Genomic DNA, 133253 nt, shown 5'->3' with positions numbered 1-133253 from the left:
GACTTCTGGTGTATGAAAGCGTCGATTGTGCACTGCCATTGTATTTGAAAATAACCTTTTTATATTTTTTTTATTCTGAGTCCCATGTGTTAGTCTGCATGTGGATCAGAAAAATACCCTGAAACAAACTCTTGTTTCACTTCTAAATTCCACAATTTTGTGAACAAGGAACAGAAAACTTTTGAGATATTTTATAATGCCCTTTTGACAGAAAATTACACGCCACACAATTTTTGCCAGATCTACTGATTTCCAGTCGAAACCTTTTTGTCTTAAAGCAGGAATTACTAAAGTAATTTTTTGCTGACTACACCTATTTGTGGTATACTGCATATGCTGCTTCTACATGTATAGAACATGTAATTAAAGATAAAATGCTGTTATATACTTGTTGTTACACTGGCTAACTTATTTAAAAAAAAAAAAAAAAAAAGCTTTTGTAAAATGAAAACTCTTGGGTTTACCAGACCATTTATCCAAGTCAAGAGATGAAGTATGGCTCACTTTCTGTTTCTACAGCCTTAATTATGGGGCTGTGCAGTTTGAACTCCCAGGATAACTTGCGGTCTGTTATGTGCATCACCTTGTTTCCTTGTTTTTCCTGTGATGATGCTTTGGTGTGAGAATGCTGCTGGTGAAATGACAGTGCCCTTTGCCTGTTATATTTTCTTTTCCACTGTCCTTTGGGATAAATTGCCATCCCTACACAGGCAGCTTAATGCATAGGCCTCAAGGTCTTGGCAGGCTGCTTTAACATCTCGACACAACTCAGCCTGCTAATGAACTGCATTACAAACCCACAGGGCAGCACAGACACAGGAAAAACTTGTTTCCTCCTTTTTGTTTCTTCAGAATTAACTTTGTAGTTGATAATGGGTAAATTGCTTGGGTAGATTAAAGTTTTGACAGACAAATAAATTATAAATAAATTAAAGGGAAAAAAGGCTTTATTTAAATAAAAACAGAATCAGAGTCCCATTCTGTTATGTGTGGTTATCTGTTCAATTTATTTAAGCCTTGCTGTTTCAACATATTCCCATTTGGATTCCTGTAGGATCTGAACAAGGTGAGTTTGACCATGAATCAGCCATACACATTGCTGGGCAAGTTTTATTATTTGCTTAGACAGGTATGGACATAAATCTTACCTACTGACCCCAATCAGCCTGTTATGTGGAACCGAAGAGAGAAAGTGTCCATAATGACAGATGTTTTTTGAGAACTGTATGTTCTTGCTTAATATGTATTCACAGAAATAAAAATATTTATTCACTCAGTTCCTCACACTTTGTGATACTGATAGATATGTTAAATATGACAATTTAACTCGAATATCTGTCACAAGTGATCTTCTTTAACCTTTCATTTGTCAAAAGCCCATTTTGTCAAGCCTAGAAACTTGATCTAATATTTAAAAAATGTTAATCTTTACTGTCTTTAACTTTGTGGGATTGCCTGATATTTGTTTAACCCTTTAATTGGCCTAGAAAGGCTTTTGTTCCCTTTTTATTTTGTCAACTCTACCTCGACCTCAAGATCGTTTAACTCTCAAAACATCTGAGTCAACCTGCTAAAGCAGTCTTGCACAGGGCCTCAACCATCCTGCTTTGCTCAAACACAAAAAGCCATTTCATCTTTGGGGTCATGCGAGTGTGAATGCTTGACAGAAAATGGCATGAAAGCAAACATTTTCCCAGTTTTTGACATGTTTTGGCTATGGTCTGAAACCTTTGATCAACTGATGAACATCCTCTTTGAGATGAAATGCAGTTTCCAATCATTTGCCAACTCTTGATTTATTTTTGCGTCTTTCTTCCTTTTGAATTTTGAAACTCTACTCGATCTACTTACGAACCAACAACATAAAATGCAATTGCCCTTGTGGTTGTACCATTTCATTCAGAAGTATACATGACGGTGGATGTTGATGATGATGTCTCACAAATAAACTTAATAAGAAATTCACTCTCCTCATTTGTGAACGTCTAAAAAGCTTTATATGCAGAAGCCAACACAAGGAAAAAAAGAGGGAAGATGTGACAGCAGCTTTAAATTTGAATTCTTGTTTCAAAGCTATTACGGAAACAAACTTCTGAATCTCTTCTTGTGAGAAATACAGCAAAGCCTGTTCTTGATTCAGTTTATTCTTCTGATTGTGCACAATTGCAATTCAGAGCTCTCTACTTTAATGACGTACTGGTTTGATTATGAGGTCGGTGCATGATTCTTAGATGCAAAGCATTTAGCTGCTTTGAATCAACAGAGTCTGTCAGACTCAGCTAATTAGTGACTTATTAAAATGGGGGTGGCAGTGCTTTGGCAGGACTTCACAGATCCTGGTCCTTTTGGTTGTTCCTGCCTTTGGCAGCAGCTGTGTTTGTTTTTGAAATGGAAAGCCAAAGTATATAATGTCTTTCAGCAATACATTGTTTATGTATATTAATCTACATAGCTGTATATGCAACATCTAACTTCTGTTAGATGTTTGCAACTGTCTGTGATTTTTATAAAAAAAATAGAAAAAGATATTTAAAGCTATTGTCAGAATTTTACATTTTAACTGCAGCAAACGGCTGCAAGAAACAGTAAGAGTAAACAAAGAAGAGAGTTGGTATACAGTACAGACCAAAGGTTTGGACACACCTTCTAATTAAAATGGGTTTTCTTTATTTTCATGACTATTTATAAGGCAAGAAATCCCACTTATTAACCTGACAGGGCACAGCTATGAAGTGAAAACCATTTCAGGTGACGACCTCTTGAAGCTCATCAAGAAAATGCAGAGTGTGTGCAAAGCAGTAATCATAGCAAAAGGTTGCTACTTTGAAGCAACTAGAATATAAGGGGTATTTTCAGTTGTTTTACACTTTTTTGTTTAGTTCATATTTCCACATGTGTTATTCATAGTTATGATGCCTTCAGTGTGAATCTACAATGTCAATAGTCATGAAAATAAAGGAAACTCATTGAATTGAAAGGTGTGTCCAAACTTTTGGTCTGTACTGTAAGTGCACACCATGGTCCTTTAAGTGAATGTAGAACCCATTAACCTTCTAACTGCAGCATTTGCCTTTTGCCAAATAACTCTAGTGTGAACATAAACATTCTCTTTTATATCAACTGCAGAGTGAGATTGCCAGCATGGCCCCCCAGTCCATTATGCATAAACCTAATTTTCCGAACTGCTGTGCAGAACCTGCAACATCTGCAGTGAAACATTTCAGCTTCACTCGTAATGAAATTCATCTGATTCTCCATCTTATTATGAAGGATAATTACTTGAATTAAAGTAACTAGTAAATGCGTGTTGCTTAAAAGTTTAAATAACATTGTAAAGTAGTTAGTATGTCATGAAGAGTCAGTGTACTAAGCAGGTGTTAGAAGATTTGAAAAAAAAATTCTCCCATACATAAATTATTTTAATCAGACAGGTTTTATTTAGCAAAGACAAACAAAAGACAACAAAATAGGGAAGCTATTACAGTCTTGATGCTGAAAAAGCTTTTGATTCAGTTGATAATTATTTTAGTATTATTCAGGTTTAATTTTCATGAGAAATTTGTTAGAACCACAGAGGTTATGAATGAAGTCAGATTCAGGATTAATGGTGGACTGCCAAACAGACTTGAACTACAACAGTTGTTGTTAGAAAAATTATCCTCCTGTTCATTTACTTATGAGTTTATTTTACAAGTTATGTTTTCATATTATTCTTTTTATATTATTACTCTCATATTATTATTCTTTTTTATATTTACTTAACTTCTCTCTTTTGTAGTACTTTATTAATCTTTTGTAGTATATTATTAACTTTGTTTAGGATGTTTGCCTGGAAGGTAAAAACGTTAAAACATTCATGTGTTATTAGCTCCATGTGTAATTGATTAGTTGTGGTCAGCCACATGCCCTTACAAGGGCATGTCCACAGAAGGTTCCAGAATGTAAAGATTGTTGGTCAATTCTCTGTGTGACTGTGTGAAGAAGCCCAACCTCCTTTTTCTATACAATAAAGAGAAATGCAAAGAAAGATCTGGCAGAATTGATTCCAGACAGTGTTTGACAGCGATTCGTCTCGTCTGCTTTCAATTCTCCTGTTCTGCAGAAAAGTAACCACTGTCTTTGGCTGAATCTTTGCAGGTTAGGACAAAAATAAGTTGTCCACAAGGATTTCCCATGTCTCCACTTTTATTTCTCCTAACACACTACATCAAAACACTTCATATGAGGGAGCTGTGCACTAGTTGTGTAAAACATAGCAGCGGGAAGTGGATGAACGTGTCACTTTCCACACATAATCTTTCAGCTTTTATGAATATTTAATTGCACAACTTGTCCAAAGAAATTCTGTCACACTTTATAAACTCTGCATGTAATTTTTTACAACATGTCTGTTCACCCTAAGAAAGTCAAGTCAAGTTATTGATTCACATGCAGTTGATGGAAGGAACGAGAGTCAAAATGTTGATATACAATCTGTTCATTTGGCAGGAGGTGGATGGCGTTCACAATGGAAGATGGAGGAACAGAATATGTTCAATATGTGAGTCAATGACTTTTGATTTTTTTTAAAAATGTATTTATTTTTTAATCACAATTAGGGCTGGGCAGAATAAGGACATCCTTCAACCTCCCTTGTTTAGAGCTTGTTTTCTTCTTTAGTTGTTTTATTTTTGTCTTCTAATGAGCTATGACAAATGCCTCTTAAAAACTAAACTGAAACTCACTATCCTTATCTATTCTTGTGCTACCTTTTAATTTTATTTTCCTTTTGGGTATGCAATTATAAATCCTTTCATGTATTGCCCATGTTCCTTGGTTTTTAACATCACATTGTGTGTTTCTGTTTTTACTGAACTCAGATTCCCCTATAATAATGTTGAATGTTTTTTACTGTCCACATCATTATTCTTTTTTTCCCCTCTTGTTTTGATCGTGTCTTTCCAAATTCTTCTGTCTTCCAAAGTTGTTTTGGAAGGAATGATGCATCTCAGTGGGATTTTAAGAAAAACTCTCAAAATGCCAGTTCTTAGTTTATCCTTGATTCGTCTTCCTTATTGTTTCATTGTCTCTTCTTCAGCCCATAGTTGAAAATAAATAATCAACATGTAAGCAGTTTTGCATCTGACTGGTTTGAATCAATAGTTTGAGGGGATCAAATGAGCAATACATGGTCCCAGTAAATGATGAATAAGTTATGAATCCAACAGAGTAACATTCTGACATGAAAAATGGCTTTGCTTCATCTAGGCAAATATATTTGAAGAGTAGAAGATGTTTATGAGTGCCTCAATATAGTTGAAAACTTCAAACCAAACAAAGGACAGAAACAGTGTGACTTCCACCCTGGCAGTGGTGGTGTGTGGTTCATTAAAGTTTGGTTGTCAAATTTATATTTGTTGTATAAATCTAGAAAAGGCTTACAAAAATTGTCCTCCTAGTTTCATTGAGTGTCCCTTCTTTAAAGTGGCAGCATTATGTAGTATTGAGGCACATTGTGCCATTTTGTAGCACAATCAGTCAACTTTATCTTCAGTTGTTAAAAAAGGTTGCATATGTCTAACATAACTTAAAATATATATATATATATATATATATATATATCCTCCTGAGACCCAGAGAAAAAAAAGTTTTTGAATTTCTTTTTTTTTTACACTACATGACTCTTTGGAGTGAAAAAACATCACTACAATTGAAAAAATTTCAAAACATGTTTTTATTTATTTTTTAGAGTATGTCCTTTGGAGAGGACATCGGGACTCTCTTGTGGCAAATATGAACACATTTCGAGGCATACATTTACCTCTGAACTCTGACAATCTTTAGTGCTGTAAATTTCAAATGGCTACATCATTTAAGCCAGTGGTTCAGATTTCCAGGCACCTCATTCAACTTATCAAAAGCAAGCTGATTAGTGTAGTTTAATCAGGTGTGTTAGTTCTGTTTTGGTTTGTGGTAGTCCATAAAGCAGTTCTTCTTCTTTGAGATGCAGAGGTACATGTTGCATTTGATGCACTTTATGTAGGTTTTTCCAGTGCACCCTTCTGCTCTGCACCTGGAAGTATTAGGATTGTCCATCATCTGTGGCAAATGGACAGCTCCATACTTTCTCACTTCCTTATCTGGCTGGGGCCTCCTTCTCTTCTGTGATGGAACGTACTCCTCATCATTCGACGCATCAGATTCAATTGGATTGGGTTGGCCTGACTGCCCCTGGGCAATCAGTTCCTCACCTAAGAGCAGTTTGAAGTCATGGTATTGGAGAGTTTTCTTCATAGGTCGTGCCAAAGCGTGGCTGTCTTCCTTATACTGTAACCAGGAGTTGGTGATGGCCAGATCGAAGAAGTGTAGGATTGTGCGTACAGTCCATTTCCTTGTGCGGTTAGCCATTCTATAAAAGCTAAGCATTCTATCACACATATCAACCCCACCCATGTTGGTGTTGTACTCTGCCACCACTGCAGGTCTGGACACTTGAACATGCCTTTTGTCTTTCAGTGACCATCTGGTCCGGGTATCCTGGGGCTCTATTCCATGCACTGTAGATGCCATGAGTACAGGTTTATTGTCAACCCATTTTGTCACAGCCAGCTCAGGATGCTTCCTTGTCACCATTACGGAGGAGCCTCTTCCTTGTTTCAACAACTCTTTATCAGATGTAATGTTACAATCCTTTGGGAGTCTATTTTTCATCAGTGTTCCACTTGCAGGCAGACCCATTTCTAGCAATTTATCCAGTAGTTTTATTGAGGTGAAGTACCTAGACAGACAGACAGACACAAACACAAAAAAAAGTTAAATAAGTGTCATTTGTTTACAGAGAATCATCATCAACAGCACCACAGTTGACATTTTCATCATACCTGTCAAAGTACAGGTGAGTTCCCCTGGGAATGGACTCAGTCAACCGAAGAACTGCATTTGCTCCTATTCCAAGTCCTGTGTCTCTGCCGACGAAGGTGTTTTTTCCTTGGTAGACTTCAAAATCCAATACAATTCCAGTTGGAGTAGCAAGAACAAACACCTTCAATCCGGTTGGATTTGGCTTGCCAGGAACGAATTGACGGACTGAACATCGACCAGTAAAGGGAATCATTTGTTCATCAATAGAAACATTTCCTGGCCTGGGTAGGTTTAGGCAGCCTTGTTGCACCTTCTTCAGAAGTGGACTGACTCTCCAAAGCATATTTAGCTTCCTCTCCTCTTCAGTTACATCAAGATCATTAGTGATTTTCAGAGAACATCTGATCTTGAAAAAGCGATCCCTTGTCATGGACTCAGCAACTATTGGCACTCTTGTTTTTTTGGCCCAATACATTTTGATTTTTGGGTAACCAAGGCATGCCATGTACACCGAGACTCCAAAGAAGGTCTTAATCTCCTCAGGTGTTGTATTCAGACTTGAGCCTGACACCTGAATCTGTCTCTGGTTTGTGCAAAAGGACATGTCCTCAAAAACTTTGTTGTCAATGTACTGCTCAAAGTATTTTGATGGTGGCCAGTCTACACGGTTTGGGGCAGTACAGACAACCTCTCCGGAGTCTTCTAGCACAGGCAGGAATCTTAAGAGACAGACAAATACGTTAAATAATTATGTCCTCTAAAAGTGATAGTTCATCCAAAAAATACTCGTATCTGTCTAAGCTTATCTACTCTTGTCTCAGAAGCCTACGTGTTAGTTTTGGTCCAAAGTGGGCGACGGGCCCTTGCATCCTCAACTTCACTCTCCTCTTCCTCACTTGATGCCTCATCCTCTGAACTCCCGACCTCAAAATCACCGTCAATCTGTCCCTGTTGGTCCTCCTCATCTGACAAATCTATGTCTGAGTCTCCATCAATAATCCTGTTTAGGATTTTCTCTGCCTCAGTCAGTGAGCTGACTTCTATGAAAACAGGTTAAAAAATAAAAAGCAAATCCTGATGTCCTCTATGGAGGACACACATAAACAGGTTATGTTTTATGCCAACAAATAATTAAACTGCTCTGAAAATTCACCTAACTATTCCTTAGATGTTCATTTACTAGAAGCAATCTGAATATTAAACTCACAAAGCTCATAATTAGAAAATAATATACTTACCTTTCTTCTTTCGATAAAATGTGCTCACCGGGATGGCAGCCATTTTGAAGAATCAGGAAGAAAATTCTAGAAAAGCCCCACCCCCACACATGTCATATCATTGGAGAGCCCAGTATGTCCTCTCTAAGGACCAACAGGATTTAACACAGTGGCATGTATGGTTTCAGAGTTATGAACAAAAAACCTATGTGCTCCACAGAGGACAAAAATGTATTGCTGGGTCTCAGGAGGATATATATTGTTGTTGCGCAACACCCCCCCCCTCCTTTCTGTCTCTACTCTCTCACTCTCGTACTTCCTCTTCTGAGAGGGGAGATGTGCTACCAGCTCTCCGTCTAACGGGTCCGTTGAGTTTCCTAAATCTGCTGGGATTTACCCTGTCCAGAACTGAAGTAAACTCTGTTTAAGCTGGTTTCGAGAAACGATTCGCCTGGTTATCTGACGGCCAACATCCAGGTGTCCCACCCTTCTTCCCCCTGTGAATTAGCCAGACTGAGCAGCCTACAGCCAACTAGTTTCACAGAGCACACCTGTTAACGGTCGCTCGTTCTCTATTTTGCAACTTGCATTTGTTATTGAACCAGGTAGGTTTTAGTGACTCGGTCGAGTCCCAAGGATGAGGTTTTAAATATGGGCTACCAGCAACCTAAAAACATTTTCCACCTCTTCCTCTCCAGAATCAAACATCACAGCTATTTTACAACCATCAAAGAACTTTAAGGTGACTCATTAACTGAATGTCCACAACATCTTTTAGATTTTCTTTATGCTAAATATTTTATTAGTAAGGCATTTTTGCAAGGGTCAGTGCAGCTTAATTCAGTAGCAGAAATAATCAAATAAGTAAAATCAATCATCTAGTCTATCTTTCCCTACTGCTGATACTGAGAACTAAAAAAGGAACCTTAGAGAGAGACGGACGGAGTTTGGCGCCTCGAACCCCAGACCTGGCACGATGATGAAGAAGGTGTTGCAACAGGAGGAAGATGTTGATCGATGAAGGCCAGGATCTCCGCAGGTCTGATGAGCCTCCTCTCCGCATGGATGCTGAGGTCACACAGGACTTGGTGCTGGCAGGAAAAAAGGCACCAGTTCTTCTTCCTTGTCTTTGTCTTCATCTTTGTCTTTGGGGTCAGAACCCAGCCGATGAGAGAAGTGCGATTCGAAGCCACAGATTGTGGGCCAGACGGGTTGGTCTCCATGTGCAGGACAGTCTCCGGCTCCGTGGCCCCGGCTCTTCTTCAGCTGCAGAGTTCTTTGTCCATCTCGATCTTGGCTCGAAGCTGCCCGGAGGATCCAACAAAAGGTTCCTCTTTTGCACTCACCTTATATAGGGTTCATCCACCCCCCTGGTGCGCCTGCTGTCTGCTTAGACAGATGATCTCATATCCATCACTGTCTTACAGACATTTCCTGATGTCTGTGCCAATGTCTCAGGGTTGCTCAACCTCCTGTGTCCCTTGCCTGCACAGCCTTTCACCTACTCTCTACCTCCAACATATCAGTGATGTTTAATTGCAGTTACACCTTTTTACACCATTTCAAGTTTAATGTCAAAATCACATTTATATCACATTTATTTTCTTTAGCTTCTCTGATTTAGCATTCATTTATAATTTTATAACCATAACTTATATCACATTTATTTTCTTCAGCTTCTCTGATCTATCATTCATTTATGATTTTATAACCATAACTTATTAATTATTCTTATTATAATCTTAATGTGAGTTATTACAGATGTTTTTCTGAAAAGAAACCAAGAATAATACATGATTCTAATTATTTACTACTAAAGTTACAGTTACTTGTTTTTCTTGTAGTTCCCACAAATATAAGTGTATTATTACAAGTAAACCAATATTCATATAAGTATTTTACTTTGAATCTTATCCAATTACTAATAATGTTTAGATTTAATTTTTTAAAACTTTCATGCTTTAAAATAGTCTCAGCTATTTTTATAAATCTGCAGGCTGGAAACTTCCTCTTTTTCCAGGAAACCTGCTTTTCCTGTTTAATGACTCTCTCTGACTGACTATGATTTCTTATGATTAGATAGAAAAAAGTAGAATTAAAGCAAAGTTTGCATGAGACAAAAACAACACACACAACTAGATTTATTTTATTGACACTTAAGTCTACTGTTGGGCCTTGATATCACTTGAGTGATTCATTTTAAAGATAACTTTATTTATTATTACTGTTAAACTAACTTTATTGACACTTAAGTCTACTGCTGGGCCTTGATGTCACTTGAGTGATTCATTTTAAAGATAACTTTATTTATTATTACTGTTAAACTAAAATCTCCAGCATGGGGAAGTGGGATGAGCTCGGATTTTCTTGACAATATATATATATATACTTTTTGTTTAGGCTAAAACTTACACATGTTGTTCTGGGCTACAGCACGTCCAAAAGGTTCAATGTCAGCCAAAATATATATACTCTTATAATTAATTATAAACTGTGATAAAATTAGTAAATTCATTTCCAAAATCGCATCCTTAAACCTGCCTCAAATTGGTGCTACAGATATAAATTTTAATCAGAAAATTAAATCGCTTTACTGTCTTGCAATTAAATTGATCCATTGTATTTTTCTACTTGTTTGTAATTAGAACACAATCAGGCATCCTTTTATCCTCAGTCATGCATGGATTGGCAGCGATTATTCTATGTAATTAAAACCATTTGGGGTTATACATTTAAAACTAACTGTGAAGCCTCAAGTTGACATCCCACCTCCCCTATGTAATGTGTGTATGTGACTGAAGGGAAAGGAAATGATGAATGTGGTTGCAAAAAGGTTGTTTATGTTAATATTTCACCGTCGATTTGGCCTGAAGGAAACCAAAATTTCTACCAATTATTCTGTATAAATAAATAAATTGTGAAAATAAGCGACATGAAATAATTCTTTATTTTTAAGCTGATGGTTTTTATTTTCTCTATATGTTCACCTAAAAATACTTTTTTGTTTTTAAAGAAATCAGCATTTGGAGAGTTTGAACTTCATCAGCAAAATAGTCACTGATGGGATATTTTCTATGTCTTTGGGAATGTAGTCTACACAGAAGCTTTTTGGTCTCTGGCTGACACAGATTAATCATGATGTGCAAGTACCATTTAAGAGATCAGGAGGAAATGGTCATTTAAGTTTTTAGATTTTTTATTTTTATTTTCAGTGAACTGCCGAAAGAAAGCTATTTCAACAAAAGACTTAGAGATATTTAAGAGTGATGTATTAGAGTTTGTCGGTTTCATTAGAGGAGTCTGAGCTACTGATGGTCTTTAAATAGTCCAATCCTTTTTTCTGTCCTCTAATAACAGACCAACGAGGGATCTAATGTCTGACGTGATGTCTGTAAGACCTTAAAATTAGAGACAGTCCAGTTCTTCATTGAATTAGAAGTCATAAATCTGTCAGATATAATCAGCTGGAAGTTTAGGAATTTCGTACAGGCCAAGGAATGAGTTGGCAGGAGGAGTGTTTATAAGACAAAAATCTCTCATGGTTTGTGGTTCTATAGGTATAAGCTCAGAGAGATGTAATAGAGCATATAAGAGTGATCATTCATCCTCAGGAGTCTTTAGTCAGGATTAATTGTCTCAGGTTTACAGGGAGAAGTAATATCAAACGAAGAGACAGACGTGATTAAAATCACATTTCAGTCCAGCAGGACTGTCTCACCCAAATTACTTCACATTCATCAATTGCTTTAACAGCTTCCGAGTGAGCAGTTTCAGGATGCAGTTGAAAATATATTTTTCTTTCTGTGAGGGCATGAAGTATTAGACCAGTAAACTCCATCAGAAATTCTATAGTAATATGGAGGGGGAAAAAAAACAAGCTGTGCTGTGTGAGTTTTCTGGTGTTTATTTAAAAAGCATCTGTCTAAGATCTTGAAGAAAAAAGGACAAAGCAGACCTTGTGTGTGTTGTAGTTTTTGGCACTTGACTAAAATGACGCATCATTTTGAAGAAAAGAAAATCTAAATACTTAAAACATGAAACTATCATTATTAAATATATTTGCTGTTTATTGGTATGCATTTTTCAGATTTTGGTGTCAAGATGTTCTCATTTATAATAATGTTATCTTTGCCAGTCAGTCTTGGGTAAATTACCTAAGAAAGCTTTAGCCATACATGGCAACATGAGCACATTTTGCCACTGGTTTAAAGTGATAAAGGTCTGAATGCTAAGTCAAAGAGTTAGCGTTTTTACCAAACATAGTGCAGCATGACATGCTGAGTCAATTCTTTAAAATCTCAATGGTTCAACACGGGTACAAAAAGATGATTTTTAAATTTTTTTTATTTTTTATCTCCTTATATGGCTGCAAACAAAAAACACTTTCAAAAATTGGCCTAGGTTGAAGCGCTATTAATAAATGATCGCAAGTTAACTTTTCTCCCTTCTTCGTATAATTTAGTCTTCTTTGAGTTCAGAAACCATTTCAGACTTCGCTGCCGTTTTTTATAAGGTTCTTCCAGGAACTCCACATCTTGGGTTTCCCACTGTCTGAATAACTTTGTCAACCTAATAAGTCACATGGTTTTGAGAAATTTCAAATCTGCTCCTTATCTGTGCATGTCTTGAGTCTTTCATGTGGAAAAACTGCACATTTAAATTATGAATATGCAAAACTCTTTTAATTCTCCCATCTGCAAGTTAGATTCCACTTGCTCTCCTCCCATTCTTCCTTCACACTCATTTCCTCTCTGAAATTCAAGCCAATTTGTCATTATCAGTTGGATGTAATTATGCATATTTAATGGTGGCATTCAGATGATCCTTTGAGTAAATTCTACAAATGGAATCATTTAAGTGTGGGATTTCATAACACTTATGAATGTGTGAAGTTGCCAGAAATTAAGCAGACTGAAGATGGAGTCACTCTTTTCCTCTATCTGCTAATGCGTTTCCTGCTCCAGATATCCTGTGGCTGCTTTCATTTCTGTTTTAACAGATGGATCTCTCTTTATCTCTTTCTCTTCTTGCAGTTTCCACTTTTCCACCTCTCCAATAATTGATCTCAGATTCTTTTTTCTGTATTCTTTTCCTGTCATCTATTTCAAATGAGCAAAGGCTAGGCATTATCAATAAATAATATTGTATTTTTTATGGTTGGTATGCAACCTTTTATTTTTTTAAAACTTTTACACATGTTGTTACATTGGTTGTTGTTGTTGATATGCTTGTTCCAGTCTTGTAGTTCATATTCCAGATTTCTTTGTAACGGATACACCACAAACCTGGTTTATTTTGCTAATTAATTAACTACCAGAAGATTTATTTTTTTAGTAAATTGTGGCAGTAACAGAATATTAGCATTACCAGTTGGGGAGATGGTATATAAAATTTAGTGAAATGTAAATATGGATTCATTAAATGAAAAAAAAATGCAATCATGTCCTTATGATCAAGGTCCTGATTAATACACTTTTAAATTGATCTGGGTGTATATAGTATATATAGTATATATACAGTATATATATATAATTCTTTTTTCTTTTGCTTGCTTTTTGGTCAAATTGACAAGTTTATATTATTTTGTGTTCACAGACAACAACAACCACTGGGTTAAAACAAATACTTAAGCACATTTTCACCTTCTGATTTCTACCCACTATCTATCTTTACAAATTATTAATAGCTTTGTAATAACGTCTTGAAAAAATATTATCTTATTACTGTCTAGTCTTTGAGTTATACTGTAAAACTGTCAAAGTAAGTTGAGACAAAACAACAATTACTGTCTTAATGTGAACTTCAATATGTTTGAATACTTGTATTATTTTCTGAAATGATTTGACTGAAATGTTTATCCTCACAACATATCTTTGCTGCTGTTATTTTGGCTTTTCCACACTCACTCACTGATGGCCTCAAAGCTGACCTGTGGCATCATGTCTGGAATAAATTGTGAAAATTCCTCTGCACCAACAAATTGAATCTTGGATTGAATCCATCTAAATCACGGTGTGGCATTGTAAATCAGTACAATCTCACATTTCAAGCATGTTCGCTATGTCAAGTTTGATAATTAATTTGTGAGCCGTCAAGCTGGCGAAGACTTAGACGGTTTCTGAATCAATCTGGTGAGAGAATGGAATATAAATATGGATTGACTATTCTACCTATTATATAACACAAAATCCCCCAAAATATATGAGATGGCTTTAATGCAAAACAGATTTATCATTATCACTCAAGTTCAAAAGAACAAGCAGCAAAATATATTTAGGGTTTGGTGCAATCTGAAATGACCCTCCTAATTAAATAACTAAAGGTCAGACGAGAAGACGTCAAAACACTTCCTTGGATCCTTGAAATTAAGAGTCAGAGTGCTGGATTACTCCGATCAGACCATATAGTGCAGCACAAAAGGTTTTCTCATTTGGTTACTATTCACATAGATCAGGGGAAGCTTGAAGGCATATAAGGCTGTCAAAATTTCTACATATTTTTTCATATACTTTTAATTTCAAAATTATTGACTGCTCAGTAGAGGAAGGCTAACAAAATATGGCCTCAAATGCTATTATTTCCAGGGTTTTTCCTTGATTTTTAAAAAGAAACACAGAATGGCAACCAAAGTCTGTTTGGTGTGTCTGCAAACTACAGGTGCTCAGTTTGGTGTATGAGGGTTATACATGTCTATTTGGAGCATGTTTTCTCATTCAATCTTAATAAATTATGCAAGTAAATTATCATACATCATGAGTTCTCTTGTTTGATATTTGTTGTGTTATTAATCCAATGCACAAGGGTTGTAATGTAACCCTTTTGTACATAGACTATGTAATCATTGTAGCTAGAATTTGTAGTAGGATTTAGTAGAGTCCCACCACTTACTCCTCAGCACCTTTGTAGATGAAAATATATACTTTTTGTGAATTTATATTCTTTTAAATTCCTAATTAAAGCTTTATTCGACTATTATTCTCGTTGCACAAAGGCAACCAAATGCCATCGCTTGGCCACTGCAGCACACAGAAACAGAGGAAAAGAAAAGAAAAATCAAAAGTGTGCCTATACAAATAATAATATATTGTTAAATATATACTGCTTCAATTTCAGACAGTCTAAGGGGGATTATTAAAGTTGAGCAATCTGATGTCCAATAGGGGGCAACTATTCTTTAGTCTGGCTGTTCTACAGTGGATGCTTTAATAATCAAGTGTGCTCATTAGTTCTGGTAAATAAATAAAAATACATTTATGGTGTAGGTGTAATTGTGTATAAATATAATTTCCTAAAGGAAATTATATGTTGTTTACATTCAGAAGAGTACCAATTCATTCTTAATTTGAAAATGCACAGTCCATCAGTTTGGACACTTTATTCAGGACTTATTAAGGTTTCAAACATTCATGTGATGCATTTTTGTTATAGTTTATAAGTCGTGATGGCAAATGGGATTAAAACAAGATATTTGATAAATTTTTCCTGAGCAGCGTCATGCTGCCAAGTTTATAACTCATATACTTCATATATCCTTTTTATTGCAATGTTATAAAGTTTAATACTCGCATTCAATAAATGCCTTTTAGATGTTTTAGTTAATGAGGTTCATTGTGCTATTTCTAAACAGAAATACCAAACATCAGCAGTATTTTACAGCCGATGTTTCCTCGCAGTCCTGCAGTAATTGCTCCCAAAACCATTATCATGATTATGTTTTGACAAAGGCCAAAGTGATTTCTAATTAGTCAATGAATTTTAGACAGCTGAATACTAAATTTTAAGAAATGTCAGATATGTAGCTCCATGTTTACCTTTTACTAGATAGAAAGTTTTGTCAGCAGCTACATTTTCTTCAAAAATTGTCAGATCATCAACTCCTATTACCATCTATATGCTAAGTGAATAAAGTGTAGGATGTCGAGACATCTGGCAGCAATTTAAAACCGACTGAACTCCTCCACTCGTTCCCCAAAGGCAGTGCTCATGAAGACAGTGACAGACTTGTTTCAAATCAAATTTTTCATATGTCCCTCATGAGTTACTGCTATAAACGGCAGAGGAGGGAAGAAAACTGCAGACAGAATGTTAAACATACATTTTCATGTTTCAACAAATGGATTTCAGTTGTCATGCAGTTCTACACCACTAGAAATATACATGCTATAATTAGCATATCACATTTAGCCAAGTAAGGTTAATGCCTCCTATACTTACATTGCAAGCTCAAAAATTTATGAATGTATTTTATTGCATTTAATCTTTCTGTCATTTAGTAACAAAAAGTTGAGAGTATCTGTGAAGCACAGCCAAAACTGTGATTATTTTCACATTTTTACAAATGAAAATCTAGAAATTAAGGTGTATTTGTTTACTTTACTACAATAAAATATAGTGTTATCTGACTCTCTTGAGAAGTTTCCTAATTAGTAAAAAAAAAAGAAACAGCCAGGAAATCAATGGAGATTGTGAGGGGATATTAAGGAAACTCCTTTATTAAATGAAAACTGTTCAATACAGAACAAATCTGGTAGAAAACCTTTCAAAAGCGACAGAAACTTGACTGAAGCAGAGATAGTTTAGATCAAAGTGAACAATAGAATCTGATAGATGGAACAGTCAAAGTCCAGACATAAACCCCACTGAGAAGCTGTCTTAATTTTTAGTCCCGAGTGATGCATAATTGATAGAGAAATACAAGCAATAGCATGTGCAGAGGAAGATGGTTGAATAATAGACTGGCTAATGGGGACTGATTATAGTTTCAAGAAAAATCTTACAAAGTTTTATTTGAAGAAAATATTGAAATATGTCATTTTACTTCACCATCAACATTATACAGTACTTTCCATTGGTCTACAACACAAACTCAAGAAAACGCATCAAAATCTGAGTTTGTAACATAATGAAAAATTGAAGCGTTCAAGGGGTATGACTACTTTTGTTATTGTATATTTATTAATCAGACAACAAGTCAAACAAATCCCCCCTTACAATTTTGAAGCACTTTGAACACAGTTAAAAGTGCACAAGGTCTAAGGCGCTACTACAGCTCTGAATGCAGAGACCCTGCGGTGTAGGTGAGAGTCCAAAAAGATTTTGTACTCCAGCTGATGAAGGTCAGCAGAGTGTGAATGCAGAGTCTGCTTTGGGCCCCAGCAGGCTCTTAGCAGCAGCCCTTCTGTAAACACAGGATCAGCTTTCTGTGAACCAGATGGAATTCTGAGGATATTCTCCTTTGGCAATGGGCCACAGCATGTGTTAGGGTGTGTATGAGCGCATGTGCGTGTCTATGTTTGTGTGTTGGGATTGTACCCACACTTTCCTATTTGCGCCTGGACCTTTCCACTTGTTTAACTTCCAGCTGCTCTGTCACCTTCCGCTTAGCTTTGGTTAAATCATCTGTTTTCACATGAATGCAAGCTTTAAGTTTCCTGTAGCTGACAGGCGACCAGACCTCCCTTTATTCAGAGGACGTTATTTTACATGTGGGCCATTTTGTCTCGTACTCAGCAGGAGTTTCTACATGCTTCAAAAATGGCTTTTTCTCATCAAGTTAAATTAAATCTTCTCTTTGTTCTGTGGCACTATCTTGCTCAGATTGTCCTTTTTGTCCTTGATTTCATACACGGGGTTCAGATGAAAAAAAAAAACAACCTTTCACTGAAGTGAAAACTCTGCTCTGTTTTCCTCATGTTGGTTCTCGTGATTTTTCTTATTTGGCTTAATCAATATCTTGATAAATGTGGAAGCAAAATGGATTGAGAGGAGGAAGAAACTGCCAAATACCCCTTAGAGAATAAATACAAATTATTAAAGTCTATTTATATTTCTCCAATTTTCTTGTTTTTCTTTCATCTTATTTTTTTAAATTTGGTTTGATGTCAGTGATCACTCTGAAAATAGATTAAATGAAAGTTTTTTTGTGTTGTTTTTTTAGCTACTGCTTGCATAGTTAGTCATGACTAAACCCTTAAGAAAAAAATATAAGGACATACTACATACAGATATACCAGCAGGTGGAAAAAAATATGTTTTGGATAAATAGATTGTTTTTTGTCTGGACTAAAGAAATGATAATTTACACAAAAAGATCACAATTTTTCCTGGGACATGTTCATAGTAGTCAACATAACTTCTGTCACAGTATCGTTGAGTTAATGCTTAGTTTGGGAGCTTTGTCCTGTTACTGACTCACAATTGGACAAACTTGTACTTATTAATCAGTCAACATCATTTGACTCTATAATGGTTCAGTAAACAGCAGAGTTCATTGCTAACTCTATGAAAAGTATATTTCTGTCTCAAGTAAAGGGGAAAAAAAGATTTTCTCACATGTTTTGACACTGCATTGGAACTGATGCTGCATCTGCACGTTCCATCATCAACAGAGCAATTTAGAAGTGGTTTTCACTTTGTAAAATACTCCTAATCTTCTTTTTACTGCATTTCTGTTTTAATGAAAAATAAAATAGTTTAATTCCCCACATGTGTGTTTATTGAATCAGACTCTTAAAAAAAGTGATAGGAACACAACAGTAAGGTCAGAATTTGGACTCCAAACCTTCTTGCTGCAAGGCTTAAAGTTTCCCTTCTCAAATTATTTTTTTTCTTGGATGTTTCCTTTACTTGTTGTAATAAATTTGATTCATCTGTAGCCTAAGAAGTTTGATCATGGGTACATTAAGCCTGGGGAAACACGTTTTGGCGGAAACTAATGAAGATCATCTTCAAGCACAAAAATGTTCTTCCTGTACCTTAGTGGTAAAATCCTTCATCTGCTGAGTGTCTGACATGTGTTTGGGTGCAGAGAATTTTAAGTAGGGTAAATAATTTATACACCACAGAGCCTTAGATCCTGCTTAAAAATATGTCTGGCTTTCTTTCATAAAATAATGACAGTATTTTCCAAGATTGCTTAACGCAGCCACATATTTTATTGTTGTTGGGTTTTTTTGTCTTGTGGTATAATAGCCATTTCTTTCTAGTTTTGTTTCACTGTTTTCTATAGTTTATTACAGTAAACAAATGTAGATAATTCAAAGTAGTTTGCAGCCATCAATAGTTGGTGTTTTTGTTTTTGTTTGTAGCATTTCAGTTACTTGGCTACTGTTCAAGATTTCCTCGAAATTGATTGAACAATCAACTGCAAAATTAAGACCAAGTTTTACTTTATTATTGAAAAAAACACAACACTGCACATTCACCTGAAAACACTTTCACCGTGGTCAAACAGGACAATGCTGTTGGGAAACTTTTTTCTGTACAGGGAATCTGGTCAGAGCTGATGGATCATGTTAGACCTAAAGCCAACTGATAAATCTGTGGTCTAAAATAAAATTGCAAGATACTGCAATTATTAAACTATTGAGTTGTCTGCTCTCTGATTGACCTTGAATAATTGTTTCTTCAATTTTAATCATTTATGTTTGAGATTTAAAAAAAGAAGAATATGGCACTAGTTACATGCTGCTGACTTCTGTAAAGATTAGAATTTTAGAAATGATCCTGTAATTGATTATTTTTGAGACAACAAGTAGGTTTTCACTCTGAAACTTGTCATTATGCCGTGATTATGTCATTAAGCAGATTGGAAAGAAAAAAGTAATTGAAGACAAATAAATATATCTCTAATGTGAAATTCAAACACTTTCCATCTGTTAAAGAAACATTAACTGATTCTAGCATCATCCGCACTATAACACATCTTTACTGAGTGGAGAATAGTCAAATTTAGCAGCATCAGCAAGATGTTTAAAATGAAACCAGCGCGCAGCAATGTCAGATGCTAAAAAAAGCTCAGAGAGAGAGTGGAACTTAACACAGACATGAATTGAATCCAGTACAGCAAAGTTTCTATCTTTTATCTTTGAGTTTTCAAATGGAACATGCTGAACATGGAACTGATGGCAGTCTCTCAAACTTACTGTAAACATTTGCATCTTATAGCAACAAAGAGTCGGGAACGTTAGCTGTGCTTATGGTACAAATTGCACAAATAGTGTCAGACAACAAGATGATGTCTCCTAATAAGCAGAGATAGACTTTTCACAGCAGGAAAGGCAAACAAAAATAAACATTTGAATAGTTTTAAGACTTTATTTTTTATCTTATTGTGAATCAAAATTGCAACTGGCTAAAATACATATGTGCAGGTGAGATGATTTAAATAACTGCAGATCCAAATTGTCCTTGTCGTTTACTCTTGACTTTAGTACCTGTTATGACCTTTCTCAGAACTTTGTTTCACCTGCATTTCAATTCATCACAAAAAGCTCCTGCTAGACCATTATTCCAAAAAAAAGAAGAATTTTAAAGAATTTATGAAAGCACATTTTCTCATGGCACTCATAAGTGACAATCAGAGCCTTCCTCATAGATGATTTCCATCTAGATTTTTACAGCCAAACGCTCCAGAACTTCCAAAGTATATGAGATCTCAAAAGCCCTTCAGGCCTCTCTTTTTGGCTTTTTCAGCACACATCTGTGAGTGCATTGCACTGATACAGTATGACACACAGGTCAAAGAAATCTGGCAGTCTCCTGCCGGAATCAGTGTATGTGTGTCAAAGGCGCTTTATTTGATTATTGTTGGTTTTTATCTGTTCTTACAGCTGTGCTAGCTTTGATAAAGCAAAGACGCAAAGCTTTTCGATACGTAATTGTCCACTGCCTCTGTGGAGAAGATAACTTTGAGTCGAATGGAGCGGAGTGAAGTGGTTTTCTTGCAATAAGCCGGTATCTTTTTTTTTTTTTCCTACCAAAGCAGACGTTCATATATTTTCTTTTTGGACGTGGAAAGATTGTGGAATGTTCAAGTCTTTGAGTCACAATCCCAGATGTCAAAGGTAGAGGGAGGAAAACTCTCAGTTGCACAAAGTGGCAACCCTTAAATACTATAAGGAATAAAACCTAGACTGAGGTTGTAAAGTCCAGATTTATTTAGATTATGTGCTTTCAAATTTCCTTCCGACATAAACTTCCTTGCCAGGTTTTCATGTGGTTTTAATAAGCTCTGATAACAGTTAACTTTGCAAGCTCATGCAGCCAAAAGTACAAGGAAATGATGCTTGGTGAAAAATTAAGTTAAGTTTCTTTTCATGTTTTTTATTTGCTTGTTTGTTGGTTGCATTTTAATTACATCAGACATGTACACTTTGTAAGAAAGGGAAAGTCATTGTAAAAGAGCATGTAACTGGGTATTGGACAGTCAGCAAGGCTACGCTGAGAATTTAAAGTTTTTAAAGCTAATATGATGGATTTGTTTTGTTTGAGTGGTTTGTTGATCTTTGAATTAATGTATTTCCCAGAGTCCATTCATGTGTGAAATAACCAATTTGTACTCATTTGAGTAATTTTTCTTAACTTTGTATTTGCATTATCATCAGCTTGCTAGCTCTATAAATGTGTGCATTTATAGAGTCATTTCATATATGAGTAACCCTGGATTTGGAAGTTTCTGTTCTCGCCTCTTATTTTACGTGAGTGTACACAATACTCTCAAAAGGAAACAATTTTTTTTTTTTCTGATGGAACAAATGAAGCCACAATAACACATTCCCAAACGTTTTCCACAGTGTCTCATATACCCCCAAAATAATTTAACTCTTAATGTTTTTTTTATTTCAGATGGGTGTGCAGATCATTTACTTAACTCTGAAAGCACAGTGTGGTCAAGCATTTAGTCTTCTTTGGTAAACATCTTACTTTAGTTATTCTAAACTTAAAAGGGGGTGTGGCTACCCCAAATTGCTGCAATGCCCCATTTAACCAATCCAGAAGAAGACCTGCAACAACCACGGTGTAATTCTGGCCATTTTGCATGTTTAATAACTTTCTAAAATAAAAGTATAAAGCGTAGCTGGTGCAAATTTTCATTAAAAAATTGAATTTATGTGCTGTTGAGTGACTTTATGTTCAGATTTTAAGAAAGTTTTCTCCATGGTAGAACAGTTCTGAAAGGGCACATTCTGGCCAACGTGCCAGAATCCCATTATACATTATGATCTATACAAATTAATATATAAAAATGCCTTCATTAAATGAAACTAAACATTTTATGTGGCCTGGCAAAGAAGAAAACATGATGGAGAATTTAAGGGGTCACAGAACAAAGCATGTGGGCATAAAAATGCAAGATCAATCTGAGCTTTCAGGAATTTTTGTAAGGCTTGGTTGGTAAATATTTCAAACCAATGTTTGACATGCTGACAGACTTATAATAAAGGAGATTGAAGGATGCAAGTGAATTAAATTGTGCATTATGATTTTAGGATAAACACTGCATAATTGCACCTTGTTCATTGCTTACACTATTTCCCCCTTACAAGAGAAAAAGTCAAATCGGTCAAATTAGTTGGATGAATAATAAATAAATTACTCGGACATTAATTCATTCTCCAGCTGTTAAGCATAATTTATTCATGATTTGAAGCCCATGTTGATTGTAAACACTACTGTAATTTATTTTCCATTCTTTTGAAAATAGTTAATTTATTTTTGATTTTTTTTACGCCAATATGAGAATTGTAGCGCAGGTCCAAGCAGCTTACACACATCTGACCAAGAAGTGCAACAAATGTCCTCACATGGCTTCTAACAGGGGGTGCCTGCCAGCTTGGATGGTTTTCTGAGTGAACAAAAACAGAAACATGACAAAAATACCCCAAGTTTTCTAAGCCCCTGATTTCAGCCAAAACAAACTATAGATATGAAAAGTCTCATCTCAAAGAAATGTGCCCTTTGATTACTATTTACACTACTGAAATAATATTTTACTTTGGGGACTAAGTTGCAAATTAATTACGATTTAAAGAGTAATAAATGTTAATGGATGGAAAGTGTTAAACCATGAAGTGTTTGATTTAAGCCGTGAGCCCTCAGTATTTTGATTCAGCTCCTGTTGTGAAACCGACCTCCCAATGTAAAGGTGCAAGAAAGATCATCAAAACTGTTTGAGTAAGTTATTCATAAATCTTAGTGTATGTTTTTTTTTCAAATTTCAATCTTTTGAAAATCAAGAGTAAACTGATCCTGTCATATTTTGTAATTTTAACAATAACATTTAGATACTATAGTAATATTTCTATTTTGTGTCTTGAGTTGCTGTCTTATGTGTCTTGCAGTTAAATAAGTGCTTTCAGTTCATGCTTCAATTGCTTCATTCTTGCTAGCAGAGCTACACTGTGGGAGCACGTCGTCTCTGGCGCTTTTCAAACCACTTAGCAGCTTGTGCACTCTGTAAGCACAATGTACAATGTATTACAGAGCCATTAATTTCTTTTTTCGTGTGCATGTGATGTTTCCGCAGCTCTCGCATAAAACATTTGTTGTGATCACAGTCGTTTGAGGCTCTCATGCTTTGTCTCTCTTTGTCTTCCAATTTGTTTCTGTGCCAGATTGCTCCACTTTCCCTTTTTTCATATTTTGGTTGTGTGTTGGTGTAATTGTTTCCCTCAAAAGGAAGAGAAACAGAAGATGGGCCTGACTGTGAAATCAACTAGATAGGAAAACGGGAAGATTGCACATTGTGACTTGGGCAAAGGCAGAGGGGAAAAAAATTAAAGCAAATTGTTTCAGTCCAAATGAACATTGTAGTATGAGGGCTGCAGTTTCTACATGGCTGCAGTTTCTGTACTGAAGAGCAGGCTCCCCTCAGCGTCTCAGCTGGACGGTTCATGGTGCTTGCAAGAGTGCCAACTGACCAACTGGACTGTGACAGAAATTTGTGAGAACCCATGGAAACAAAATCGGCCATTGTTCCCTTAAAACATAAACTGCCTCTAATGAATTTTTGTCCAACCTCTGGAGCTTACAACACAATGGCCTCTGAAAGAATGCTGGTTTAAAAAAATATCCTCCTCTGTGACTGGAACGATCTCTAATCAGTGTGGCTGCAACCAGACCATGAGTCACTAAAGGGTTAAGTTTGTGTTGTACTGGTGTGAGAAATGTACGTATATGCAATGTATTTCTGTGGTAAATGCAAGCAATTTTACTTCATTTTGACATCTTTTTTTGTATTCCATGTGCATTAGCATTTTATAAATAGTGTTAATTATGATAATACTAGTAATGTCATAAATTTATTAGATTATTATTATAATAAAAATACATTAATAACAACAATTTTTATCTATTCTCTTTTTTTTTTTTTTCCTCAGCAGGCTATATCTTTTGCTCGATGTTGAATGGCTCACCATCCTCCTCATAAATGAGGAAAAGTGAGGTTATAACTTGTGGAAGCTTCACCCTGACCTGTGTGTTCTGGGCTACCTTTGGCAGGTGGTGGTTGCAATTATTTTTGAGTTTGATGAAGCAGAATTATCAATAAAAATGTTTACCCTAAATGAGAGTGGCAGAGGAAGTAAATAAACCACGACAATGACCCCTCTGAGCTTGCACAGGAAAGCAGGAGTGGTGCATTTCCCCTCTTACAGTAAGTGTGTGAGTTCTGTTAAGCTCTTGGGTGCTTTTTTGTAACATCATTGTACAGTACTGTCTCAGATCTGTAACGCCCTTGTTAACCCTGCTGTGCTTCAGACTCACCCCATCAAGCTTCCGCTTAAAAGGACCAGCAGAACTTTTTTGCCCTGTCACATTGCTCTACTTGGTTGGGGTAATCAGGCTCTCAGCTTTAATACGCTCCAAATGAATTCCTTTCTTCATCTTTTGTCTCTAAAGTCCTTTTCTCAAAACACTTGAACCTGAGACTTATACGCCTTCTTGCCCTCTCTGTGGGTTTACTGGCAAGGCTAAGGTGACAAGGAGTGGTAAAGTGGTAAAGGAGTGTTTTACCTCTGAGCCATCAAGCAATCTATCATCTCTGTAAGAGTGAACTTTTTTTTGCAGCTTCCCTGCGTGATGTGGTGATAAACTCTGGGCTGTGTGACTTTAGACAAAGTGACACCAGGACCACTGAGGGATGGTGTGTTAGGCACATCATTTCTTACAATTAACACACATTAAACGGGTCAAGGTGAAGTGTGCCCACACATCTCATTTAGTGTTCTTTAGTTAGAAATATTCAAAAGGTGATGTTTAATCTTGTTTATCCCTGGAAAAGTAAGGAATATTATACCACTTACAAAGCAGAAATTAACTTTTTATCATTTTTAAACAAAGACATCAGTAAAATACATTTTGTAGCTGATGTGCCTCCCTCCCACCCATCAGCTGTGAGATGTTTGAGTTTTTTAAGTATACAGCCCATTTGTAGTCACTCCATAGAATCTCAACATCTCAGTCCTTTGTAGACTTAATGGTATGGTTTGGGTCACTGCCATGTTGCAGGTTTCTGCCTTGTTTTTTTTTTCCATATTATCCTGTAGCTCTCTTTGATACACTGTAATTCATTTTACATTTTACGATGAAGAGCTACCCAGGTCCTGCTGCAGCATGACCTCTATTTATGACACTTTCATCTTCATGCTTCAAAACCAGCCTATGGTTCCTTTTTTGAAATGCTGTCTATAGTTTATAATGATTGTGTATTTCAGTATTCAAATAATTTAACTATAAGCTTATCTGTATTATTATGCAGCTAAGAATTGTTATAGTTGATTGCACACCATGTTTAGAACATATAGAGACTAAACAGCAGTGACACACCGATTGCAAAATAAGACTCCATTCCATAGGTTCTCTTTAATTGATTTAGCTAATTATGACAGATAGAGATTTACTTAGTCACACATAGGCATAAATTCAGTTTGTTCTGTGGTATTTGAAAATCTGAAGAAAATGTGTGAAATATATTTCAAATGTCTTGACAAACACTTTGCGTCATTGTAAATCACTCACAGGGTTCAATATTCATTAGTATCAGCGCTCTGGTACTTTTTGATTTGCAGTGGAAAAGGTTCCAGCAATTCTATCTCTGCCTGCTCTTCCCCAGTGACGGACATAAAAATGTCTTCATACTTTACACAGTCTTCTAAATTATGATTTTTTTATGACAAAGATGTGGGGAAAAAAAAAACCTTGCAAGCAAAATAAATTATTAGACCACCATGCGCACAATCATTCTGCCATGCTAGAATTTCAAACAAATAAACCAACAATTGCTGATGCTGCAACATAACAGCTTGGTACAGATTTATACCCTTAGTGCAATAAAATATATCAACTTTTTTAACCCTAAACTAAATGTATTTTTTTAAAGGATTTGCAGTTCTTCTCTCTGGATGTGTTATGGCTTCAGGCAGTGTATTGCAGTAATGTTATGCAAATGTTAAATCAAATATCAATTTTGATGTGCAGGACGTTTCACGCGTGGGCTTACAAATGGGGGTGCAACAAATACGAACAGCATTTTATAACCTAGTGTTATTGTCTCTCCTCTGCCAATGATATCCAGTTTTTTTTTTCATTTAACACAAGTGCAACAGCAATATATGTCGATTTATTCACAACGAAGCTTCATTCAACCAATTTAAAACACACACTAATATTGTCATTCATCGCATTTTTGTCAAATAGAAAATATCAACTATATTAATCAAGAAATAAACATATATGATTTGTAATATAATTATGTACAGCAGATTTTGCCTTAAGCAGTAACTTGCATAGAAACTTCTATTTCAGACTCAAGGTCCAAACAAAAAACAAAAAAACAGAACAAAATAAGTAACAATCAAACAAACACACACATCCACAACTATCCAAAAACAAGATTAGATCAAATTAATCACAAAATCACCTAAAATGTAATAAACTGTAGAAGTGTCTCCTCAGCTGTGGATGGTATCATGTAGAGCTCAAGCATGGGTTTACTAAGGCTTATCTGATTATATACAGATTTGTCACAGTAATATTCAAAATGTCTTACCACAATTAAATGAGCAGCTTTATACATAATGGTCCAACACAATTCTGCAATTCTGTAAGGTAAAAAGTTCAATAATTCTGATTTTAAATACCTTTAAATGCCATGTAGTTTCATATTCAGAAATGTCCAGAAGAAGGAAACCTCTGGAATCAGTACAGTGGTTTTAAACCCTACAAATAAATGATCAAGTTAAGCAAAAGGTTCTTGGAAATCAATTTTTGAGAAAAATTGCTGAGGGCCAATTTCCTTTCTTCACCTTTCTTTGTTCAGTTTGCCCTTCCTCTCCTTTGATTATAAACGTCCACCATTTCCTATTAGCACATCTTCATCCAATTTTACAAATGATTAAATTTAGCACCAAGTTGGGCACCATGACATGCAATACTCTATGGATGCAAGAGAACATTAACAGGAACAAGGCATGTAGAATCTGTTTTTTGTTTCTTTTTTTTATTACATTTCCTTTATCTTTCACCAAACACCAAAGCAGATAAATAAAGTCTCTTAAGGTTCACAATGAAAGAAATTTTCTTAATTAGAAACGTTGTTTGGGTGGAAAAACGGGATGATGTGGCAGAATGATGTTTCCTCCTCTATTCATGAGAGAATAAAGATGCAAAGGAGAACTGAGCAGCAAAGATCACGTCTCATGAATTCACAAATATTTCTTCCAAAATATTTCCCCTTGTGTTTACCTCTTGTGGATTCTGTCCACAAAAATATTGCATGTATTTGTATTTCACATAGAATATAAAATGCATTAGTATTGCCATATTGTAGATTTATATATGTATGAAAAACCAGGGCCAAACAGAGAACATACTTCAATCACTTTCAGACATTTGTTGTTTTGCTGTCTGCCAAACTATTTTAAACTACCTTGATCATCATATAATGTGTTTAATCAAATCAGTCATGCTATCATAAATCTCACCCTGATTTGTCACTAATGAGTCTGGAAACAGCTGCTCACACATGCTTTTGTGAATAATGGATGTGGTGAGTTGGTGCTTTCTCCTCTTGTCGTCTTGTAACTTTCTTCAGATCCAGACTGAATTAGCTGGAAAGAAGAAAGGAAAAGACTGAAAAGGCTTGTGGTGATTGATCATTGACAAGGTTTTGCCCAGTGGCAATATTTCCACAGGTGGAAGTGGACTTTATCTAAAAGTGAAAGAAAAACAATGCCAATCATGCACAAACAACTAAAATATTGTCTTGCAATCTCTGAACATCCATAGTTCTTTCTATTATGAATAATATGTTCTTTTAGGTGATGATTGTTTCATACACAACTGCTGATTGTTATTTTAACAGTATATTTCACATTATTCATATTAAACTCTTAATGTTGAGTAATGCTACAAGTGGCTTTCCACAGAAATAGTGTATTATCAGTAATTATTTACTGCATAACTGGTTCACGTTATTTTATATTCACAACCCATTGTTGGAATCAGAATTTCGTTGATTAGAAAGGTTAGATTATTTACTGGTATGCTTTACATATTTGAAGAAACTAATTCACTTTGAACTGAAATCACAAAGCAATTAATATTATACCAAATACTGCTATGTATTCATTCATGATCAATGTGTTGGATACAAAAAAAAAAAAAACTATATAAAAAAATGCATATATTTGTTTAAATTGAAGTAGTCAGGTCAGTTTCCCAATCAGAGTGGCAGACTCCAGTCCTTACCACTAACAAGGTTTTTTTTTGCCAACTCATGTTGCCGTCTGACCACAACTACTGCTGATTGGTGTAGATTTTCTCCAAAATCATGGGTGAAATCAAGTGAGTAGTGTGCCACCAGCTTTAGAAAGAATAAAAGTGTTCTTCAATTTTCCCCATATGTACATGCTTTGACTGATAACTGGTGAAGTCAGAATCTCCCATTCTTTGTTGTATTCTAGTTCATTACCCTCGCTAAGTGTCTGGGCATAAGCAAACCTTTTTTGTAGGAAATATGACTGACTGAGGTTCCACCATCATATGAATCGTTTTCCAGGAGGTCTGATAATATTTTCCTGAGATTGCCTGAGCTCTGATCACAGTCCTACATCCATTCTCGTCTGGTGAGTTTAAAGCTTTTGCGTATTTGCCTCGCCTGATAGCTGCACAGAGGGATACTTTGCTTTGGGCGAATAACGTTGCGTTGGCTTTCCATGCATCTGATGTAGCACAAACAATTTGTCTGTCACAACAGTAAAACACCATATCTATATTCAACAAACAGCTGCCACCTATATGCTATTTTCTTCTGTGGTACCTAGATTTTGCAGCAATGACCAAATGATAACAATACTTAATCGAATGAAACGTCATGTAGATTCCCTTCGTTGAGCAAAAGTAATTACTCACCTTCCGACTGATGTCTGTCCTCATTTAATCTATCAATTTAAAACTTTTTAAATAATTAAGCCAATGTTTTGACTACTTCTTAAAGCATTACACTTGCATATTTAAGATATTAAGACAATTATTAAATGTGAAGAATAATCAAACTGGACAAATGGGACAATTGGGCCAGTGCAAAAACACCTCCCAACCCAGAAGCAGAAGTAACACTGTAAATTTCATGCCATTCATCCCAATACAAATACAATACAGAAAACAGCTACATCAAAAGATACACATACTTCATAAATGACCTTAATTTCTTCACATTTAGATCCAGTCAGGATGGGTTTTTTATATTTATAATTTTGTTATTGTTTTTTGTTTTTTATTAAAAATGTGACTTTCCCTGATTTCTACATTTATTTGGATCAGGATAAATCTACTAAATGAGAATCTACTAAACTGCCATGCATTCACAGCCTTGTGCCATGTGCACTTTCTCGTTACAGAAAGGCACTCTGGTTAATTGACAGCAGCCCATGATTTGTGTTTGGTGTTGAGTAGCCTCCCTAAGGGACTGTTAGTGGAAGATACGGACATACCCCTGGCCAGCCTGAATAAATTGTGCGTCTTAATCAGCATTTCCACAACATCAGCAAACAGCAACAAACTCCCTTCTTAGCCAAAAGCTTCTCCTCTTAGATGTTGTTACACAGCTAACCAAGAATGAGTGTCAGCTGGCGTCGCTGGATTACACGCACACAAACATATGTCCAGTTCACACACCATCTTCATGCTGTGTGCTTGTTTCCTAATCTAAAGAAAAGGTTTTGAGGGGAATCAGTTTTAAATTAGTTTCTAAACTCTTGCTCACATTGTGTGTTTCTGGAAATTCGTTGATCTTTTCAGTCCATTTAAGCAAGAAGTAATTCTCCTTAAATTGCCTTTGAGCTATAACAATACTGACTACAAGGCCCTGTGGAAAAAAGAGCCATTTCTTACATAATTCTATCTGAGACACAAGAGGATATTATTTTTAGCTAAACCACTCAAATCTGTCTGAGACTGTAGAAATTTCACAGTTGTTTTTGAATTAATGGGCAGATACCAACACATATTTAGTGTGTCACAAATTGTTAACATATTTTTGTTGCTGAATAAAACATCCATCCGTTGGGATTGCATAATTATCTTGTTAAGGATGCTAGAGCTGGCAGGGAGTCTGTCTAAGCTGACTTGGGAGTGGCAAGGATCATTCCAGGTTACATTTACACTCAGAGGAAATTCAGAATCTGTACACTGTCAGAGCACTCAGAAGCAAAACAAAACAATTAGATTCTGTAAGATGTTGCAAACACTTTTACTGCTCTATAAAGGTGGTGTCCTACGGGTGGTAAACTTTGTTAATTTTATATTTTTGGTTTAATCTGAGTCATTGACTAAATTGAGCCAGTTAAATTAAGTAGCTTGAGTCATTGTTTTTAAGCACCCTCTGCTGATGTCAATAATGAAACCAGGCCTGGCAGAATGGGTGAGCTCTGGGAGTCATTGCTCACCTAAAGAGTCAGCCATGCCCCTGATATTTTTATCTGTTGTGTGTTGCACCATCCTTATGCTCTATTGTCATCATTAATGCAGATAGTCAGTGTGGGTGCGGTCGGTGAGCCTACGTAAACTGTGTCTGCCGTGTTTCCAGAGTGTGTGCTAACTGGCAGCAAGCTAATTTGACCAAATCATTTGAGTCAGCCATGTTTTCATTAATCGGTGTTTACAGTGAGTCCCTACCTCAAGTAAAAGAACCAATTCAACAGAATCATCTCTGTCAGTAGTATTTCTGGCAAGACTGCTTTGTTTTCTAGTGAGTGCCTCACTGGAGTAAATGAACCAGATCAAGCAAATCAGCGGAACCTGCAGTGTTTCCAATGGGTCTACCTTCTATCAGTGAGTGTGCTGATTCCCCGTCTTAACTTATCATTATGACTCATTCAACCCTGGATTTAAAAATCCTGCTTCAGTTCAAGATTTGAACTGTTCATGGACCATTGACCTCTGGCCCTAAATTTCTCCATGGTCACAACTTTCCAAATCTCTCAACATTCATGTGTTCAAGAGTTCATATAAATCTTTGACGATTTTGAACATTTATTTAAAAGATGGTTGAGCTCAATAAAATACCTTTTTATTAGGGAAAATAGGAAAGACAAAGAGAGTTAATTTTTAATGAGGACGAGGGCTGAGGAGGCACAGGAGCTCTGCTGACAGCTACGTACTTGTCAGTCGCAGCCCAAACAATTCGTCTTTTGTTTGTTACATGTCCAGCCAGTGGGAAGTTAGTGCCTGCTGTGTTGTGCACAGTGTAAGCTATCACTTTGCACCTTTGCTGGGTAATGATGCTGGAGAAGCTATCTGATTCACAGCTTGTGATTTGTTTGTAAATGATGTTTTTTTTTCTTTTTCCATTTTGTTTAAAGATTATCTGTATTTAAAAATCTGAAGAGATTTTATGTATAAATGAAAGATAAATGCAAGATGTTTTGCTCTGACCAAAGATTTAAAAAATGGGAAAAAAAATATTTACTTATGAAAATCACAAAGCAAGCAATGCCAATGCTGTTTTAGCATTAGGACCACCCTGAAAGAATCACATATATGCCCTATATAGACTTAGACTTAAATATTATAAAGGAACAAAATATCAGGCTTATTAGGTCATATTCCTGCAACATCCCCAGCTTGGGGTAAATTAAATTATTTTTGCACAAAAACTTTAACTGTGTGACCTTGAGCTTTACATGCAAATGCTACTGATGTCGTCATTTTCTATCTTTTTACTTCAGCTACACTTTTATTTTATGCATCAAAAACAGGCTTATGATTATCGACAGGAACAAAATGGGTTATGAAAATGAGCAAGAAAAGCATTTATATTAGACATGATTTTGAGTGTTGTTTCTCGCATGATTTCAATTGCATTGTTCAGTGTTGATAATCAAAAACAATCAGAAATTTACTTTCTGCTTATTTAAAATTTGTATTAGATGATTACTATTGAAAGTAAAGGACTTTGCTGTTCCAGGCGTATTCATATCTCTTGAACTTTTTAAATAACAGTTCAATTAATTTTCTTGGGATTTCATTTGATAAACACAAAATGCTTGAGTGTCAACTGGAACAAAGCTACTGATTATTTCCAGAAAATAAAATAAAATGAAATAAAAAAAACTAAAATGTTGTGTGGTGAGTTAACCCTCTGATTCAATACTTTGCAAATCTTCCTCTTGCAAAATCACAACTTTAACTCTCTGGTTTGTGGAGTCCAAAACTAAAAGCTGGTCTGACAACAGATTTTCCCACCTTAGGGTTAGAAGTTTATTTTTCTTTCCAATGAATTGCACTTTTCCAAACAATTTTAGTAATTTACAGTAATTAAAATTTTAACTTTACCCTATTTATGCAAGCATTGATTGTGAGCCACACATAAAGGTAAAAGTTATGACCATAAATTCCAAGCCTATAGAGCAACTGCTTCCTCATGCAAAATACCATGACTACCATCAACATGAATCTAAAATAAAATTGTTGTTAGATATTTGGATTGAGCTAGAAACAGCCAACACTTCCAAAAATAGTAGAACTATTGATGGACTAACAATCTAACTGACAGACAAGCTCCTGCAGGCTGCATTTGAAATATTTCTTTCTGCACTCCAGACAGCAGCTTTGAGGGCAGTGACTGATTGCAAAGCGTTGAAGAGGGCCACCAGCCGGCCTCCTAGTCAACACTCTTGCAGAAATTCTGCCTCGACCTGAGGCAACAGAGGGCGGAAACTGGATCCAAACAACTGACCTCTTTGTGTAGCTATTCTCATATTGAACAGCCTCTGCTTTTTGTCAATTTTAACAACTTTATTAGAACCTTAGCTGAAATTTAGGTTTGAATAGCTTATTGGTTTGGTGTGCTATTAATTTTGCATTTAATGTCAAAGCATGATATTACACTGAACACATTTTTCTCTGGGATGAAGTGACAGTGTATTAATGTCTTTATTTCTATTTAATGTAAAACATCATATTTACTAAAACATGATCAGGAAAACAAATACAACCACTGAGTTTTCTTTGAAAAATGTTCTAGTTTTGTACTTTGAGTGCTGAAAAGCTATGAAAATATATATTTTTTTCTAATCCCATGCTTTCCTTTGAAAGTAAAAGCATGATGAAGTTATTTTTAGCAACACAAAGGCATTCGGAGTGGCAAAGGAGCATTTTTTTAGTGATGTACAACAAATATTTTACCCTTAATCTTTGCATAAGATATATGGTGGCCATCAATGGAAAAAATAAATAAATAAAACAATGCGAACTATTAGCTAATTTATACATTGGGGACTGACGGTATTTAAAGCAGTAAAGTCACAATGACTAAGGAATCAAAATGTAGACAGTCAAGCTAGGATTCCAAAAATAAAGAAAAAGTCTTAATTGAGCAAATAGAATAAAGAATGTTTTAACATATGGAACCCAAGTGAGTTCTCTGAATAGTACATTCAAATTCATGGCTGGACAGACCAGAGAAGAGGCAGAATGATGATGACAATCTGACATGTGGGGCAGATATATGAGGCCATAATAGGTGATGCAAACGGGTGCATGATGGTGGAAAGAAAAAGAATGACAGAACAAAACACCCCATAAACTGACAAAAGCTTCATTTTGGCAGATATGAAATTGTGGGGTTTTGGTGCATAAGCTACATTTTCTGTTTTTTGTATGATGTTGCCACTTTCATTAATTTAATTTCAGACTATGAGACCAGTGTATGATGTACAACATTTAATTTTTTACCGTATATGAAAAACGAAAACTCTTGAAGGTTTTGTTCAGTTGCATAAAGAATCTAAATGTATCAAGATTTGTTTGATTGAAAAATATCATAAAATATCCTTTTTGTCTGAGCATGAGCGCTGATATTTAAGACTTTACTGAGCGCTAATTTGTTGTACTGAACATGAAAATAGGGTCTGACTGCTACATTAAAATTGGCCAATCATGTGGTAGTAATGTGTAAAATGCATTTCATGTACATCTGGAACTTTAGCCACTGATATATTAAAAATCCGACCGGTGGAAAAGCTGTTAGGATTGTTGATTTGATAACAGTCTGACCGCTGGTGGAATTTGCAGCTCTGGTTATGGAAATACGTGGTTAATTAGAAATGTCAGAGAAGAATGGTAAGACTGATCACAGCTGACAGAAAAGACAGCACTAATTTAGAAAATTACTTTTTATTCCCTCCGTCACGCATAAAGATCTCTAAAAATGCATCTCGCATTCAGCTGCCAAAGGTCAAATTGAAATCTTTTGCAGCCTAGACCAAAAATCTGATGTCTTGATGAAAACACGTCCACCAAAAGTGGATACATTACTGGAATCCCATAGTGAAATATTGCAAAGCAAAGATGTGTATTTGCACAGAAACATAATTTTTCACATTGTCAGTACATACAGAATATTTTTCATTATGTTCTATCAAGTTTGCAGTCTTTATATTATCACTAATGCACCATTAAACACATTTGTGGTACTGTGGATGTAGTACAGCATTTTGCCAGAGGGTACCTCAGTAGAGGAATACATCTCTGTTTATCTTATTGGAAGAAAGCCACCCTGCCACTGGAATAAAGCTGCCCAATCTTTCTATTCTTAATGCTTCTGTCTGTTCACCCCTTATGCTGATCTTATTTATTCATACAAATCAATCCTCAGATTAAATTATCAAGTTGGCTTTAATCTTAATACTGCTTCAAACCCCTGAGTGGAATGCTCTAGTTTAAATTTTATTATTCTTTGTAATCCAGGAACAGAAATGGTACAGGAGTGTGACTTTCTTGTATTTTTATTACCTTGTAAACTGCCTATTATTTGGAAGATATGGTTAAGGATTAAAGTAACAATATAAAGCAGAGAGAGTGAATAGCAGAAGGTTGAGTGAACTTCACCCGACTGTAAGATTTACTACAAATTGAATGTTCAAAATGTGTAAATACATGTGACGATATTGTAGCAGCTCAGTGTATAGAAACCAGATAATGAGGCGCAGCTTATGAGCAATATAAAATAGAATATGGACTATGGAAAAGATTTCTGTCTGACAAAATATGTACGTGTAAAAATACTAAGATAATGTATGAGGATATTAGAAACGAGTGGCTAAGAGTGAAAATGCATGGCTAAAAATAGATAGAAAGTACAATTATGTTGGCAGAACACCTCAGAGATTCTCATTTTCTCCAAGAATGCACAAAGGATTCACAAATCCGGTGAGGGAAGAACAGAAGTGCTGAACCAGATTAGGCAAGCACAAGACATTTTTCACTGTCGGCCCTCTGACCATTCAGTTGGGCCAAAGCTTTGCAAACTTTAAAGAGATTTATATCACCCAGGAGTGTTAAGTAAATAAGGACTTTGGTTTGCCAGATTCATATTCAGTTGTAAACCTCAATGTCAGGAGTGTTTTTAGTCAGTTTTTCATACTGGAGGCAACATTTAACATTCAAAACAGTGGACATCTTGCAAGGGTGAAATTAGAAAAATTATGAGCAAAAAGTAATACGATTCAAACAAAGTTAAGCCATAATAAACTGAATCCATATCTTAATATTTCACCTTGGAAGAACATAAACTCATCCCATAAGTTGAAATAATTGTTTTTTCCCTGGAAATGATTGATTGATGTCCTTGTCTGCTGCAGTGTGCTAAGTGCATGAGCCCATATGTATTCATACCCTTGTCAGATTTTGATTTTAAGCTTAGGTAGGTTGGGTCAGCATTTCTTCTGAATTGTTTACAGACATGCAACGACTGCATAAGCAGTCATTGTCTAAATGTTCATGTTTAGGTGGTGACGCGATGTGTCACAATGGTAATTTATTATGTGAGACGATGCAAAACGGCATAAAGTGTAAAACCCAACATCCAATTTGTGTCAAATTTTAATGTCACATTTATTAAGAGAGACAGTAATAATTAAAGTGTGTTTTCAGACAAAAACATCATAATCATGCTCTCTATCATCTCACTCTCAGGCAGGCATTCTGGTGTGTCCCATTGCGGTTTACGTGATAAGTTACTTGACACATAATTATGAGCTACTGTGGCACTGAAGTAGTGTTCAAAATGCAAAAACAACTGGAGAACCCTTATTACCTTATTACTTTATAGACAAGAAAAAGTAAACATTTGGAACACAGGTGTTCTGTTCTGATGAGGAATAACAAATACCTATGTAAGTTTTACGACTTAGAGAGATGCATAGGCCTAAGAACTACTTTTTATTAGCATCATTTTTTTGTCCTAAGGCTGCACTTACTAGATTAAACAAAACATATATAGTCCAATCACGGCGACCCCTTAGGTTGATCCATTGTGTACAAGCCCGACAATAAGTCGTCAGCATACATCCAGAGAAGTGTAGTAATACAGGAGAGCCAGATGAATCCAAATACTAATCAGCAAAGAGACACATTTAGCTTAAAGGATCCATTTACGAGAGGGAAAAAACTCAATATTCAAAAAGGTAAAAAAATAAATAAATAAATGCCTGTAGCATAAAACTGCAGTCCCAGATGTAAATACCCGTATAAATACATCAAGATAATATAAATACACTAAATGAGCCACATTTGCAGTTTAGTAAATTATTTTCTCACAGACATTATTTTAAAAACAGGTTCAAATTTACAAATTCCTAAATTATAACAGTCAATTTATAATTTAAATTGACTGTTTAAATTATAAATTTAAATTTCATAGATTTTAACTTTGGTTAAAATCTATTAAATTTACCAAAGATAATTATGAAGAAAACAGTGATGAGAAACAGGTGCAACTGGCTAATATATATATATATATATATAAAGGATATATTGAATAAAATAGTGTGCATACAGTGACATCCCTTATGCCCTCTGATATATTTTCTTTTTATATAGCCTATAGAAAAAAACTCTGCTTTATAATTTAAGTTAAATTGCACAGAGAAATGTGTACTTTATTTTTGCTACTACATACAAAACTGTTCCAGGATTTGCAAAGGTAGAATAGTGTTTGATGAAGCTTCTGTTTAAACCCATAGGTTTAGTAATTTAAAAGTTGGAAAGAAAGTGAAAACATTATAGATCTCACTTTGTTTGAGGTTAATTGCCTGTACTGATGACCTGGTTATGTTCATCCCAACCCTGCGTTAATTGAAATACTATGAAACAACAAAGTGTATGTCTTACATAAAGACAAAGAAAATGAGTGTGACGCAAACTGAGAACAGCCTAATGCGTATAAAGTAGCAAATTTTATAACAGCTGAAACAATATTTTGTCTTGAGTCTCTGAAATCTTTTGTTTTCTACAAACATACTTTCAATGACTGACATGTATTAGCAATATAGGATGACTGCTGTGCACTCTTATCTCACTAATCATTATTATGGATAATTTATCCAAATGAAAAACCCTCTCAGTCACAGTCTGGACTCCAAAAAATAAAATGTGGAGAAAACAAGAACTGTGCCTCATCCTGCTGAGCTTCAGTGAAATGCTCTGAAGTTTGTTTACTTGCACAGATTCCTTTAGTTATATAACTTTTACAGAGAAATCAAACAGTGAAATGGAATATGCTAAATTCAAAGATGTTCTTTAAAGTATGAAAATCTGAAAAAGTAATCAAATATGAGGCCATTATTACAAAAAGTTGTCAACATTAAACTCTCCTAAGCAATTCTGATAAATCAAATCTGAAGTACTCAGGGAAAAATTTTTAGAAGTATTAACATACATAGGGCTGCATCATGAAAGTTTGGATCTGCAAGCGACTCTTTCAGGGGGTTCATTCTTTTGATATGTGCCCCAATGAAAAAACACTGCCCCTCTGGTAAATTTGGTCTAGAACTGCCAGTGAGAACTACTTCTTTTTTCTTTCAAATAAAACTCTTATAAATAGATCAAGGGTGTCACCTTCAAAGCATACATCGTCTGATCTAGGGCTCATTAAAACAGCTTATGTTTATTTCACCAGACAAAATCACAGGCTGATAGCAAGTGAATAGCACTTGCCACCCTAATATTTAATGAAGGTTGTACTTCAGGTCTACTAGCTATAGATCATTTCTCTAACAATCTGTTGGTACCTGTAGCATATTTTAAGGTGATAGCTCACTATCTCTGAGATTCATCTATTCATTAACTATTACCTCAAAAAAGCTGCAGAATGCACCTTTTATTAAAAATTTGTTTTTTTACAAATTTGTTAAAACTGTCACTATGTTGTGACAATGTAATATGAGGCAGATAATCTACAAAAATATCTCTCTTCCACCTCCTCTCAGAGCTTCTATTGCCATCTAAGTAATGCACCACTTCCGACCAAAACCAACCAATCAGATCCAGGAGGAGTGTCTTAGCGCTGTCAATCAATCTCTAGGATGTGCTGCTAAGTGTGCTAATGGCAGAGAAATAACTCACCGTTGCAAGAAAACTATTTATCAGCAAAACTATCTAGCCTTCTCTTGGCTGTGATTTGTTTTCTACTCAACACTGCGAGAAGGCAGACAAGCTCGTTTTGTTTTATTTGGTATGGAATGCGACAGATATCCTGTGTCATACCATACTTTCATAACAGTGAGTTTCAATATATATATGATAAAATATTTTTATAAAAGTTGCATACTGCAGCTTTGATATGGACAAACCACCCAAAGCTATTTAAAGTGCTCATTTACCCTAACTGATATGCATGTTTTTGTAAAGAGAACTGAAGCTGCAGTAGGTGGAAAAATCAAATATAAAATTGGAGACATGCAAACTCCACACAAAAAAGCAGCGAGTCGGAATTCACACATGGGACCTTTTTGTTGGGAGGCAATAGGGTTGACATCTGCTCCACTGCGCATCCAAATGTTAGATGTAGACAAAAATCTTTAATAATTTTTCTTTTTGCCCAGGGTTTTACTCTTAATGCTTTACAGCCATAACACTCATTGTAAGCATTTTAATTTCAGAATTTGAAGAATAATTAAATGTCATTGTTTTAAACAACTGGTCTGCAAAAAGTGATTTTTATTTTGTTGAACACAAGATCTACTGTGTTTGGTTTGTAAAGCCACAAGGGAAATGACTACAACTTATTTTAGGAATTGAGGTTTTTTTTTTTTTTCACTTATGCCTGTAATTACTTAGTCAGCATCTGACACTACAATAAGGAGTGAGTTAAAATTGTCTATTATGGGTTTATTGTAGGTTTGTGCAATAATGGAACCTCAAGTGAAATGATTTTTAATTTTCCAAATATTATATATTATTACTTAAACATGGTTCTTTATTTCAAAATTAACTTTTGTTTCAGTAGTCATAGACTTCAGTTTTGGCCGAAAACTTTTTTGTAGGTCGTGTCTTACTGTGATTTCCTCCAAAAGTCCAAAACCATATGTCTTAGATTAATTAGAGATTCTGAATTGCCCTTAAGTTTGATGGCAGGCGCCAGCACCCCACCCGCAACCGTGCAAGCCTGTCAAACTGAAATCCTTTAAATCCACTGCATGCCACCACAAAATACACGCAAAACAGACAGAACTAATTATATATAAAATCAGAGGAAGTTGACCATGTGTGGAAAAAAATGTTGCCTTTAGGTTCATTTTTAAAAATCTTAAAAGTTATAAATTGAAAGTACTGCACTGTTATGACGCATTGGTGGGATAGGAATACCAGGAGAACACTTCAAAGTCTTCTTAGAGAACGCCAACTGATTACTGAGAAAGGATTGGATTGTAAACCAAACCACAATCTTTTCTTAGCCTCACTCAAGCAACTGTTGTGCTGCAGTTAAACTGTGTGACTGAAACAGAACAAAACAACGTTAACTGCATTAGACTGATTAAGCATTGTTCAAAAAATTGAAGCTACAATGAACTTTCAGTTCCTTCTAAAAGCAACTAAAAATTAACTTTTTGAGGTCAAGGACAAAGCATGCCTTAGATATATTGACCTTCAACACTAGCCAACATTGAACGGTTTTCCATGCTTGCTGAATATTGTTTTACATAATTTCCACCCATTGGTCTCTCAACAGACCCCTGAAAGTTTCCAGACAGGAAATATAATATTGTGGGAGGTTATGTCATACTTGGCTTAGTGTCAGGTTTCTCAGGGTGCTGCCGAACTGCCTCAGCTGTGACTGGATTAGCTGAAGGCTGGGGTCTTGTTATTTGGGAAGTCAGAAAGCTGTATTTTACATTAATCTACTTCAATCTGTGCTCTGAATGGTGCTTAAGTCAACAGTTGTGCCCACCTGATTAGAGGCATTTTAGTATAGGTAAAAAAAAAAAGAAATAATGAAGACCTTTAAAACAATAAAGTGACAAATTTTATTTCATGAAAACCTACTTTGATTTTTATAGTAGAGAGGCTTTTAACCCACTAACATGGGGTCACAGGATAAGTTGATTCTGTTTTTGACTGAACCTGCATAAAATTGCAATTATCATCCAAGAGCATGGATAAAGCATTAGGGGAAGGCTTTTAAATATTGCAAGACTGAGCTGTCATGTTTTAGATGTTGTTCCGGATGTTTTTATGGCTTTAGTTGAATCACTGACATGCACTTCGTGTAATTTGGGTTGACTGGCCTCTCCTGGGAAGGTTCACCACCACTGCTTATTTCCTCCGGTTGTTGATTAGAGTTCCCACTTTGATTTGTTGGAATCAGAAACTCTTAGAAGAGGCTTTGTGTCCTTCTCCAGACTAACAGTTGTCAATAGCTGTTTTTCAAAAAAATGTTAATTATTTTTAAATGTTGTGTTGCTTATTGAGAACTTTCAGTTGTCAGAGAGGTTCATCTTCAATCGTTTAGTAGTTCATCTGCAGGTCAGGTAATAATCAGGCCTCGGTTTTGCTTGTGAAACTCAGCTCAGCTTTCAGTTTCATTTTATGTGGGTTCAGTTTATAAGTAAGCTAAACTGAATTACAATTGTTTTAAAAAAATACTTACAAGGAATATATATCAGTAAAAATAAAAAAAAAACATTTAAAAGTTACAAACTCTTCTGTTTTTCTGAGGTATCAGAGCACCACAACGACTGCAAATGACAAATGTGGCCACACAACCTGTCAGCGGATGTCTCTGCAAAATGTGTGAGCAGGACATGATGGGCATAGTGAAGATGAACAAGGAAGACGAAAAGCTCACTGCAGAGCGTAGCCCATGTGATGCATTGCCTGGCATCATCCCCTGTAGTGCAGCTCTGTGTTTTTCAGGGTCACTGTGCAGCAGAACTGCAGGAAACCAAGCAACTCTAACGATCCTTCCTGTGCTGACACTTATTAATGGAAAAAAAAAAAAAAAAACATGGAGTGGGCCACCATATAGAAAAGAGTTTCGAGATTGATGTAGGATATGTTTTATTAAAGCATAGCATGCAAATAAGGGCTGTGTTTTGACCAAAAGACAAACTTATATATGGTCAATAAAAATATCTGATAACTTAAGAAGTGATTTGAGAAAGAAAAAAAGATTACCTCAGGGCAGGTGTAGATGAGCCTCAGGCAGCTTCAATGAACTACTTGCAAACCTAGGAGACAAAACACAAAGCTTCTGGGCTGGAGGGACCTTCAGGATTACTCTTTATCCTGTTTAACATAAATAGAGGACACACATATCGAATGCACAACTTAGCCTCTTTAATTCTCTTGTCCATCACATGTATATTTTTTATAATTCCTATGTCTGCAGGCAGCATTCTGTCTGGCCAGCATTAAGATTTCATTATGCTCTGTTCTAGCTGTTGTGGATTTAATCAAGGGTCTAATCGCACTGTTGCCACCAATCACAAGTACGTCTTGAGATCAATATGCACTTCACACATGCAGAACCCTGTTCGCAGAAAACATTGCATAGTGTGCTGCATCTTGTGGAAAAATCAAGCAGCTGGAGTGTTCCATGAATTAAACATGAAAATCATACTGGCACAGCTGAAACCTCCTGCATTCTTTGACGACAAATGTAACCTATAATGAATAATACATTAGAGTGCTATAAATCTACTAAGTGAGCCGTAATTGGATTAATCTGGTCATTAATTAAAAGGGAATGGCTGGGGGAACACCTCAGTAGCTAAAGTAAATTCATCCCTAAAAAAAATGTATCCATAATTTATATTCAGGCCCAGATACAGTCATTGTGAAAAGAAAATACACCTCTGTCTCCTTGACAGAATTATTAAATCTAACAAAATGCATAAAGCACACTTCACCAAAAAAAAAAGCATGGAGTGGGCCACCATATAGAAAAGAGTTTCGAGATTGATGTGGGATTTGTTTTATTAAAGCACAACATGCAAATAAGGGCTGTGTTTTGACCAAAAGACAAACTTATATATCATTAAACAAAGAGGAAGCTAATATGAAAACTTATCCACAGCATTTCAAAGGGGAGGTACTTTGTTTTTATTATGATCGTAGATAGTTAGCTGTTTTCACCATAATAATTCTCAATCACTGTGCAAGACAAGTTTTGCTCAAACTATCCAATAAGAGTTTGTTTAGTTGTCTTAAATATAATGTTTTGGATCCAATTAGAACCAAAGGAGTAGACGAATCTTACATTGCGAGAGCCCTAAGTAAACATACAACAGTTTTACAGTGTCATGTCATTTACACAGAATTATAGAGCAAAAATTTACACCATGATCAAACGGGTTTATTCAACTTATGTGCATCCGTCGGTCTGGAAATGCTTGCAAAGACAATTGTATGTTTACCAGTGCATGGGTAAACAGCAGTGAGTCATTCTCCACAAATGAAGAACATCGAATCTAAAATTACTCTAAGAGCAAATAAATGTCTCATCTAGGAGGTTACAAAAGAACCCAGAATGACATTGAAAGTGATGCAGACATGGCTTTCATCAATCAGCTAACATCAGCATTTATGGTCTGTCCAATTCTAAGAGAGACACTGTGCAAAACTTACATTAATGGAAAGTTACAAGGTGAGAACTGCTCCTCCATGACTCAAAAACTAAAATTAAAAAACACAATAAAGGTTTTGGAATGACCTAGTCAAAATCCTAACCCCAACACATTCTGTAGTGTGACCTTGAACACTATTCATGCTTAGAAAAACATCCAATGTCTGAAATGCAGTAATAATACCAAGGACAATGAGTTGGGTTTTTTTTATGTTTTGAGTTACTATTTTGTTTGAGACATCTGCTTTTCATCCTACTGATTAGACTCACCTGGTTTCACTTTGCACCTCCCTCGCATTTATTACTGATCAAGGTTCTCTCATATTTCACTAAAACTTAATCTGTCTGCTTTGCTAAGCCAGTTCTTTGTGCCACTTTCTGTTTCTTCATGATGGTTTTTCTCTCTGTGATGTTCTTGCATTTTGGATGGATTTCCATCCTTCTTTTTTCTGCATTTTGTAAGTTTGGACTTTTGTTTATCAAGCATCATCAACTCAGCTGTGCCACAAAACATAAGTTCTGCAGAAAAGAGTGAACAAACATAGTTATAATTAGGGAGCAATGCAATATTCCCACTGCAGCATGTGTTTTCTATTTAAACTAATGATGCATTTTGTATTATCTGATCATCTAAAGCATTTATAATTGCCTAAGAAGCAAACTCAGAAGGAATCTGTAATTGAACCACTTCTTCAAGCAAAAATGTAAAATAAGAACACCTCAGATTCTCAAGCACTACTGTCCATGGCCTCCATAGCTTGGCAACAGTACTTTTGAACCATAAAAATAAGTGATACTTCTATCCTTCTATGTCATTGGGGTCTGTCAGGATTCTGATTGCAGATTCTGTGATAGTAGTTGCTTGTCTGTGTTTTATTTTCCTGGTTTCCTCTCCCGTCTCTGTGCATCTTATCTCCTCCTTGTGTACGACTGCTCCCTGGGGTCGCACTCACCTGAAGATCATCTTTTCTCAAGTCCTGGCTATATAGGACTGGCAGCCCTCTGCAGCAGATACCTCATTGTCTGTTTTGGTCACAATAATCCTGGAACTCATCTCATATATCTCTAAGGATTCTTCGGTTACATCATGCAACTATTAATTTGTTTCTTGAACATGTACTTCATTTGTAAGCCTTTCAAACATGTATGTAGCATGAAACGTAAATCTAAAATTAAGGCTCTCTCTGAAAGTGAGTGTATATTTTTAAGCTTTTTATACTTGTTGGGCATGGCAGAAATTGTACATATCCAAGGAAATGTTAGTATATACTGTGAGCTTCAGAACTCCAAAATGTTTTGTGTTTTATACTTTGCTTCTGCATGCCAGCCAGAGAGAGAGAGAACTTATCTACTTATGGACTGGACAGATGGCAGTTTTACAGTCACTGAAAAGAAAAGTGACAGGGTTAGTTAAACTTAATGTACATGTATAATAGAATCATGAAACAACCATTTATGTGGTTAAATTCTGACCTCATTATGGAAGCTGTAATCTTCGTATACCTAAATAATGTAAAATCAATCCTTGTTGAAAACACTCAGATTAAGCAGAGAGAACGATGAAAATCATTAATGGAGACAACAAAACTTGTATTTAAAACCGATGACAAAAACCAGTGAAGAGCCGAGTCAATGCCTACTCACTTCTCCAGCCTCGTCATTATGGTCTCATTATCCACAACGTCAAAGACAGCCGTCAACCACTTTAAAGTTACTCTGCCCATATACCTGCGTAAGTAGTTAAGAAACTATATGACATTATTGCTCAGTTAATTCACCTACATTGTCATTAGAGTTGCTCCTGATCCAATCCACAACAACCTACCTGCATACCTGACTTGATTGTTTGCCCTCAAACTAACCCATCATCAGGAAACTTTCTTACACACGTATCCGAGCTTGCATGATTACAAAATCCAATTCCATACTCGGCAAGCCTGTGTGGGCACACTGAACAGCCCAGCAAATCTAATAACATTCACTTAACAGGTTCTTGATGACAATGAAACAGTCAAACTAACAAATGATGCCTATTATGTTCTTGCAACACAGATCTTGTCGTCTCAGAGGAATGAAACTACATTATGGCAGTCAGCATACGACTTGGCGTTTCAATCTGTGTTTGACGCAGTTTTAATTGACTGCCAGTTTTTGACTCTTATATTAAACAAAAGTTCTCATTTAAAAAGTGCTGTTGTCAGGAAAATCTGCACTTGTAGACATCTTTAATATTGTTTATGCCTCCAAAACACTCCAAAGGGAAATTTGATATGAAGTCACAAAAGTATAACAGGTTGTTGTATGTCAGCAGTGGTGAGAAGCAGGTAAGCTTTGTACCTTATTGAGAATGTTTTTTTTTTTACTTAAAATATTTGTATATTTTACTGTCTCACGATTTGCTGGACTGGTTTAGGATTAAAAGTTTAAATTACAAAACCAGCCCACTTCTTTTTGTGATGGGAAGGAAATTGAATACCTAAAGCTCCAGGTTGGAGTTTGCTATCCTGTTTCAAAGAGATTATAAAGTTCAAATATTCCATCTATTTCACTCCAGTTGAAACAGAATGCTTTCTTCTGTAGCTTTCTTTATTGCCGTTTCAGTCCAGTGGACATTAGGATTTCCCTTTACACATAAAAAAGAAAATAGGGTTTGCAAGTCACTGAACTTGTTTAATTTCTTTAACTTTCTCAAGTTCATCTCTTTTCAAAGTTTCTGTTAAGCATGGTTTTGGGATTTAAATTATATAAATATATATATATTTCTATTTTTAATTTTGAAAATGCCATTTGAAGAAAATATGTTTTTTAGTGCTTTAACATTTAGCTTTGAAACATGCCGACAAAGTGACTGCATGGTAATTATCAGAATGCCAATCTTTCCTTTGAGTCTTCCGGGTTTAGTGACTTTAAAAATGTCGTACATTTTAACACATCTAGATGTGTCACTTTTTAAAATAATTAGCATTTTTTACACATGATTTTTAGCCTGTACAGTTGCAGTTTTAAACACCTCGTTTCATCCCAATGTGTACAAAATCATAAGCACAGAGAACAATTTAGTTTAGAGGATCAATTTGTGTATGTTTATGCACCAGCTTCTCCTTAACATGAAAAGGCCCAACTATTTAGCTGCCCTGAGAGAATCCCAGTGATGATTTTCTCACTGATGTGATTTGACTGGTAAAATCAAATTAAACTTAAACTTAAAGCCAAACTGTCCAAAGACACCGTCATTTGACAAAGTCAAAGGCTGACCTATGCTTAAAAAAATGTTGTCAGTAGTACCAGTAAAGGGTACAGCATAATCAATTATCAGTTCCTCTTCGCTGACCTCACAAGACCTTGTGATGGACGGCCAACCTGTGCAGGGTGTATCTTGCCACATGCGCCCAGTGACGTCTGGTGGAGATAGCCCACCCCTCGACATTGCAAGGATAGATGTGAATAGATGACCAAGGACAGATAGATGGATGGATGATCTTATAAGAAGTGGCAGGTGTGTCATAAGACAGAAGAGTGCAGTTAAATTGAAATAATCACAATTTTTAACATAGTCTTTGAAAACGGACAACAGAATTTTAAATTGCTTTAAAAAAAAACCCAACATAGATTAGATTTTTTTAGCCTGACACTGTAGCATCTGAGGTTTACAAGAACAATGAGCTTTTTTCTGCAGCATGAATGTCTGCATCAGATTTAATGCAGGTCTACTTGGGATGCACCAAAAATCTAAGAATATAAAAAGCTTTTAAGCACGTCAAACATAACCAAACAATGTTGACTTAATCCCTAACTTTATCAGTGCTCAGTCTAGGACTGTTTGATTTCTTGATGATATCACCTTTAGGCTTCTACTCTCCATTTCAAAAGGAAGAACATGTGAATTATGAAATATAACCTCAAGCAAAGTCTTCTCACAGAAAGTTAGCACAAAGAGCTGAGAGAAGCCACAGGAGGAACAATAAAGCTCTCATTGCAAAGTTAACGCTTAGAAGCTCTGAGCACTTGCAAACTTTCTAGAGCTATAACTGAGTCTGGGAATATATCATGATCAAAAAAGGCAAGTGCGACTTTCATTGGAGTTAGAAAGACAAACAAGACAGACACATCAGAAGGACTTCATCACATTTGTTTATTTAAACTAGCAGGTTAATATTATTAAATGTTACACTTGGAACGGATGTTGACACGGCTTTAAAACTTTTTAAAGTCTATGGGAACATACGCAGTTTGCCTAAAGATTGTTCAGACAGTTAAAGTAAATAAGATCTTTCTGGGGTTTAAATTTAAGCAGTTTGAGGCATCTCAAAGCATAAATTTATACAAGCCAGTGAATAACAAACTTATCTGTATTTCTACAGTAAACGATAACATTTTTGCAATTATCTTAGACTGGGAGAAAACAAAGCTCTGAAAGAAGCATAATCAGCTTTAAATGTTTATCTAAGTTAGACTTCAGTCAATAAGTTTACTATTAGCATCTGAAACCTAACAAATTTTGTGTTTTATGCTTTCTTCTGCAAGCTGTGCAGATAGAGCAGATGTGCTTGTATTTTCCAAAATGAAAGGCATATGGAGGAAACAGATGCCACGTTTTTGTTCTCTTTAAAACAGGACATAATTAGTTAAACTCAAAGACTTTATATAAAGTAGATATGACGTATGATGAATTACTTTTGTTGCTGGAGTTTCTTACATGGCTGAAATCTGTTCCACTATCAGAAGCTCTTAGGTTCCACTGTCGTTTACGAATTTGTCCTGGTGTCTTCAAACTAATTCCATCAGAGACGGTCAATACAGATTTAATAAGCCAATTATTTAAGTTGTAAACATTTAATAAATCATTAATAGGCAGTCATAACTCAATTAAAGGGAAAAGAGGAGTTTGGTGACATGCATATTTTCTGGAAATATTTACCTTTAGTTTTAAAAGCAAGTCTCTTTTTGATTGTTTTGTTGCCAACAGGAAATGCATGGTACTGCATTTTCATTTATATAAAAAAACATTACAGTCAAGTTGTTAAGACCAAATGGGACGAGTCCATCCCCTTTTATTGATCTTTTCACGCTGACAAAAATCATCAAAGAAACTACTTCTTTCAGTTTCAAAAATAAAGTTGATTTTTTTGTAAAAACTTCAAAATACATCCTAATTACAAACATAAATGCAACATTGCGTGTTGATTATGTGATGCATAGAAAATGGATGCTATTTGTCCAAATATAAGGTGACGGGCTACCTCACACGTTGCAGCATCGTAACCTACAACCTCTCCACATTGAGACACATAAGATGGATAATGAAACATAATTAGTATGCTTTAAATAATTTCTGATTTATGAATTAAAAATGTGAGCAAGAGTAAATCCAATTCCATTTCAATGATCAAACACAGACGCATCCAAGTCTTAATATAAATTCTTTGTGTAATATATTGTGCTAAAAAATAGATGAAAGGCAATATTTCTATTTTAGCATATAGAACAAGGACTTCTAGAACTCTAGGAACTCTGCACAGAAAGTGCTACAAAGAATATTCTGCACTATAGCATAAATAGACTACAACACGACCCGAAAACTCAACCCAGCCCCCATAGACGCTGGCCAAAAGGTGTTCTTTTTTCTTTTCCCCAATCTGACCAAGACAATAGTTAAAATTTGCAAGGAAAATAGTCTGGAGACTGTGAAATACTTCAGGTAAGACGCACACAGCAGGCTGAGATGTGCAAATGGCTATTTTGACCTTCTCTTAATGTGAAAGCGAATAAAGTGAAGCTTTTTTTCGCCAGCAGGCATACTGAGAGACTCAATGTTCAGATGCTACAATTATCGTAATGTTGTGGCTGCGAAACCAGCCTAACTGAGGCTGGGAGCTCTGCAGTAGCACAGCAGAAAGTAACACTGCTGAGCAAAAACATGTTTTTCATGTGATTTTCTTCTTCCTGTGATAAATGACTGCTGAGAGGGAAATGTGTACATGTGAACCATCATTCACCAGAGATGAGGTCTCAATAAGTAACAAGTATTTCTCTCTGTTATTTTTTTTTTTTTAAGTGTATTAAAATTGTTTAATTTAGTTAAATAGTTAAAATGTACTACAGAGGCATGTGGCTCTAATTGCTAATAATTACAGTGTGTACTTCCATTACATGGTGGATTTTACAGCTAAGCAAGAAAAATAATTTGACTAATTATTTTTTCCTGTAAAGAAAAAAAATCATCTGATACAAAATATTTTTTTATATAATTTTACCTGCTGTCCCACAGCGTTTTCTATTTTTTGCTGATGTCCACTAAAATATGAAAACGATAAAGAATTAACAAGCAATGCAGAAAAAAAACATCTTTGCATTTCAGAGAGGGTTTTTTTTAGTGACCCAGCTTGTACTGTAATGCATATTTTATTCTGTTTACTGTAACTCTTCTTATTACCCATGGTTAGATCTAGTCGGAGTTGTAGCCAATATATTTACTTGATTGACTTGACATATTCACAATAAAAGAAAAAACTAAAAAAAAAAAACTGGACATCCTGGGCTGTGATCTTTCTTTACATTTTCTAACTATGCACTGAAAATGCAGTACAAATTGCCAGTTCACTTCAAACCATGGCCTCTAGATTTTGATCAATTTATGTAAAACTGGTCTTGTTAGTGCTGCAGCACAGCCAGCTGAAATAGCATGTTAGAAAAGGAGAGACAATGGTGAGTCAGATTACATGACTCATCAAATCAGAAAGTTCTTTGGACTCATGTGTCTTTTACCCTCTTCCTAGACTCTGGGACGTTATTGCCTAAAGAAAATAAAATATTCGCTTTAAGTTTAAAAAATGACTTTTTAACTTAAAACATAAGGCCAAACTTTTACTCATTAGCCTAGCTTCTGCCATTGTCTCTGGTTCATCAGTTGCTTAAAGATACTACAAAGTTATGTTCTGATTGTGTGCTTGTGTGTGGCAGCAATGATTCCAGCCACTCTTTGAATCTCCTTGGTAGTCCCGACTGGTCTTTGCTTCATAACCTTATTTTCTCTGTGAATATGCACCATATTTTTTTGTGCATATTCACCACGCTTTTTTTTCTTCTCAACTATCCATCAATACTGTATGCTTGGTACAGCGCTCTGTAAAAGGCCACCTTCTTTATCGGTGACCTTTCTTGGCTTGGTGGGTGTCTGCAGGACAATGTCAAGTTGGCAGTCTTCTCCATAATTGTAGGCCATATTATGACAATAACCTTTCATTTCTATGCTAAATATATTTTTCATTGATCTTATGCAATATTATAGTTTTCTTGGAAAGTGTTTGGATTTTTATGAACAAAATCCTTTTCTATGTTAGTCATTTGGCCATTTAGTACCCCACACTGAGTGTAATGAAAAATTAATGTTTTGAATGGAATTCTAGAAATAAAACAACTTTTTAATGATATTCCAATTCATTGAGATGCTCCTAATGTGACCAACAGGACTCATATCTGTAACGAGATTCTATGATACAGCCCTCCTTTCTGTAACGCTTTCCATCATGGAATTTGATTTTCTTCTTTAAAGATGGCAAAAGTAAAGATACTTGTGTAAGAAAGAACTCTGGTAAAAAAAAAAAAAAAAAAGTTCTGGTTGAATCCCTTTAGTCAAATATTATAGGATCTGAAATTTGTTCTTTTATCTATAAACATGTTCAGCCATTCTGGGATCTACAGAACTTTTCCTGTATATGTAGCGACTCCACAACAAGTAACTCCGTCAATCATCCACAAGGTCACTGATTCCACTCTGTTTTATAAGAGCTGTTGAGGATTACCAGCTTCTCTTAGACTTAAAAAATGTTATTCAAAGTTTGCATTTAAACTTTGTTTCTGAGCCTTATCTGTCAGTTTGCACTTGACTCCTAAATCCAAAGGCTGCAACAAGACACCTGTGGATTCTTGAAGAACTTTGTTTTCCTTTGAAGCATTTGATGAGTGGATATGTTTAACAGTTTTAAATGTTCCTGCAGCTGTCAGTATTGACTTATAAAATGGTAGATATTATTCAAAACCCTTCTGGAAGTGGATAGAAATTATCACAAAAATGTACTGTAAATTACAAAAAGGATTAGTACCCCTTTAAATATATAAATTTTGGCAGTTCAAAGCCACATGCATTCAGTGTGTGGAAGTTGGATCATTTGGATTTTCTGGGACACTCTGTAGGTCAACAGAGAGCAGCACCTAATTCTGAAGTAATGGGACAAAGACTTAAGATTTTAGAAATGTTCAGCCACCTTTGATTTGACACCTCTGGATGAGCACCAATCATTTCCTTCAGAAACCACCTATTTAGTAACTAATAAAATACATGTGTATTTTATTCCCACTACAAATATGAGTGTTTTGTGAAAGCATTTGAGATTTGCTGGGAGAGAAACAGTATCATGAAGACCAAGGAGCACAGCAGAAATATCAGGGGGAAAGAGGTGGAGAGCTTCTCAGAGTTAATGAGCTAAAAACAGGTCATTCTCAAAAAAAAAAAAAAAAAACTGTCAGAGGCTGCAAAATAAAGAGTTCAAACACGTCCCCCTGTGGGTCAATGGGACAATGACCCAGAGCTATGATGAAATGGATTAAATTAAAGCATGTAAATGTGTTAGAATGGCACAAGAAAAACCAGACCTAAATATAATTGTGATTCTATGCCTTGACGGTTTATGTTCGCACTCCATTCAATGTCTCTGAGTGTGAGACTTTGTGGAAATCATATTTTATAAGGTGGTAGACATACTGTATACTCCAAGACGCTTTTTGGTCATTCTGTGAAATAGAATTTCAAGAATTTCAGCTTTTCTTGCTAAAAAATTTAAACCAATTATTTTCCCTTCAGTTAGCAATTGCACTACCTGTCCGCCTATGATATAAATATCCAATTAAAACACGTTGAAGTTTATTATGACGTGCCAAATGGGTGTGAACACCTTTGAGACACTTCTATGCCTCTCCTTTCTGACATCACATGCAATCTGGAGAAAAGAGCAAGAAATAACAGCATAGAAAACACAAAAGTCTTCTCTCTTTTTATTTTTTATCTCCGAGATTTCTTCCTTTTTTGTGTGTGTGAATTGAAATTAATTGAAATGTACGTCTCACTATGAACAGCACAGACAAATTTCAAGTGTAAAAACCCCAGCAACACTCTCGGATTACTCAGGACGCGCATCAGGAATTCGCCAGTCTCCAGGGTGGCTGAGAGAAGCGTTGGATCTCCCTTCCCCCTCCCTGCCTCCCACTCTCCCCGTGAGTCTTTCAGGACCGTGGCTACGCTCCTCACTGCGCGCGTCAACAAGCGGTCTCCTTCAGCCCGGGACGAAGCCCCACGCAGCTGCTGTGGTTCCTCAGTGCAAGAGACTGCACAGACAGGAGTGGAGCGCCTCTCTCTTTCTCTCTCTCTCGCTCTGCTGGGATATTCACCTCCAGTGGACTAATCTGAGAAGGATCGAGCCCTTTCCCGCGACCATGACCCATTAGTTGATGGCTCCAAGTATCATTCTGAGGAAAACCAAACTTGTATAAATCCCGAACGCACCCAGCGCCACCGGTTTTAATGTGTTTTATGTGTTTGCGCTCTACAGTAAGGTAAACTGACACATTTTCACAGTGTCTCGGCGTGTGGTTTTCTCCCGTGGATGCGGTCGTCGGGGTCGTTGTTTGAGCCCAGCAGGAACAACCTGTCATAGGGCATCATGATTCCGCTGCTTCTTCACATGCGGATGAGGAACATGTCACCGGAGATGCTGATTTTTCTGCCAATTTTGTGTTTTTTACCTCTGACCGGAGCGGCTCCTTCTCTGGCCACCGAGCAGCTGGACACGGGGGTGGTAAGTTGACATTACTATTTTTACCTGGAGGTGGGAAGTTTTGCTCGTTGAGGCGGAAAGAAGTTGAATCCAGTGCAGTTAAAAGTGTTAGATGTGCAGTTGCCATTACTTTCAGATGTCGCTCTCTGATCCCCGCATCAGACCGCCTCTGCATCGTGGGAGGATCTTTATCTTACGGGCTGCTTGAAAGAACTGAGGGGATAAAAGTGATTTCTTGAGTTCAAATCACTGTTCATGTAATGGCTTCCAATGAATAAATGTAAATATATTTATTTGCCTAGGCGGGATATCGACCTCCCTCACAGCATGCTGACATAGTATATATATACCCTGCAGTGATGAATTGCAATCGGGGCTCACTTCCAGCACAAAGACGCCCCAAGCCAGAAGGAGTTAAAGGAACATTTATCTCAACAGTTCAAACGGTATTACTTACAACGAGGTGGGATAAAGTATTATTTGGTGACAATTTGGCTCTGAAATAGATTAGATTTTGTTATTTACAGGTTGAAGTCAGGAGAGTGTAACTAATTTCATTCACATTCCTGTACAATATCCCAAAATAATATTATTTTATTAAGTATTTTTTTTAAAAGCACTAAGTTGTTTCACTTTGTATCTCAAGTTACCCTGCGTAGGAGCATCAGAAAGCAAGCTTGTAGTTTAGTAGTTTAATAGACAGCTGTGGTAATTGAGATGCACCAATTAATAAACAGAGATAGCAAATATCCAATTTTCGCATGATTGACTCTGATGATGATTGACAGTTGGAAAATATTCATTTTAATTTCCCTTCATCTATTATCATGTATTCATTTAAGATTAGGTAATGGTGCTAACAGGTCCAGTCCTTGGAAGGCCTCTCATTGTCTTCCTAATTTGCAGTTTCCTCCACTAATTTTCAGGGATGAGATTCAAGTCCAGACAACACAATGTCAATATCATTTTAAGTCAGGATATGTTGGATATAGTTGGAAGAATGTCTTAGACTTAAATTGCCAGTGCAGTGGTGTGAATAGTTTTGAACTTAACCATGTTGCTCCTTCAGCAGGTGGTGGGTGTACTTGACTGAAAAACCTTCAAAGAGAGACTTTCAGGAGAAATCCTGTTTAAATGGACAAACCAATTCAACTGATTCCTTTCAATGCAGAGGAGCAGAGGCTCGGCTCCAAACTCTCAAGGGATGTGGAGCGGCTCACGCTGTCTCTAAAACTAATTGTTCCCACCGTACTACAAAAGCTTATTTAAGCAATTTGTATCTGGGATATGGTTACAGCAACTTATGTTCACTTGTGAACAAGACACCACTTGTGAACTTCTCTGCTTGAAGCAGAGATTGACCCTTGACCTGGATGGAGCAGTCCATTTTTTTCCCAATTGAGAACCATGACCTTATTTTTTTCATCCTGGCCAGTTTGCACTTGTCTGCAAACTGCTCTAGTGTAAATTGAAGGCCATGGCTTGTTGATGCCAATGGAACCTCTACATGCAAAGTGCAAAGATGAGACCTTGAGTTCTATGATAGGGGCACATGCATTGGTTAAAGTAACAGGGTAATCTGGTAATTTCTTCTATTTCTAATGGATTCAAGTCTATATCCTTTATTTAAGAACTCACAGTGCATTGTTTTTCATTTTGCAATAGTCTTTTGGGAAGGTGGACTGGTTGAAATTGGAATTGGCAGGTCAGACCTCAAAGAAAGCCAGAGATATTTATTGGAAGAGAAAAGCCTAATCTTTGCATTTCTAAATAAAAACTCTTGATACAACATCTTAATTTAGTTTTTTTGACTAGGGGGATTGTCTTGTAATTCTGTACCATGAAAATGATTCATTTAACACACACTCCCTCCTCAGATCACTGTTGGATTCTTGTCTCTCGTCTTCTCCCATTCTTGTCAATTGATGACAACCCTGCTGTCATCAGCTTCAGGGTTGGATTTGTTTCATACTGTAGCCTACTTTAACTGTGGATGTATTTTTGATGGTGAACCCGCCCCCATAATCCCAGTCGAGGAGTGCTGCTTTGGGAAAAGTCATTCATCTTCTTCTGTTTACCAAACCTGCAGACATGACTTGTCGACTTGACCACAATTTCACACCTTCGAGGATTACATTGTGCTATGCACAGTGAAGAGAGTACCAAGTCATCCTCAAAGATGACAAGCTACTACTGAGGATGGATCTACTTTAGTTCAGGGCATATATCATATTTTTTGGCATTTATCTCTTTCAGTAATGCTTACCGTTATCCCACATGTGAGATCAATAACCAAAAATGTATCTATCAATTTGTATAGTAAGAAGAAAAATAGAGGAGAAATGTTTAAGAGGAGTACAAATTTTTCCAACAACCACAGATTTATAAAAGCTCTTTATTTTAAGCAGTTGCTACCTGTATTGTGATGGACCACTTGTAAAAAAATTCAAGTATGAAAAACTAGAATTTTTACAGGCATCAAGTAGATTGTGTCATTTCTGCTCTGGTTCTGACCTGCATTTTCACTGTGATACACCTGGGATATTATGACTCAAAAATAATAAATTTCCATGAGCAAACAGTGGTTGTGTAAAGCATTGCAACAGTACTAAATTGAAATAGCCAAGACACTCAATTTTCTACTTGTATTCTGTCCATGCTTTACTCAGGAGAGTTTAACTGTACTGCAGTAAAGTCGATGTCAAAAGGTTATTCTGAGGGAATTGTGTGTTATTTCCCTCAAACTCTGTAAAGCAGTTACTTTTCTCACAATGTCCTTTGGCCACCTGAATCTATCCATCCATCCATCCATCTTCTTCCGCTTATCCGAGGTCGGGTCGCGGGGGTAGCAGCTTCAGAAGGGAGGCCCAGACTTCCCTCTCCCCAGCCACTTCTTCCAGCTCCTCCGGGGGAATCCCGAGGCGTTCCCAGGCCAGCCGAGAGACATAGTCCCTCCAGCGTGTCCTGGGTCTTCCCCGGGGCCTCCTCCCGCTGGGACGTGCCCGGAACACCTCACCAGGGAGGCGTCCAGGAGGCATCCTGACCAGATGCCCAAGCCACCTCAACTGGCTCCTCTCGATGTGAAGGAGCAGCGGCTCTACTCTGAGTCCCTCCCGGATGACTGAGCTTCTCACCCTATCTCTAAGGGAGAGCCCAGCCACCCTACGGAGAAAACCCATTTCGGCCGCTTGTATCCGCGATCTCGTTCTTTCGGTCATGACCCAAAGCTCATGACCATAGATGAGGGTGGGAACGTAGATCGACCGGTAAATCGAGAGCTTCGCTTTTTGGCTCAGCTCTCTCTTCACCACGACGGACCGGTACAGCGCCCGCTTGACAGCAGACGCTGCGCCAATCCGCCTGTCGATCTCCCGCTCCCTTCTTCCCCCATTCGTGAACAAGATCCCGAGATACTTAAACTCCTCCACTTGGGGCAGGACACCCCCCCTGACCCGGAGAAGGCACTCTACCCTTTTCCGGCTCAAGACCATGGCCTCGGATTTGGAGGCACTGATCCCCATCCCGGCCGCTTCACACTCGGCTGCGAACCGATCCAGCGAGAGCTGCAGATCACGATCTGATGAAGCCAAAAGGACCACATCGTCTGCGAAAAGCAGAGATGAGATCCTGAGGCCACCAAATCGGATCCCCTCAACACCTTGGCTGCGCCTAGAAATTCTGTCCATGAAAGTGATGAACAGAATCGGTGACAAAGGGCAGCCCTGGCGGAGTCCAACTCTCACCGGAAACGAGCCCGACTTACTGCCGGCAATGCGGACCAGACTCTGACACCGGTCATACAGGGACCTGACAGCCCGTATCAAAGGGCCCGGTACCCCATACTCCCGGAGAACCCCCCACAGGGCTCCCCGAGGGACACGGTCGAACGCCTTCTCCAAGTCCACAAAACACATGTAGACTGGTTGGGCGAACTCCCATGCACCCTCCAGGACCCTGCTGAGGGTGTAGAGCTGGTCCAGTGTTCCACGACCAAGACGAAAACCACACTGCTCTTCCTGAATCCGAGGTTCGACTATCCGACGGACCCTCCTCTCCAGGACCCCTGAATAGACCTTGCCAGGGAGGCTTAAGAGTGTGACCCCTCTATAATTGGAGCACACCCTCCGGTCCCCCTTTTTGAACAGGGGGACCACCACCCCAGTCTGCCAATCCAGGGGAACTGCCCCCGATGTCCATGCGATATTGCAGAGTCGCGTCAACCAACACAACCCTACAACATCCAGAGCCTTAAGGAACTCCGGGCGGATCTCATCCACCCCTGGGGCCTTGCCACCGAGGAGCTTTTTAACCACCTCGGCGACCTCGCCCCCAGAGATTGGAGAGCCCAACCCAGAGTCCCCAGGCTCCGCTTCCTCAGTGGAAGGCATGTTGGTGGGATTGAGGAGGTCTTCGAAGTACTCTGCCCACCGGCCCACAACGTCCCGAGTAGAGGTCAGCAGCACACCATCCCCACTATAAACAGTGTTGGTGCTGCACCGCTTCCCCCCCCTGAGACGCCGGATGGTGGACCAGAATCGCCTCGAAGCCGTGCGGAAGTCTTTCTCCATGGCCTCTCCAAACTCCTCCCACACCCGAGTTTTTGCCTCAGCAACCGCCCGAGCCGCATGCCGCTTCGCCCGCCGGTACCCATCAGCTGCTTCCGGAGTCCCACAGGCCAAAAAGGCTCGATAGGACTCCTTCTTCAGCCTGACGGCATCCCTCACCGAAGGTGTCCACCAACGGGTTCGAGGGTTGCCGCCGCGACAGGCACCGACAACCTTGCGGCCACAGCTCCGATCGGCCGCCTCGACAATGGAGGCACGGAACACGGTCCACTCAGACTCCATGTCCCCCACCTCTCCCGGGACGTGTTCGAAGTTTTGCCGGAGATGGGAGTTAAAGCTCCGTCTCACAGGGGATTCCGCCAGACGTTCCCAGCAGACCCTCACAACACGTTTGGGCCTGCCAGGTCTGACCGGCTTTCGCCCCCGCCACCGGAGCCAACTCACCACCAGGTAGTGGTCAGTGGACAGCTCCGCACCTCTCTTCACCCGAGTGTCCAAGACATACGGCCGCAGATCCGATGAAACGATGACAAAGTCGATCATCGAACTGCGGCCTAGGGTGTCCTGGTGCCAAGTGCACATATGGACACCCTTATGCTTGAACATGGTGTTCGTTATGGACAATCCATGGCGAGCACAGAAGTCCAGCAACAGAACACCGCTCGAGTTCAGGTCGGGTGGGCCGTTCCTCCCAACCACGCCCCTCCAGGTCTCACTGTCGTTGCCCACGTGAGCGTTGAAGTCCCCCAGCAGAACAAGGGAGTCCCCAGGAGGAGCACTCTCCAGTACCCCCTCTAAGGACTCCAAAAAGGGTGGGTAATCTGAACTGTCGTTCGGCCCGTAAGCACAAACGACAGTCAGAACCCGTCCCCCCACCCGTAGGCGGAGGGATCCTACCCTCTCGTTCACCGGGGTAAACCCCAACGTACAGGCGCCGAGATGGGGAGCAACAAGTATGCCCACTCCTGCCCGACGTCTCTCTCCCTGGGCAACTCCAGAGTGGAAGTATGTCCAGCCCCTCTCAAGGAGACTGGTTCCAGAACCAGAGCCATGCGTCGAGGTGAGACCGACTATTTCTAGCCGGAACCTCTCGACCTCACGCACTAGCTCCGGCTCCTTCCCCACCAGAGAGGTGACATTCCACGTCCCAAGAGCCAGTTTCTGCAACCGAGGATCGGACCGCCAGGGTCCCCTCCCTTGGCCGCCACCCATCACACAGTGCACCCGACCCCTTTGGCCCCTCCCACGGGTGGTGGGCCCATGGGAGGGGGGGCCCATGTTTCCTCTTCGGGCTGAGTAAAACCCCGGCCACCAGACGCTCGCCATCGTGCCCCCCCTCCAGGCCTGGCTCCAGAGTGGGGCCCCGGTGACCCGCGTCCGGGCGAGGGAACACCAAGTCCAAGGTTTTCCTTCATCATTGGGGTCTTCGGGCTGCACTTTGTCTGGTCCCTCACCTAGGACCTGTCTGCCTTGGGTGACCCTACCAGGGGCATGAAGCCCCAGACAGCATAGCTCCTAGGATCATTGGGGCACTCAAACCCCTCCACCACGATAAGGTGGCAGCCCATGGAGGAGCCACCTGAATCTAATGACACATATATAATTGGTGATAAAAAGTCAAAATCCTGATATGCATTTGTAATTCATCTACTGTCTGATTAGAAAAAAAATAAACCGCTGATACAGATACAGGAGGAACATTTTGAGAAAATGGTTATTTTTTTAAATAATATGTTCCACTGATATTAGCATGCATTTTGTACTGAGATACATAAAAAGATAAAAACACTGTAAATGAAACACATTTCTTATCAGAGAAACATTATGCTCAGAAACAACAAAACATTTTTTCAAAAAATAATTTCAACAAGAAGAGTGCTTTAAGTGGATGAGAAAAATTCTCTTCATCTGTTTAATGTCTTAAATCTTAACCCCTTTTTTTACAGTCTTTGGGGGAAATAAAAGCGCTCACTCCATTTTTTCCAGTGTCAATAAACAATCACACCTATTCGGCACTCAGTGTTTTTATTCCATACTTTAAATATGTTTAAGTTATGTTGTTAAATTATGTTTACATTTGAAGTTATAAAAATGTAGAGTTTATTGGAAAAACTTTCTGAAGATTTAGATCATTAACCCTTCGAAGCATAAGTGAGTTAAAAATGACAAGCTGCTGTTGTTTCATATTCCAGATATTTTGCAAAAATGGTATATTAACATCCTGTCATTTATAATTTGAGGTTACCGTTGGTACATTGTACAAAATTGAAGTTTAAGCATTGCCACCCAAACCCTCTATAAGTGGGTTCAAGAAGGACCCACATTCATTTCCTATGGAATTTCACTGGAACATTTGACTCTGTTCAAGTGTGACTGACAGCAGCATATATTGTATGTTTAGATTTAAACAATAAATTTGATACATTTAGGCATTATCTTCAGTTTTACCCAATGATTGTGTGCATTTGTACTCTGTGAAAAAGACGTAGAGAAAGATTAGCACTCGCCTGCTAAGTAATCTCAGTCATTTTATTCGGTACAATTTAGTTTACATTATCACCAATTCACAACACATCATCTCGAGGCAAAGTTATTTTAATACAATCATGCATCCCAATTGATCCTAGTTATCAACCAGTGCATCACGTTCGGATTATTATTGAAATTGGTTGAAAAGTTTCCATCCAAGCAAACCGAGCATATTGCATTGAGTTATGGACTTGCAGCATCCAGTCCTCCTGCATTAGCATGTAGAGACAATGGACAATCCCTTGCATTGTGTCGTTCCCTCGTACAGCGTATGCATGTAGAAACAGTGGAGAGGAAAAACTCTATTATTGTGTGTGCGTGTGCACATTGATTGAAACACATTGATTTTAATGTGGGTCCATTTTGACCCAGTTATGGAAGAGTGTAGGGTCCAGTCACTCATGCATCTAAAGGTTAACAATTGCCATTTCCTTTATCCTGACATGTGTTTACATACTCTTGCAACTATTTATTGAGTTGTTGGTTTGTATGAGCCAAGTTACCAGAAGCACCTGTCCATGTTTTTTAGGAACCTAATAACTAAAACCAGTAGCTTAGATTAGCTTGAGGCCTCAGGCAGCTCACTGTGTAGTACTGTGACTTTAGTTTTTATTTTATCCTTTCTTTTACAAGGAATGGGTTTTTTTAACTCCTTACACTTAAAATATACTATATATATATATATATATATATATATATATATATATATATATATATGGCGAACCAACCAGACATTGTCGTAGTGGATAAACAACAGAGGAAAGCCGTTGTGGTAGATGTAGCAATACCAAGCGACTGCAACATCAGGAAAAAGGAGCACGAGAAACTAGAGAAATACCAGGGCCTCAGGGAGGAACTGGAGAGGGCCTGGAAGGTGAAGACCACAGTGGTGCCTGTGGTCATCGGGGCCCTCGGGGCAGTCACCCCCAAACTGGACCAATGGCTACAACAGATCCCAGGAACAACATCAGACATCTCAGTCCAGAAATGTGCAGTCCTTGGCACAGCCAAGATACTGCGCAGAACCCTCAAGCTCCCAGGCCTCTGGTAGAGGACCAGAGCTCAGAGGATAAGAACCACCCGCGGTGGGTGAGAAGGGAATTTTTTATTATTTATATATATATATAAATTTTATGGAAGTACTAAAGATGCTCTTTTTATATTATTCCCTATCAAATGGACTTTTAAAATGATGTGATTATATTTGCTTTTGACCAATTTAGAAATATTTGTCATGGGTACTTGTTAAAAAGCATTCAAATTTTATTTTGTTTTTGACATGTTTGGATTATGTGGGTTATTGTTCAATTTCTGCTAAGATAGAAACAAATAGTGGATGCTTTTCACAGTCTCTGGTCCTTTACTGACATTCTTAGATATCACGATTCTCTCCCAGGAACCCCATATAATCTTTTATTAAAAATAAAAAAAATAACTGAAAAGATTTTCTGTCAAAAGATTTTTTAGCAATTGTCAAAAGGACGTTTTTCCATTTTTTCTTTTTCTTACTTTGTTGTATATTTAATCTCCAGCTAGATGCTGCTGTGTTTACTTAACATTCATAGTTTGTAGTGTGAGGGTAATTATTGTTTATCTTATCAAGGACAGAGACAGGTATGTCTGCTGTTGTTGTTGTTCAGAGAGTTTACTGTGATCATGGGAGTCAGACAAGCTGACTGACAGATGTGCGCCCTTCTCCCCTGCGACTGGCTGATTGACTTTTAAATAAGACTTTCTCCCACATTGATGAAATTGCTCTCAGCTGTTGAGAACAGGTGGATAATTGGCTGTCGAGGGTTTCAGTGGCCTACTGCATCTCAGTCCATTTGTGTTCATAACTGCCATGCATTTGGGACTCAGGCTGCAAAAACAGTCGTCTACCCTCAGAAGCGTGTCCTGATGTTTAGTTCTGTTGCTCCACAGTCTTGTCACACTTCAAAGCCCTGACAAGGCATTTAGCTGAGCTACCGTGCTAGATGTCCCCCCCCCCGTTTTAACTACTGTACACAGTGACCATAATTAGCTGTGCTGTAAACTTCAGTGTGGTTTTGAGGGATCCAGTTTCCAATTTTACGTAGATTCAGCCTTGAACATGACTGCGAAGCACCAATTTTGAAATATAGCATTTGAGGAAGCTTCTATACTACAGCTACAATGTAATCACCTCTATGTGTGCTCCATTTATAATGTCACTTAATCTTTCAGGGCAATCTTCGGTACAAATTTATAATGAGTGACTTCCTGTTTGCCTCCCAAACAGTACTGCACTTATAGCAGCAAACACGGATATCAGCACAATACAATTGTAGAAACAGAACAGAAGTTACAAAATATTTGCTGCTATCTTGTTTGCCACAAGGTTTTTGTCAATCATTCTGTCTTCTCACAAAGGTGCCAGAGGTGATAGAATTTCATCTCAGAGGCAACAAAAATGTGATTTGTAAGCTCTTTAAACCTCTTTATTTATTTATTTTTTCTTTTTTATCACTATGCAATGTCACCACCATACTACATGAGCTTTAGCTGCTTAGCCACTAAAAATAGAAATCAGGTGTAGGCATAAACTGGCCATTTATGTCCTCAAAAGGCAGAAAGTGAATGCATGGCACCTAAGCAATAGTATTCTACCAAAAATTGAAGCCAAGCAGATTCACATACATTCTGGTCCACTTATTTGTGCATTCTTTACAAAGGTTTAGTTGCAAATGTTGGATTGATAGAGTTCCCTGCAAGCTCACTAGTGATGCAAACACACATCTAACTATCAGGCTGACAGACATCCCAACTTTTGCACCTTTAGTGGAGACAATCATGTCACAACAATGTGAGTTTGTAGGGTTTTTTAAAAAAAAAAAAAAAAAAGAGGATTGGGAATAGATAAATAGACAAATGATAAGTGTGCAAATTAAATAAAAAACAAAAAAGTAGGATTCTGTAACCAACTCTGATGTTAAAATGTCATAAATTAGAGTTGGACACGTAGATGTGCTTTTTGTAAGCCATGTTTATCATGGTGTTACTTGAGAAATAGAGACTTCTGAGGAGTCAATACATAGTTCACATAGATTCTACATCCCCATTCATTGGCTATGATGCTGGGTGGTCAAGCTTGTTTGAGGAAAAAAATGCCGTTTCAAAACTGAACACCAATGTGCCAAAACACATCTAAATAATAAAATATCCAGGCTATGCCCTCTGACTTTACACAGCTTAATGTAAAGAAAAGAAGAACTGTATCTTATTTCTTTTCTTCCACGACTCATTAAAATCAAATATGTTTTTAATTTTATCCAGACTGCTTTTTGTTTGGTCCATTACCTTCCAATTTGCACTGAGCAGATGCACCTGCAAATACATATAGGTGTATGGAGGCAGTACACAGTTCTACACGATAACATAATTTTCAACAGCTTTAAAAGCAGTTTTGTTTGCTGAAAATGTTAGGTATGTAGTCTACAATGATTGATAGATATTTTGTTAACTTGCAAAGTCTGGCTTTTATTGAAAAATACTTCAAAATCAATAATTAATCTTCTAGTCTAGGTTTTTTTAACTTTACTTTAAACATGTACTTCCATGTCTCTCTAAAGGTTTCTCTCACACATAAAAAAAGAGTCTCATCAGAGCTCCCACTGCTTTTGAAGGTACCTCAGTAGCTATTTGAGCCTGTAAGAACTTAAAAAATGTTTTCATTGTATCAAATCACTTTCAGTGAATAAGATTAGGTTTGTCTGATTCTTGCACTCCATGTGTTATAGGAAATGAAAGCAAATGAATGTGTGTTGTATGCCTAAGGGAACAACCATTCCCTGCCAGGCTGCTTCTAATTCTCCTTTTTGCCTCCTAATTTCCTCAATGAGAATACCATCTGCTCTGTCCATTGAGTAGAACAGGGGGAAAAAAAGAGAAAAACCCAATTCCAAGCCACTTTTCTCCACCCACTTCTACCACTACCCTCTCATTTTCTCCCGTCCCCACTAGACCTCATAATACTGAACTCTCATGCAACTAGCCTGCTCAGCTCCACTGCCACCGCTCCTCATTAGCTCTGTCTTTGCCTCTCTAAAGTGTGTGTTTCACCACCATTATTTTCTGTTCCCCCTCAGCTTCTCAGTCTTTTTCTTTTAGCTATCGTCTGACAATCCAGGTTGGATTGGAGACTTTCCTTTCAGCAGCTCATCAAGGTTCTTCTGATTACTCCTGAAGGCTCAGGGATAGACAAAGCTGATGGAGGAAATCGGCTGCAGAAGCAGTTTCAGCTAGTTGGAATAGAAGGATTGCAGCACAAAAAAAGAATGATCAATAAGACATACTTAAGGGATACATTGATTTTCTAACTTTTGGAGATTAATTAGTTCTCATAAACCGTGTCCAATAGTAGAAATAGCATTTTATTTACAGATAAGCTGATTAGAGTGTCATACTGAATGAAGAGCGGTACTAGGTTATCATTTAGGCTGATTTTCATTAGTACTGAAAAATGTTTGGTATCAACCATTTAAGCTCATTAACTGTGATGTAAAGCTAATAAGCCATGTTAAAAATAGCCAAAAAGATGAGTGGTTCAAGCAAGGAATGATCATTGCTTCAATCAGAAATTGTTTAGAGTCCATGAACCTTACATGAAGTGTTAAACACTGAACCAAAAGCAAGAGTTTTAGGCAGCTTCCTACCTCTGAAGTGGGAACATCATTCTGGGAACGACATCAAATACCATTTAAACATGGTCCAATTTCACGTGGCAAAGCTGTAGGTCAAATTGCCCTTTTTCTACTTTGTAGTCATGTTACATACCTGCTGTTTTTGTTTCCACGTTGTCCCTCCAGTTATTACTTTTCCCTCATTAAAATATGTCATTTATTAGAATCATAAAATAACATTTCCTTACAATAATCTGTGTCGATTATAGAAGAACCATCTGTAACTGGTACATGATTTTGATGGTTACAAATTTATGCATGATTGGGACAAAACATCAGAGTCCCTGACAAGCCAATGGCAGCATGTCAGGCCAGCCAAAGAGGAGGAAACCCCTCACAGAGTCCCAGATCACTAGGCAGACATGAGTTCATCCAAATATCTAGGCCTAAGAAGGAGTGAGGGATGGAAGGGTTCTGGGTTATCCCACCTAGTGAGACGGGCCAAGGGAACCTGGGAGAAGGACACCCCCCATCTGACCACAGTCCAGCACCTGCAGCATAAGGTCAATCAGACAAAACCCCAAAAGAAAAGTTTATCAGTCCCAAAATGAAATTGTGTAAGCCCTTGTTATTAGTGTTTTTCATAAATGTCAGTATGCTGGTACTTAACAAGAAACCTTACTATTTACAAAAGTGGCATGTATGATCAAAAGCTTGAAAACAATAGTGTTAAAGCCTTTCAGCACAGTTTTTCCTTCTTTGTTTGGCCTTGTGGTCTTTGGCTAGTTTTTCCTAACAGTCAGACTTATCATTTATACATACAGTGGGGAACAGAAGAATATACTGTATGTCATACTGTACCAACAGTTGCTATAGAGATAGTTCATCATGTGAATATGTGTAGCATATTCTGAGGTTCTGTTGAAATAAACCACTTCAGATTTTTCCAACCCTATCTGTGATCACAGCTTTACTAAGTGTATTTTTTGTGATATTTTCTGAAGAGAGTATCTGAGTCTTTGATAAACTTAGAAGCAATCTGAGGAAAAATCTTCAGGGCCCTGACTCATAAGTGGCTCATGTAAGAGTAAAAAGGTGACAATGACAACACTTTTACCTGATATTTTCTCTCTGGGTAAACATAAGATACTTTCCTATGAATTTATGCTTTAAAATTGATATTATTGGCATGGCAGCTTATAGGCTCAAAGACAGCAGTTCCTGATTTCCTTTTTTTCAAAGTAGTCAGCTTTTGTTTTTTCAGTCCTTTCAAATATCAATCTGGCTGACCTGTCTTTGTAAAGACAGGTCATTACTTCAGTCTAGTTAATAAGGTTTATTGAATTGAGGCTCTTTCTTTACAGATATTTGTACATGAAATACCATGCATATCTTTGCAAGGCTAGAAGTTATATGTGAAATTTTGAAAATACAGCTAGTCAGTGGGTTGTTATTTGCAAAATTAATTGGGGAAGCCTGTTTCATTTTCTGTAAGACAAATGGTGGTTCATGATATCTTATACTGTCACTTTGTCAGTGTTTTCAATGAGATATTTGATGTCTAAATATCTACACATATTTAGACATCAAAATGTTTAGATGTCTAATATGTTTCGACATCTAAACACATTATTTCCACAATGAGCTAGAAAAGCTAAATTCTAGTGTCCTTTTCTGACACTGAACTAGTATTAGTGCCAAAAAGAAACAAACAGTTGGTGAAAGAATGGCAGAGACTGGTGAGAAGAGGAAATTGGAAACAAGGAAGTGAAAACAACAAATGCTCTAAGCTGGTTTCAAGTTTAGGTACTGTGACAGCTCCCTTTAGCCTTCTTCTAAGTGCTTTATTATTTGTTCAGAAATATATAGCCCAGTCTGTATTTACTTTTGGTGTCAAATAATGCTGTGGATAATAGGTCAAGACACACAAGTCAAAATATAAGTTATGATCTTTCGGATGTGCTTTTTTCCTATTAGTCAGGGTGAAACTGGACCTTCACAATCTGGCGAGGTGGGATGTTCAATGTAAACGCTCAACAGCTTTGAGTTAAGCTATCTTATTATCAGTTGTTAAGCAGAACTGAACATTTTGTGTAGATAAATTAGTACCAGTACCATTTAACTTTCATTTATGTCTTTAATATTGTAGCACTGACTCATTTTGTAAGGCAATTAGTGCATTAAAATGGCCTAAGGTCTTAAAAGGTCACAGCAGTCTCTTGCAGGTGTATATGCAACACATGTACTTCTAATACACACAGTTTAAACATTAGGAGGAACGAGGAATGGTGTATTTGTATCAGTTCTTTATTGTGCATAGCTAATGGCTCTACCAGCCAGCCTCCATCTCCAAGCACACATCACTTGTTCTCATTAGCTGGGTGTGCAGGCCCTCCGTCACATCTGTATTATGTTCTTTGCAACACAGAAGGTTGTCTTTATCACAGTCGAAAACTGGAAAGTCATTCTTCTTTGTAGCAGATGGACAAATAAATGTATTCTTCCTGGGGCTAGAGAGGCCACTACAAATGTGGGCAGAATCAAAAAGTGAATGCAGCTGTTGTTTTGGAAAGCTGTCATTTCTGTCCCTGATACCTGGTATTGTTATGAATACTACCACAGAACAATGATGAGTCATAAAACTGACCACCATGGTTCACCCTTATCTGACATTGTGATTTTATTCGGAATGAATCATAAAGTTTAAGCCATATCTTCACTACCTGAAAGTATGGCTTCAGGTAGTGAATGTGGAAATGTAATTTTCCACATTGAGGCATAGGTTTCCTAAACAAAGACATTAATTAAGACATTCAAATGCATACCTGTAAAATAGACGGAACTCTATGAAACATGCTAAATCATAAAACAGTTATCAATATTGTCTGTTATTAAGATGACCAAGAGGATCATGTGAGTCTTCAAAGTTGCATTATAACTTCCTAATTCAGGTCAGTACACCTTTTTGAAACATTTTTAATTATTAAAATAACAAGCAAGGGTGAACAAGCTTCATTAAAAGGTTGGATGTTTGTCAATCTGTCTTTTATGTGAGTGTGGCATATGGGGTTAATATATGGTGAAAAATATTGGGAAAAAATTCTAAAGTTTTTACCTGCGATTTAATGTTAGCTGACAAAACGTAATGCCAAGAAAAAATACCAATATGAAGAAGCTTTTAGTAAAAAGAGTTCTATATATTTTCACAGTTTTACATTCCTGCTTTACAGATATGCCTGAATGAATGGTCAGGAACATCTGAAAAATAGCCAAACTGAATGATATAATGCAGCCAATACATCAATCCAACTGATTGATAATGTACTGAATATTAATGTTTCTCATGTGTCAAGCGGGCTGTTTGAGTTGAACTGCAGGCTTTGCTAAAACAGCAGTATTTGACAGCCTTGGACAGGAATGTGTTGGATTGAAACATTTTTAAGAAAAGCAAACCTAGCCTAAAAACCACAGCTGACCACACACCACATCAAAACACATGGCTTTGTCGATGTTTGTGGAAACTGGAAAGAAAATCACTTAACAAGGGCATTTGACAGAAACAGGAAAAGTTGAAGCTGAAATATAATTACACTGCTAGTCTTTAATAAAGTCAAGACCCTTTGATCTTTGTCTGTCTTTATTTTTCTTTAGCTGAAAGACAATTAAGACAACCAAAGTAAGGTATCTGAATATCTCTATAAAAATGTGTGTGGTTTCTTTTACAGCCTATAACTTAATAATAAAAACATATGATTGTTTTGGGGGATAATATGTTATGTTAACTGCAGAATTTAGCCTTCATGTGAAGTGTCTGATTTTTATTTCTAAACTCCAAGTGAATCTGCAGTCATAACACAGTAGTTTTGTACCATCTATTCTTACTTAGTTGTTTTTCACCGGTGATGGTTTTTCTCTACAGAGACACATGCAGTGGTCTTTTTCCACTAGCTTTAACTGACTTCATTACTTTTGCAGACCCACTCCAGGGCTCCCCATATAGAAAACCTCAAATCAACTCCATGTGGGCAGTTCTATTTTAACCCACGTAGCCTCGCCTTCCTCCTTGTCTTTGACCACATCAAGACTTCACTGGCCATTTCTATTCAAAAGGCCGACTAGATCTTGTAATTACAGTGGTTTCTGGTGTTGTGCTGGCTCATACGCCGAAGCCTGAAATAATCTATAGCTTTGCCAACTGAGCTGCCAATAGACGTCTTTAATAGCTGGATCAAGAAAACCCAAAAGCAACAACAAAGCTACTCTGAAATTACTTGCAGAAGCTCTGGGAATCATAATAAATGTGGTTTTGTGTGTGTATGCATGTTTTTGCTGCGTGATTTTGTGTCGGTATATGCATGACTGCGTGTGTTTGTGTGTGATGGTTTCTGTTATACCAGTGATCTCATAGTTTGACTCTAAATAGTAGGCTCTTAGCAAGCGGGGCCGATAATAGAACAAAAAAAGAAGAGAGAGAAATGGAGATGAGGATGATTGCTTATCATCTTTGGAGTCAGCTTCATGGAGTTCATAAGTTGTTTGTTCATGATCCCATTTTTCTGAAGGTGCAAGTGAATGGAAGAGTATTATAAGAGTGAAAGGAAGAACAAGAGAGATTGAGTGGGTGGCAGAGATAAGCCTCCTCTCTGTCCAACTATCACTGGCAATTAGACCAACTTTCTTCAGTCCAGAGTTGATGCTTAACTTCCTTTCAAGTGAATTTAATGAGGCACTAATAGTCCCCAGAAATACAAGGGGCTCTCATTATTGTGTGAATCATATTGCATTTGACTGCATGAAGGACAGTCTGGACTGAGCCCCGTTCTGCAGCTGAGTTATTGTTAAGCATAGGTCTCTGCTCTTTTGGGGTCTGGTTTAAAATAGAGCCCACTACATATTGAACTGGACCTTCACATGCAAGTGTGTGCATATCAGCTTCGTGTTTGTGTATATGCTGTTGGAGGTGCCAGTTGTCTGCATTCCACAGTTAAACCCCACGAGACATTGTAAAGATTTCTATAGTAACATGGAGCATCCCGTTTCAGACCTTGATGAAGTGTGTATAGGGGTTGTCTATAAATACATCCTGACATACATACTACTTATTCCCCTGTGAACAGTTATAAAAAGGTGCAAACTTGTATTGTAGTACTTGAGACCAGTTTGTGATGGTTTCATCTCTGACTCCACATGGGATTTTTATTTCAAAACCAGTTAAAACCACAACTGGGAACATATATTGCCAGAATATAGTCCCAATTTATTTGCTAACATTCTTGCTTTCATTGGATGTAAAACAAGCTGATTAAAATCCAAGCAATAACAAGACTCATTGCTAATTGTATATTTCTGTTTCTGTTGTCACCCATCCCCACCCACTTTCACTTGCTCTCCAAGAAAGTGAGCAGCGTTTGTCTGGGAGTCAAAAGCTTCAGTAATCCAAATCAGCCACATAAATCAGAATGAACATATTTGTAAAACAACATCCAGAAAAAAGAATACAACAACTTGCAAATTCTGCAGCGCCTCGCTTTCAGACACATTTAGGCATGTGGTTTTATAATGGCAAATATTGTAAAGAACTTTTAAAGAATATGTAATCCATGTAGAATAATTTACTCCAGATTTGATTGGTCCATCTATTAATGATAAAGTTATCCTATTTCCAGTCAAACATTTGCTGTTGCTAAAGTATGGCTTTTTTCCACATTCACTACCTTGCAAGCATATTTTATACTTAATTATAACAACTTCATTCATTTTGTATTACTGAACAAACCATTTTTATACTCCTGTACTTAAACACCACTGATCATTTTCTTTTGAGGGAAAGTTTTTCCTTCATTGTAAGTATTTTTATATTTTGCGCATAATTTGCACTACCACCATTCTCAGTGATTGTGGTTCAAGATCCAGTTTTGGGCATTTGGCTCTAATGAGACATGACAGAGGATGGTCCATAAAAAAGCCAAAATAATAATGACCATCCCTCTGCTGCTAGCTTATCTGAGTCACAGAGTAGCCTGTAAATTACTGGTTGTCAAAGTGGGCACAGAATGTCATAAACATAGATAGGAATTCATGCATGGTCTGCAGGAAATCATTCACTGCGGATGGATCGTTTTGGTACTTTAAAAGAAAAACAACGTACAAAATTATTGAACCTGCAAAAGTAAGAAGTGGAGAATGGGCAAAATAACAAGCACCCCATCATTACTTCCTGCCTGGCTACGATCACAACTATCACTTGTACTCTGTGTGTTTGTGACAACTTGTAGTTTTGATGATAAATATATTTAACTTGTAAGAAACGTCCTGACACAAAAAGTTATTTTTCACGCTTGTTTTGGTTGCACACATACATCTTCAAGATCTTACTTATACAGATGTGCTTGAATGTGGCGTTTTTTTTGTTCATTGATAATACTTATGCTTTGTTGTTTCATCTTTGCTTGCATATTGTTTTATCATTCATCTAACCTTAAACCTATTTGGGCGTATTTGGCTCTACTGAGCCAAGTTTGACGACACATGCAGCATATTAGATTCACCTTGCCAATGACGAGGAAAGGACTTGATTAAAGTCTTCAAAGCAGCAAAGTTTAATTCTTCGCATGTCCGCTGCTTGTTTTTCACAAGAGTTGTATAACATTTGTGTAGATGAATCTTCCATGAGATTCAACTATTCAGATTAATTCAGCTATAAAATAATAATATCACCAAGGATGCATACTAACACTACTTGAAACCACTACTGGAAGCCTGCCATCCACCATGCAGTTCAACATGGCAATGTAAAAATTAATTTTGCTGGGACTACGCAGGCCTTACGCAACTCTTACATTGTGGTCTTTTTTTGCTAGAAATGATTAGCATTTTTATTGGAATGGTTGCTTCTTGTAAATAATAAAATTATGTGTATAGATGTTTTTAGTAAAAGAGCACTGACTCATCTTTTTTTCCCCTTCAAATAAAACATAATCAAAGGTTCAGCATGCATAAATCTTTGTAAGCATCACCAAATGTTAGAAAATGAGCTGCTTTAAAACTTCAAAATATTTTACTATGATAAAGAGTGACTTGTTTTTGTCATTTTGCCACATCAAACTGGGACTAAAAGTTTCTACTTACATTTTTGACATGCTATCTAGACTGACTATTTCCTTTTTGTCGTTTATGTATTAGATCACATTATAGTTTCAGTTTTTTCTATTTACAAATATTTTTTTTATTACTTTTAGCAGTTTAGTTAAGGTCACAGCAATTAAACATGATAGAAGTTGCAAGACTTTTTAATAAACAAAAAATAAAAAGTTCAGCTGTGGCCAAAGCATTAAGTTGAATCAAAGATGCTCAAAAGCATAATGTTCTTCTAAATGTTTAGACCAACATATCTCCTTAGTCACAGATCTGCTGCAAAGATAAAAAAAATAAGCAACTTTTAAATCCCTATGTCAGCTGTGATTAGACACTGTAATAGGTCTTCAGGCTTCTATACACAAAACCATCATTAGGAATGAGCAGCGACATCAGGCCCCTTACTGAGCATTCTCACGCTGACTGCATCTTGGCAAAAATAGCATTTTAACACACTAGAAAGACATCTTCACTCTGTCAGTTTGGATGTATGATCTGCGCCAGTGCAAGTAAACAAGCCAATCCAGAAGGCAGCAGTGGTACATCTGTAATTGGATGAAGGAAACAACTTGACTGCATAAGGCAATATAAAGAAAGCATTATGGTTTTCCTTTTAAGGAGTTTCATTCCTGTCTTTTAGTTGCTCTTTCAAACAAACAATAAGGGTGATTGACCCAACTGCAGTTCAGACAACTAAAATGTACATGTGTATGACAGTAAAGGTACATGTACCTGTACTGGTCATTTTCATTGTGACTCCTTTGATGTTTCAAACCAAGACACTGGAAACTTCAGTGATGATGGAGGGAGTAAGCTGGATTGAAGAAAAACATTATATTGGCATTTAAAAGTAATTAGGTGTGTGGCTGGCTCCACATCAAGCTTAATTATCAACTTGAAATGTTGATCATTAGCATAGCAGCCTCCCAAGTTGTATTTTCTTTTGAATATTTTATATATGTTCTATGGAAAAATCTCTGAATAGGCATATTTTCAGTGAATAATTGGAAGTTAAGTTCCACAGGAAAATAAACAAATAAGTGACTGAAGTGCAAATATCCACAGGTCTGCTGTACCTCCCTTCCTCTGTTCCAATTTATGTTTTTTTTAAGGTTTTGCCATTTAAAAGTAAAGAAACTTCTTATTCCTGAGTCAGTCACTTCATCAATCCAACATTTTTATTTTTCACAGAAAAGTGGGTGCAGGTAGATAAACACAGTGATAAACTGATAACTGTATTTTAGGAAACAGCGTTGTCTGACAATTTTTCAATAAAAACCAACTGCTTTGGGGTTTTTTTTTACAAAGCAGTTTCTCATATTTATATCATTGAACATTTTAGCAGTTTTCACTTAGCTGCTCTTTCTCTCTAGAAGAAGAACTAAACACCATGATGGAGATTCTCACTATTGGTTCTTTCATAAAATGAAGATTTATAGCTGGACATTCTGTCCATAAAACATTTATGAGTTGGTACTCAGAAGAAACGCCTTGAGGACTGACACTAATAGTTAAGAGCTGTTGTGCTTGTTTGTATGTGTAATATCACAGCCCCCTCTATTATCCTCATCATCAACGGACCCTGACTGAACTTTATTCAATCCTTCTGTTCCTGTCTCTTTCAGTCTTTTTTTTTTCCAGCGCCAGGACACATTACCACCCATAGAGAGAAGAGCTTCAAAGAGGAGTTTTGGGGGGTTTTCCCCTCAGTGCAGTCACTGTTAAATCAAATCCAGTATAGTTTTTATTGACTCCATCAGTTTATTTGACTCATGCAATTTTATATTCGGATTCCTTTATGTCTTTCATTTTTTCACTTCTCAGTCAAACATTTCATATGATGCTGCACAAAATTCTTCTCTTCTAGCCATCTCTCATCCACATTTTACTTACTTTTACTTTTTTGTTCAGTTTATTTTATCTCCCTTGTATCAATTCTTGTTGAAGTTTTCTCTTCTCTGACATGTCTTCTTCTTTTCCTTGAAACCTCTTTCTCTTCATCTTTCTTGTTGCATCCTCTGGGAATAGACAGGAATTTCAGTCCTACCTCTTTGTAGACAAAAGCTGTTTCTAAGTCAAGTATTACATGCACATTTGAAAATCCTGGTCCACACATGTCCAAACAGGCAAACTAGGACTGATTTTCTTCCAAAGTGTCCAGGATCCAAGCACTCACAGATTCACCAGCATGGAAATTGGGTGTTAGAATAGGCAAGTCCATGAAAATGTATTACATTCTGTCAACGAGGCAGACTTGTGTCACACTATATGCACATTGTGTCTGCAAAAAAGATAGAGTGATGGGTTCTCAAGTGGATAGTTCATGCACCATCTGCTTGCAAAACAGTTCAGTGGAACGTCATGGAATTCCAATTTATGACATTATTACTTCATTAAATTCTGTTTCCTGTTCACTGCATGCATACAATTAGTGAAAAAAGATAAAATTGTAACTCACTCTAAGTGTAGATTAGGTAGATTTACTAACAAAATGTTGAAAAATAACCAAATTAAGCTTCAGTTCATTTCACTGAACACATCGGCTCATATTGCTGAGTTTTATCTTTTGTTATTATCTAACTATTTGTAATTGATTTAAAGGATTAAATTAAGGCTAAAAGCTACACGATCTAACATATCCAAGGTACAGAACTGTTGCAGGGGAAATGCTTGGGAAGAGAAAACGCATGCACTCCTACTAATGCTTATGTGTATTCTTTTTCACACCCACTTCTTAACGAGGCTTTGTCACATACATTTTAGGCAGAGGTGGTGTTATGTGCCTGATCCAATGTAGACACTTTGAAAATGCTTCATTACAAAGCATGTAAAGTAGAAGAGGTTGATCTAATTATATAACAATTCATTGTTTCCTGCATCTTTATGTTTTGCAAATATTAATCCAGAGATTTTTAAAACAATTGTACAAAAACAAGCGGATGCTGCAGTTCTGAGTGGAGCTAAAATCAGTGTTTTGTGGAAAGAAATGTATGTAATATTTATTCTAGTATTAAGAACTCTGTGTCAAAACTCAAGAGAAAACTTTGAAAAATTTATAAAACAATTTGTTTCACCTATCTGTCATGAACCTTAGTGTTTTTTTGTGAAATAGAAGGCATTTTAGGTTATAATTTTGAGGGTGTAGTTATTGCATTTTACTGCTTCCAAAAAACATTTACCTGTCAAACCAGAGTGGCAATTTCAAAATGTTACTGCAATATTTTAAGAAAACCTCATCAATGTTGTTCTCTGCATAATTTTTATTGTTGAAGTTACATTACAAAAACAACATCTCTTAATTTTGATTTATAGATTCACATAATTAGAGATAGAGAACACACTTGCTTAACAATTACTGATTTTAATAACCATTTAACTGAACATATGTTGAAGACAGGATCAATTTTAGGTGTTTCTAAAATGGCAGATAATACGTATGTTGCTGAATGTTTGTAGTTTGTGAAGCAACATTGATGGTAGCTGGTTATATTGGTTTTGGAAGCTACAGTAAATCCTAGAAGTTGGTATGCCTTTTTTCTTTAATGTTTCTTTAAAAAATGTTTTGTTTCAAACCACCAACATCCTACGAGTAATAATTTGTGCTCCTGTGGTAGCTCTGTTTTCCACCACTGAAAAAAACAAAGATCAAGCAGGAGGCCAAAATGTTTGTAATTTGATCTTGCTGTTCCAGCTGATGGTAATTCACACCACCCAGTGGAGGAGCAGGGACACGCTAGCCTAAAAAAATAACAGAAAATGCCTTACTATTGCGCAGATGGAGAAAAGTTTGGAGCTTTTGTCTTTTACAGTCATCATGCACAGTTGACTGATGGCTTGAAGTAGCAGGTGGGTGCAGTGGAGCATTACTTTATGCTCCATACAACCAGAGAAAACCCCACGCTGTCTGTGCTATCTTTTAGCTACAAATTTAAACCGCAGAAATGGTTTGACAGAATCTGGAAACTGTCTCACTTTTTTTTGTATTTTTTTCTGGTAAATTAGAAATTCTCAAGTCCTTAATTAGCTTGAAATCAACCTCAAAAGGGCTTTACTTATCCTGCAAAAAAGAAAGACACATTTCTCTGTAATTGTAAAGTGAGTCAAAAAGTTGCTCCGTTTTTAAGATAAGAACATTGAGACCTGAAATAAATGAGTCCAGTTTTTTCTCTTTTTTTTCTCTTTTTTTTATGCACAAGCAAGTTCAGGCAACGAGTTCAGTTTGGTTGCTTGCCCTGGAAAGTAAGACATAGTGACCAGATCAATGGTCATCATGATCAAAACTATCACTGTCTCGCTGATCCAGTTGCACTGGCAGCAGCTGTTGACCCGAATGCAGACTGATACAAAATCCCATCCATTTTCTTACTGTCAATAGACCGGTACACAAGGAAACTAATTAAAGTGATAAACAAGACATGGATCAGTGATAAATGATTTAATGCGTGTTAGTGATTTTTAATGCCAGACTTGAAGAAAAAGGCCCAAACTGATTCTTGCGCTTCTTCCATCTGACATTCCTGCCTCAATTTTTCTCTTCCATTAATTTTGTCATTCTGGCTGCATGTCATCCCCAATTTCTCTCACTTTCTCCCCCCTGCCACTTTCCGTCTTTGAACTTATCTACTTATACAAATGAGACTAAATCCTTCACTTCTTCATTAAACTGTTTACATTTCATACCATCGGATTGCGTTCAAGAGCTTCTCAGTCAAACACACTTGAGGAGGCTTTCATTCCTTGGATCCTCCATTATCTCAGTGTGGTACACAGAGTAAACTCTCTCCTGGTGATATAATGCAGGAAGTTCTCTCTGCTGCCTTAAATGATGACAGCATCTTCGAATCTGCTGCAAGGCTCATGGATGTTCTGATAGAAGCTGCTTAAAAGAAATGCTCTCAGTGGAGAGCAGCATCTAAGGTCTGGAGTTCCTTGATGTGAGGCATTTACATCTATGTGATAGGCGTTTTCTGTCTGGCTCACCCGGTATGTCTTTTAGTTAAAGATTGTGTTAAATAAAAGATAAGATTAGGATTTGTGTGTAGTCTAAGCTGCTACTAATCAAAAATCAATACGGGCTCTTTTTTTTGCTTGAAGTTTGTCTGATTTTCTTTTATTCTTATCTTTATTCTGAGCTCCAACATTCCAGATTTTAATGTTTGCTTAGTTCCAATATTGACATATAAAATTGCGACATAGCCATCAGAATGTGTTGTCATAATGTGAAATTTGGCAGGAATTGTTTTAAAGTGCAAAGTGGAAAGCAGCAGAACAAAAACTGCACCTGTCAGCACTTTTCAGTTACTCAGAATCAATTAGGCTGGTTGATTGTGCGTAATGTTTTTCAAATTAGCTATTATTCTGATTAGAGGATTCAGATGTTTCCAGTTAGTAGCAGCCCAGTTCAAATATTGATGCTTGTAGTGGTATGCACAAGCTTGTAGAATAAAAACATTCCTGCACTGAATTTCCAAAGCAAATCAGAGGCGAGAATCTGGGGCTTTAAGCAGATACAAGAATCTGGTAACTTCCACTGAAGTATAAAACTTTAAAATATCATTACTTCATCCCAGTCTCTAGTCCAAATATTTTATATAAGCATCTATGCAAAGAAAAAATGTAATATAAATAACACCTCCAAACAAAGTAGCTATGCACAGAAGTGTATTGATCATGCTTTGGGGTTGCACTAAAATCCAAAACCTTTTTATCAATTGACAGTAAATGGATTACATTAAAAGCACATGATAAACTTTCAGAGTTTCTGAGAGCATTGTGGAACTTTGGTCATTCAGTCAAATTGTGTTTAATGGATCTGGAAAAGGCCTTGTGACTGTCCCCCACAGAGCACATTGTGACTGTTCAGTTGGAGCAATGCTGTGGTTTATTTTAGGGGGCTGTCCTTTACTCGTAAAACTGGTGGTTTGAAGCGGGCTGTGAAGAGGCTGTCAGCTCCTATATATCTGAGCTCATGGTTCTCACTTGGCGGATTGGGACCAACCCTGTGGGATTGGTTCCTTGGGGTTGAGGGCAGTTTCTTCCTCAAGCAAAAGAGTTTTAGCATTGTGGAGTCCTGTTTACAAGTGGTGGTAGGATGGAGGTTGTCTCTTTCCTTTTAGTTTTCCACAACATGTCCCATTAAGAGGAGTCCAAAAACTAAAGCTCATGGACCATACATACCTTCTGATTTTTCACAATGAGCTAATGATTGGGACTATGTGTTTACTTTCTGGACCTGGTTTTGAATAGATGGATATAAGGGGGTTTTATCAGAATGACTTCAAACTTTTACAGACCATTCTAACTTCAAGATTACTGCCAGCTGTAAGAAACCATGCCAATGGTGAAATACAGCAGGCTCAGATTGTTTTGAACCTGCTGTAGCTCTTAGCTCTTTGAAGTACTAAAATTGGCATTAATTAATAGACCTGAATAATGGTATGTCAAAACTGTGAATATGGCTCTGACTTTTTCAACGAAAAAACCTTTTGTTCTCCTACCTCATGTAGCGTCTTAACCTTTTAAAAGACCAAGAGGTGGCTTACAGATCTGACCTCACTCTTGAGGTATTAAAGAACAACAAAACCCCATAATGGAGTGTGCTACTTTGTGACCCTTGGAGAGTCAGTGAGGTCTCGGGGTTAAATGCCTCCCAGAGAGTCATTTCCTGTCATGATGGAAAAGATGTGGGAACTCGGCAGCTGTTCATCGGGGCTAAACAGGGAGGTATTGTGAGATGATAGAAATCACACGCATTTATGTAAATCTGACTTTGGAAGTTGACATGGTGATGTGAATAGTCTCATAGCTCATTAAGTGAGTTTCTGTCAAATGACAGCCTTACGACACATAGACAACCAAAGGAAATGATGCCACGGGTCCAACATTGTTAAAAGTGACACATTGAGAATGATCCTGCTGTAGAATACTGATGTAGTACAAATTGGATGATGTTACTGGATGTTTTTGAAAGAAGGATCCTAGAATAAGGATCTTTGTATTCTTGCTAACAAATCATCTTATATATTTATTAGCTGTTCAAATACAAAATAAAACATGTAATTTGTGACTAGACAAGATTGAAAAGATGTTCAGTGTGTGTCAAAATACAAGAGATCCTTTAATGCAAATCTTTAAAAGAAAACATATAATTTTATCTTATTTAGCAAATAAAAAAAATAAAAAGTCCCTACTGCTAAAGAAAAAAAAATTATATTAATATATTTCTAATGTATTTCTTTGAAATTTAATCAGAGAAAATGTTTAGTTTTCAGTCTTTTTTTTCCCAGCGCCTTGCCACATTACCACCCATAGAGAGAAGAGCTTCAAAGAAGGATTTTGAGCCCATATTAAAAAGTTTTAAAGGTTATCTTTGAATGTATTTACTGTTTCTACTTGTTTTTGTCAACTTTTATGCATTATGTTTTGCTCTTAATAGAGTAACATGAATACAACAGGCTGAAATTAGATGGGCATAAAGCTTGCTGTTGCCACTCATGACTTGCTTGAGGCAATAACAATTATACGTATCATTCCTTTAGCTTTTCTGTCCATGTTTTTCACAACTGGAAATATTTGCAAACTGCTGAATTATCATTTCTTGTAGATAAAGTTAATGTACCAGATCCTTATTTAGCCTGATGACTAGTTCGTGTGCAGCAATAGGTTTAACTGGTTCCTTTGCTACTTTATTTGACATAATTTTATAAGAACTTAAAATGTGGGAACAATTTGTGATGGACGGAATGTTAAGTGGTTTTGAAAAGCCTGGGACTAATCTTTATAGGAATAGCTGGACTACTTTTGTATATATTCATGTGTGGGCAACATTGATACTTGCAGCTTATTTTATTTAGTCCGGCAGGTGCTAAGGTAGCCAGTTGTAGTGAATAAAGGATGAGGGAATGTTTATATGGTGAGAATTAGAAGTTGGACATTTTTAGAAAAGTTTATCCAGATGCAGGGACACTGAATTGCCTGAAGAACAAGAAAATAACTAACACAATTTATTATGTTCACCGGGTCTGGCAAAAAAACAAAAAACAAAACAACTGTGCCCTACATCTAATATTTGGTTAAGTGCAGTCTGCTCTTTTATTACAAGTACCACTACAGTAGAAAGTAAGTAAAGTGTGTTTTGTTATGAAAAAAACTTATTCAATGTGCATGTTAAGTGTTGTTCTATGAGTGGTTGAAGGATATGATTTTGTTGTACATCCCATGTGTATTAAAGTCAACAGAAATCCTAAAAGCAAAGGATTTTGTTTTTTATCAGCAGTAAACATTAAAATCCAAAATGACTGCCCCACATTTAAAACTTAGGAATAGTTACAGAAATAAAATGTTTATTAATGATTTTGTCAGCTTGAATTTCCCCAAGTTATTTACTGTAGGCAACAAGTTTAATGGACATGTTGCTACAGCATTTAATTGTATATAATACAGAGAACTGCACTGTAGTTCCCTCTTAGGGCTAATAGTAATGAGCCTCTTCAATAATTAGCAAATGTTTCATTTTCAGGGACAAGATCTGACTTCAGAGTTGAACATAATCCTGGATAGGCAGAAACAGCACTTGCTTGTTGTCCACTTTCATCTACTTATGTTTTCTGATTATTTTACCTCGCTGAACCTCTTTTTTAGTTAGTTTTGACGGAAATTAATAGTACTTGGATCCACCGTTTGAAAACACTGGCCTTGGTGTATTTATGATATATGATATTTTTAAATTTGCCTGCTCTTCTGGATACTTTATGTGTCCCCAGAATTTAATTCTGTTGTAATTCAGTATAATCAGAAAACCCATTAGTCACATCCAGATCTCTGACTTTATTTTGGTAATCTTTCTTCAAATTTCCCTTATTACTTCACCTCCTTCTGATTGAATACAACAAAATGCAAACACACACACATCATTAATAACTAACGCATCAGCAGTTCATTAATATTTCATTCACACACGAGGTTTGATTTTTCTTTTTCAACCCCCTTCTCTTTATCAAAATGAACAAACAGCTCTGTTGTAGGGAGAGAATGAGCAAGTTGTCTCACTTTGTTTTCTCTCTTCACAGCTATTTAATTAGGGTAAGTCTGGGTAATTTTTCTGTGCCAGACAGCCCATCCTCCCATCTCCAACAGGTCCTAAAAAGGAATACTATAAATACACCACATCATAATGTCTTATCAATAACTTATCTAAGGAGAATATATATCATCACCACTGACATCAGGAAAGATGTCGTCCCACTTGTACTGAATATTAAACAATCCTCAAGCATTGTAAGAAACTCTGTGTCCCTGCACCTTTGCTCTATAACTGGCTATTTAAATTAGCAGCATTTTCTCTGTTCAGGTCCACTCTATCAGCAGATTACAGGGACAAGTCTTCAGGATTATTGAGGTAAATTATTATTTACATGTACAGTCTGTTGCACAGCTGTCAGGTCCTTTAATATTTGCTTCATGCTTCAATAATGTGTTTATCTGTATGCCGGTGAAAGGCAAGATATGTGAGAAGTGTCTGAATATGGTAAGATAATTTGAGATTGCAATTTACTGGGCGGCTTGTGTAACATTAAGCAAGTCTGATCTGTCAAAATACATTATTATGAGATTTTGGACTGAAATATACAAGGATACTAAACTGGGCACCCACAAACCTAAGATGTATTTTCTTCAATCCACACGGTATATTGGTTTTTTGTTATATTCACTCCTACATTGGCTTATTTTTGCATTTAAAGTTTAATTTTGCAAAAGCACATCTTCAGTTTACTAAGGTGATTTATAACGTGGTAAATATTCATATGGTTGTCAAGTGAAAAGAAATGAGCAATACAGACTATAATTATTTGGATCAGAAGTAAAACCTGTTTATTTTTGAGGTGAAACAGTTTGACAAACATTTGAGAAAAAAATGTTTTTTAGCGCTTCTGCATTTGCTTTTCGCTTCAACCCCTGAAGAGTGCTGATTTCTTCATACTTTTATAGGATGTATAGCTACAGTATGTGATTTTTTATTAGAAAAATTTGCGTTTACATATTTCTTAAAACTGTTATCAAGAACATATTGCTGTGAGCACTGCCCTGTGGCTACAGCCACAATCTTTGAAATGGTCAAAGCAAGGGTTTGTCCAGTCTGAATTTTCAAGCTCTCAGACATGTCAGTATATTGATGCACTTGTCAACCAGTTTATTTGAATTGAAAAAAGTATGGCCACTTTACAAAATATTGCAATTTCATGAACTGGGAATGAAATAATTATTTCCAAAACCTTTAAGAAATTAGATTTATTTTTGCATTCTTTCACTACTTCATAAAGGCTTTCACAGTATATTAGCTGTTTGTAGGACTGTAAAACATTTGGTGTTCTTCCGGTTATCTGGTGGAATTACTTTCCCCCTAGCCTATCACAGCCCTGCCTGCTGCAATGACCACTGGCACCACTGAGGCCTTGATTTTCTACAACTTCGCTGTTGGATCTTTGAGCCTGAGGTATTTGTTAAGCCTCTTGTGTTTCTTCTTCCGGGTACAGTGATTACTTTTTAATGTCAGGTCAATCTCTACAGTCAGTTTGTCATTGACCTGTTGGTTTCTCATCAGCAGTTTGGTTCTGGTTGGGCCTTAGAATTCTAGCCCTCCTTCACCTTTTGGTAATATGTCCTTCTTTGAATTCCAGCCACTGGTTTATAGTGTTCAGAGTAGAGCAGCAGAGTACACCAAGCTGCAATTATCATCACAATCTTATTATGTCGAATTCTGCATTTACTAAGTACTTCTTGGTTGCAGTAGTAGGTAGGCTATGATATTTCAGATGCCATTCAAGTTCAGTTTGTGAAAAGCATTTCTGGTTAATTGGACAGATTCTCATTGTTTTCCTGCCTACACCTAATCTAGAGTGTATTGATGAAGATCCAGGAGCGGGATAGAGGCATTATGATGATGGCAAAAAATGAAAGGAATAAGAAAAATTAAAAAAAAGGTAATTACAATATATGTTGTTGTCACAATGTTCAACAATAATATCATAGTTTCATGCTTTTATAACATTCTGAAGGTGTAGTTCTGTGCATACTTTTGTCAGTCTGTATGGTACAACCTGATAATATGTACTGAAATGTCTTCGGGCTGCATCTTGGGTCTTTTCTGATGTGATACAGCCAGGTCTCTTTTACTCTTGTCTTACAATGATTAGTGCCCATGTCTTGTCCTCTTGTCCAGGTTCCTTTTCCATTGAGTCTGATTTCTCCATGTAGGTAATTTTAGCAGACAAATCAAGTCTAATCCTTTCATGATGGTTCTCCTATTTGACCACTTCTACGCTGTGTTTTTGCTGCCTGAGACATAAAACCTATCAATCCTGGTGATTGCCCACGGTCTTAGGTTGCTGGACTTTGGGTAGAAAGATTTGTGCATTCTGAGGAGCTTTCTTGTCTTGATATTAATGACTTCACCCTTCTTCCTTTGCTTGAAGAACTGACAGGACATGGCTGATTGTAGCTGGTTCCTAGTGTCCCCCTTTAGCATTTTCCTCACTGTTTGTAGATACTTGTTTTTCTCACAGCTCTTGTGGCTTCGTTTTGGTTATCAATTCCGTTTCCCTTTTGATCACTTTGCCTTTCTTTTGTGTACCATTCAGACACCCTCTGAATTACATTGTGGCTTCACTGCTCTACATTCAAGTGATATGAATCAGTGAACTGATGTCTCACTCATGCCCCAGTGTGTTAACTGAGAAGCTGTTGAATATGAATAACAAATTGCTTTTCAGATAATCTGGTGAAATGAATACCCAAGGTCAGAGTACGTTATCTCATACACCAAAAATCCATTACATAAAGACCCAGGGCTTGTTTCTCAACAGTAACAGCTGTAGTGTCACCTTTTCTTTTTAATTTTAGTTTGAATTTTGAAGATAAAACCAAGTGCTCTTTAGGGTTTGTAGAAAGTTATGCTTATGAACTAAAACTTTGTTATTTTATTATGTTGAGATTTTTAAACTGATTGGAGGGAATTAATCCAATAAATGCTTGTTAAACAAAAAAAGTCATCCACCCTCTGATTAGCCTTTTCCACCTTAAGCTACCTTAAATTGGCGCTCAGTGCTTGATTCATGTTATACCAGCTTAATGGACCACAGGGAATCGCGATTTTCTGTCTCATAAAGTCTACAGAAATTAAAAACAGTCTTCCCACTGGCAGTGATTAAATGTGGTTTTGATTGATTTCATACAGCTGCAGATTCTAGAGAAACTGAGTTCAGAATGCAACCAAAAATATCCTGTATTTTGCATGAGATTACTATAATATGGTTAAAGAAAGTCATGCTGAATAAATATTATTTGTTTTTACCATATATAAGTTGTTTTGGTTTTATAATAACTGTCTTGGCCAAAATCAGGTATAAATGCTGGGTAAATATGAATCAAACCTTAATCACAACATACAGTCTCTGAATAATGTTTTATGTGGGTGTAAATTTATAAAGTGCGTTTTCTTATATTTAAGGAAAAATATAAAATGCAGTTGACAAACCTTGTGGAGAATTGAAGACAAGGTAAAAAGGTGACTCTTGGAGTGTTTGGGTCTTTGAAAAGTTTAAACATAGCATGCACTGTTTTTGGATGTCTTGGTGCAGAATTTAATTCCACAAACCTTCATGTCCCACCTCAAAACAATATTTATGTTATTAATTAAATTGGATAAATCTAAGTTAAGTTTAAGGAGCTATTGTTATACAAATTTGGCAAAAGAAACCTACACTTTGTACTCTAATTATGAACCATAAACCATTGCTCAAGAAGCTACCTTCTGGTCTACAAGTATACGTTCACGATTTCATGCAGGTTTGGCTCTTTCCCTATATTAGAAACTCCTACTCAAGCTGCTGGAGCAGCAAGGCTTTTGCCTACATTTGACTGAAAGTGGAAACAGTGCAGTTATGTCATCTGTCCCCTGCTCACTTTGAGAGTTGGAATCTAAGATCATTGTATTACTGTTTGAACTCTTCCTGTGTCTGTCTTAATTTTCCATAGTTTTATGTAAGTTTTTATAACTGCTAATACAGATATGGATGGTGCCTCAGACTTTATTTAAAAACAAGAAAAAGAAAATACAGTCAGAAGCAAAGTCATATGAAGGCCATTAAGAGATTTTTTTTTAGCTAATCAGTAAAATATTTAATTTTTATGGCTGCAGAAAGAGACTTTCTGCCAATGTCAGCATGTGCACAGATGGAACTAATCAAATAACAATCCAAGTTAAAGGAGCGCACAGAGCATACTGAGAAGCTGCCTGGGAAATTGTTTTGAACGTCTTATTGCATGTAAACTGTAATTTTGTTTTGCTACTTGAGTATGTTGTGAAGGACTACATTAACTTTAATGCACTAGCATCCAGGATTAAAGGGTTCTCAGTGTAATTAGACTTGAATATGTTTATATAATATTGTTTGATTGCACTGATTGATATGTTCCTATATGACGGAAAATTGCTTGGTTTACTTTTTTCCTGTAAAGTTGTGAATTGGCCAAAATAAACAGGGATGGAACGACAGAGAAAAGCGCAATTCATCAACAGTCATTAAAATCTTGATGGGTGCATATTCTTTCTCTCAAGTTAGTTCAAGGTCGACCAGGCACCTTGTAGTGTTAACAGTGAACCGTTGAAGTTATAAAACATAAATTGTAGCATACCACATCTAAACATTAAGACTTATCTGGTTCTTAAATTTTCAGAAGCTTTTGAATTTAGGCCTACACCTTAATCAAGTGGGAAATACATTGTCATCATAACTTACCAAGTTTAGCACTATGGCAGGTTTAGCCAAAATGTTATTTTTCTGTATTGATTCCCTGACTCATAAAGCTCAACACATATCTGTCCTGTCTGTGTGGCATGTACTCTTATCTTTTCTATTTTGAAATTTTTTTTCAGGGTGACATTTTGCTACTGCAGACAAATTTGTTACACAGCTTTATTAGACTGTTAATAAACAGCTAGTGCTTTGTTATTGTCTGTGTGTTTAATCATATAGTAAATCATATGGCTCAAAATTAGAAGAAAATAAGAAAAATACTTTTTAATGTTTCTTTAGTAGTGTCTCTAACAAAAATCATTAAGACTGTACTTCTATTTTGACTCAAATGACTGGATTTAGATGTTGGAGTTTAGATATAATAAACCCCCACCTATTCATAATTCACATACAGTATTTGCAGATTTTTCTGTAGAACAGAACTCCAAATTGTTTGTGAAAACGTTTCTGGTTTTAGAGGTCTGAAAAGTGACCATAGTGCTCATTGTGAGAAGAAACACAGAGAGATATCTAAAATACTTCTGGTCCCAATGGCGCATGTGTAACAGCTTTCATAAATGATTTATGACACTTTTAATTTCACAAACTGTCAATTCATAGAGCCCTTTCAGCTTATATTCTCTCACTTCCCCGTTTGACCTTCACATCATATTATTTCCAGAAACTTTGGTTTGTCAGCTTCTGCAGTGTTAAAGAGGGTTCAGTTCAGTTCCTGTGTCAATTCAGATGGTGAATTGGACAGATGGTGAAGCAAAGCACGAAGAGGCAAAACCCTGGCAAAGTAGTACTTCTGTAAACCTGAAGTCATTGGGTAAATGGGATTTTCCCAGCATTGTCATTACAGAGGGGGGGCCTTGCTATCGATCTGTGTCACTCACCTCCAATGACTGCTGATCAAAAACCTATTTAAAATCTGCCTTTTCTGATTAGCTGTCAGATCATGACGAAGGAGGAGGAGGGGGATTTAATGGAGCAGAGACAAATAAAGGTAGGAGGAAAAGAAAGAGAAGCTGGGAAAATGGAGACAATAGCAGTGAAAGAGGAGAATGAAACTTACCTCCCATACCTTAATCTTATGAGATCCAAACCAATTGCTTGTATTGCCATTTTGCCCATTAGACATTATGCCTCTTAGGCATGGGAGTATACATTTATTATTTCAAATTTAAGATTTGCTTTGATAATTTTTCAACCTTAAAATGATTATTGCTACTACAGTATATATGTATGTACTTAACACCTTATATTGGCTGTATCTCTAGCATACTTTCATATGAAATCAAAGAACTTACTGGTGAAGTGAAACAAATACAAAATATTGGCGTGCACTTAAAGGACAAATGCATTTTTTTAAAGTTTTCTTTTCAATTATGTTCATGCATATTTATAATATGAAAAGTCAAAAATAAATGTGGCATTTATATGTATATTACAAGAAACAATTGTCACTTCAAAATAGCAAAGTCTCCAGCTTGTGATTTGTTTGTTGATGAGGACAAAATGTGTCAGACAGCAGAAGTTGGAGAACTAACAGATTGGCACCCATCCCCGGACTTAAAAGAGGTTACATGATGAGGCTGTATTTCGCCAATTAAATGAAGGACCTATTGTGACAAAAAAAGAGAAACAAACAAACCAAGTTGTTAATCAATCAATTGCCTGAATTCTGACAGTATTTATGTAGATGCTTTACCTTCTGCTCTGCTACTGACCCACCTGTGCACCAATTTTCTTCGAAACTCATATTGTACGGAGGTAGCATCTTGCTTTTCCTTATTATTAGTACATGCTTTATTCATGACAGATTAATTGCATGAGATAACATAGCTGTGATTTGTAATTTGATCAAATTATATTATTCCATCTACAGTTAGTTTTCTGGTTTAGTGTTAAAAGACACTTCAAGCTAGATGCCAAGATATGCATATGGCAGCTAGAAGGAAAATTGGAGAAGAAATGCACAGTTTGTCATTCATTTGACTTACACACTGTGAAAAAAGATGCTTCTGCAACTGAGTATTGTGGGTAAAGTTGTGGGAGAAACATTTGAAGAAATTAATTCTTGATTTAACTAAATAAAGAAACTCATCAAACAAACAAACATCTTAAAACATCACGTTGTCTCACCTGATTTCTGGGGAAAATAAGTGTTTATTCCATTCCTTTATGTGTCCCCAAAAAGGGGTTATACACTCAACTAGAATAATTCAGTATGACAGAATTGATCATTGTGGTCCCTTGTTGAATGTGCAATTTTATCATTTATATTTGATAAGGTTCCTTCTGTTTCAGAGGTATTGCTCCAAACACTCTTTTGTGTCAGAAATGTATATTTCTGCTGAGTACCAATGAAAAGGTGGAATGTTTGTTTCTTACTTTTAAGATATTTTGGCACAAAAACATGATAAAATGTTTCCATTAAGTTCTAAAACATTATCTATCTGCATATCAATTTAAACATGAATTGGGGTTTGAAAAGTAGTGGTGTGAAACTGTGGTTGAGAAAGATAACACAGGGATCCACAGGGATCTTTATATATACATAAACATAGCGACACAGTATCCACAGACAGTAAACCACAGGTGTCAGTATCTCTGCAGCTTTAGAGCTCTTTGAAATGCCTCAAATGAACTCTGCTGAACTTTGTATGCCTACTATTTTCATCTACAGGACTGGCTGAATAAGTTTGGGTACCTCCCGCCTCCTGACCCAGTGACCGGACAACTTCAGACAAAAGAGGCCTTGACCAAGGCTATTAAAGCCATGCAGAAGTTTGGAGGGCTGAAAGAGACTGGAGTTTTAGGTATGTTTTACACAATCTACTCAGGTCTCAAATGTTACCTTGAAGTTGGTTCACCACCTTGCTACCAAAATCCAAACCTTATACTTCTTTCTATTCTTTGTAGACCAAGCCACATTAGGGTTGATGAAAACACCCAGATGCTCACTGCCAGATATGTCTCAGGCGGAGGTGACAATGCGCAGAAAACGAAGTCCAACTCCTCAAAACAAATGGAATAAGAGGCATCTTTCCTGGAGGTAGGGCACAATTGACCATGTCCATTTGACAATGACTCCATGTTACATCGTTCAATTTATTTCCGACTTTCCCTTCATATATAGTGCAAACTGACATTTATTATAAAGGAAGTATATCTAAATAAACTGAATTAAAAGTAGTTCAATTGGAGCTTGCCAGCTCCAAAGTGTTTCCTTAGTCTGTGTATCCTTGGAACAAAATCTAAGTAAAGGTACTTTATAACTCTTGACATTCTGACCAGAAAGATGTTAATAAAAGGGCAAAGAGCGTATCACCCCAGTAGGATACCTGTTTAAATTTCAGCATGGACTTCTCTCTCTTTGGATCAGCAAAGTACAGAAAGTTCATGAAAAGACTAACAATAGTGTCCTTTGATAAACTCACAGAATATTAAGTGCCAAACTCATGCCAATGTTTTAATTAAAGGATTTCTTCTCTGAAGTCACTCCAGTTTATCTTGAATTTCTTTCTGTCTTAGAGGAAGTATAATGTAATTAAAACTAAACTCAACCCTTCCTCCGGTGTCAATGAACTTTGTTCTGAAGAAAATTAGGCTTAGCTAAATTCACTTAAAGAAATGTCTGCCTAAACTGGTTGATATGTGTGTCCAGAGCTATTATCTAAAAGATAAAATGCTCTAGAGCAATCAGAATATCCCACCAGCAGAGACTAACTGTACAACCGTGCTTTGAGATTTTAAAATTGTACGCATATTCATAATCACCCAGAGGGGGACGTACCTCTAGATTCAACACATTCATCTTGCTCAGACCACGGGGCTGAGCAATATAATGGTTGCAGCACAGATAGATTGCCAGTCAAATGTAGAGTTACCACATAGAGACAACCATGCAAACTCTCATTATGTTCAATTTAGTATCATCAGTAACTCTATTATCCATATCGTTGGACTATGGGAGGAAAAGTAGCTATCAGAGAACCTGCAGTTGCATTTCTTTTTCTTTTCTGTCACTTTCCTAAAGTGTTATTTGAACATTAAGCATCACACAAACAGGCTGCAGTGATTTAAACCCCAGTGAGCTGAGAGATGAGAGTTATGCAGTGACCTTTCAGGCAGTCTCCGCAGCCATTTTCTTTCTGCTCCTTTATAGCGTCTGTTTTCTCACCTGCACTTTGCTGTTTGGCAGCTGTTCAATAACAAATAACCCATATGACACTAGACTTACAGTGAGACATTCATCAAGAAGACTGCCTTTTAATATTAAAATCACCATCTGCGATTTTGAGAATAGCATATACTGTATATCTGCCTCGTATTAAAGCATTTATATCATGATGCAATTTTGTTTTCAATGGTTTTTGAATATAGTAAGTCCTTAGTATTTTTACTTACTGTTTCCAACCAATAAATCTGATATTGCCCGATGAGAAGTGTTAACCATAGATATTACTGGACTCTCTGCCACTGTCGATTGAAGTCAAAGTTACTTTAAGTTTTCTTTTTTACATTGCTGTTAATGGCAGATCTTCCTAAACCCAATACTTACAAGCAGTTCATTCTGTATTTTATTGTGTAGGACTGAGTGTAAAGACAGAAGATAAGCATTACCTTTAAAAAAGGGTACAGTCTATGTTTAGAAAAAGAGCTGTTTTGCTTCCTCTCAAAGGTATCCAGACTAAAGTGCATGGAATTGTGTCAGCTTATGAAAAATATAGCAAGATATTTTGCTTTGAAACAGTAGCGGTAGAAAGTATCGCTTCAAGTCAGTAAATATGTAACATACACATGTGAATTGGGAAATAGGGAAATCCAAAATACACCTTCACAAATGAAGTATATATTCCCCTGTGCAGATGTGTGCTTTCCTCCTGGTGGACTTTAACTTTCATTTCCTCCTTTGTACTCCTGCCAATCATACAGCTCTCCTGTCAGTTTGCTACACAGTAAAATAAGACAGCCGTGTCTTCAGTCCGATGAAACACCATCATATTCACAGCAGTCGGATTTGTAAAAGTGAACAGAGGAACCGTTGTGGGTTATGTACCGGGCTCTAATCCAGAGAGATTTTCACGTGTGACAGATTTGAAGAAAATCCTTTATATTCTACTTAGATTGGCCCAGCAGTTTTCTCTGTCAACTCCCTTTGGTTTTAAGTGGATGTTTTTCCACTTGCATGCCCATCACCTCGCGGCTTGTTTTCATGATGCAACATTTAACAATACCTCTGCTTTATTACGATAATTGTGAAAGTAAAATCTAGGAAATGTGATAAAGTAAAGCTATGATTAACGATGAATGACTAAGGTGTAACCTGACACAAATAATAAATGTTCTTGTGGTGATGCAACATTTCAGAGAGATCATAAAAATAATAACTGTTTTTAATCACCATAAAATAGACATTTTCAATCTTAATTTGGGTTAGAAAGTAATTTTCCATTGGCGAACTCAAGTGGGGAACAGAAGAATGAGTTAAAATGAAACATAAAAGTGTTGTTTTTTTTGTTTGTTTTTTGATATAACCCTATGTCTTAGGTCTAGATTTTAAAGGAAAAATCTGAACCCACATCAAAACATAACATATTTTCTCCTGGGTGTATCTGTTCAACAAGTTGGTTCACATTTAGCTTAGTATATATTGTGTAAATGCCTAAAAAAGCTAAAAGTAAGCAAAATATTAATTACTTCCAATTAATATCTGGATTTAAAAAACATAGCATTGGTGTTGTAGTCAAGACCAGATGAGACAAAGACAACTTTGATGAGACAACTGCAAGTCCAAGCCCAACTTTAAACCAATGAAAGACAATTTTCTGTAATCATAATAATGTAGTTGCTGCACAGGTTTAAAGAAAATCTGAAAGTAGCAGCTCATTAACAAGCTAACCTAACAACACTTCAGTCTAACTGACTGTACTAGCTGTGCTTTCAAAATATTTAGGTGAAACCAAACTAGTACGTAAGCAGACTATCAGCTACATTCCACCTGTCCAATAAATCTGACAAGCTGGTAACAAGTTGAAAATAGATAACTCTGAAGAGCCCATACATCTGGCTGACATTAACCCCCTTGCCAAAAGCTAAAAGCAGAGTAGATGCAGTTGGATGACTTAACTCCCTTAGAGTTCTTTCTTTGTGCACTTTGCATAAAAACATACATGTACTGTATATATTTGCACATGACAATGTTTCTGCCTATTGCTTTCTCGTCCATCTCACCTTTACATCCTTGGTATGTACGGGCACAAATGGCAACGTTGACATTTTCAAACTATTGGTCTTCTGAGAAAAAATAAAATAAATAAAGACTTGGACATTTGAAACTGACATAAGATCAAAGCTATCTGGTGTCAATGTCCGAGTTCCAAAACATGAAAAACAAACTCCACTCTTTCAGCATTCAAAGTCATGGGACTGCTTGAATTAATATAATTCATATTCACAATTGATCTGATTATTTTTCTGTCCAAAATTTTATTTTGAAACGCTAATTTCATATAACATTTGGGATATAGTGAAAACCAGAATATATGTGTTAATATATGTAATAATCTGAATTTAAACCCAAGGTAATGTATTGTCTGTCTGAAAAAATGTACTTATTTGTTGATAATCTCAGTATTTAAATTTGTCCGGTTTGTCTTGTGAAAGGCCTTGATTTGAACTGCAACCTACTAGTACAAAATGGTTTGATTACAAGTAGAAAATGAAACAGGAAAAGAAATATATAACAAAGTGTAAGAACAAAATGGCAGTACAAAGTGACCCACGGCCTATCCAGTTTTGTTCGGATATTATGACCTGCATAACATTGCAAAAATAGTAGTTGTAAACAACTTGTCTTTCACTTGTACATTATGTGTGTCCTTGCAGATGCTGTCTTAAAATAAATTTGCTCTGAATACTAATGCTTGAAAAGTTCTGCAGTATGCATTTTGAAATTTACTGAGAAAGGGACGGTAATTATTTTCAGCACATAATGTAAAATGTTGCCCATAATGGAATTACCTAATCAAACGGAAGTTTGAAGCATTGTCTGCATGTATTTAATTAAAACAGCCCATTTACTTACAGTAGGACGTGCAGGATCACCCACTCCTTCCTGATTCAGCTCACCACAGCACAGTTGACAAGAGGCTGATTGACACTTCATGCTCTTCTCTGCTTGTTCTCACATGTCATTCACATCATTATGTTCTGAAAATGTGCAAAGTTTATGCTCAGTGGTTGTTATTTCACAGAAAAGAAGAAAGGATAAGTGGCTCAGCGGAGTAACTATTCATTTAGAGGATGTAAACTCAAACAATGTCTTTTTCTTAATAGATATAAGTAAATGATTTAATTTTTTTCTGATGGTTTCTGAGAGCTTTTGTGACAAGGCTGAGCCCTTAATCCCAATTTAACTCCGCTCTGCTTTTTCCCTTTTTTCCACTTCTCCACAGTCTGTTTGGTCGAGTGTGTCGCTGACATTAAAAGCTGAGTGGTGTAATGGCTCACTGTTAGCCCATTACCTCATATTGTTGGGCCATTATCACAGCAGACAGCCTGGCAGTCATTAGCAGCTTGACTGATAACTCGCACAGATAGGTGTAGCCAGCTGAGCGAAGAGGCACAATGAAGGGGTGGAGGATGAGAGAAGGTGGTGGTGGGAGGAGGAGGCGGGGGTGAAACATGCGGAGGAAGCTCTCTAATTTAATTTATTTCCCAAATGTAATAAAATAGTTAAGTTTTACTTGTAACTTGGACTACACACTCATCAAGACTCATCTCTCCATTGACTTACCTTCCTTTTCATCAACTAAATCCTAAAATGAACAGGAGGCTCAAAACACTTAATGACTAGAAATCTGCAGGTCGGAATCCAAATAGCTCTTTGCAAAGAACAGAGTATAATTATGATATTTTCATTTTCTGAATGTTAGTCTGTGTTTTTTCCCCTTCACTTCAAACTCAATGCCAAACGTTCAAAAATATTTTAGCAATAAAGACTTACTAGGTTCGTATTAATATTATCCTTACAATTAGGAACCTTTGAGGAGCATGTCTGTTAAGCAACTGATTTATTAATTTGTTTTCTTTGTGTTACTTTAGAAAGAGCAGCATGATGGAAAAATTGAATATTTGGTCCAATAAGCTCTTGAAAACTATTTCTGAATTAAACAATTTTATCATAACCATCACAAAACATAATCTCAAGGCACTACACACACAAAAAAATAATAACCCAAACCTACATTTCAAACAGTGAATCAAGTTCAGTTCATTATTCAAATTAGTTTAAAACAACATAACATAAAGCAAGGACTTGTTTTTCCTACACTGCACTCCAAATTAAAACACGGTTACCAGCCTGTGCTGAATAAACTAAAAGAATTGACTTAAGACAAAAACCTCATTAGAGAAAATGTATTGAAAGTGAATTTTTGCTGCAGAATAATCTGAGCTCTGAGGCACAGGCTTCAAAATTCTGCCAGTCAGATTGACAAGTTAGTACTGGCAAACCTGTTCAAATATTGAAAAGCTATTTTCAATATTAATGAAGGGATGAGAAATCCTAACACAGTTATAAATATCATCAATACTAGATTCACTTAACGGAATAATGGAAAAGAAAATTTATATTTTTGTTTTTTAGCAATAGCACCAAAACTTTAAGCTTTGAACTGTTTCTGCACATTGCAACTCTTCTTATCTTTACCATTGATCGATGTCTATCTTTTTCAGAAGTTTTTCAATTTTTGGCCGAAGCAAAGCCCCTTTTCTCTCTACTAAATGCTCATTTATCATTTCCCTGCCGTCACTTTAGGCCACTAACCTGTGAAATTACTTGGTAGAACCTTAGGTATAATCATGCTGTCATCTCATTAGAAACTTGTCAAAAATATATATTATTTTTATATTTTAAATCACCATCACAGAGCTGTTGAGTGAAGAATAGGAGATAGACAGACAACAGGGAGACAAAAAAGGCAAGCAGTATTTTTTATTTTTTTTAGCATAGACTTTTAATAAAATGCCTTTTATCGTCTGCCTGATTGACGCGGCTTGTGAATGTGTATGCAAGAGTACCAGCAGCAGTTTCCAGTGCTTGTTTCTCATCTCTTTGTCTTACATACATGCATAAATGGATATGAGTATGCATGATTGCTATCATTTGACCACTCCGTTTGTCAGGTTATGTCTGCAAAAGGGTAGGAAAGGATGAAATGAGATCATTGGGTCCCTCAGCCTCTGTACATGTATCTACTTTTTATCATCACTTCTGATGTCTGTGGAGTAGTGAAGCCACAGGAGGCAGGAACCTGCAGAGAAGATGAAGGCAGGGGACAGCAAAAAAAGTCTTACAAGGTTTTTTTTTTTTTTTTCTTCTGCTCTTGCTCTTTTTTCCCCTTCTGCCACATTTTATCTGAATCATAACTGACAGTGGAGATATTCAGAAGAAGCAAGTTGCATGTAAATTAATGTCATTGAGGTGAAATGTGACACGAAAATTTGTGTGTGTCTATATCTGTATCTGTTTGAGAATGCATGCAAACATTTACCTCCCGCCAATCCCTCGTTTCCTCTGACTCATTTGTCAAACCAAGGTGAGGCTCACATCTTGGAATTAAGTAGGTCAGGAAAATGAAGTCATCCCTAATCAGGCTTCTGCACATCCAGCTAATTTCAAAGTTGCTTTAATCCCTTTTACCCTGACATTTATTGCAGGAATTTAGAAGGGTTCATCAGAAACCTATATTGAAAACTCTTGAGCTTCCCGCTGCAATTGGAGGACTAAACATCTCACAATATGCTCCTTCAGGTTGATCCTGCACTATTTTGGGAGAAAACTTCATGTCCCCTTCCCTCATCCACTCACCCTCACCTTATGTTGTCTATCCCTCCATCCACCTTAAGCATTTTCTAAACCTTTTTCATCCAATACATCCATCCGATCCTTTTCATCCTGCTTTTCACCCTAATCCCTTTTCACCTTATCTTACTCGTATCCTTTTTAAACTCCCTTTTTATTCCCTTTATTTCTTGTTATCATCCCTTTTTATCCCAATCATTCACTACATCCACTTTTCATAAACTTTTTTTATCCCACTCATTCCTCTTCATTCACTTGAAAGGCATTTATCTTATTACCCCTTTTTTACAACCACTTTTCCTCCCATTCCTCATTCTTTATAACTGGATCAGTCTTCTGTTCCTGTTTGTTCCTTTCATCCATACATCACATTTTTACACACACTTTTTACCCCATTCTTCCTAACCAGGCCTCACTTACTAACCTTTTCACACTCTATTTAACCCCATCGCTTTATAAGTTACTTTTTCATCCCAGTCAACCCTCTTTGTGACCTCTTTTTGATCCTCTCCACACTTCCCTTGCCTCTCTGCAAACCCCTTTCATCTATAACTCCTCCTTCTTTATGACTTGTTTTTATTTTACTCATCCTTGTTTTTATCCTTTCTTCCCTGTTCATTCCAAATTTTACACAAACATTTCTACTCATATCAGTCTCTTTTACCACATACATTCTGTGTTGCTTTTGATGGTCCTCATCTCTCTTTATAACCCTTTTTAATCCAACCTACCTGCCTGTTTTTATTCTGATCTGTTATTTTACTAACCTTTTTAATCTAACTTATTCTGCTCAAGAGTTCTTATGACAATTTTTTTTAATTCACATTCACTTCATCCCATTTTACTAACCCCTTTTATTCTATTCATTTTTACAACATGGTTTCATTCTTCTTCTCCTTCATATGTTTCATCCCTCTCTACTTTCTCCTCCCCTTTACAGTTTCATCACTCTTTATGGCTTTTTTATTCCTCTCATTTACCTTGTCCATTTTTTCTTTCATAAAAAGAACATTTTATTCACTTCATGCTACTCACCCCATTTTACAATCCTTTTTCATCACTTTACTTCCCTACTTTCCCTCTCATGACCCCATTTCATCTTTCTTTATATGACCTCCCCCTGTTTTTATCCTCTTCCTCCTCCTCCCTGATCCATCCTTTCACCACTTCTTAGTAATCATTTACCTCTATTTTTTAAAAAAGGACTTATTTCCAATTGATTGGAGTTCCAAAAAGTTTCCAAATCGAAATACTTCAACCTTCTCATCCATCTTTTGCCTCACTTCCTCTCCTTTCATTGCTGGTGAAGTCAAATTGATGTGATAAAGGGGTTTTTCGGCTTTGCCCATTTCCTGTATGTGCCATATCACCATGCTCCCCCCTCCATGCTTCACTTTCATCACATTATTTGTTGAAGTATACAAACTCCCAGAAAACATTCTGCTCCTGAACAAAACTGTGAATGAATCCAACAGGAACACATTAATTTCAATTGTCAGTAACTGACTCAGACCAAGTAAAATTAATGCATTTTCACATTTAACCTTCGAGCCATTCTTTTTTTTTTAAATCTATGGGATTTGTAAATGGTCTGTGTTTGTTTAGAAAATGAAATCTACTACTTTTCAGTTTAGAAATAATACAGTCATCGAGGTCGTTCAGATTTGAATCTGTTTTCTCCGCTTCACTGAAAACCCAACACGCTTCATTTCTGGGGTATGTACAGGCTGCCCTCACCATCTGGAGGAGCTTGTTGCATTCTGTGCTGAATAGTAATGTGTCGTTTTCTGATATAAGCAGACTTTTCAGTTGTACTCTTCTGTTTTGGAAATGCACTTTTTGGAATTAAAAGCATTATGTAATCACGATCCCTAAGATTAGTATTTCCCTTTAAATGAACCTTAAATGTTTAGCAGAGATCGTTAAGTCTTTAAATATTCATCATTTGACTTTTCCCCATTTTTGTTTCACTGGTACACATTGCACTGCTTTTCCGCACCAGATACATCTTTAGCAAAGGTTGCGAGGAACATTTTAAGTTTGGTGAGAAATGAAGGCATCAGCCCGTCTGTCAGAGATAGAAATGTGCCTGTGTGATCACTGATCCGTCTGATTGGAGTAGCCGGGAGAAATGCTGAAACAAGGACGACGTCTTTCTCTTGGAGAACACACAGCATTATTCTCACTAAAGTTAGAGCTGTGGTACATGGAGCCATAGGGACTTGTCAGAAATATGACTGCAATAGAAAAGTTGCTGCATTTCTGCTTATTGCTCTCTGTTTTGCTTACTCTTCTGGTTTTATTTTCTCCTGGCATCCTTACCGCTTTCATTATTTTTCTTTTTTTCTTACAACTGGTCATGTATTGCATGTATTTTATATAAGGTTCATATATATTTAAAGTCCCATAACTGAGTTTAACCAGTTTTGCTTTGCTAAACATACTTTGTGTTGAGCCTCACTCAGATGATTTAGGATTTAGATGTAATGTGTTACACAGCAATTACCTTTAAAACAGGTTGAAGGTAGTGTCATAAAGAGTATGATCTTCTTAAAGAGACAGACACAAATTTCAAGGCATCTTATTTTGAGCTCAAATTTCTTATTTTCTTTTATATAGAGAGAGCATTTTTACCACAAATGAAGGTGACAGAGTTGCTTTATTGTGCAGTATGAAATGATACTATGTCCCTTCACACCATTTGAGGTTTACTTCAGTAAAGTACAGTGGAAACTTTTCTGTATTCACCCACTTTTTAGACACAAACACAATGGCAGGAAACGTCATTCAAACACATGAATCACCAGACCTTGTTGAAAAGTTCTTTATGATAAAGATTTTAACACAAAGAACAATTTTCTTATTATTTTTTGACAGGAAATAGGATTTGAATAGATAAAAAAAGAAGAAAGAGAATTGACATAATACTCCTTGTAGAGATTGTTTGTAGTGTCAGAATTTCTTCCTGAGCCTATTTGTGACCTCAATGTTTACAACCATATTCATAGTTTGCATTTGACACTTTCACAGCTAGATCAGCTTGTTCAAAAGCATCAAAAATAATGAGGCGTTTGTTGTGTGTGCTATGAAGAACACAAAGAAAGCAATATTCTCAGCCGTATGGCATATAGTGCTCAAGAACACAGAAATATGTTCCTTTACTCAATGCCGCATAAACAATAACAATGTTTTCTCTGGCCAGGACATTTTATACTTCACAAGAATTCAAGTGCAGAACTTGTGGGAATTGTCATATTTTTTCTTTTCCTACAGCATTTGGATATTAAATTTGACCGACATCAGAAAAAAAGAAATCCCACACCATGGCTGCAAGAACAGAACGACATTTTGCTTCTGTCAGACTTACACGGTTAGGAGGGGCTAATTTCCCTGTCCTTGCAAAATAATTGTTGGCTTTCAGTCCTGAATGATTTATGACACCTGAGATTGATGTCACAAAGGAGGTTGTTCTGAAGCTCAACGAGATGACATTATAAAAGAATACTACTGCGATATGTTTTACACATATTAATTTCAATTTATCAGTATTCAAAAATTCTATCACAGTGTGATTTTTTTGTTCTGGAGTTAAACTGCACATTTTGCAACCAAAGCACATTAATCTCTAAGACACAGAACCTGTCTCTGTCATGATTGTACATTCTCATGTTTCACATATTGGCTGATTTTTGTTATTTTTTTCATAATGAGACAATCTAAAACACGGAGTTTGAGACGTTGCCTGAAAATACATCCACAGGTGTGTCTACCCTTTACATAAGAGTTGCAAATTAACTAAAAGCTTACAGTGTGTCTAAAATGACATAGTAATTTTACTGCATGTAAACTTCAAAGTTGGAATAAAGTAGTAAAGAATCTAAAAAGATTATTATTATTAATATACTGAACCATTGCTAAGACATACCGAACATGATCGTGTTGTTGTTGCAAATTGCAGTTGCTGCTTTTCATTAAAATCCCCCAGTCTGTTGTTGCATTGCAATATTTTAATATGAGGCAACACTAAGACATTAAATTCAAGGTAATGTAGTTTACACTTCACAGAGCTGCACCAAGCAGCTTACACTTTACCGAGCTGCACTAAGCTCTGTGAAGTGTAAACTACAGCTCATTCAAGGCTGGGATTATTACTAGGTTGCAGCCATTTTAATTCATGAGACTACAGTTCACTTTTTTATGCGAGACTTTGACTTCCATTTGATTTGTCTATTTAATTTGTGGGCTAGTTTTAAAACCATTTTAAATCCTTCCACAACGCTGAGCACATGGAAAACATCACATTTTCCCAGCTGTAAAAGGTCTGACTTCAGTTTTCCTTTTCTACCGGTAGGAATATAAATATGTAGCAGGTTTTCTGTTATCTATCATTTTATCCAGGCAATCTGGTGAAAATACCTTTATTTGTTGGCAATATAGGCATTGGTGCATTTTTAGGAATTATAATAGTTTTGTTTTGTATGTGCTACAATGGTGTAGTACAACCTGTCTTATTGTTATAGTATCCTAGACTTGTTTATGTAGAAAGCTAGGACATTCTGCACTGTTACAGCTCTGAAAGGTTTCATCATTACAGGTTATATCAATGAACAAGACAGATTTATTTAGCTTTATTTGTGGCTAGGTTGTTTGTATTTAACAACCTGATAATGTAGAATTATTTTTATCTAGTTTTTGGTTCCAATTGGGTAATCTAGTTCTCTGAAATGAAGCTAACACACATTCTGAGGAAAGGAAATCAGTTTTTTTGAAAAGGAAAGATTAAAATACCAACTAAACAGACCGAATTAACGCAGGATTTAGGAATAGAACTTAAGCTCAGATGAATATATACTTACCTTCATCTTATCATTATAATAAACATTAGCTGTCATCCAGATTTTCCTTTTTCCATTTCAGTGTTCTTGTCTTTTCCTTTATGTAAATTGCAGTAGAAGTGAGTAATGCAGGTGTTCTGACAGATGGTCGCTGAAGCTTTAGTGCAGGTACAAGCAAAGCTGAGACTCAGAATGTGGGCACTCGCCCACTTTCGCTTTGCATATTGTGTTTGGGCATGTTTTCCCTTCAGACTTAACTCCTGTTAGAGTTTGCATAATGTAACTGCTTAAGGTAGGACCTCTGACCTTACAATACTACAATTCTAATTCTTATGTCTGCATTTAAAAATTTGTCTGTGAATCTACATTTATGTTTTTATTGTATGATTGGATGAAAGATACAGCAGTGGATAAAGATGTTGAACTTACTATAATACTAATTTAGCTCACCAATAACTTACCATGTATCTAAATTGAAATTTATACTGTACATTGTTGTTGAGTAAACCAACAATGTAATGAGTTTTAATGTTGTTTCCACTACACTAAGTGCCTTGTATGTTCACGAACTTATCTACCCTTGTTTTACATTCACAGAATAATTTTTTTTCACAATTTCTTTACAAATTTGAAAAATGTGTTATATATTGGGTTAAACATGTGATATCCCTAAATAAAATCTTGTTATGAAGAGAGTCTATGTATATGTAATTTAATCTCAGCATAGTTGGGTGTTAAGCTGAGGAGTTTAAATTATAGCAAAGTTATAAATCATGACCCAAGACCTGAAGATCTCACAATGTGGGGCATTTAAAATGTAAAGAGTACTGCAAACCTTAAGCCAACCAGAACATGGGCATCCACCTAAATCGGTAGACAAGGAGAGAATTAATCAGAAATGTAGTGCAGTCATTGGTAATACCATGTTATTGGCTCCTTGGTAATACCATGTTATTGGCTCCTTAAGATGTATTATTAGTGGGGTGGTTAACCTTCCAGCAGCACAGTGATTCTAAACATACAGCCAGATTTATAGTGAAACTGTTCAGATGAAAGAATAGTTGATAATTTTTTGCAAGACTTTAAAACAGTCAGAAAGAGACGCTCTTCATCGATTTTGTCTGAGCTTGGGCTACTTTGCAAAAAAAATAAAAAAAATCTGCAAAAATATCCGTCTCCAGACCTGCAACGTTAGTAGAGACATTATTCCAAAGAATTGCAGCAAAAGGGGTTTCTACAATGTATTGCCTCATATGGGATGAATGGGCTGTTTTGTGTTGATTTATCACATGGAATCCTATCAAAACACAGAAAGAAATGTGGTCCTAGTTGACAAAATGTGAAAAAGCAAGAAGAATGGACACTATAGTTCCAGTTATTTATTTTTTTAGCATCTTCTGACTCTGTCTTGTTTGTGCATGTTTTTGCATTGAAAAGTCACAACTTTTTCTCACTTCAGTGATTTCCGAGCAGATTGAAAGCTAGTTGAGGCAGAGATCACTCCGCTGATATTATTTGTCACTGATTAAATGTCCTACGGCAGCCTGTAACAACGGCACGGCTCCATAGTTTCAGACCAAAACACTCTTGCAGGGACACGGAAAGCAAGTCCATCAGACAGAAGCAAAGGCGTAGAAGGATGTAAAGACCAATGAGTGGAAAGGAAATACTTTGGATGAAAGAGACCATCAAAGAATTGAAAAATGGAAAACTTTGCATGATGTCTGAGTGGTTTTCAGTTGTAGCTGTCAGAAAGAAAAAGGCTGCAGAGCTTTGGAGGTGATGTGAGGAAGAATGAAAACTTAATAAGGAAATTGGAAAGATGGGAAAAGAACTTATGAGTTGTTCCCAAAAGCTGACTCTATAATCTCTTCAAAGGCACATTGTATGCTCAGCATATTATGTGTAAGCAGCAGGAGCACCTGAGCATGAAATACTGAAACCAACGATATTGCTAGAAATATGCAAACAGGACTTTTTGTGCAGCTCTCCACCAGTGTCAAACATTGTGTAGTTGACCTTTGCTGATTTAAATTCAGAGCAATTTTTATCCATCTCTTTAGCTGCCACCCTTTCTTGCATCTCATCCTATTTTTCTGCTTCTTTGGCGGCACTTTCTATCACTTTTCTTAATCCATAAGCACGTAGGCAGATGGGGAATTCACAACACTTTCCACCTACCTTAAACCTGTACATTTAGGATAAAGGCATAACAATGAAACTAACTGCAAACAATCCAAATTAAAAGATTTAAAAGACAGTTGCTCTTGTTTTTATTTTTCAAGACAAAGCATAACTAATTAGTTTGTATTTGACATCTTCCATGGTTAACATTGTATAACATTCTGACAGTTCAGTTAAACACACTTGATGGGTGTGCATAATGGCACCACTTTGAGATCAGATGGTGCGAATGTAACACATCCTACAGTCATCAGTCGACTGCTTAACTTCAATGGAATGGCAGTAGCTGCAGACAATAAAAGTAAGAATGACTCAATATATCCATTTCTTTACATGTTTAAATCTACTTTACCTGATTAGCAACATTGTTTCACTTTTTATCAAAACCTTACATTTTGAGTTTTATGTTACAGTGAGCATGCAGATATGGTTGAGCTCTGAAGCATTAATAGAAACCTTCCCTGTCAGAAACCCTGGTAGGGATGTGTAAAAAGATAAATAAATTTTTTATTACAGTAACGTAAAGTTGAACTGACAAATGCATCAATCCATCTTTAAATGAATTTGAAAAAGATTCATGTTTTTAACTTTTTAATGTTTGCTTTGACTGCAGATAATGACAAGTAGGTTATTTCCTAACGTATGAAGATAAGCTTTAGGATGTTCTCTTGTCCTTCCCATTTTGTAAAGTAATTAATTGAAATTAGCATCTTTGTGTTCCAGAATAAATGTTTTTATTTTGTTGGTTTTTTTAATGCTAGCTTCATTTTAAGACAGTTTACACATCTTAATGGACTGCTTTTCATTTTGAAGTGATCTTTGTTCATGCCACAATATGAAGAACTTCATTTCTCTGCTTCATGTGAATAATTCTGTCATTTACATCACAATGCTCTCTTTTAAGTATTGATGTTAACCTTACAAGTGTCCCAAATGCTGCTTTACTTCATTTCTTCTCTCCTTTACTATGTCATGTCTAATCGTCTGTTTCTTGTGAGCCATCTTATTTTACTCTTTCCATCTTAGTTCCCTCCTCTGCTCACCTATTCTCTTACATTTAAGATGTTTCCTTTGTCTTTCTTTCAGAGTGAGGACCTACCCAAAGGATTCAGCCCTACTTGGCAGGGACACAGTTAGGGCGCTCATGTACTACGCTTTGAAGGTGTGGAGCGACATTGCACCTCTAAATTTCCATGAGGTGGCCGGCAGCAACGCAGATATTCAGATCGACTTCACTAAAGCAGACCACAATGATGGATACCCCTTCGATGGGCCCGGAGGAACAGTGGCACATGCATTTTTCCCCGGAGAGAGGTTCACTGCTGGGGATACACACTTTGATGACGATGAGCCCTGGACCTTCAGATCACCAGGTGAGAAACATTTTAATATAACATAATTATTAAAGTGGACGTAATGCAGGAAACAACTGTGCTTTGTAGCCTCAAAAGAAAGTTTTTTCAACGTGTTATTTTTCATTTCGGTGAGCTTGTACACATTTTGACCTCGGTTTTATTTTCTTAGCTGACCATAGTGGCATTTTTCTCTAGCCCTTCTGTTTCAGTGTTTACGTTGTGTATTCTGAGATGACCTTCCACATACATTGGAAGGAAAGAGTGATTATTTTAGTCACTGCTGCTTTTCTGTCATCTTGAACAAGTGTGTGCATTCTTGTCTGACATGTCTGACCTTTGACATCACCAAGGCATTTTTGCAATCCAATCAGAAATGTCTTTTTACTTCACTTTTTCCCTCTTTTTTGAGCATCCTCTATAAATATTAGAAATTGTGCATGAATATCCCAGTAGATCTGCAGTTTTGAGAAATCTGACTTGTCTGTCAGAAAACAACAAACTTGCTGTCACTTATATTCCCTTTTCTCCTTTCCTGATCCTTGGTTTGAGCTTCAGCAAATTGTCTTCACTAAATGGTAATTGCTCTAAATTGCTACCATATAGTTAGCTCTTTTACTGTATGAAGCAATTGAATACATGTTGTGATGCTACCATGTGTTGGGGATTAGAGAAGTTTGGTTGAAAGTGGAATGCATTTTATTTTAACATTTGCTTTTCTAGTATATACATTGGTTGGGCTCAACACCTCATAGGCGACGTGGAAAACTTTGATCTTAAAATGTTCAAAATTCTGCATCCTGGCATGTACTCACTCTTTACTTTGTCACATACCACCCACTTACACATTCATAGAGAGCATGCAGCTCATTTCCCCCATGTTAAGTGCAACAGCACTTAAAAAGAGGCCAGTGTTTTAAACCACACTGACTAAAACTCCTCCCAAGGAAGTTGTTGATCCTTTCAATTTGTCTGTGGATAATTTGGTCATTTGGATTTTCTTTCAAGGAACTAGTGTACTCTTGCTATTTTTACTTCTTGTTTTTATTTTTGAAATAAAATAGAGAAAATGAGTAAATTCATAAATGTGCCCAGAGTTCCACAGGTGAAGGATGGCGCCTCTCCTCAGGGTGAAGGGCTGCAACCTCATACACTTGTCTAAATGTCTGAAGTTGCATTGTGTGTTGTTTTGGATGAGTTGTACTGAAATATGGGAATTTCCCTCTGGTATTAATAGAGTATAATCATTCATTCATATACCTTTTTTTCACTACAGATTCATAAGAGGCATTAATGCACTGATTTGTAGACAGATTTGTCTACTTAGAGAGAAAAAAACACTAAAGTGTTCCCCAATGTAATATCAGTGCAACTTTTGTGTCATTGTGATCCCAGAGCTGCAAATTACCTAACAGCAGATCTCTGTTGCAAACAGGCCTTTTTGTTTATTTGTTTTATTTGTTTTTGGTCCCACTCTTTAACTGGAAGGTTTATTGCTGCTATGAGCAACCTCAACAATACAGTCACAAAAATCTAGGCTTTTTTATGCAAATCGTTTTTGCAAAACGTCTTGATGGACCCAAAAGAACAAGAAGTGATCAGATTATAGTGGACCATAAAACTCACAAAGAGGCAGCAATTTTCTATTACCCATTGGAATGGTCTAAGGTAAACATTTGTGTAACCAGTGTAACACGCTATTTTGGAAAGCAAGTATAGGTATAATACAAATTTAGTTAATCACAATATACAATAGAATAAGCTGTTTAATTTTGCAGGTTTTTTTCTTCAGTTTGTCAGTGAGGTCATAGTTTCAATATTCAATTTATGGAAAAACATTTGTAATTTTACAATTCTTCATATTATGAGAGATGTTCAGAGAGAGAAACAGGCAAGAAAAAATGAATGATGATTCATTCTTCTTGTAATGACAGTAATATTGTTCCTTCTGCAACTACAGATTGAAAGTGTTTTTATCAGTTCCAGTTTCAGACACTGCTTTGTTAATCAAAACCAGAATCACTATTTCAAAACATTTCTGACTTAACTCATTTATAATTTATTTTAATAGAAGCATTTTTCTTTATGGAAAGGTTTTGTAAAGCTGTCATAAACACAAAGCCTGTGATAATGCCAATGATGCATGTTCATTTTGAGTGTTTTTTCTTTGTACTGTGTTGGCTAATAAATTGCCTTGGCCTCCTGAATGATCTGGCCTAATTTGTCTCATCAAACTGTTTGGAAAGAGGTTTATTACACACTATAAGAGATGTGCGAGTTTGAAATGAGGACGTAGTGACTGCTTCTCTAAAATAGAATTCAATCAGATCTGCCAATCAAAAATTGATGAGCCTATATTAAAGATATCCGTCATTCTTAGACAGTTCTGGAAAACACAGCAAACCGTGGTCTCTGAGCCACTTAGAACAACTGATTTATTATTTATTTGTTCACTCATTAACTATGCAATACAAAATATATCCCATCCTACGGACTTCATGGTTGGTTTGCACTTTTTTTGCACTTCTGCTAAGCTTGAAGAATCGTCTGTGCGTGCTCGGCTGCAAAAAAAGAGGGCTGATGGCACAATGGGACCATTTTCTTGTCACTAAGCATCAACCTCATTTTGTGTCCCCTAACCTTTTTTTTCCCTGAGCTGAGAGGGGCTGGGAAATGGTAAAAGGTGGGGCAACATTATGAGTCCACTCATCTGAAGTAAATAACCGGGTGGAGTGATGTAGTCTACTGAATGCATCACCAGGAAGGGACTGTCTCTGTACATCCACACAATTAACAGCCTTAATCATTAGTTCTCTTGCTTTTTTTTCTTCCTTTCTTCTGGATCACTGAACTTACTTTGACCCCTGTTTTTTCCGTCCTTTGTACCTTTTGTCTTCTCTTCTATAAGAGGGGGGGATTTACAGCCAAGCATCAGAACAAAGGGGAGAGATACTGTGTTCAACATTTTGCGATGTTCCTTGATGCGTTTAAATATATAACGTTTAAACAACCAAACAATTGCATTTGTCCAAACGTGATCACAAAAATATAAATATCCAACAAGTTAGTTTGGATAACTGTGTGGAATAATTCTTTAAAATTTTTATATATTTCAAATTTAGGGCAGCCTGGTTTTGCATGCAGTAAGCTAGCAGCACATTCAGATTTGCCTGTATGCAACGATAGATTCAGAAGCCACGTTTGGTGTGAGTTATACAATGATGATAAAGATTGAGAAGTGCACAGTCATAGAGGATAGTGTGTGTAGATAAGAAGGGATATATAGATCCAAAAATCCAACCTCATTTTACACACCCATGCTTTGTTAAATTTAAGTTGTTTTGCTTTTTTTGTTCTTTTTTTGACTGCAGGTACTCAAATTTAATTGGATATAAGTTGTGACATTGATAAATGATCCAAGAAGCTTACCCATCTCGTGAAATAACAAGTAAAGCGAACATTGTAAGACTGCCTAGAACAGATTTGGTTTCCAGAAGGAAAAGAAAGTCAGTGGGTGATGTTGCAGGTTAAGTTCATTAAATTTGTACAAGACAGATTGGTTAACTTTAATCTGAAATAGTTTCGCCTCCTATTGATGTCTGTATTCAAGCAGGGTAAGACAGGGGGAATTGTTCTCAGAGTTCTGCCTTACCACCACTCATTAAAATGGTACTTTAATGAGTAAAGAAGATCAGAACTGCTCTACATTTAAGATTTATTTTTACATGGAACAGGGTCACATCATCTGGGTAATTGTTTCTAAGTCCTCAACCTTCACAAACATTTCCTGACTAATGGATGACTTAATGGCATGTGTATTTGATCTTGGACAATAAAAGAAATCTAGAATCAAATGCCATCTCAGGAGGGGACAGAACTGTCAATACTTTTTTTTATGGAGACAATACCGTAAACCCAATTTACCCTACTTATTTTCAGGTTAAATGGATTTATTTTCAAGGAATTTTATTAGATCCGTATCAAGTTGTATAGAATCCAGTTCAGTCCAACCTGAAATCAAATCAGTATGATTCTTTTTGATACCCTCTAATCAAAAATTCATATTCAGATGTTATTACACGCATCCCTATTCAATTGAAAATGAATGCCAATTGTTAGAAAGGCATCCACCTTAGGAAGCCCAACTAAACACATTGTTATTGACTTTGCATCAACAGCCTCATCCTGAGCAAGCATTGAGTGACAGTGGAGAGGAAACAATCCATTTTAACCTCCAACATAACCACCCTTCAATTTGAGCAGCTGTCTAAACAGATGGACTGGGGGCTTAAGGATCAGCATATAATTTTATGTGGATGTTTGTGAGAGTTATTTGGAAGACTAGCTTCTGAGGTATGTGTCAGCTTCCACATATGTTTGTTTATTTGATCAAATCTCCCCATAAGATTATATAAATGTTTGTAGAAAAGATGTTTTGCGCTGATAGAATGCATCAAATTTCAAATAGAAATCCAGAGCCTGGTAATCATATTCTATTCTAATCACAGCTATCCATAATAAGGGAAAGCTTCAGTGCCCCATTGTGCATTTAAACCCCAGTCTGAGCAGTGGAGAGTGTATTTATGCGTTCTAACCCAGCTGGTGTCTGTGGTGAGGCCAGCACCCTTTCACTGATCTCCCCTCTTTGTTTTGAGCTGTCGGGGCTGTAAACCATATGCTGCAGGACAGCAGTTCAATCTGCTCCAATCAGACCTCCCACCAGGCTGCAGCACCAGCAGCACTACGAGGAGGCCATGCAGAAGTGTAGCCTGGCTTTGATGTGTGTCTGAAGTGACGGCAGGGCCCAACAACAGCTGTGCAGATGAAGGTTTGATTCATGGGAACAAAGGAGTGAGAAAGGAAAAAAATAATTTATAAGTTTGTTTGTACGACCTCTTAATGTTATCTTACACTCAGTTAAGTCACAGTAATGAATGTTAGAACATTAGCTATAAACCTACAGATTTTAATATTATATTAATTTTGACCTAAATCAAAAAATTGACAGACTGACTGATGATTGCACAGGACCAAATTGGCCTTCAACATGAGGAAAAGTGCAAAACCTGATGGATTCTTTGCACTGTCGGCAACCTTTTTAGACTTTAATGTTCAAGGATACTCTGCTCATTCACTGTGATTTAGCTCTTTATAAGAATATTTTTCATTTGCAACAATCTTTTTCACCAATAAAGCAAGAAGAATCATATTTGAAACCTTCAACCTTGTATAAAGGACACTCACTGATAGTCTGCACCTTCAATAAGTTGTAGAAACCTCACTGTAGTTTTGGAGAAAAGTTCCACTCACATCTAGTCTTCAAGGCAAAGTCCCACATAATTCTGTCTTTTTACTACCATACAAAAATAACAAAAGTTAAAAAATTTTACAAGTTTGGATGAAATTGAAAATGTATGAAAACTTAATCCCCTCACCTGGGATCCCAAAAACACTCACCCCTACCATAAAGTGACTTTGTCTCAGGCTCCCTTTAATGAAGTGTGCTGAAATAAATGTGAGGGCAATGCTAGTTGCTGAGGATTAATTCAACCAATACAGTTATGGAGCAGACTCCCTGTTCCCTCACCGGCATGAGTGAGGAAGAGGATGTTAGCTGCTAGTAATGCTAGCCAGTTCAGCATAATTACATAGTCACAAAGCACAGCCTTGCCTTACATTTGGGTGTATTTATAACTTATCCATCTTGTGATACAAGGTGCAAATATCAGCATGAAAAAAGCAGCAGAAGTGCAGCTTTCTCTTTTTAAAACTTCAAACCTCAAGCTTGTGTCTTTAATAATGCATTTTATTTGACAACACCTTTCAAAACACCCAAGGACACTTTACAACATTAAAAACACAAATTAAACAGTAAACAAATGGCTACAAGACACAAAACACTTTGTTGCCTAACCTACTCTTCAAGTGCGCTCCAGCTAGCTGACTGAACCATGAACAGTCTTACATAGGCATTGAATCTTTATTTTAGTGTCTATCAAAAACACAAAAAGTACACAGTAGTACTTTCAGTAGACAGGAAAACGACTTTCAACTTATAAAAAGATTTACTGAAGTATTAAGGCAAAGTCTTCTTGTAGACCAGACATGCAACTGGTTTGTTTCTGATCATTTCTGCTACTTTCTGCTACAAATTCAACCATTAGATGGCAACAAAGTTCTCCCAAAATTGCCTTTGGAGTGTACTAAATATGCATTAGTGTTACACAAACTTGGATGTCTGGTGGTTTAAGGCAAATGGGATGAAACTCTAAAGAGGGTTGAGGTGGAAAAAGTTAATTGGCTAAGGTTATTGTACACTTTTGAGATCCACTGTAAAAAGATTTGTTCTTAATTGCCAGACGACATTTTGTCCTATCTTTTAGGTTTTGACATCTTTCAGTTCTTGTTCATTTATCTCCATAACCTGTTAATATCAACTTAACTGAAACAACTAGTGAGATAACTGTTTATCTAGTATCAGAATCAAATTCCATTATCAAATTTGCCCCATATAATACATTGAGATTTATAGTTGGGGAATCTTAGCTTTTACTACTTTATTTAACTGTTGAATTTCTCGTACTCTACCAGTGAAGCTGCCAACCTGATGTTCTAAACCTCAGGGGAAAAAGTTAATTAAACAGCCCCTAATTTCTTCACGTCATACTCTGCCAGTCTCACCTCGCTGCTATCTCACATCCTCCTTTAACATCATCAGTGTCTCTCTGAGACATTGCTCAGTTGATGCAATATCCCTGCTTCTGCATATCCATCTTCTCATAAAATGACACAAAAGCGCATTACCACAGCCAGAACAGACCCATACTGTTGACATGTGCAACTTTTTCAGAGGTTTGAAAATCCCTTGAAAGGTTGCAACCTGGTCAGGTCATGCCGAAGGTAAAAAGTCAGAGTTGGTGCTTCAGCAAATTGTGGAGCTGTGTAATAATCTTGAGGGGGACAAAATGAAGCTTATCATACAAATCCATAGCTGAATAATTGCCTTTGCTAATTCCCTTCCCCCCATTTCCTACTGCATTGTTCTCAGCGGGAGCCTAAATCCAGGTCCGCTAAGTCTGTCTCCCTAATGCGCACGACGATGCTGAATTGTGGAAATTAAGCACCACATTTAGGAGAACAGTTCACCCCTGCTGTGCAGACTGATAGCTCCCATATCCATTAAAAGTTGTGGGGGGTGGGGTCTTACCAACATCAAAAATAGTTTCGGCTGAGCGTTGTTGTGCTTTGACAGGAAGCAGATTGCTTTTATTAATTATCACTCAGACAACAATCTGCCTCTGCAGAATTAACCCAAGTAAAACAAAAGCATCATTAGGCAGGTGGATTTTTCATGTTCATGCTTTTCTGTGCTTATGTAGACAGGGAAGGAACACATGCGAGGTTTGTGCTGTTTATGTGCAGATGAGTTTTAAGGAATCGTTTACAAAACCTAAGCTTCATTTGCACACGAGCTGAAAACGTTAGCTGCAACAAAAAGCACATCTGCGTGCATTACCTTTGTAAATATGTTCATGTGTGTTGAGTTTAGAGCGCAGCCTTGCCGGTATTTACTTTAAATTTCAAAGCATCTAATCCGTGTTTATACACACACAGAAATCCATGGTAACAACCTAGATCAAGGAAAATAATTGTTCTACAACAAAGATCAAGTTCTTGAAAGGTCAGAAAGTCATCACAGTTCCTGAAAAGTTTTTTTCCCCCTATATGTTCCATTCCCATATATTTTTCTCAGTGCTCATTCGTCCATTGTTCATCATTAATCACAAGTTTTAGCTCATTAGTGTGATATTTACACAGGTTAGGCGGGGTTGTCCTGTTTTTCAAAGCTTGCCAAATTGAGTTCCTAGTGTTGTCACCAGTTCAAAATGTAAGTTGTAACTAGATCTCAAGGAGAATTTTTGCAATGGTCACATTGTTTCAAATGTGCTTTTTTTTCTTTCTAAAAACAATAAAAACAAGTATTGAGAAAGTTAGTCATTTATGACTCACTCCACTGGAGAAAATAGTGATAAAATATATCCACACACTCATTTAATTCCGTATTCAGCCAAATCAGCATTCACTCTACACACTGCATTGAAATGTGTAGAGTGAATGCTGAAGTGCAGGAAACTTAGTGCGTACTATTCAGAGGATTACCGCAAATGTCTCCAGAGAAGCTGCACTCGTTGAATTGCCAAACAACTGTGAGGATGATGGTCATGGAGGAGGAATATGTCAGCCCCAGCTGCTCATATTTCCTACAAATCTACAGTGACTCCCAGCATACACACCACTGTTAAAACACCTGTTAATTCTGACATAATTACATTAGATTATATTTCAATATTTCAAAGTATGTTTTCAGCTGTAAGGCCCCACATAAAACCCGGGACAAATTAACAGAAGAGCATATGGGTTTGGGGGTTTCATTTTTGAAACAGGCTGCCATGACTTGATGGCTTAGGTTTGCATGCTCTTAAACTAATGCTGATCCACCTTTTGATTCAGTTTCAGCATTTATTTTTCTTGACTTTGACATGTGCCATTAAGCATAGAGAATGTAGAGTTGTGATAAAGCCAAATTAAGTGCATACAACAGACACTGTCAGTGATTTTTTTTTTCTTTCTGTTGTTTATGTTAGGCTTAGTTGCATGAAATGTTGCATAAAATGTGTCTAAGAAACTATTTGGGCTATGTTTTCCCCATTCCTTTCTGTTTCTATTTAGTTGAGAACAGAAGAGAAAGTTTTACTTTCACAAATAAAAGCATCTGGGCTACTGATGGGTGTATTGTATCTCAAGAACAGCGGGCCTGCGTTTTACCCTTTTTTACTTCAAAATTTTAGGTTGTGCATTGAAAAAACAATGCTCCACTTGCAGTTTGTTTTGCAGTTTATATTCATCATTGTCATGTTTTTGCCTTCGTTTTCACTCTATGTTCAATTTATTATTTTACGTAAACAAAAAGAAATAACTCAAGTACAGCGCAAACAAGTTAAGACAAGAAAGCAGAGAGTTCTGCAGAACAATTGAGTGCTAGAAAACAGAAGCAGGATCAGCATCCATATAGACAATAAAAACAAACCACATTGTTATTGCAGATACAAAAAACCAAGGGGGGGAGAGAGACGTTCTGCTTCAGTAAACTTTATTTGCAGAATGTACTATATCTATTTTATTGTTCCTCTAAAGCAAAGGGCATACGCCTTATAAGAAACATTACTCTTTCTTCATAAGTAAACCTCTAATTCATTTGCCATATTTCAAATAGAGACTCTATCATACACGGCAGTAAAAAACTAACCTGCAAAAACATTGCTGAACATATTGCTGAACATTTTACTGCTTAGAAAAATCAGGCAAAAATGTTGCAGCAGCTGACAACATCACTACAAGGATTCACATTTTCATGTAAAGACACCTTAGGCCACTTGCTTGAGAAAGTACTGAAGGATACAACGGTTACATCACAGTGTCAAAAAAGTCAGTCGTTTCTCCCGAAGCACTAAAGTTGAAACAAATAGAGACTTTAGTCTCTATTATGACAACTCATAATGTTGTCATCAACTTTATGAGTTCAGGAAAGCTGCAATATTGCTGCTATAATTATTGGAAGCTTGAAACCCTAAAAACAAAATTTTCTTATGTGTTTTTGTTGGGGCTTTGTAGTGAATATATCAAACAAGGTTTTATCACTACAACATTTTGCCTTTGTAAAGCTTTGTAAGTTTTGGTACATATATGGAATATATTAAAAGAAAAAATCATCAATAGTATAGTGCTTCGTTAAAACGTTCTCGCGTTTTGTCACACGACAACCACAAACCGTATCACATCTTTGGGGGATTTTATGTTACAGAACCACACCTTCTGTATTCAGCCTTTCTAGATTTGTTATTTTTGGAAAAGTCTCCCCTGGAATAATTTAATTATGGACAAATAGTTTTCCATATTATTGTTTTCAACATAGGTATATTGTCTAAGATAACAAATTTCCAGTCTCACCATATTATTTGTATTATTTAGGTCTGGACTTTGTCTGGGTTTCTAACCCCTCTGAGCAGTTTTAGTTTTTTCCCCACACATAGTGCTTTATGGAGATCCTTTATGTAGTGGAACATCTTCTAGAAATATTCGCTGTGTCCCCCACATGGCTTTAAATTGACTTCTAATGGCCTCCTTTCAATGTCGGCTTTCTTCTGCCCGCACTCAACATTGCAAGACTAATAGCTGTCCTGTCAGCAGAGCTGTGGATCACTGCAGCTCCACCAGAATTACCTCTGGCTGCCGCTCTAATTAATGCTCTCCTTACTTGCCCAACAGCTTAGCAGGACAGTCAATTCTTAGAAGTGTGTGGCTGTCCCACACTCTTTCCACTTTCAGATGACAGATTGACTAGACGTTGGTGAGATGTTCAAAGTTTGGTATATTGATTTTTGATATCACTTTATTCGTCACCACAATATTACCCATAATATGTCTGCCTTGTTCCTTGGTCTTCATTATTATGTTTGTTCACAAATGTTCCCTATCAAGCCTAATTATCTAAGATTAAGTTACATTTCATGTTGTTATATTTACTAATTGGGTGACTGTTGAAGTAAAATAGTTCCATTGAGTTTTATTTAGGGGTTTCAAAGTAAAGGGATATAAACCCACATGAATACCACACTTTTCAGATTCACAAAGCTGCCCTGGTCAGATGAGACAAATCTGAACTTTTTTGTCTACATGTAAAACTCTAGATGCACTGAGAGCTCATGTTTAGAAGGCATTCCAAATATTTCTGACCTCATATGAATTTATAGCATTAAAAAGGCTTTTTGTTTAATTGCTTTATTGATGATTGTGCTTACTCATTCATTTACTTAGTGGACAAGTCTTTCATATGTCCTTCCAACCAAGATCAAAGCCGTTTTTAAGACTTAAATAATATAACAATTAGGGAATGGAAGGTTTAGAGGTATCTGGTGAATAAGACACTTAATCTATGCTTAGCACTGTGCAATAAACGCATTTGGTTTGGTAAAAAGCTACTTAATGGGTCACTGGTGGATGTAGAAGAACAAAGCTGGAGCCCCAGAGACCTCAGCAGTCAGTGGAGCTCCAAAAAACTCTACTTTGTCTCTGTTCTTTGCCTCAGAAAAAGGAATCCGGTTCATCCACACAACACTTCCTGCTATGCTTCTGTCCAGCAGGCGCTACATCTGTGCTGTCAGTTTCTCATGGACCATAAATACGATGACACACTAGATCCTCTGCTCTGAGCCTCTGTTCTCTCTCTCTTATCCTTCCTTTGTTCACCTGCACCATGTGCTCCTGTAGATTAGAGTTGGCATTTGTCTGTCGGATGCCCCTGGTGAATACTCTAAGCATGACTGCTTGTCCCAAGCTGAAGCTAATGCTAGGTTAACGGAAATGCTGACTTTAGCCAACTCACTGAGGATCTCTAAGCTAGCTTGGCCTGCCATGCTCTCTCACCATTTGTTTGCAAATCTACAGCTCTAAGCTCAAGGTTTTGTGCTTCCTCACAGACTCAGACAAGGAGTTCTGGGGGCTTCTGTTCATGCTTTGGCTTAACATGAAGGAAATGCACTTTAAAAGCCCGCAGCCTTTTAAGGCACCTTTTCCCTCTCAGATTTTGATTGGCGGATCAAGTACTCAGGCAGTATTACCATGGTTATCTCACCATGCCATGCCCTTATAATTTTTTTCAGCTGTCTGTCACACCTCTTAATTTCTAGAAAAAGCTGATGGAAAGTAACTGAAAATGGTCAATTTAGGGCACTGAGTCAGAGGAGATGGGTCACTGTCACTATGGAGCTTTTTACTTTACAGATTTTTTCTTTTTCATTAATCACTCAGTTTTGGGGGTTAAGATGGAGCTTCTCGGGATTTTGTTTAGATAGTTTGTTTATTCAGCTAACAGATTTTATTTTCTTAATTAAGCAGGTACATGTTAAATTTACATACACTAGGTAAAGATGCACAACCTTTTTTCCCTGACTGCCTGGCATTAAATCATGCAATATTTTTTAAATCTTTTTTTAGTTAAGTTAGGATTACCAAAATCATTTCAATACCAGGATAAAGCATATTATTTTTTGTGAAATAGGAATAAATACATTTTCTGTCTAAACTCCAGCGTAACGTTTGGATGGTGAATCCTCTGCCTCCCCTTTTGATATTTAGTCACACTGATAAAAATTCAACACTATGATTCTTAGCTACCTTTCAATTATCTATTTTCTTGTTTTTTACAAAGATTAGTTTTTCAATTCTGTTAACATTTCAGAAATGTCATGATCACCAGCTGAGGATAATTTACCATTTATGCTTTTCTAGATAGCTATTAGTTCAGTTATTCTCGAGGGCATGTCATGTTGGCTTATTTAGCACATTAAACACAACACTGTGACAATCTGACTGTAAAGCTGTGTAAGACTTTTGTGCATTGAATGGGGAGACATTGCTAATTTTAAAGTGCTTCTCAATTTGAGGCAAAACAATTTAAAGCAGTCTTTAGTCATTTCAAAGTACTTGGTAGTTACAGTTATTGTTTGTTACCAGATAGTTCAGGGAGAACAGATGAATGTAGCACATCTATCTGAAAAAGCAGTTATGATGAGTTATTCAATGTATCCAGTACTTCACAGTAAACTATGTGGTTTGCATACAGTACTTTCTGACAAAGACAGTTTTGCTGCTGATATTTTCTGTTTTGGTGGAGTACTGGCAGAACTGGCAGAACTCAGTCGAGTTTGTAGTTTACCTCACTCACCTTTTCAGAATGACCCACAACTTCTCCACAGGTGTGCGACAGGTGGGCCTCCAATAAACTCAAATGTGTCATTAAACCTATCAAAGTTTTGTGGAAGGAAACAAAAAAAATCTGATAATTATAATTGACCTAAAACAAGAGAAGTTTGGTCTGATTTAACTTCAGGTAGTGAGGAAAAAAATGCATGTGTGACTTTTTATTAGGTGATTGTAAATATCTGGTTTTCTTCGGTGGATCCAGTAAATTGAATTAGTCGCTGTTTGTCTCCAGCAGATTTAATTAGCATTTCAATGCCCGCTGACAGAAATATATTTGGAACTTTATTCCAAGAGAGCACAGAGAGATCGAAGTAACAGATTCACATAGGATCAAGTATCATACAATATGCAACAACTTTAGATTTCTTTTTTCCTCCTTTATGTCATGTTTTGTTTTCTTGTCTGTCAGACTCTCACGGGATGGACCTGTTTGCTGTGGCAGTCCATGAGTTTGGTCACGCCATCGGCCTTGTTCACACCTCAGCCATGGAGTCCATCATGAGACCGTACTACGAGGGTCCTGTAGGGGACCCTCTGAAGTATGATCTACCCTATGAAGACAAAGTACGAGTGTGGCAACTCTACGGTATGAAGGAAGAGGAATTTTCCTGTTCATGTGGCGTTACATACAGGTCTGGAAAAAAATGAAAAGTCCACTGCACTGAACCCCTTTGAAAACCGCCTGGTCATTGCATCAAATATTGATTTCTGAACTCTTCATGTATTAAAACATTAGTATTGTTATTTCTAAATGAATATGAAGTTGTTTTATTTGCATTATTTGAGGTCTGAAAGCACCACATCTTTTTTGTTATTTTGACCATTTCTCATTTTCTGCAAATAAATACTAAATTTTTGCTGAGTTGTCAGTAGTTCATAGAGTAAAAGAACAATGTCCATTCTACTAAAACATATACCTATTAAGAGGAGAAATTGATCATTTTAAGTCATTTTAAATATTAAATATATTTTAAGATATTTTTGTGAAAAATAAAGTAGGGATGTAGATTGTTTATGGTCACAATAAATGTTTCAGATTAAGAAACAAATTTTATAACCACATGAAGTGGTTACAAAATTTTGTATAGCCTGATTTAAATTTGAAAAATAGTACTCAAATGTACTATTATAATAATAATGATGATAATACAGATCTTTGGGCACTTAAATAACTTAAAAACAACATAATATGTAGGCGAAAACATAAGATACAGAAACCTTTCAACTGTGACAGTACTCAAATGAGGACTTCATTTTTTTAGGGGAACAATATCTGCATAACTTCCCAAATCATATTGACTATAATTAACTATATTTTTAGGTTCTGTTCATCTAAACATGCCCAGACTTGAACACAACAAGAATTGTAAAATTAAAAAAAATCACTCTAACTTCAGCCTGGTAACATGTAAGGAATAAAAGTCTCCTAAAAAAAACAACACATTATATTTCGATGTAAAGAAATTCAAGAAGATGAGAAACAGTCATTCTCACCCCTCAGCCTGGAGAAAGATGCAGAGCAATTTCTAAGGCTTTGTGACTCCTGCAAACCGCAGTGAGTGTCATTATCCACAAATGGAGAAAACATCGAACGGTGATGAACCCTACCAAGAATGGTCGCCGTTCCAAAATTACTTCATGAGTGCATCGACAATTTGTCCAGCAGGCTGCAAACAACCCAGAACAACATCTCAAATACGGAGGCCTGACTTGCTTCAGTTAAGGTCAGTGTTCATGATCAATCAATAGGAAACAGACAGGGAGAGAATGGCCGTCATTGGAGAGTTGTAATGTGAGAACAACTGCTGACCATGACGAACAACACAAAGGACTGCTTCACATTTACCAAAAATATATTTTGATGATCCCCAAGCGTTTTGAGAATATATTTTTTGGACTGACAAGAAGTTATTTCTTATCATATCAGATGAAAATTTAGAACAGCATTTCAAACACGGTGGTCATAGTGTGGGGATCTGTGGCTGCTTTGCTTTTTCGGGACCTGGACAACTTTCCGTAATTGTTAGAACCACGAATTTTGCTCTCTGCCAAAAACAAATTTGAAGGAAAATATCTGGCCATCAGTTTGTGTTATGCAAGACAAACAACTTCTTTAGCAATACAAGAAAATAAAATAAAGGTTTTGTAGTCAGAGAGTCAAAACTTGCAGTTAAATCCAATTGGTATTCTGTGGCATGAAAAAACTATTTTGCCTATAAAAGTAGGTCAAAGTTATTCCACAACAATCAAAAGACTAATTCCCAGTTATGATATTTAATCTGTGTGATATTATAATAAGCTAAAAACCTAAAACACAGCTTTGGCAACAAATTAAAAAGAAACTGGAAAGGAGGAAATTCTTCTTCACTGCTCTGTAGCCGTGGAGGACACCTTAACAATATGGGATGAAAGTCCTACACCACTTCACCTCTTTTTACCTCAATACGCCTGTGTCATTTTTATGGCTAGTCATATTTTCCAGTGCTTCTAACATTATGCTTTCTGGCCAGATGATGTGTTCTCCAACCCATAAGTGCTTTCACACTCCCCTTCTTTACTGGCCTTGACTTACAAGCCCCTGCTGTCATTATGTAGTCTATCAGATAAGAACACCTGCTTATGGGGGACAGCACAGGAGACTCAAGGTGCAGAGGCCTCGTTGTGGAGGAAGCAGCCTTTGATGAGTTTTATAGAGCGTGGATATTGATTTAATAAAAAACACGGGAGAAGTTAATTGGACCCTGTTATGGAATGTGACCTTATCATGCTTCGCCTTTATGCAGGAAGTGTCAATGTGAGAAATAAAAAAAGGGAAATGATCTGCATGCAAAGTGTGTACTGCTGGGTTAGGGAATGTGGCAGGAAAGAAATTGAATTGGACAAAAGTGGAATGGGTTGTAATATATGCATGAAGTGAGAAATGAAAGGATTTTATATTACTGAGAATTATCAAAACATTTTCTAACATTTTTTTTTTTTTCATCCGATCTTGTAGGTGTCAGAGACTCAGTTTCCCACACAAATCAACCAGGAAACCCCTCTCTTACACCTGAGCCTCCTGTCCTGCTTGATCTTCCTGAAAACAGATCCACTGTTATGTAAGTAAAAGGTTAGACTTTGTAGTTTTCATGTGCCTCAAAAAATATATCTTCAACATTCATGAGACCTGTTCTTGCATCATCATTCTTGTTTGGAGCAGAGTAAGTATTTCTAAACCTTCAAATATTCTCTCAGTAAATGTTATTCATCATCACTCTCCCCGAGGAGTGCAGCAGACGGGAATGTCAATAAAAGTAAATTGACTATGTGAAATTTTAGCATCAAAATGCAATACCAGTTTGGAGCATATATTGGCTCAGTCATGTTTTATTGGTTCCTCTTCTGGTGTTTGGAACTGATAAAAGTTAATAAACTCAAACCCAAACAAATCTCTACCATGTTCGTTATATCTTACTTTTAAGCTGCACCTTTGGTGGGTTTCTAGTTTAATCCATGTTCCTGATACAGGTATAGACCTCATAAGATGAAAATACATCCACTTTCACTTCAATGGTGTGAGCTTGTTAGTGTATAAACATATACAAACATATATACATATATATATATGTTTGTTTTGTTTTGAGATATTATAATGGTTATTCTTGTATCAGCTCACAATGGCCTCTACACACCTAAAAGGCTGTAACTAAACCTAAATTTGCTCTACTAATATAAAAAATAACAACCAAAAGAAGATCTGGCAGCTTTAATATAAATGGGCTTGTTTGTTTGAAGTGTCTTTTGACTATTTGTTTAATTTATATCTTCTTTCCAGGTGACCACACTAACACTGTAAAACTATGCTCCAACTGTAATCTCACCTAAAAGATTTCCAACAAATATTTATTAATGATCTTAATATGAAAATCTGATGTTTTGGTTGCCACCTCACACATACATGTACATGTCACTCAAAGGTAGTTGGTGGAATAAGTTTCCACATATCCCTGCAAATTTAAACCTTTACTTTAATCATTAAATATTCTCTAATTTTATTAAACCACAATGAGTGAGACGGCTGAATAAGGCCTGACAAGGGCACCAATCCATCCACTCGGTAGTGATGTAGTTTTAATAGAGCTCTGAATAGAGACCCTTGTTGGTAATATAAGGCCTGGCCAGCTCCCACTCCCGGCCCTGTGGTGCTATTAGCTTCATCATTGGCAGGCAGGCCACGTCGGCGCTTTAAATCACTTAAAAACTCCAGGGAAAACGGCACCTAGGGATTCTGCTGGGTCTGACTGATAGGTTTTCCTTTTTTTTTTTTAGTACAGTATCACCAACTTCTGCAGAGGCCCGTTTTAAAAATCATCCCTAAAATATCAATCAAGTTTATTTGTATTGCACATTTCAGTAACAAGGCATTTCGAAGTTCTTTACATAATAAAAACACAGAGTCCCCATAGTCAATAACTGAAGCATTGCATTTTGTTAATTGCCATCATTACACAGCAGAATGTTGATCAATGTCTCATTTATAATGTTTTAACAGCAAACACTACAAAATCTAGATTTTAGTCTAGATTTAACGAAACTCAATGTTTCGGCTGTTTTGTAGTTCTTTGGAAGCTTGTTCCAGATTTGTAGTGCATAGATGCTGAAAGCTGCTTGTCTGTGTTTATTTCTGGCTCTGTGGATGCAGAGCAGACCAGAACCAGAAGACCTGAGAGGTCTGGAAGGTTCATGCAACAACAGCACATCTTGAATGTATTGTGGTGCTAAGATTTCCCAAATAGTTGGTAAAAGAAGAAAATATTAATAATTTCTCCTAAAATACTCCTGTTTCTCCTCTTCCTACATTTCTCATTTCTGCTTTTCTACCCTGTCTGCCAGGCTAGCACGAGACACCCCAGACAGATGCACCACTCACTTTGATGCAGTGGCCCAGATACGGGGGGAGGCCTTCTTTTTCAAAGGTACAGCAGCACAAAAGATGCAAAGCACCACAACGGTATGGGAATTACAAAAAGTGCTTAGCTAAATTAGTACAGAAGGAGTAGAAATAAATGAGAGCATAAATGGATGAAAATGACTATAAGAAGGAGGGGAGGTAGCTGCAGATGCCCAACTGAGACTGGTGAGCCGCTGAAAGACTGCAATCCAAAAATTACGTCAGGCTTTCATGCCTCCTCTCTGGAGAGATGACCCCAAGCTTCCCACTGACAATAGAAACTAGCAATAGACTTAAACTTTCAAAAGCACAAGTGTCAGTGAAGCGTGCTGAAGTGTAGCTCTGCTGAAAGACCTGTTTTAATCTCCTGTATTTTAATAAGGCTGACAGAACAATTAAAACTTTATGCATCAATGCTGCTTTTGTTTTGTCCGTTAAATGTGGTTTCAACTGACAAGTCACAAAAGAAGATGCCAGTTATATTTTTGGTTCAGACTAAAGTTGTAGCAATATCAATGTTTGGAAAATTGCAATTTAATTGGATATCATACTTCATACTTCACTTTCTATGCCAATAATATGACCAGTTTTAAGATCTCTTTACTGGCCTGGGTGACAAGAGATTGAGAAATTGAAATAAAGAAGAAGAAAGAGACGACATTCAAAAATGTGTCCTAATCATAATTGATATCTTCATTGCTATTTTCCGTAAAAGTATTGCTATTTTATGTTTTCTTGATTGGTTTTAAGTATACAGTACACATAGAAGACATTTTCAAGACATTAGAGTCAATATTTTTATTACCACCACTTCAAATATTTTGGGCTATGTCTACATCAGATTTTTTACATGTAGGGAAAGAAATTTGCTGATGTTGTTATGCAAAATATGTCAAGCTATGCTTGATTTAATGGGAAGTGACTGTGAACAGCAGCTTCAAATCATGCCTCAAATTGTCAAACAGATTTATGTGTAGACTTTGACTGGACCATTTTAACCCATGAATATGCTTAGATATAATGCAATCCATTTTAGGTGTATTCATAAGGCAATGAATATGCAAATAAGTTTGTGGTTGTCACATGACATAAGATGAAAAACGTTAAGAGATATTTTGCAAAGTGCTGCACCTTCAGTGGAACATTAATAAGCTTCCTACATAAGTAGGAAGCTTATTTATGCAAATAAATAAAAACTTACAGCTGCCGCTACATTACTAAGTATGCGTAGTTATGACTGACATATATATCAACAGAACAGTGTTTTTCTGCACTTTTTCAGGAAAATACTTCTGGCGACTAACGAGGGAGAAGCACCTGGTATCTCTACGACCTGCACAGATCCATCGTTTCTGGAGGGGCCTCCCAAACAATCTGGACAGCGTGGACGCTGTATACGAAAGGCCAGGGGACCACAAAATAGTATTCTTTAAAGGTACATTTACAAGTGACTGCATTTTGTAAATACAACAAATTATGTAGCAAATTTATGAGCATTTTAATTGTTTCCCCCCCTCCTTATTTTTTATGGGGTTTTTTATTATTATTATTTGTTGGTAACTTGCAGTAATACCACTGTAATTGCCAGTGTTCTAGATCATTAGGAGTAGTGACATTGCATTAGATCTCTAACAGTAAGAAGTTTCTTTCTTTTTTATTATGAGTAGCATCTATTCATATTTTAAAGCAGTTATTATTACTGCCTGTGGTAAAGGTGTCCCCGAAAGCCCTGAAAAAATTAATTGGTGAACCCAAGATTCCTCCCTTTGCTGAAGAATATTTTTCTTTTCTTCCTTATATTCTTCTCTCACGGCAAAAGAAACTTGGGAACCCCTTCGGCTTTGTTTGTCACAGTTTCAGTGGTTTAGAATCATTTAATTATTATAAATAATAACTCAGACTGTGACATATTTTCATGTTTCCCCCACTTTGAAGTGTGTCTAAGAAAAATTGGTCTCATTTTTATTTACCAGGGAAACAGGAACTCGTACATTGTTAAATAAAAATACACTTTCTAGACACTTGGATACACTTAAGAAATAAAATGATGGATTTAAAAAATGCCATTGTTACATTTATTTTAAGTAATTCATTAGGAGTCCTGGTGTTGTTTATAAAAATAGTTACTTATTTTTCCCACTGCATAAATGTACTTTAGATAAATGTTGAATTTTCACTGGGAGATTGTGGCACTTCAATAAAAGATGCTTTTATTTTTATGCATTTACACATTTTTAGTAGTGAACACATGTTGAGAGAACTATGAATAAATAATGCATTTCTTAAACACATTTTCCTGTTTTTACTGTCTAGGGCTAAAATACTGGGTGTTCAAAGACAATATCGTTGAAGAGGGTTACCCACGTCCAATCAGTGACTTTGGTCTGCCCATGGAGGGTGTGGATGCAGCTTTTGTTTGGCTTCACAACGACAAAACCTACTTCTTTAAGGACAAATACTACTGGCGCTATGACGACCACCTAAGGCGCATGGACCTGGGCTATCCCAAAGAGAGCATCCTCTGGAAAGGGTTGCCATCTCAACTTGATGATGTCATGAGGTGGTCTGATGGTGAGTAACACTGCAGGTCATCTTAGATCACTCCATCAGTTAATCGATCAATCAATTAACCAATTAATCAATCAATCAAAACAGAGCACTGCAGAATGCTTTACAGATTCTGAAAATAAAATGTATCAATATATTATGATATAATATATAATATAATATAGTCTAATACATATTTTGTATAAGTAAATAAAGAATAAAGTAACACACAAACACACATATCCATCACATCAGCAGGTCTTCAGAGAGTTCCAGGCCATAAATGTTTTAGTTTCTACTGAATTACATTGGCTACCGGTAGCAAGTTTAAATACTTTAATTCTTTGATTCTGAACAGTTCTTCAAAAATCTTCTTGAAAAAAATACTAATCTAGAGAATTAATAGTGTTTAAGAACTTATGTCTTTTGTAGTAATAAAAATCTCATGAGAATAAGCAGTTTGTGATGATATGTTTTAGCATTCATGCAGTTTATTTACTTTAATTTCAGTTTACATAATTCTTTGGAATAACTACAGTATGCAGACTGCAAAGTAGGCTGTGTAAAGTGTGACAAAAGAGTTTATTTTTCCATCATTTTTTGTTTATTTTCACCAACACCCAGGCTTCACATTCACAGAGTCAAACATTTTCAAACCTTGGAGCTCGCCCAGTTTGCACACTGTGCAGCTCCACCATACCAAGGTCACAATGACGGCCTCCATCAGAGCATTATACATACAGTTATCTAGCCCTATGAAAGCAAGAGCTGTAAAATGGTTCAGAACGTTTTGATCAAGAATCGGGACCAGTTTTATTCTGTTTCTAGGTTTATAGGTTGGTATTTTAGGATCGGAGTTGTGCTCATAATGTGGTGTGATCTGAAACACCCTCCCCTCAAAAATCAGCCAATGGGTTTTGCAGTTCCCAGGTCACACATGTGCTGCCAGGATGTCCCCACCCGTCTTAACTGCAGCTGCATGGAAGGAAGTCCTTTCCCTGTCAGGTGTTTAGTGGGTTATGTTCTGTTGACTGAGCTTGTAGACTCTCAGGTTTGTAGGGGTGTAACAGTGTGTGTGAGTAAAAAAGAGAGGGAGTGGAGTCCAGTCAATTGCACAGCTCTCACTCAGTTTCACCTCCGGCCATCATCACCACAGAGCACAGAAGGTTAAACCTGCACGCACAAATGCACATGGACAGATCAGAGGGAGCCTTGGAACTGGAGCCACATCAAAGCCTGTTCTCAGTTTGTTTCACCAGCCAGAGAGCAAAAGAGAGAAAACCGAGTGACAGACACAAGAGGAGAAAAGAGAGTGATAGCGCAGCAGAAACAGGAGACAGTGACACAACAGAATGTTGGTATGCAAAGCTGAACAGTTTAATCTTCATATATTTAATAATAGATAAAAAAGCACGTTTGAAATGAATGAGAATTCATAGTCAGGCTCTTCGCATTGACATTAGGTGGGGCCTCTCATTTGTTTGTCAATGTGACAAATAGGAATTCAAAAAATCTAGGCCATTTAATATTAATATATTTTTTATAGCCAATAAACAACATTCACTTATATTATATGTGTTATATATATATTTCACTACCCTTTCTTTGCCTCTTTCTAATGTGACAAAACTTTTAAAGATCTGTAGAATTTTTTTTCTCCCCATTGGGAACAATATTGGTGTTGTTTAGAACGACTTTTTTGATTTAAATAATTTTCTAACTTTTGCAGTTACTGTTCCCTACTAAATAAAATATGTAATATTTATAATATTTTATTAAATACAGAAGTTGATTTTGCAAGAGTGAGAACATATAAAAACATTTGTGGGAAAATTATGACCTCATAAAGAGGATGATGAAACATAGATACAATTAACCTTAACGTGTGGAAAAATATTATGGGAAGGGGATGATTTGGATTATGTCCTGAGATCCAATATTTTATAGACAGCCGGGAGTTAAAACTCAATAAAGGGAAAGAGTTGGATCAAAAGGAGGAGGAAGGAGTATGTTATTAACTATATCATAATAAAGATAGGAGCTGCTGGTAAATAGAGTTTGGGTTTTACCAAAGGATATCATACTGAGAAACTGACAATATGTTGGATACGAGAGTATTATATGGACTAGCAATTATGTTAATTTAGGCAAACAGAGTGCTACTATTGACTTCTGAAGATGAGAAGAAATTAGCACAGACTATACAGTCATCTTTAGTTTAGATTTTTATGTTGACTGACGATATTATTAAACTATTACAGCATGATCAGATGCATATTGAATCATTAAAAGAGCTTTATTAGCTTCACATTGTAACTATAACATGTAACTTGGATACACATCCTAAAAGAGGGGCATGATGTGACCGAAATGGATTTCTCAATAAAATTATCACAACTAAAACGCCCTCAGGTCATCAAGCGCTTTAAAGAGACAGGTTTGGTTACAGTCAAGAATACATCCAAGATTCAATGTTGGATGTATTCATTAGGGGTGAACTATAGAATTGGTTTGCCACCTTTGCAGAGCTTACGCAACACTGGCTGCAAGTAGAAGTATGGGCCTATTTACTCAAAGTGAGGGAAAATCTTTCAAACAATAACCTTGTGGCAAGAAATATTTATTGTCTGGGGGAAAGAAATTCCAGGAAGTATAAAGATGGGTTTATGCAAAGTGAGATAAATTATCAATAGCTTGCAACATTTGAAAAATGCTGTTTAGAGGAGAAAAGCTGGGAGCTAGCAATACCCCTGCCTTGCCAACAGTGAAGCCTTTTGCTAGAATGTTTTGGGTTTTTTGTCTAAGACTGTGGGCTTACTTACTCTCAATTCTGACCAAGAACAAAGCCTTTTTTTGGAACTGGAGCCAGGACTCTTCTAACCCAGTTGTTAACTTGAGCCAGTTCTCAAAAACCAACAGCTTGTGATCAGTTTAACACCTCAATAAAAAAAAAACATCGGTCAGTCAGAATTGCGTCAGTTCCAGTGTGTCACAGTGAATGGCAGAATTTTAAAAGACATCGGGTAAACACTGCAAATCTAACATCAAAATGCATTTGTATTTTATGAAATGCTTTTAATCCTTCTTCAGTAGAGTATTGGAACATAAATTTAATCCAAAAAGGCAAAGGCCCAAAAACATGTAACACTGGCAAAACTTGTGACTGTAGGCTTCTTAGTAAATATGTCACAGAAATTCACTGCATTGAACAGGCAGATGTTGAAGTTTATGAAGCAAAATTAAATAAGCATACTGCCAGTAAAGAAAGCAGTAATAAAGATAAAACTCTAAGGAAACAATACTAACTTATATTGAGGGCATGATGGATTATTCTGAAGAAAGTACCAGTTAACAGTCAGTAGTGAGTGAAATTTATTCAGCAACATCTGACAGCTCTAGGTCTTTGCTCTTTTAGATAAAAGAGGAAAAGTTGAAGAAGAAATTATTGTGTTTAATTATAAGCATTTTGGCTTTAGTGATGGTGAATGACAGTTCAAGAGGGTGACCTTCCATGGGTTTGAATTCATTTTTTTTTATCTAAACCTTTGAAAAGTAATATTTAGAAAGAAATGCATAACATTTAGCCATCATTTCTGAGAAAGCTGCTTTCCAGGGAAAATGCAGAGAGAAACGGATGTCACAGATGGTCCTCTGAGACATGAAAAGACTCATATCCATCATAAAGTATTGCATATAAACAGTAGGGTTTATGTGAGGTCAGTAATTTCCATTCATATTCTAAAAGCAGTCAAGAGTAAGTGAGAGGAGACGGTAGAAGTGTTGAAAACAAAGCAAAGATTTAGTAAAATAATAGGGCCTGATTGTTTAACATTGGTTAAGTTGTAAGACACATTAAGCTACTCACACACTAGGATGACCCAACAATAACTAACACACATTTTGTTTGTCTAGTTGCAGCTGATTGATAATAACGTTACTGCCTTGCTAGCCTACATCATTGTGAAGCCACTCCATAGACAAAAGTTACAGGAAATTAGTGAAATAATTTGATCTCAACTTAAATTAGAAAATACACAAGGACCTATTTATTGATTTAAAGTTCTTGTGTACTAATCTTGGTGAATGGACAGCTGTATTATGTCATCTTTAAAACATATTGTATTCTATTAAATGTGGATTTAGGGAGAAATTGTTATTCAACAAATATTAAAGTTATTTGTATATGAATTTGTACAATTTAGTACGTTCTGATATTATCTGCTGAAATTATCTTAATCTCTCAACCTGATTAACCAAGTGTTATACATACATATCTGATTAAAACACCTCAATGATCCTGAACATACCAACTGAATCCTCTACCCTCAGTAACAGCTTCCATACTAAGGAACTTTGCTGTTAGTGCAACCTGTTAGCATTTGGGTTTGGTGTGTTCACCAATGGAAACAGGGTATATTTAGGTCCTTAGTCAGGGCCACTGAGCTGAATATCAGCTGGTATCAGTCACCAGATGACTTGGTACATCTCAAAAATGTAGAACTCCACAGGATGTATGGAGGTCTAGTAAATTCTATAGCTAAGCTCTAAGGCAGTTTTGACAGCTTGTGATTAACTTGAATTCAATATATCTTAATTCAATGGGTTAGTAGGGGCCATAGGCCAAACGCTGACTTTTGGGCACTCTCAGTGTTTCTATTACCCAATGCAAATGTCACAGACCCCATAAAGCAAATCTATTGTGTAAAATTTTATGTGATTTGCTTTCACTGTGTGACGTGTGTTTGCCATTTAATTTCAAGGCAAAAGCGTGGAGTTATAAATCAAAGGCATCCGCCCTTACTCATCTCCCTTGCTGAGAAACTATTCACTCAAGTACTAAAGTGTTACAGACCTTGGATTTCTTCCAATGTGAGCTATTACTGGTGAGAGGACATTTTTCATTTTGCTCCTGTTCTTTATTTTGTGCACCCTTATTAATGAAGCATACTATAATAACCTGTTTACTTCCTGCTCTGCTTGTTTGGCTTAGTCAATAAGTTAATGAAGAAAATGTATGTGACTCAGTTGGCCTTGGCCAAGGCAGTTGCATTCCACTCAACAAACTCTGTCTCAGGCTTATGGATAATGGATGAGTTCAGAAAGCATTATATCTCTGGTAAAACAGAGTTCATTAAATTTATCGGTCAGTGTGAGAGCTGTGGACCTAATTCCAGATAAACATTCTTACAAAAAAAGGATTCTGTAGACTTTTATGTTCAGTCCAGAACCAATTTTTGACTGTGGAATATTGACTTAAAATTCAACATCAGCACATCACATACTGGCACACAACAAAGCGGCATTTTCATCCACGGTGGACAGAGCCAGACTACATTTGGTATTTTGGCAACTCCAATTAACTTCAGTACCCCATAGTGAAAGAACAGGCGGAGTGTTGAGTATATCAGTAACAGTCAGGTGAAACATTACAGTTATGAGGGGAAAAATGCCCATAAGGTTTTGCTTTGTTGGTCAGCTGGCCAAGAAAATTACCCAAATTTATTTTACCCAAGCAAAGCTGCAATGCTAGTCTTCAGATAAGAGGAACATAGATAAAATTCCACAAAGGCAAACATACCTATATATTGTGTCTCTACTTGTCTTACTGTATTTGTGATAGTGGCATTGCCTTAACTAGGATTGTTTGTACATGCTTTTATTCAGGCATTTGGTATTGATTGTTTGTTCCAGTTGGATGACAGCTGTGCTGTAGTACATTTAATAATGACATGCAAAATACAAGCTTGTGATAATACATTATGTGTAACACTATTCTGTCTGGTGTGGCTATTTGTTGTACAGTATATCAGCTGAATAAAGGTTGTACTTGAATTTGGGTTTTGCACCGCCCATGTCAGCAAATCACTTTCACAATTTAGTGGATTCTTTTCGCAATTTCATTGCAGACAAATGTAATCAGTGGCTCAGTAATGCTAACTTGGTTCATATGGAAAGAATTGGAGGTGCAATTTATATATATATTTAAGTTTGTATGTGCTATTTTGACCCCTTGTGGACTGGAGAACATCCATAATGAATTAGAACTTGTACACCTAATTGTAATTTAAAAAAAATAAATAAATAAGATTGAATTTGCATGTTTAAAAATCATTCCGTTCACAAAAAAAAACTAAAAACATTTTAATAAAATCACCTTTCCAGAAATTATTTTTGATGTGCCTAAAGATGAGAATTCTGCAAATTTACATGTTTAAATCAAGTTTGCTGTGATGTGACATCACACTTTCACAAATATGTATGCATATGTAAGAGAGACGGCATTTTTAACGAATTAAAACATTAAATAATTTCAGAGTAATTCTTACCCTCTATCTTTGCTCCCTTAAGGCTCAACGTACTTCTTCAAGGGAAAGGAGTACTGGCGAGTGCCTGGCAGCGACATGGAGGTGGAGGCAGGATACCCCCGCCTCATTGCGAAGGACTGGTTGCTCTGCACCGAGATGCAGTCGGACTCTCCGGACACAGAAGCCAAAAGCACGGAGACGAGGGTCAACGTGCACAGGCACCCAGACCATGCAGAGAATGGATACGAGGTGTGCTCCTGCACCTCTGACACCGCCTCGCCTTTGGGCGTCCGGCCCACCCTGTCATCACTATGGCTACTGCCGCTTCTGTGGACGCTTTTACTAAGCTTCTGCTCTGAACTGCTATGATGCTGAAGCACGGGACGAAGTTCTTTCAAGCGGACTGACCAATAATTAATGTTGACATGACCCTTTTTGTAGCATTTTGCTCTTATTTTGCAGCTATTTATTCAGTATACCTTTTTGTCCAAGGTGGAGGGGTGGGGGTTTGCTGTCAGCAAAGGCACAGGTACCATTTGACTTTTAATGCTTTGGCATTTTTAATGGAATGATCAACGACAACATCTCAGCTAGAAAGGTTTTGCAAAACAAGCATTTTCCAGATTTGTTTTGCTTCCATGTGCACCTGGTTTACCTCAGTGAACTCCCACAGAATTAAGAGTTTATTCATTCAAAGCATTCATAGGTGCAAAAGTGAGCCACATTTCAATATATGGGGTAGAAAATAAATTTAATAGGTGGAAGGAATTAGAAAAATCTAAAACACCTAAACATTATACAGTATTAAGTATTTCCCCTTACATATTTTTCCTCTGTTTGATTATCTGTCACACATCACTGGTTCTGGTCAATCAAATATGAACACCAGGAATAAATAACCAAAGTATCTACAAATTGCAGTTATCAAAAGATGATTTCATTTTCTTACATTATGAATTAACTTTGATAAACCACATTCTTACAGTTTAATATCCTTTAGTTGTTCCACCTTCAGGCAGCTACAACTTCCATTAAGCATTTGGCATATTTGGCAATCTGTCTTTCAGTGTGGAGGGATTTTTCCCTACTCTTCTTTAAGCATTACTTTAACTCAGCCACATTAGAGGTTTCCTGAGCATGAGCAGAATCCATGGCTCCATCAATTGAAAAAACATCCAGTCCCCAAAGCAGTGAAGTAGTCACAGTATGATGTTCTTTTCTGAAAATGCTATTAGTTCTATTCCATTTTCTAAATGAAATATACCTTCCAAAAGTATTATACATCTTGTGTTCTTCCCAAAATCTTTTGGGGGATCATGAAGAAAACTGAGATGAGCCTTTGTGTTCTTGTTGGTCAGTAGTGGTTTATAAATTTATCCCATTGGATGCCATTTTTGACCATTCCTTTTTGATTGTTGAAAGGCAAATGAGTCCTGCATTGTGTTACATGTTATTCTGGGTCCTTTTGTGATTTCCTGGTTGAATTGTTGATTCAACAAGGAGCAAACTGTTCCATGTTTTTCCCCTGTTTGTGGACAATGGCTCACACTGTTTCCCAAAACCTCAAAAATGATTTATAACCTGCCCCAGACTGATATATTTCAATGACCTTGTTAATCATCTGTTCTCAACATTCATTAGATAAGAGCATAATGTGTTGCTTTACAAGATTTTTTTTTTTTGCCTACTTCATGTTGCCAGACAGGGCCTTGTCAAACTGAACCAACAACTGTGACCAGAAACATTGACGTGTGACAAAAATAAAACGAAAACAGAAGAAATCTGTAAACAAATACATTTTCCCAAAACTGTAAATTCAGATTCTTGTCTTGCAAAGTACTCCAGGCCCAACACATTAATGACAGAGTTAATGACATCTAATTACAAAGGAACATAAAGATATTTTATTTGCACAAACATGAAAATTTTTAAAGATATTTAACTCACTAAAAAAAAAACTTTCAAAGTGGACATTTGAGTAAATGTACAATTAATTAATTCATATATAAACCAACGAGTTCCTAACTGCTTCTTAGGAGGGTGAATGTTTGAAAGCTGCTCCTCCTGGTGGACCAGTTTTCTCTCACCATAATCTGTTGACGCCACTTCAAAATGAGGACCTCCTGTTCATCTCCAAGCTCCAAGCATTTCTCACAACTTCCCTGCTGTCAACTGAAGGTCCCATCTTCCTGCTTATTTTATTGCCTGCAGCTGCATCATTGTGGGTGCTGGATTTATTCTTGCTGTAAAGATATATTTACCTATAAACTGACATATATGACTGGAGATGTTTTTTGCAGCTATTGCATCACCAAGTGGACTGTGTATATTTTAAGCTGTGTTTTTAATGTATAATATTTTTGTAGAAAAATAATAAAATAATATAAACGACTCACATTTGTGAATTCTTATTCATCATTTAAAGTCATTTGCCCACACACACACACTCCTCTGGCTGTGTCAGCTATTGTTATTGGGTAGACACAACCCAACCTCTACATACACTAACGATGCCCATATAAACCTTTGAAGTTTCATTGTAGACTCAAGCAACTCGTGTCTCAACAGTGTGCTTTTTGCATGTCAAATGTTATTTTAGGCTCTTTATACATCTCCGAAATCTTACAGTTTAACACTTAGAAGTTGCTGTATTTGATCCTGTACA

General features: G+C 36.8%; 2 protein-coding genes across 2 annotated transcripts; one reads left to right on the top strand and one right to left on the bottom strand.

Moving 5' to 3' along the window:
• Window positions 1-5931: 5931 nt before the first annotated feature.
• LOC114149914 (piggyBac transposable element-derived protein 3-like) lies at window positions 5932-8121 on the bottom strand. The gene is made up of 4 exons (XM_028026028.1): window positions 8079-8121; window positions 7670-7880; window positions 6861-7559; window positions 5932-6757 (listed from the first exon to the last, which is right to left on the bottom strand). Exons 1-4 carry the CDS (start codon window positions 8119-8121, stop codon window positions 5932-5934), a joined length of 1779 nt encoding a protein of 592 aa, XP_027881829.1.
• Window positions 8122-52459: 44338 nt separating this feature from the next.
• Window positions 52460-132981, top strand: LOC114150064 (matrix metalloproteinase-17-like). The gene is made up of 10 exons (XM_028026258.1): window positions 52460-53096; window positions 88429-88561; window positions 88665-88797; window positions 103719-104005; window positions 117216-117392; window positions 119802-119904; window positions 121679-121761; window positions 123019-123171; window positions 124050-124307; window positions 130632-132981. Exons 1-10 carry the CDS (start codon window positions 52962-52964, stop codon window positions 130955-130957), a joined length of 1788 nt encoding a protein of 595 aa, XP_027882059.1. The 5' UTR covers window positions 52460-52961; the 3' UTR covers window positions 130958-132981.
• Window positions 132982-133253: the final 272 nt, after the last annotated feature.

This window comes from Xiphophorus couchianus, chromosome 8 (assembly GCF_001444195.1).
Source record: "Xiphophorus couchianus chromosome 8, X_couchianus-1.0, whole genome shotgun sequence".
Lineage (NCBI taxonomy): Eukaryota > Metazoa > Chordata > Actinopteri > Cyprinodontiformes > Poeciliidae > Xiphophorus > Xiphophorus couchianus.
The sequence above is the reverse complement of the archived record's forward strand: the minus strand, read 5'-3'. Positions and strand labels throughout refer to the sequence as shown.

Coding starts and splice junctions, on each gene's coding strand:
- LOC114149914 (XM_028026028.1), bottom strand. CDS start 8,121: ATGGCTGCCATCCCGGTGAGCACATTTTATCGAAAGAAGAAAG. Junction 7,881..8,078: donor ATTTTATCGAAAGAAGAAAG/GTAAGTATATTA, acceptor CTGTTTTCATAG/AAGTCAGCTCACTGACTGAG. Junction 7,560..7,669: donor CTTTGGACCAAAACTAACAC/GTAGGCTTCTGA, acceptor CTGTCTCTTAAG/ATTCCTGCCTGTGCTAGAAG.
- LOC114150064 (XM_028026258.1), top strand. CDS start 52,962: ATGATTCCGCTGCTTCTTCACATGCGGATGAGGAACATGTCACCGGAG. Junction 88,562..88,664: donor GAAAGAGACTGGAGTTTTAG/GTATGTTTTACA, acceptor TATTCTTTGTAG/ACCAAGCCACATTAGGGTTG. Junction 117,393..119,801: donor ACGAGTGTGGCAACTCTACG/GTATGAAGGAAG, acceptor CCGATCTTGTAG/GTGTCAGAGACTCAGTTTCC.